This window comes from Myiozetetes cayanensis, unplaced genomic scaffold (assembly GCF_022539395.1).
Source record: "Myiozetetes cayanensis isolate MyiCay16 unplaced genomic scaffold, myiCay2020 scf2-11, whole genome shotgun sequence".
Taxonomy (NCBI): Eukaryota; Metazoa; Chordata; class Aves; order Passeriformes; family Tyrannidae; genus Myiozetetes; species Myiozetetes cayanensis.
In genome coordinates, this window is record NW_026087411.1 from 46972357 (window position 1) to 47116535 (window position 144179).

The 144179-nt window shown below is 41.1% G+C and overlaps 4 protein-coding genes across 18 annotated transcripts in view; 2 read left to right on the forward strand and 2 right to left on the reverse strand.

Annotated features, from left to right (window-relative positions):
- Positions 1 to 20626: 20626 nt before the first annotated feature.
- PLG (plasminogen) lies at positions 20627 to 77849 on the forward strand. 4 transcript variants are annotated; one of them, XM_050316879.1, is made up of 19 exons: positions 20638 to 20761; positions 55596 to 55731; positions 57847 to 57953; positions 62222 to 62336; positions 63160 to 63299; positions 63895 to 64015; positions 64139 to 64257; positions 65175 to 65337; positions 65895 to 66025; positions 66721 to 66886; positions 67621 to 67787; positions 68691 to 68839; positions 70270 to 70363; positions 71880 to 72000; positions 72704 to 72778; positions 73684 to 73824; positions 74943 to 75049; positions 75900 to 76045; positions 77028 to 77849. In XM_050316879.1, exons 1-19 carry the CDS (start codon positions 20713 to 20715, stop codon positions 77187 to 77189), a joined length of 2409 nt encoding a protein of 802 aa, XP_050172836.1. In that variant the 5' UTR covers positions 20638 to 20712; the 3' UTR covers positions 77190 to 77849. The 4 variants fall into 4 exon arrangements, with proteins under 4 accessions (XP_050172838.1, XP_050172836.1, XP_050172835.1 ...); XM_050316878.1 differs by lacking the exon at positions 20638 to 20761 and adding an exon at positions 52220 to 52343; XM_050316880.1 differs by lacking the exon at positions 20638 to 20761 and adding an exon at positions 52220 to 52343 and having other exon boundaries at positions 63898 to 64015.
- Positions 77850 to 81480: 3631 nt separating this feature from the next.
- SLC22A3 (solute carrier family 22 member 3) lies at positions 81481 to 105993 on the reverse strand. The gene is made up of 11 exons (XM_050316882.1): positions 105367 to 105993; positions 96610 to 96713; positions 94437 to 94591; positions 91978 to 92143; positions 90856 to 90973; positions 86054 to 86151; positions 85702 to 85916; positions 83687 to 83795; positions 83332 to 83444; positions 82341 to 82440; positions 81481 to 81724 (listed from the first exon to the last, which is right to left on the reverse strand). The coding sequence occupies exons 1-11, from the start codon at positions 105778 to 105780 to the stop codon at positions 81667 to 81669; spliced, it is 1650 nt and encodes a 549-aa protein (XP_050172839.1). The 5' UTR covers positions 105781 to 105993; the 3' UTR covers positions 81481 to 81666.
- A 20728-nt stretch (positions 105994 to 126721) lies between these two features.
- Positions 126722 to 144179, forward strand: part of LOC126639477 (solute carrier family 22 member 2-like) — a 22499-nt gene continuing 5041 nt past the window's right edge. For 3 of the 12 annotated variants that reach the window (XR_007628807.1, XR_007628808.1, XM_050314279.1), the window contains exons 1-11: positions 126722 to 127168; positions 128661 to 128764; positions 129805 to 129959; positions 130733 to 130901; positions 131744 to 131858; positions 132377 to 132483; positions 132656 to 132870; positions 133265 to 133373; positions 133655 to 133767; positions 134764 to 134863; positions 139925 to 140085. Coding sequence is in view for 8 of the 12 variants with exons in the window: in XM_050314279.1 (XP_050170236.1) it covers positions 126758 to 127168; positions 128661 to 128764; positions 129805 to 129959; positions 130733 to 130901; positions 131744 to 131858; positions 132377 to 132483; positions 132656 to 132870; positions 133265 to 133373; positions 133655 to 133767; positions 134764 to 134863; positions 139925 to 140085 (1759 nt within the window). In the remaining 4 variants the exon portion in view is untranslated. Of the gene's footprint in view, positions 127169 to 128660; positions 128765 to 129804; positions 129960 to 130732; positions 130902 to 131743; positions 131859 to 132376; positions 132484 to 132655; positions 132871 to 133264; positions 133374 to 133654; positions 133768 to 134763; positions 134864 to 135816; positions 136610 to 139924; positions 140086 to 140162; positions 141311 to 143618; positions 143768 to 144179 lie in introns of those variants that run through there. The other 9 variants (XR_007628809.1, XM_050314278.1, XM_050314281.1 and 6 more) reach the window with 9 other exon arrangements.
- LOC126639478 (solute carrier family 22 member 2-like) overlaps positions 139481 to 144179 on the reverse strand; it is a 10255-nt gene continuing 5556 nt past the window's right edge. Inside the window, exons 4-11 of the mRNA XM_050314287.1 lie at positions 143731 to 143899; positions 142624 to 142738; positions 142420 to 142526; positions 142089 to 142303; positions 141735 to 141843; positions 141290 to 141402; positions 140111 to 140210; positions 139481 to 139621 (exon numbers count right to left, since the gene is read on the reverse strand). Of these exons, the coding sequence (XP_050170244.1) occupies positions 139561 to 139621; positions 140111 to 140210; positions 141290 to 141402; positions 141735 to 141843; positions 142089 to 142303; positions 142420 to 142526; positions 142624 to 142738; positions 143731 to 143899 (989 nt within the window). The 3' untranslated portion in view covers positions 139481 to 139560. The remainder of the gene's footprint in view (positions 139622 to 140110; positions 140211 to 141289; positions 141403 to 141734; positions 141844 to 142088; positions 142304 to 142419; positions 142527 to 142623; positions 142739 to 143730; positions 143900 to 144179) is intronic.

Sequence of the window (144179 nt, forward strand, 5' to 3'; positions counted from 1 at the left end):
TGATTAAAAACTTTTAAAATTATTTATATTGGGTTTTAGTTTATCTGTAAATGTTTTGGGCATTTGGGGTAAATATTTCTGTGTACATACTACACAGTCAGCTTTTTAACATCTAAATGTTAGTATGTTTTCATTTAGACATTAAAAAGCCTGGTTTTTAAGGTACATTTTTAAGGTAGCTGCATTTTTAAGGTACAGCAACAAGCATATCAATAAATTTTGTACAATTATGTAATAATTCAGAAATACCATATGACAAATATATAGAAAAATGATAAAATATAGCAGGGATGTGCTCTGTGGGTTATTAAGAAAGTTATTCTGTCTGATCATCCTTATTACTTCCAGTTATTGCAGTATTGTACCACTTAAATATTTTTGATTAATCTATTTTCCTTTCTAAGAGAAATGTCTGCAAAGCAAATAGATCAATTTATTTTTATTGTTGTCCTAATCAATTTTTCTGTGTTATTCCTGTGCTTATATTGAATATTGTTTATGGGTTGAAATCAGTTTTTACGTTTTTATTTTGATGTCCTTGTCAGATGGTTTAAGCCACATTTTCCTTTTCTTGCTGCTGCTTAGAGATTCAGTTAATTCTCACTTCCTCTTGAGTACGCATCCCACCCAAATTCTCTTCTGTTCATCTTGAACCAGCTGGATTGCACATTTCTTTATGAAAAAAATAAATGAGTATTTGAACTGGAACTATTTGGAAGCACAAAAGGAATTTGAGATTAGAGATGCAGAGAGTCACAGATGGCTTACATACTCATTCTTTATAATCCTGTGAGAGGGTGTTAGAGAAGTGTTCTGCCTCACTGTCCATGTATTACCAATGTCTTCCATGCTATCACATTTGATTAATGCATAACTTTGCATATATTTATCTTCATGACTCCTCTGTGAACAAGGCATTTACAAAACAAGAAGCTAACATGCAAGTTAGATATAACATTAAGTGAGATCTAAAATGGAATAGTGCAAAGTCTTAAGGCATTGATTGGGAAGAACACTGCTGTGCCCTAAGCTAATATTCATCTTGAGAAGCAATACTCTAGAGGCTCTGTCTTTTCCCTCCTTTCTCTGTGTTTCTCACCCCCTATTTCAACAATACTACCCTGTACCACTCCCAGGGCAATGAACTTTATTCAGTTTGTCACCATTAATGAAAATGAAATAAATAATATTTTAATGCAAATGCTACACAGGAAGCTGGAGATACAGTCACATGCTGTCAGAAAGTGTGGTGGGAGGACAGCTTGAGCAAAACAGCCTATTGCTCTTCATTTGTCCCCTCTTGGTTTCAACAGGGCCTTCTTCTTGAAAATAGGACAACTTTAATGAGTTTCCCTGTATAAGTACTCTATTATTTTATTTTACTCTATAATTTTATTTTATCGATGGTGGTAGAATAACATGCATACTTGTGTAGGACCAAGGTTTGAAATTTCCTAAATATAACAAGCGCAGAATGTCAGTTAGGTAAGACATATGTAAAGTTATATTGATTCATCAGCAGTGTATTTTGTTTCAGGTTAACTTCTAGAGTGAAAAAAAAAAAAAAAAAAGAAAGGAAGGGGGAGGATATTAGAGAGGAATAAAAGACAAAACTCTGAAGGAGGTGCTATGCCTGAACTGGGTGGGTAGCACACTTCACACATCAAAGTTTGTTCTTCTCATATTTGTCTAAATATTATGAATTATCCTTTTTGAAATACCCATTAATAGTGTGCTTTAAGCAATCCTATACCATAGATTATCAAAGACAGTTACTTATTTCTGAGGTTAATTTATAATGAATAATTTCGTCCACATATCTCTCACTCTTTTAGCACACAAATAAGCAAGACAGATATGTTTTTAAGACACTGTGTAATTAGTCCCATTTTAATTAAAATGGTATTATATGCTTCCAGTTTTGCGATTCTGTTCAAGCAAAACACTCACTTGGAAAAAATAACAATCACTCTTCCTTAAATGGGGACAGGATTTTGTTAGTTAGGTAAGACATAGTGCATGAAAAATGAAATTGCAATAGTATCATTACACTGGTGAGCTTTTTTATGCTAGTGTATTAATGTTACTATCATTCAAGAAAGTCTATTTGCTCTTCAGGTAGATTCACAGAGGTATGACGCTTGTGTTACTGGAAACCCTCTGTTGTTTAGTCAGAGTCTTCTCTTTATATCTTTCAAAAAAACATCAACAGTTTTTTATGCAAACCTCTTTTAAACCTTGTATGTTAGAAACAATAGGTATGACAATAAAAATCAAATAGATCAACTTCATGAAAATATAGAGGAATACTGTTGCCCTTTGAGACCATTGAATTCCACGTAAAATGTGGATAATGCATCTGGTGCATTTTAGGGGCACTCTTGTGGCAATAGAGAGACTTTTCATGACAGCTTATCTTTTGGAAAAGTATTCAGGCAGGCACATCAGATCTACAAGGGGATTTTCTTTGCTTTCAGGTTGCATGAACTAAACAACAAACATTTGGCGTAAAAAAACCAAACAAAAACAAAACCAGAAAACTTTACTTCATTCCTTAATGGTATTTTTCTGTTAGAGCTTTAGAGATGAAATTTTTGCTCATGAGTAGTTTGAAGAAAACTACTGCAACTACTGCAAGAAAGCTGATGGGAATGAAAATAGACCATGGTGTTTCACAGTTGATCTTAATACTCCATTGAATTACTGTGGCATCCCAGAATATAAAGGCTAGAGATGTATGTTTCTTCCATTCTCCCCAGTATGTTTTCTACTACAATTTTTATTATCTTTTGTAAGTGTACCGGTTTTGACTCCAGTGATTTCAATGGCATGAGTTTTGATGGCCAAAAACTCCATACAACACACCATATTTCCTCTCCTGAGTGAGCACCATAACAGATGGAATCCAAAGTCATGGACAAAATTAACTCAGTGGACATTTTGTGGAGATTTGTGGACATTTTATGTACATTTTATGGACATTATACAGGTGATCCATGGAGTAAGTGAATAGTATTTTTTCATTATATCAAAGCATGGGAAGGGGGTGGTGGTTAATGAAATTGTATCGGATAGTGTAGTAACTGAGCATGTACAAATGGTACAGAATAAGGGTGGAGAATGTGCTGGTTTGGGCTGGGGGTAGAGTTAACTTTCTTCAAAGAAGCTGGTAAGGGGCTCTGTTTTGGATTTATGCTGGAAACAGTGTTGATAACACAGAGTTGTTTTTGTTATTGCTGAATGGGGCTTCAATCGAGTCAAGGACTTTTCTGCTTCTTGCCCCACCAGTGAGTGGGCTGGGGGTGCACAAGGAGTTGGGAGGGGACACAGCCAAGATCAGCTGACCCCAACTGAACAAAGGGATATCCCAAACCACAAGGCATCAGGCTCAGCATATCGAGCTGGGGGAAGAAAGAGGAAGGCGGGGAAGTTTATAGTGATGGTGTTTGTCTTTATAACTGATTGTTAGGTATGATGGAGCCCTGGTCTCTTGGAGATGGCTGCCCATGGGTGAATGAATTCCTTATTTTCCTTTGCTTCCACGTGTGGCTTTTCCTTAGTTTGTTAAACTGTCTTTATCTCAGCCCATGAGTTTTCTCACTTCTACTTTTCCAATTCTTTCCAGCATCCCTCTGAGGGCAGAGGCTCTGGCCAAGTGGCTGTGGGATGCTTAGTTGCTGTCCAGGATTAAACCATGACAGTAAGATATATTTAGGTATGAGACAATATTCAGATCCTTCTGTGTTTGTTTTATTATTAATCAGGGATTTGCTTTATGTATGAATTTAGAGCATTTTTATTGATAAGACTGAATTTATTCATATGAATCACTGGAATGTTGTAGTTTTATAAAGGCTAGTTATTGTGCATAGAAGAAAGGACTTTGGGTTGGCTTCTCCTAAGGGTAGGGTTTTTCTTCTTCTCTGTACCTGCAGTGCTTCTCCTCATACCGTATTATCTCTTATTCTCACTTTTTCCCACTCTCTCTGACACTGTTTTTCCGGCTGACTTTTCAAATTTTATTTTCCAGTTTCTCCTTCAACCTACCAATATTACATTCTTGAGTGTGATGGAGTGGGATCATGTAAAAGTTTCTACTACAACTCTGTTAAGCACCATCAATTGTTTATTGGTCTTATGTGCAGGCTGCAAAGCTTTCTCAGCCAGGGGTAGAAAGATGAAAGACTTTTGATCAGAAGAGATCTGACACTGAAGGTTTTATGACTGCTGATTGACAAATGAGAGAGTATTACTTTTCCTTTTATCTGTAGGTAAATATAAAAATATACCAAAAAGGAAAACAATTAAAGGTATATGGTAAAATCAAACTACTGGCTCTACATCTCTTATTTCATGTGGGTAGGGGAAAGTGAAAATGAGGAGGAAAAAAAATAAAAGGATAACAATATTTTTCCCCTAAATCCTGAACTATCATCTCCTAAATCTTGCTTATGAAAATCATATTTGAAGAAATTTTAGAGCTGTATGTTAAGGTTTTGTTACTCTAATACAAACAAACGCTGTGTGCCAAAATGAAATTGAAATGCAAGTGCTCCTACCAAGTACCATCTGTTGTATGAAGTCGTTCCAGACACCCCTAAAAATGCCTTCTGGTCTTTAGTCTCAGGCATTCCTGCAACTGCTTACTACTCTGTCTGATTTTTCTAACTGAATTTTACCTATTTCCTGAATGGTGAGGGGAAGGGGAGTTATTTTTTAAATTTAAACACCTAAAAGAAATTAAGAAACTCACTTCTTCTGTTGATTATAGATGTGATATGTCAATGCAGAAACTTGGATTACGATGGATCACTTTCTTTCACAGAAAAAAAAAAAAGCCAGCCCTGGAGCTTGATGATACCACATTGTCACAACAGAACAGTAAGTAGTTTCCCAAATGTGTATTTGTTTTTTGTGTTTTGTTAGCTAAATGCTTTCCACACGACTACCTTACAGCACTTAAAAGTAAAAGAGAGCTTCATAAAAAAAAAAAAAAAAACCAAACCACACACACACACAAAAAACCCATATGTGTCCAGACATTAAAAATGACCATTCAGTCATTTTTTCACAAAACTTGAATTGTGGAGTAAATGTAAATGAAGAGGATCCCTTTAAATTGCACTTGAAATTCTAAGAGTTGTCATTACTCTTCAAGAACATATTGAAGAACATCAATTCAGACATATGGCAAAATAGCTGTCTGCTTTCCAAAACCATATCTTTGTAAATATTTACAAGAGGTTCAATAGCCTTTAAAGTGCTTTAGAGAGCAATAGATGGAAGAATTGAACAGCTTGTCATTTATCAGTGGCCTGGACTGTGTTTTATATGGTAAAGTAATCATAATGGCTAGCAAGCCTACCATTAGCTGTAAACTGTAATGGAAATGATAAGACAAATATAGTTAATTTAACTGACTTCTTTTCAGCTTTCTCATCTGTCATTTTCCCAAAATCCTTCCAGTGTATCGTTACTTCTTCCCACGTAAATCTCTGTTCAAACCTGCCAACAGCTCATCTCTTATTTTATGTTCCATCCTAAATTACACTTTTTAAACAACAATTTTTTTTTGTGTGTGAAATGTTTCTGTTTATGAAACTGTTGGAGATTTTGTCACTGTTCTGATTCAAGATGGAGAAATTAATTGAGCTCTTCTAAATTCTTGGGGACAGGAAGACCATTCCCCTGACTATCCCATCTGGTCATCACTGTCCCACCCAGCCGTCATGGTGCAAGCACTTATGTGGGGAAATGCTCACTGAATTCACTGCTAGATAGGAGTCCCTACTCAAATTCACATGTATATGTGTTCATGGATCCTTGGATCTAAAAATTATACAGGATTTATCTGTTCTTCTCTCAATTTCTGATACAGAGAACCTTTTTACTTTTAGTGGTAAACCCCTACTTATGAGAGATATGGTTCAGTTTAAATGGGAATTAAAAAAGAAAAAAAAAAAGAGTATATTTTCTGCAGTTGCATATATGTTCTTATGAATGTCAATAGACAGGAATGCTAGGTCACTGGGCATTGCTTAGCCAGTTGGAACATTTGTGCAGCCCGCAGTTAAGACTCTACATACATGGCTAGGTTTTATCAAGAATGAAATGGACAGTTACACTGCTTACTGAAGAAGTCCCTAGGCTCTGTTGGCCCAAAACTATGTCTTGGCACTATATGAGACCATGCTAGCCAGCGTGGGCCAGAGCTATGTCAGGGAATGTCCTAATGTTTGAACAGCTTGCACCATCACGAGATAGTGTGTAAGTCCAGGCTCTGCCCACATTTAGTTTACTAGTATAGACGTAGTCTTTGTCCCCTCTTCAACAGACAAAGGACATCCCGATACTGAAATCATTACCAGTGAGGCTGGAAGGACTAGGAACACTGCAAGGACATTCCAGCATGGGAATGAGTGAGGTACAAGGAAAAGACTATATATTTACATAGGGAGTTTGGAGTGCATCCAGCTCTGGGCATGGACACAGATCACTCTCTGAGATGGGTTGTAGATGTAGTTGCTGAGGAGAAGACAGTGTTTTGTGCAATTTTCTGAATCAGCAAGGGAAAGTATGATCCTCATACTGTGGCAGGTCTTATTAAAGGTCTGGCAAGAATGGTGGATGATTTAGGATTGGGGAGTGTGCTAGGGCAAAGGAGATGTCACAAGGTACAACCACAGATTAATGAAAGCAAATTCAGAGACAAAGAGAAATTTTAGCTTTTCCTCAAGTTCACAGGATAAAAGCTCTCAGTGAAGGGGAAGAGGAAGCTAAAATTACCTGGAAAAGGACAATGCAGCAAACAAAACATTCCCTCTGAGTACTGCAATAGAAAAGAGTTCTCAAACTTAGTCTTTTTATGCACTGTTATTTATGTGCATACTTATTTATGACTACCCACCTAGACAATACATTGCACTGCTGAAAAGTAGGAGGGAACACAACTTTACCGTAGTAATTGTTACCCTTTGAAGGGTACATCCTTCTGCCTGTCAAATGCACTTACCTTCAGCACTTGTCTCAGACTCTGAAGGAACTTGTAGAAACTGGATTTGACTGTAATGTGGGTAGATGGTGAGATAGCAAATGCACTAAAAATAATTTAAAATATATCTAGATCCAATTTCCAGCTAATACAGTGAACTGAGTTTAAACTCAAAGTGTCATGTATATTCCTAACCTAATACTACTTCCTAATAAAAACAGCCAGTACGCTTCCCTTATGACAAACTCTGTCCTTCAATTCTGTAGCATGAAGTTTCTCATCCTAACCCACTGAGTATGCTTATCTTTTTCTATCCTTACTGCAAGCCTGTAGAAAGTACATTGCTCTTAAAGTTTATTTTTCAAGTTATTTGGTCCTGTCAATATATCCACTAATTTACTATGCTATTGTTTATGATTGTATTTCAAGTTTCTGTTTGATTCTCTAAGGAAATCAAAATACTCTGTTGGTCTTTGTAGTTCAGTTCTTAGATTACTGTTCAGGTGATATATGCTCTAGCCTCCAATTAAAATCTAAGAGCTGAATGTCTTGACCTTCCTTTTAAAGCACTGAAACTACATAATTGTGCACTCCCTTTTGCCATTCCTTTTTCTGTTAACTAATCAGGAAGACAGGCTGGAGAAAATGACCATCCTATTACAGCCCTTGACTCCTAAATGATGTAAAAGATCTGTCCAAAAACTAATTAGCAATTGCTAATCAAGAATAACTCCAGAGACATGAAGAGGAGTCAGAAGCCAGCATCCCTTATGCCCCACCAGTGATCCTGGGCAGACCACTTGGATGCAGAGAGGTTCAGTATCAAGAGTTGCTTTGAGTGCCTCTGGGTGTAGGAGTACGAGCGAATGAAGTTCACGAGAGAATGCATTTGAATGGGTAAAATCACCTCCTTTGATGTTTTGTGAAAGGAATCACTTTCTCCTTCCTTGAGCTGTTGTTACATTAATCTCCTGCAGTGCAGATTACAGTGCAATACAACAAGAGCACTCACTAACTCCTGTTGGGCACCTCGGTAGTGCTACTGCGCCACCTCAGAAGTCACTATCTTCTGTGGATTTCAGTAACCATGAAATATAGTACATGAACATACCATCTCAGACAAGCTCAGGAGTGTCTGTTCCAGCCACTGCTAAGGCTAATTACTTTAGCTGCTGTATCTTGTTGATGTGGCTGTCCTGCTTTTTTACTCCAGAGCAGAGTTCAAAGCTCTCTTCGGTGAATCACATACCTGGCAGAGACAGGTAGAAGGAGGATAAGCGTGACTGTAAGTGAAGAAATGCAGTCTGACTCATTACATTGTGTTTGCAGAAATAACTCCTCACACTGTCCTATAAAAATATGAAAAGTAATTAAACTATTCAATGAATGAAATTACATGAAATAGAAGTCCAGTCTTAGCTCCTGTGTGCCTCTAGAGCTTTTATGGAGTCATAGAATATACTGAGTTGGAAGGGACACATCAGGATCAAAAAGTCCAACTCCTGGCCCTGTGCAGGACTCCCCGTGTGACTGGGAGTGTTGTCCAAATGCGTCTTGAACTCACACAGGCTTGGTGCTGTGAGCACTTCCCTGAGGAGCCTATTCCAGTGCTCAACCACCTTCTAGGTGAAAATTTTTTTCCTGGTATCTAATCTAAACCTCTCCTGACTTAGCTTCATGCCATTCCCTCAAGTCCCGTCACTAGTTATGAGAGTCAAGAGGTTGGTACTTGCACCTCCACTTCCTCTCGTGAGGATGTTGAAGACCACAATGAGGTGACCCCTCAGTCTCCTCATCTCCAGGATGAACAGACAAAGTGACCTTAGTCGCTCCTCGTAAAGTTTCCCCTTCAGACCCTTCATCATCCTTTTGTCTCTCCTTTGGATGCTCTCTAATAGCTTCATGTCTGCTTTATATTGTGTTGTCAGAAAAAAACTGCACACAATGTTCAAGGTGAGGTTGCCCCAGTGCAGAGCAGCATGGGACAATCCCCTCCCTCAACCGGCCGGTGATGCTGTGCCTGATTCCCCTCACGACACGGTTGGCCCTCCTGGCTGCCAGGGCACTGCTGACTCATATTCAATTTGCCATCAATCAGGAACCAGGACCCTCAGGTCCCTTTCCACTGGACTGCTTTTCAGCCTCTTGTTCCCTCATCCATACACACAACCAGGTTTGCCCCATCCCATGTGCAGAATCCAGCCCTCAGCCTTGTTAAACTTAAAATAATTGTGCTCTTCATTTGCCCTTGTACAACTGTGGTGATATATTCATTCCGCTTCTGTGCCTCCTTTTTGCACATTACTGGTTACTGATGTACTATCACTAGCATATTTGCATTCCTTCTTCCTCAGGAAGACAGTGGAGAACCTTTATTTTTTCTTGTCCAAGACAGCTTTGTATAGTATGGACTCACCTCTTGGGGTCTTGTTTGTGCCCTCCCAAAGAAACTTTCTGTCTTTGTCAGAGTTTGTAGTTATATTTCTCAGAGTAAGAATGTGGTGGGTGCCAACTGATCCTAGGAATGGACTGCCCTCTCCTGGAAAGCAGCATGCATATTCAAATCATGAGATTTCAGGTGCATCACAAATAGCATTGCTATTATTCTGAGAATATAATAAAGTGTCATCTCTGAAAAGAAGACTGACAAACTGTTTCAAAATGTCAATACACACACTAGAAATGTCAATACACGTGAAAAATCATCTGCATTCGTGGCTTTGGGAATAATTTTCACCATATGTTTATGTAACTAGTACTCTGGGCTAGATTCAAATATCTATTGCACAAGACTTTCATCATCCTGTCTTCTCCTCGCAGAGTACAGAATAGTTAGTTAGAAATAATTTTTTAACACTTCAAACTGTCTGTGGCTTGGTCACGTTAATTTCCTTTTTTAAAAAATGTTCGTTTCCCTACAGAGTCAGCAGATACCAAAAGCCAGCCTGACTCTTTTTTTTTTTCTCTTCAGCATCTGTTTTCTGAATTCCAGTGGCCAAATTTTTATTGTTTATAATGACATCAATGGCAGGAAACGCAGTTTCACCCCAGTCCTAAAGCCAGATTGCCTGTATAATACTATCAGTTAAAATGGTGCTGCCTTTTATCCCATGTCCTTGCTTGCTACTTCGACTGGTTCAGTAGAGCTGAGAAAGCTTTTGAGCAACTACCCCAGTAATTTCCCCCATTGAATATTCTGTACAGAAGAAAAAGAGCAGTTGAATAGCTATTCCATAAAAATATGTGTAGAGGTTATTAGTTTTATTATAATAACTGTACAATGTACAGCAGAAGGAGAATAGTGGCATAAGACAGGTATTAGTATAAAGTAAGTTTTCTAAGAAAATAAAACCCTAACAGATGTTACCATCATGACAAAAGCTAAGCAGATTATGTATATCAGAGAGAACATTAGTGCAACAGTTCACTTTCTAACTGAAAACCAAACTTGCAGTTTTTATCATTGAAGTATCCACTTTATACATATAATTTTATGTAATGTGCATTAGAAGATATAGCCAAGAGACTCTCATTATCTTATTTGATTGGATAATAGTGTGTTTTCAGCGCTCCTATTATTAGAAGAGTAACAGTGGTTCAACATGAATTTTCCAAGTGTTTTGACTTCATTATCTCATAAAGATGCAAGGTAAAACTTCTCTATTACCTGACTTACGAAGCTTTCAAAGTCAAAGCATTAAAGCATTACAAAATTAAATGTCTATATCACTCCCCTAAAAATATCACCACCCTTTCATCTTAATTACCATGCACTTAGTGTCTATGGTTTCACTCATGCTATGCTTAATAATCTTACATGCATTTAATAACAACTGATGAAACTTTTAACTTGGTCCTTCAAAAACTTGCCTTTTTTCTATGCTGATTTTCTCCACTATTTTTACTAAAAACTATAACAAAGACCATCAGCACATAGATATTCCTTTTAACTTCTCATATGAAAATCCTATAAAATGGAGGGGTAGAGAGAGAAAGGGAAAAAACCCAAAGAACTCATATAAACAAAATGTTTTTTGAAAACCAGAAGAATTTGACAAAGGATAATTTACTCACTCAGGTGGTTTATACCATCAGTAATCACAATTTGGTAGAGAACTAGATTAGTTTAAGATTACTAATCTGATTTGCTTTCCTGTAAATTTTTTCATTCCATTTTGTCTTTATGTTATGATAGCCTACATATTTCTCTGTTATATACTGGTTTGGAAGGCATAGGCTGCATAACTTTTTAGTTTTTCATCTACAGGCAGAAATACTTGACATGTCAGGTATTATTTTATACCTTCCTCATAAAACGTCTCTGCATGGTAGGGATATTACCATCAGTAATTAGTTTTACTAAGTGTTACCCTGAGCTGTTGCAATGTCAAACTCACCTTTGCCTTTAAATTAAGCTTTCTGGTTTATCATGGTTTTGAACGTGAAACATGCAAATATTTTTAGCAATTATTTTTAAAAGTTGCTAGTTGCTTTTAATATAATTAAAGTTTAAAAAAAACCCCAAATCAAATTCTTTATATCGGCTAATGTACAAAAGTCACAAAATTGTTCAAAATGCTCTTATGCTCTTAAATAGAAATTTTCTAGGATTAGCTTATTTCAACCAGATATTCTTGCTTAGAAAAGTTTATATTAAATCCTATCAGGAGTTTGGTGTTCTATGTGTGAGATCAATTCCATTAGGAGAAAATCAGAATCTGTTACGAGTCCCACTTTTCTTGGAAAATTAATGAAAAAAAATTAAAACAATATTGAAATAATTCTAGATGATGTATAATTCCAGGATCACATTGAAAGTGTTGATTTCTGAATACTTATTATAAATGGAATTGGTTAGCAAGATCAGATTTTAGTACTCTGAATAAGCCTATATAAAAAGATTTTCTTCAAAGTAAATAATGTGCTCTTACAGTGTGTCTGAACCAACCTGCTCTGTCTCACCCCTTGTAGATCTCTTGATTCTTCTGCTACCACCTTTATTGTCCTAACCTATTTTTATAGCTGCCATGGCTGTAAAAATTATATGAGCTTGAAGGCACAAGAAGCACTTAGGAGCACAAAACGTCTTAATTTTTTCAACTATAATAGTTGATCTAATAGAAAAATATTAACCGCATCTATAAATCTTGTCTTGCCCATGTTCTTAGATCATCACCGCAGCATGAACAAGCAAATAAAAAACCTTTTTCACCTTTATTTGCATGCAGTGGAACTCAGAGAATAAGCTGCACTTCTATGGTCACTTTTTACTCCTATAACCCTGTCTTTGTCAATGTGTTTACTGATGTGGTTTGGTTAGCTAAGCTTTCTAAAGAGATCTAGCCATAGCCTACCTATGACTTTTTCCTTAAGATGTACATAGACAAATCACTACTCTAACCGCTAAAAGTGTGTACCCTGAAAGTGGATGAAAGTTTTTGCTCAGTGTGAGGAACAATTTGTTCAACAAGCCACACAACTGAGCTGTTGAATTTTAAATAGTTTTATGATCCAGCTGCACGCTCTATTTGCCAAGCATATTATCATAGCAATACCAAATATCCTTAATTCTGAATAAAAGCCTAGATGCTGCTTTAATAGTAACCCTCTTTCCTCCCTTCTTTTAGCAAGTAGGTAAGGTTGTTGAAAGAAAAGACATTTTTCAAACATAAGTAATAGTTTATCTCCCTGTGTAAAGGGTGATTAAAGCTAGAATGCTTTCTGGAAGGATTCTCAAGATGGACAGCTAAATCCATTTCTAATTCACTAGATCTAGTGGGCTTGGTTTGCATTGTTAATGTGAAGCCCGGGTGCAGAATAGAAATCACATTTGAACAATGTCTCTGAACATCAAGGCCTCTTTCACAGGGTACATAAGTACGCATTGAATTTGCAAATGTAGGACTAAACTTTAGTTTGCGTTTGCAAACCCCCAATTCCTCAAGTATTGCAGATGATTGAGGAGCCACACTGTTTTCTTTATCGATTTCTGAGTGCTCTGTCCCTGGATGTGTTTTCGCACATGGAGCTTTGATTGCAGGGAAAGAGGAAAGGGACACTTTCTGTAACTGTCCTACCTATAGGTAGACAGTTCTCTCCTCCTTTCACAAAAGGCAACCAATTTAGATCCTTTTTTACACAAATACCTTCCCCTAGCATCTCTAGGTGAGAAACAACAGAGCTAAAGATTATATTATTTCAGATTTCTCCAGGAAAAAAGCATAATACTTCAATAAATAAATTTGCATAACCTGACAGTCTGAAACCCCAGAAGTAGAGGAAAGGTCAGAGGAGAACCTGGGCAACAGCTACACAGAGATCAGAGGATTGTGGTGCTCAGAAGCTGTTTGCTAACTCATCAGGGAAGAACGTGGCATAACCTTACGTCAGAAAAGGGAGGAGAATAAAAATAGTTCATTACAGCATGGCTTGGCCAGCATGTCCTAATATAAAGGGCAGTAGCTTCTGCTGTAGGAATTTAATGTCAAATAAAGTTCTTTCCAAGGAAAATAAGACTGCTACTAAAAGAGACATATTCAGTAATATGTATTCTAAAGTGGTTTCAGGGGTGAAACAGTTTCAGATCTTGTGATTTCCTGAAAACACACGCTTTACAGGAACAAGAGTACTGTATATTTTTTTTTTTTTTTAGAAAGTTGCCAACAGCATGAGCTAAGTTTCATGTTTGCTGAAGAGTAGGAGCTAGGGGTGCCTGAGATCATTTCAAGTTGTGTTACAACTGGACAAATGATACATTGTCATCATTTTGCCAGACAATGTTAGCTCCTACCTTTGTTCTGAGCTGACTACTGACAGTTCGTTTAAATTAAATGTATGTTTTCATCATATTCGTATGGTATATATTTATGCTAGTGAATTTCAGTCAATGACAAGGGACCTGTGACAGCATATGCAGCTGATCACTGCCACATCTGTCAGGAAGAAAGGAGAGGTTTGGGTGGGACCAATCCTTAGATGAGGAGGAACAAGTTTTCCCTCAAAGGAAAGCTTAGTTTAGGACAGAAAAATAAATTGCAACACAGTATCTGAGAAATATGGAAGAAACAAGGTAAATGTAGGGCTATGTAGTCTGTACATTTTACATGTGAGATATTGTCCAGCATTGTAGCTTGTTTGTTCTTATGTACAGTTTTGACATTTACTTTAAACCAAATAAAACATGTACTAATAGATGTCACAGCAGATTTTTATCTCTTTGCTCAGTGAAATGTCTCTACAAAATGAATAAGTTTTTCCCAAGGGCTCTAACGGGAGATTACGCCAGTTCTCCCTGTGCCAGTCCAGCTCCCAACCTGGCACCATGCAGGGAAAGTCACATTAGACGTAAGCATAGGAAAAAAATCAGGAAAAAGGTCCTTGTTGGTGATGCACTTGTGCATGTGTGGGAGTAAAGATAAGAGGCAGTCAGGTGTCCTGAACTTTCAGTCTCTTCACTGAATGAAACTGCATTTGCAGATTTCTCTCTACAGGAATGTTTCTGACCTTGGACTTTCCAGCAGAGTTGGATGACAGGTTAGTCTGGGGAGGCATCAAGAGATGCAGAGGAGAGGGATGACTGAGTCATGGCATGGGTGCAAGGTAGAGATAAATAAGCTCCTGTTTCCTCAGTTGCCTGTCCTGTAGCTGTCAGGCATCACCAGCCCTGGCTGTCCCCACCCAGCCACACAGGGCTGCCCCATGGCCCAGGACACCATGTCAGCCCCTGGGGCCATCAGTCCCTGCTCCACGGATGCCACAGCAGGGCTGGTCTGCATCTCTTCACAGCCCTGACCAGCCATGGGCCCCACAAGCCCAGGCCCACCTGTATGGCCTCAGCCCATCCCCATCCCCAAGGATGTGCTGAATGCCCAGGGCTGGGGCTGCCAGGTGACCCCCAGCTGCTCAGTCCTTGCTGGAGCGGGGTGGGCCCTGGCTGCCAGGCCCAGCCCTGACAGACCCAGGGGGAGTTCCTTAGGGAGCAAAATGGTTTTCTCCATGGTTCTTGCCATCAGGAAAGGGTTTGCACCTTCCTATTTGTTCCCCTGCTCCCACCTTGGTTGTCTTCAGGTAGTGATCCCCTCACTGGGGAGGGTGCTGCAGGCACTGCACTGGAAATGCCTGTCTCATTCAGGCGGGTCCCACAGGGGCACCACTTGTGTCCCCAGCACAGCCTTCTCCTGGCTGAGCAGAGACCATCACATTCTGCAGGAGCTGCCACACTCTACATTCAACCCCGTAGTACTTACTCTGTCTCCAGCCCTGTCTGAGCATGTTTCACAGCAGGAGTAAGAGACCCACTCATGTGAAGTAATCCTGGAACAGTTTTTTTTATGAACTAAATTTGTGGAAGTGAGCCCTTCACCCATTGTTTACTGTCTGCCAGAAGGATATATATCACCATGTCAGAGAACCAGCAGGTCTCTGGCTTTGTCTGCAGATACAATGAAGGTGCTCAAGGACCACTTGTGGGAGAAGGATAAACAAGAATAACACTGTAAACAGCAGAGTTGTAGGCCTTCTTACATTGCTTGTGTGAACGCTTAGGTGGGATAAGGAGCAGCCTGGCTGGTACAGCTGGAGCACAACTGAAGGAGTCGAGATTCGGGCCACATGCCACAGGAGAGGTCATAAGACTGTAGCTCAGTAGAGGGCTATAAGACACAACAGTCATCTCAATAATGTCAGCTTAGATATTAGTTCTCAAACACCTTTTTGAGGAACTATGGTCATGTATCTACTTGCTTTATCAATGCTGACTTTTATATTAATATGTAATGCATATGTATCGTTTGTATGAATATTAATTAATGTGTATTATTTATAAGTGTTTTACTTGAGAAGTTCTGGATATAGTTCCTTATAGTTCTGGATTTAGCAAACTTAGCATTGCATGCAGTTGTCTGAGTGCATTTAAGAAAAGCCTGACACTATATTTGCTATATTATGTAAACATAACCCATCCATGCAGAGGAACTAGTAGGAAATATTAGACTTATTTTTCTGGCTTATTTTTTCAACTCTGCTATTCTATTTGATGCCCTGCTAATTTCCCACATACTGTAAGATATCTTAGGAAAGAACTGTACTAAGGCAAAAACCTTTAGGTTAAACATAGAAAAACCTTAACAGTAAAGATGATTTTTAGCTGCTTTCCTGGGAAGGATGTCCTGGGAGGTTTTTACCCTGTGGTTGGTTGTTCAAGCAGCAGTCAGGAAGGATGTGGTAGAGTTGATTCTGTTTGAAGGAAGGGAGACTGATTAGGTGTCTTCTGAGGATCCATTTTTAGCCCCTCAACTGGTATAGTTAAGGGCACAAATTCACACTTTTTGTGTATGCAGTAAATTTTGAATTAAAGATTTATTTGTTTGTATCCACATACTGTGGAAGAAAATATGGGAATAAACACTTGCAGGAGGAAGTGAGCTCTAGGCCTGTGCCTCAAACCTTCCCCAAAGCTAGCAAACTATAGAGTTCTTCAGTTTTAGAAGGATTTAGGCCTGGACAATCAGCTATTTATGACTATGGACAAGAGCATGGTTCCTCTGAGTATACTCCATTACAATACTCCATCCTTTGGGTGGGTCTCATTCATATAGCAATATGTGAGGGTCATATAGACTAAAATGAATATCAGTCTCTTATTTATCAAAGTCATATAAGTCAAGATGTTTTTCTGGATAATTTTATTATCTGATAATCCAGTTAATGGGCTATTCCAAGTAAAGAGTTTTCAGCAGTGCTGAGAGAATATTGGTAATGCCTGTGGTGCTGGTGCTGCAAAGCTGGGTGCATGAGAGGGTGAGGCAGGAGAGCAGCTGCTGGGTGGGAACCAGAGCCCAGTTTGCTGGATGCCAGCAGGACACAAACCCTCAGCTGCAGAACTGGCAGAGGCCAAGGATCAGGCCTAAACAAGTCTGACTTGCATTTCTCATCATAGCTGGGGGCCACTCCAGCTGAAAACAAATGAACTGTCAGGTGAGGCAACTCCAGAAGTTGCAATTATGTTGTGAAAAGCAGGGGCAAACCAACTGTGCTCAGTGTGCCCCTGGGGGCAGGGGAAGCTGTCACTTGCATGAGATGATGTTGCTTCTGGGCTCCTACTGGAGACATTTTCAGAAAGGAGATTTCTGTATGTTCCCAGAGTGATTTGGAAGAGAATTTTCTTCTTTCTTTGAAGAGAGTTATTCTGATTGGTCTTCCTGGGGCAAGGATTCAGTGTGCTGTATTCTTCCCAAAGGAAACCAAAGTGCTCTAGAAGATGACCCTCAGCACTGAACTGCAGGTGGGTAATGGGCACAGCGCTGTCAGAACTTGAGTATTTCAAGAACGACAGAATCACAAAATATTCCGAGCTGGAAGGGACACACAAGGATCATTGAATCCAACTCTGAAATGAATAGTCTGGAGTCCTGGAAATGCAAGGTTTCCTCTTTTCATGTCTACAAACTGTGAGAATGTATCAGTGGAGAAGGAAGGCAGAAGATGCAAAAGCCATCCTACAGAGAAAGGAAGATTATTCCCACTGTTGTAAAGAGTTGCACTATATCTGATTTGAGGAATTGTTTAGGTGTCACAAATCTAATTCACGGAATTAGAAGAAAAAGACAACAAAAACGATTATCTAGTTCAACCATCACGGCATAAGAACATGTACAGATCCAAAATGTCTTTCAGATATTTATCAAACCTGTTCCTGAAACTTCTAGTAGTGAAGATCCCACAACCTCCCCAGGCAAAATTTCAGGTCTTCCCTAAGCCCCCCTTTCTCCAGGCAAAGCAACCCCAGCTCCCTCAGCTGCTCTTCATAAGACCTGTGCTCTGGACCCTTCACCAGCTCTATTGCCCTTCTCTGGACACACTCCAGCACCTCCATGTCTTCCCCATAGTGCAGGCCCCAGAACTGAACACAGTATTCGAGCTGTGACCTCATCAGTGCCAAGTACAGGGCAATTAAAAATTTTTCAAGGCCTGTCTAAAGGCCCTCTGAAGTCAGCAGAAATATTTATTAATGCTGGGGCCTGAAGAACAGATCCTGAGCCAAAGTTGACTTACAGATCAATCTTTCAATCTAATATTATATTTAGCCTAGTATTGTATTTAGCCATATATCTGCTTATTAACCAAGATACTGTATTAGCCTTACTAATGCTTTAAGAGTACACATTTATGCTTGTTAGCACAGCACATTATTAATAATTAGTAAAGGTTCTATATGTTATAAATATGACTTTCTTTTCAGCCAAGGCCACGAGAGCAGTAGACCTCACATGGCCACAGCTAGTTCACCTTTGAGATATAAATGGATCCATAGTTCTGTATTTAGAGACTAGTCAAAGCCATGAGGGCATTTGACAGTAGTTTATCCAAATTGACTCCTGATTTTCCCCTGGGCCCTGGCCAGGCTTCAGGGGAAAACCAAGGAGAGAAGAAGTCAAATTGTTTTTCCACACCAATGGAGTGGTGTAAGCTGGCTTGTTTAACACTATATAAGCTGTACCTTCTCACAGCAAAGATGGAGGCTTCACCCTATGAGTTGATGTCTATGTGTCTTCAATCCATCGTCATTCCCAGGGCAAAACAGACTGGCAAAACAACGTTCCACTGAGAGAATTTACTGAATCAGTGGCTGGAAGCACCTCTGTGAATAACTGACAAGTCTTCTGTTCAACACTTTAAGGAAATACACACTCCAAGCCAGTGCAGCAGAGCTGTGTGATGTTCCCTAGCAAAAGTGTAGAATGAGCAAGCTTGTACAAATCTCTCTTTTTCCAAGCTGAAAACCTAATAAAATTATTTTCCTAATCTGATTTTTCTAATTTTGATGAAAGCTGTGCTGATTTTTCACAAAATCTGTAGAGTGTTTTGCTCCAAAGAGGTGCCTCTATTTTTGTTTATGTTTCCCAGTATCTTACAGTGATAATACTACATTTGGCTTTTTCCCCCTCACTCTTTCTCATTCCATTTTTGCTCTGTATTTCACACTTGCATGCAGTCTTTTCTACACAGAGTATTGCTTTGGGAAAATAAAACTTTCAAACCTATTAACATTACATGAGTTCAAGTCAGTAAACTTTAAAACTGTTGTATTGAGGTAGGAAGGAAAAGGGGAAACAGAAAGAAAATAAAAGCATATTTGAATAAAAGAAATTTCCTTGTAAGCTAGTACTGTGATATAAGCAAGCTTGTGGACAAACATCGCCTGACAATGTATCGTGAGCATGTACTGACACCTTTGCTTGTGGTGGTGTCACCCACTTTTTAAAAAAACTATCATCTGCTGCACCCTTCTGGACATTACCAGGACAGCACATTCTCACATCAGGAAGGCATAGTTTTCATGAGTAAAGTTGTGATTTCATTTATTGCTGACAGAAAATTGGCATATAATATCTCTGATTTTGATTGTTCTAAGATTTAAATTAAATCCAAAAGAAAATACTTTCCATGCTATTTACTGTCAGATCTAGAGTAGTTTCAGACTTCTGCATCTGTAGTCAATGGTGTTTGCTACCTGAGGACAGAGTAAGTAATGCTCTTGGTGACAGAAACAGAAAGACTTGGCTCAGTGCAGCTCATCATGTCCTCCTTACATCTCTTGGTGACCTCACATCTCTCCTATATTAAGTTGGGAAATCATCAGGTCCTGCATGCCCTGCTCACTCCCAAATGGTCCTCTAGTCCTTCTTCTTCTCATTCACATCCCCTTAGTACCTCTGTGAGGTACTCCTGCTTTCCATTAGCAGAGCCTGTCTCTTCCATAGCCAGGTGTACAACGTGGATGTTTCCAGGATTCACCCATGCATATTCTGACACGCTGGTTTCAGGGTACACACCTGCTGACTGGCCAAGCAGAAATGAGTGATGTTTGCTCCCACCATTAAGTGTTCTTATGGAAAGCAAATTTTGGGTTCTTTTCTCTGTCCAAGCACTGATTTTCTGAAACCTGAAGGCACTATGGCTGGGAATGCAAGGGTTGCCTTAGCTGAGCCCCCTGGGGCCAGCAGAGGTGGTGCTGCTGAAATGCATGGGGCATCTTCCATATACCCTGAGGTCTGGGCAGACTCAAGATATCAGTGGCTTTGCCTGGAAAGCAAAAGCACATCATAAACTGAAAAAAGTCAATGCTGCCTCCTAAGTCATGAACAACAAAAACTAAACCAGAAATGGGAAGAGGCTGAGGGAAGTAATCTTTCATCCAGAAAGGCCTTGGAAGTTGTTAAAAACAATTCTGATACAGAGTTAGCATTATCAGGGTCATTTTTTTTGGGGGGAATGGCTTACACAAAAGCATAAATCAGATGCAGTTCCAACCTAAGCAGTGCAGGTCTGTGACTGAAAATACTATTGGGACCTAATGCTGAATATCCAGGACTATGTAGAATTAGACTGTGGCTGAGTCCCATACTTTCCACCACCATGATCTCCATGTTTACCTTAGCAAAGTGAGGCCAAGCAATTTGAGAACAAAACCATGTCCCACAAAACAGGAAAGTGCCTTCACATTTCCCAGCACCCAGTAGAAATGACTGAATCTGATTTGGTAATCCATCCAATTCAAGGTTGTTTGAATGGCCACACCACAGCAAGGGGGGAACAACATGGGAGAATGATTAACTTAATCCTCCTGCCTTGTTTGTTTGATGCTGCCTCACTCCAGTGCAAGTCAATAAAACTTTGTGCACTGACACACACAACTTCCAGCACCCGCCAGCGGGGCCAAAATGGGAATTAGCAAAGCTGCCTTTCTCTTTCTGTTCTTGCTCAGCTCAGGTAAGAGTCCTTCGCCTTCTCCTTGCTTAGGTGAGACTGGGACCTAAGCGCTTGTGAGTTCCATGTGGGGAAGGTAGGTCCCCAAATCCCTGTGTCACAACTTCCCTGGACGATGAGAGACTCAGGGTTTGCCGGCCAGCAAAAGCTGCTGCTCAATAAAATGAGAGCTGTGGTTGTTCCAGGGTTGTATTTGTTAGAGACAGCAGGAGAGCAGCAGCCTTGGTGTCTCCATTGGGAACTAGTGGCTCCTTGCAAAACTGCCCCATGGCCAGAGATGGGGGCACCTTGGGAAGCAGCCTGCCAAAGGCTTCTACACAACACATAGCAGTCACTGAGAAGGTTATCCCTAATTTCAGCAGGCTTTAGATCAAATGCTAAAGCACAGTGATTGTGGTTTTCACCCTTTATGAGAGGTGTTCTAAAGCTTTGAAATGAAATATTTAAAAAAAAAAAAAAAAAAAAAAAAAAAAAAAAAAATTACCAAGTTCCTTTATATTCCAGAAACTTCAAATTTTTCAAACACTTTTAATAAAATGTTCTCCCTTGTTTTGCTGAAGGCAGTAGTTAGGAACTTACTCTTTAGTAACCTAGGTCACCTTTTCTAAAAATATGTCTAGAATTCTTTTTTACAACTCCAAGAGAAGATATGTGTCCCACTAATGGTAATATATGAATTTCAAGCTTATCTACAAATGTTGTAAATTATTATTTCACATGCACTTTACATTTTAATCAGATTTTAATCAGATAACATGCTCTAGTACTTTAAAATTGCATATAATGGTATAGCATTTAAATGATTTTCAGAAAGTACTGTAAAGTACATGTCAGTATAGTTTGTGTGAGTTTCTAATAGCTCAGACATTTAAGGTCAGAATAACAGGAATGTATCATTGTGTGATTGTGCTAGCTTGTAAAAGACAACTGATTAAGTAGGTTTTTTATTTATCAGCTTTAGCTGACTTGCTCCAAAGTGATAGTACATGACTGCCTTAAAACTAATTTTTATGTCTTCTGGATCAGTACTGCTCAGGTCTGGAAAGATACACAGATAAAAGAAGAAATAGGTTTGTTCACATGTATTTGAATATTCTGTTCAATTATCATGTGGCATGTCTGGGTTTATAAAGGTTTGGACTTTAGCAGATTAATACATTCCCTGATGCATTTTTAAGTCTACTGTATTCTTTTCTTAATTTTTCATTTTGCATTGTTTTTCAGGTAACTAGCATTACCTTTTCACCTTTTCTTTTCTGTTATCTAAACTTCTGCCAATCTGAATTGCCTTTTAGGTTATGCATCTCATCCAAAACCTTATGTGTTCATTCTTAAACCAGTTGTAATAATTTTTTTTTTAGTCACTGAAAAGGAATAATATTCAAAGTAGAGCTCTTTGGACAAATGGAGTTTTAAGATTAATTAAGTTTGGAAAGCAGTATTTTCCTATTCTAGTCCCCTGCAATTCTGGAGCACTGGCCTTAGTCAAGGAGAAAAATTCAGGAGAGAAGCACTTGTTTACTAAACCCATCAAGAGAAATTAGTAGGCTAGACTATTGGTGCTCCACATAGTCCAACTGTAACAGTAGGATTAGATCTGGGAGGCCTCAGTGTGAGGGATTTCTTAAGACACGTGGTTTTTATAGCATTGAGCCAACTCTGCAAACAGGAACAGATGATACCCTCAGGCAATAATCATCTTACTTTCATTAGTGGCCCAAATACCTTTTATCTCATATGAATATGTGTCTTATGGAGGTAGGTGATGGATGACCTCTATGCTGTGGGAATTAATTACACTGGAGTGATGCTGCAGTGAACTGAGCCTAATATGAGTGCAAAAATGAAAGATTCACAACTTTACCTGTGAGAATACTGTACAAAATTATGAACTTCTTGTATCTGTCAATAATAATCTAGCTTGAAAAAAACGAAATAATTGAATCATATCACTTACGTAACCTTGTAACCTGATACTGGAAATGCAAATAAACCCTGATAGAAATTAGGAACAGAACATAAAATATTTATAGACATAGAAGGGAAAAATCCGTTAGATGGCAAAATCCATTGTGAGCAACAGTGTTATAGAGTTGTGTTAAATGTATTAGCAGATACCTCATATACATCTTATGCACATGTAGCTTTCAGGTATAATAATACTAATCATTTACTAATTTAAAATCTTGGGTTAATTTGTTGCAACAGAGATGCAGCCTGACAATTTCATTAGTAAGTCTGCTCAAACCATTAAAATAAAATAATGGTGGCCATTGTAAAATGCTATTTAGTAATTTTATGACTGTGGTTTCTTGCTCTAGGGTAAAACATCTTGGGACAAACAACTAGTCAGTGACCAATAAAACTGCAGTGATTGCACAATTCACATGACATGTCATAATCTCACATCCATCTAATTCATACTTTTTCAAAACTTTGATATTGGTATCCCTTCCTCTTTCTCTGAGTGGTGTGGACCACTTAGTCTCTCTGTCTCTGTTCCCCCTCAATCTTACTTCACATTTCTCGTTCTTAGCTTCAAACTCGTGCATAACTCAGTTTAGAACTGCTTCTCTACATGTTTTTTCTGTTGTTTTTTTTTCCTATGGCATGTTACAGTCATACAGCTGTGATTGTGTCGGGAGACAGAAATTACACCAGAGTTTTAATCTTCTACCTAGAATTACACAGCATAGTGTTTTCACCTGTCCAAGCTACATGGAAAATGGGATTCAAATTCACAGATCTTCTTAACTGCAGAATTTTCATTTTTAATGTCTGAATCCTTTCCTTCCCTTGTAGTGAAAGGAGATATACTGGATGACTATCTAAGAACAGATGGTGTTTGGATACTAACTCGAAATAAACAGTCTTACAAGACAAATAGCGAAAAAGAATGTGCAGAGAAATGTGAAGCAGAAAGAAGTTTTAATTGCAGGTAATTCCTGTTGAATCTTAAAACTGTGTTATTGTGAATGTCTGCATATCAATGGTATTTTCCTACAGTTGCCTAGAACCAACATTCCCATTCTGCTACAGCTCTGCCTACAACACTGTCTCCCATGCCTGTACCTTTATGTTTTGACTTATCTCCACCCATAAATTACCATAAGATCAAGAGAGGATTTACAACATATTTCTCATTCTATAGTAAATGTTCAAATTCTCACTCTTCTCCGTTACGTGGAGACCTACTTGTGCCTCTTTTGCTGGATGCTGGCTTGTTTCACAAAAGAAGAATGAAATGTTTCTAATCCATTGTAGGGAGAGATACTAACCTGAGCAGCTAGGATGCAGTTGATAACGTTTGGCCAGTGCAGTAACTAGCTTCCCACACAATAACTTATTCACATATAGTCTTATGTCCTGCATAGATGAGCCACTTCAGAACAATAGAACACATCAGACTCTTACTCAGTGTCTCAAATATTGAGTGCAGTATCTGAAAGATATAAATGGATACAGGACAGTGCTATTAAATTAAAAATTTATGGAACAGTAATTATTAATTGGATAATTTGTATTGAATTTAAAATATTGCTTCCTATGTCAATATTGCTTCCTTCTCAATTTCAACAGGGCTTTCCTATTCACCAGGAAAAAGCTGCAGTGTTTAACACTGGCTGAAAATGCTAAAATGTCAGTGATGTTCGCCAGCATGGATGCAGTTCTTTATGAAAAGAGAAGTATGTATACAGTAAGATGCTACTCCTTAAGCCTATTTTAACTTCATCCTTGTGCTCTCTACTGCAGTGATGGAGCAAACTGCTGCAGGTGGTGACAGTTTCAGTGAGGTGGGTCATGTGAATTTTCATCTCCTCCAAAGCTATCCCATGGAAGACAGACCTGGTGTCTCCAGCCTCAGCGTTCATCCCAGTGACCTTCTTCAACACATGTAATCTAGAAATTTAGCCAGAACCTTCAGCTTTGCTGCTCATAGCCCCATTAGAGCCACCTCTTCCTACAGAAAAAAAACTTCTAGCTTGGCACTCACTCATGCGTCAGGAAGGATTTGTCTTGTTTACTTTTTAGCCTTAGCTGAAACTGTAGGGTGAGGTACAGGTCTGTCCCCCACTCTCTCAGTCCTCTCAGAAGTAGAGCTTTTCCTTTCTGGGCATATCCAGGACTAAAATAAGTGTCACCATATGAGTCCACTGCAGGAGAAGACACTGTATCTTGTTCCTCACACCAAAAGACCAGCTCATCAGCCTGTTGGTGCCTGTTATGGCAGGGGTACAAAAGTGTACAGTCATCTTCCTTCTCTTTTTTGCTATCAGGAATACAAAACTATGTCATTCCTTCTGAAACTCACAGGTACCGCTGCCAGCATCGTTGTGAGGTCTCTGGATAATCCAAATGGCAGCATTTTGTATCTGTAATGGCCACAATCCACCTCAAACCTTCTCAGAAGGTTGTTAGAAGTGATACTCACCTTCCTAGAAACAACCAACCACAGCGTCACCCAACCTGAACTTGAATTTGTAAATAAAGAGATTTAGTTTCCTTGAACATCAGAAAAGTTTTCTGTCCCCACCACGACTCCTCAGCACCAGGAAACAGCTACTGTAAAACTCCTCACTCTCTCAGATATGATGGAATTTTGTCTGCTGGGAAAAAGCAATCTCCAGGACAAATCTGTGGCTCTGCCACTCCCTTAGGTTCATGATGACTGTATAATCTCACCTATACCTTACTCAGAACTTGGAATTCATAACAGCTGCTTTGGCATCAATCTTTGTTAGAATTTAGTTTCCTTGTAATTGATTTAATACTTGTGCAAAACATCTACTTTAAAACAAAAAGTTTCATCCATTTGTGAGTGTAATAGTTTGTCTTTTTGTACTAGGCCACCCAAGGTTAGACACTTCCATTTTACCCCACCAAAAACCTTTGGGATCTGTATGCAGACCACAGTCTGGATTGTTCATAGTTGCAAAGGCAACTCCATGAATATATTCTGGCAGTTAGAGTTTGACTTTCCATATGTTAATGGCAAAACCTCCTTGCTAATAACTGGAATAATTCATAAGGTAGACTCATTCATTACATTATGTTGAGTCAGATTTCTCACTCCCACCTTCAAAAGTGCATTTTCCTTTGGTTCCAGTTGGTCTCTGAGAGTTGAAGAACCCCAGCATTTTTACTAGTTGAGTGGTCATCTAGGATGCTTAACCTCCTTACAGGGGTAATAATCAAAGCTTTGGCACTTAGTCACTGAAACATTTCTGAAGAACTCAGAGACATCTCCTTCTTTGTAGAGTATTTTCCCCAATCAAGCCTTAATTTTGTCTTGAGATATAGTTTGGCTTTTGATCCCATCCATCTTTAGAGGAACACAATCAGGAGTTATAGGCGAGCAATGCAAACTCCTGTACAGGACAGAAAACTAATAGAGAATTTGGAGGCCAAACAGAAAGAAGCCATGTTACTAAAAATGCTGTTAAAGATGGATCAAATACTGAGGCCTAAATCCATGGTGGTCTCAATGTGCCATTTGAACTGGAAAGCTACTTGGTTGTCTTCCTTCTTTCTGATTCTTTATTATTTAGACAAGCAAAATAATCTAGGAGGAATCTGGCAACATCAGAAAGTCCATGGGCAAGGCTATTGACCAGAGATGGACATGCTGGGACTTGGGTATCAGTGTTGAAGTAGCAATGACTAGACTTTTGGTCCCTTCAGTAGTACCCTGAGAAACCAGGCAGAAACTCCCTTTTGGCAAGACACACAGCACAGACTGCGAGGTGTTCAAACAAGGCTCCGTTTTTCCTCTCAGATTGGTACCTTATTCTTGCTCTAACATTGCCATTTTATATTTTGGGGTTTAGGAGAATTCTTCTTGTGCAAGCAAATTGCTGAAAGGGGAAAGCAAGATCACTGCCCTTAATAACTTGAGATTTTGCAAGTGTCTGTTGCCGTTAAAGCATCATGAACATGATTCGCATTGTCTCTGTCTTGGAATCCCACTAGAAAGGACCTGGGAGTCTGAGGCTAAGAGGAGTCAAAGGTTTGGGGTCATTTATGTGACAAGTGTATTTTGATAACTAAATACTTTCTGTCTTGAAGGGATAGTTGCATGATAGCTGCATGAAGAGATAGTTGCACACTGCAAATGTGCTTGTGAACAATACCTTTCAAAGAATCTCTAACTGGTGAAAGTAATTCCTATTTATCCCAGTATTATGATAGTAAAACCATGCATTTTTTCATGTCAAAAACAACTGTAATTTGATACAGATATTTTCTTGGCTAGATTTTATTAGCTTTGTAAAAATGCTTCAGAAATTTTTCTCTTTAGTTTGTAACTAATTTGTTTTAAATTACATTTTAGAGTCACATATGTTCGCATGTACAAGAGGTTCAAAACATCTGTAAAGCATGGCTCATCATGAACTGATGAACTTCAGTTATATCTGCAGACTTCCAATTTCAAGACCTGCAATGTTGTAACACCATTCAATTAACAAAACCAATTTTATTTCAGTTTATCTTCTAGAATGTAAAAGAGGGATTGGGAAGGACTACAGAGGAACAGAAGCCAAGACTTGGAGGGGTATTCCATGCCAGAAGTGGGCAGAAAAAATACCCCACAAACCAAAGTATGAACTTATTTATATTTTTCTTTATGTTGTTCTCACCCTCTTCCAAGTTTCCCCAACTTCATGTGTATAGACAGCCTTATAGTACAAGTTATCAAAGCCAGTTATCAGGTGACTTTTCAAGACAGCGTTATATTCCTCTTCATCTGTCTTGCTGCTTTTGACTCTACTGGCAGAGAACTGCAATGATCTGGATAAGGATAGGATACATTGTCAGCTACAGAAATTGTGTCTAAATGTGAGATATCTTAACAGATTAAATGCTCCTATCATCCATGAAGAAAATTTTGCTATTGGTGACAGTGGGATCATAATTACACTGTTCTATATGAAGTGCAGGGAAAAAAAGCACTGATACCTGTCCAGCTTTATGATCCCCTGCCTTCCCTACAGACAGTCAAGAAAAAACATTAAGAAAAGTATCCAAGGGCCAAATGTGCCTGGCCAGATAGAGTTTTCTCAGGGTTGGCTACCACTGGATTCACTGAAGCAAGAACGGAAGCAGTGGTCTCGTTTCCTCTCATCTATGTTGGAGTTTTATTTTAAAATTATTTTTTGTTGTTATCCTAATGAAACTTGGTTACACTCGTTCAGATTGTTTAAAAGCCATTTAGTCTTCTGTGGGAAGGTTACTGTAGGAAGAAGCCTAGTGTCACCTGCTTCAGATCTCTTCATTATCTAGTGCTTGGTGAATAGTCTCTAAAAATACACAACTTCTGAAGTAGCTCCATTAAGACAAATGTGTGACAGAGCCACAGGTCATAGTGAGCAGATTAGATCAGGTGGATGTAAGTATAAAAGGCAACAATTGTCCTTTGAGACTGTTATAGTCCTTGCAGGCTGTAAGATCACTCCTTATTGGCAATTGGGACTTAGTGAGAAAGCTAATAATAATGATAGTTATGGAATGTTTTTTCAGTATTCATTTATGACTTACAGTGGGGAACATGTTTTGCTCTTTTTTTACTGTGAATGAATAAAGCTCACAGCTACCTCAGCAAATCGGACATTTCCCTTCTGCTCCCCTAAATTACTGGTTTTAAAATAGGGTTTTAATACTATTACAGCTATACACCTCAAAAACACCCTAATGCGGGGCTGGAGGAAAACTATTGCAGAAATCCTGATGGGGACGAAAATGGACCCTGGTGTTACACAACAGATCCTGCTACCAGATATGATTACTGTAACATCCCAGACTGTGAGGACCAGATCACACACACTGGAGAAGGTATATTTACTTTTCAGAGAACGAATTTAAGTGCTTAGTTTCAGTAGGTAATATTATTCCTGCTACTTGTTTGCACCTAATTATTGCAGATTGTTTTCAAATGAGAACTGAAATCAAACTGAACTTAAGAATTTCTCAACACAGATGTTTTTCCTAATTATCTTGAGTTGTCAACATAATTTCATAAATATGGAAGAACTGAAATTTTTTAATCATTTGCTGATATTGTCCTGCTCCCAGAAATTTATTTTATTTTAAAGAGAGCAAAGATTGATCCGAGTGTTATGTTATATACTGAACTCCTATTGCTATCAGTACACACAGATATGTGACAAATTTCTCCCTCCAAATGACACATATTCCTAAAGCATTATGAATTTGGCTAGGCTTCTGAATTCTTTTCATCACTAGCTTGAGCAAACCACTCTTTTCCTTTCAGCATATTCTTCCAGGAATAGATCAGGATCTGAATTCATGGGCTGGTACATTCCTTGCTTTTTTTTCATTCTACCTAGGAACTACAGTGGAATGCATGCAGTGTAATGGTGAGGACTACCATGGAGAAGTGTCAAGAACAGAGTCTGGGCTTCAGTGCCAACACTGGGATGCCCAAGAGCCTCATATGCATGGATTTACCCTGAAACAGTGAGTCATACTCAGCACTGAATTCATTCTTACAGAGTCTGGGAGACAGAACCTAGTTGCTTCAGCTGGCCATAGCTGATTCACAAGCTTCTCTTTCATTTTCAATGTGCAGCTACCCAGAAAAGGATCTGAAGATGAATTATTGCCGTAATCCTGATGGTGAACTTCGGCCCTGGTGTTTCACTACTAGCCCGACTAAACGCTGGGAATATTGCAAAATTCCTCATTGCAGTGAGTCTGATTTCCTGAGACCACTCCAGAGGGTAGCTGTTCTCATTAAAATTATGCAGGGAGGGGAAAGACAAGAAATCTCAGTTCTAAGTAACCTGAGGATACCTTTGTGAAGGAAGAAAAGTGCACAGTAATACACAGAATCGCTCACTAAATTTCAGTTATGTAAAATTATGTATGGTCAGTGAGGACGTAGGTGTCATGAAGTGCAATAGTGCCAAAGAAGTTTTGGGAAAACAGAATTTGCCTTTAACCACTTTACTTTTCAACTTACTTGAGAATTTAAATTTACCTTAGAGACTGGGCATTCAGGTTTAATCAGGTGATAGTTTTCTGCTGATCAGTTAACTAATGAAAAACATCTAAATCACCATGTGGCCGTACTGTGATATTTTAGCTGAGTCTTTCCAGCACAGATAGCACTGCTTTTTCCTTAACAAGGGGTGAATCCTGAGAAACAAGTTCAGGCCTCAAGGAGAAACCTATCAGTGAGTGCACGTAATCCATTGAGCTGAGCACACTACATCTGGATATTTCCAAAGCACTGAATAAGGAGAGTAGCATTGCTATTTGTAGAACTGGATGGCACTTTTAGGAAAAAAAAAAAAAAAAAGAAAAAGAAAAAAGAAGCGTGTTTTTATCTCTAGAGCTTGCTTTCTTATGCATCTGTACTTGCTAGTGCTCTAAGCAGTGGCACATGTTTGCTGGATGTAGTTCTCTTCAGCATGGTCTGTTACAGATGGCAGAATAACTATTTCTAGACATCTCTATGATAAATTGTGAAAGTTACCATAGCATTTACATTCTGTGCCTAAAATTTGAAGTTTAAGGAACATGCCAACCTTTTAGTCATACTCATCTCCTCGGGAAGTTCTGTATACAAAGTATATGTAATAGATATGTCCTGTAAATTCATTTTCTGTTTGCCCTCTGCAGGTTCTATGCCTCTGATCATCACTCTTCCTTTCTTTGCTGTTCCCCACATGCCAGATCACCTCATTTTCTTTCACTTTTCCTTCTACCACACTTTCACAAGTCACTGACTGCAGAGGCTCAGCTCTGAAGGCTGCTTTGCTTTCTCTCAAAATTTCTTCTTGGCCCTTTCTGCCCTTCCACCCTACCTGTGTATATTATATTCATTTCACTTGGTTTTACAAGACTGTACAGGACTACTTACTGCCTTTCCTGTTCTGCTCTCAGGGGACTGCAGGCACAAAGTCTGTATGACCCAACAAAGTTATTTATTGACTGCTGTAAAAGGGCAAACACGGGACATCTGTCTGGCTGTCCAACTGCTCGTAAAAATGTACTCTTTGGTTTTGACATGACTTTTAACCAAGATCACCTCTACTGAAAGAAAAAAAATTGCATATTTGACATTACAGAAAACAAAGGGGTTTTATATATTTTTTAAAGACTATTTACCAGCTTTTCATTTTATTTCCCTTGCCTTGCCTTGCCTTCCCTTCATTTGTGTTTTCTTTTTCTGTTACAGCTACACGCCCACCAGTCTCTGACCCAGGCTCCCAGTGTCTTTCAGGGAAAGGAGAAGACTATCGAGGGAGGATAGCTGTCACTGAATCAGGAAATACTTGTCAACACTGGAACACACAGTTTCCTCACAAACATGGGTGGATTCCTGACAGATATCCCTGCAAGTATGCTGAACCTCATCATTGTAACAAATACCAAAGAACATAGTTATTCCTTATTGACTCAGATGCAGAGGCAAGAGGAGCCCAGCTGTTCCTCATTTATGCTGATAAGCTATTTTCTTGCTGTTTGTCAGTGCACATTACTTCTGTTCAGGTCTTGCTCTTCATTTTTTTCTGCATCCTTCTTTATTCTCATACATTTATCTCACATTTTTTATCAACATCCCACTGCAAAGTTAGAAGTAGTTACTACTGAAAATCCCTTGGCTGTGTTTTGGCACATTTTCAAGGCATTACTCTTCTGAAGAGTGATGCTCCAAGGTCAACATACTCCAATACATCCTTGTGCTCCAAGGTCAGAGGAGCTGGATTTTCAGAGAATTATCAATGTGCAAGGGTAGCTGGGACTGACCTGGATGCTTACTCTGTATTTTGATCCTACAAGTTTTCTTGGACATATGAAACCCTGTCCACTATCACAGGACAGAGAGCAGCATGCATTGGTGATCCTACACATTTCCAGGATCAGTCTGTCACATCCAGCCTTGCCTGATTCTTACTGCAACATCAGGTACACCAATGGCTTGTGTTTTGAAGTCAGCTTTTACTGCTATATCTTGGCCTCAACAACAAGAGTAGAATGTGAAAGCATTGAAAAAGTTTTTCATATACCATCAGCATTTAGACTGTGAATTCAAAGACCATTGATTAGTCCCAAAACAGTGATGTGTGAGGTAATTAATCTCCAAAAAGAATAAATAACCTCTGAGTTGACTTCTGCATGCAGTGGTTGTTAATAGTCAGGCACAAAACTCTTCTGGATTTCTATGAGTAGTTTAAACCAGTGTTTTTGTTTCAGGGGCTTAGAGGAAAACTACTGTAGAAACCCTGATGGAGAGAAGAGGCCTTGGTGCTACACCATCAACCGCAGCGTTAGATGGGAATATTGCACAATTCCTCCCTGTGATGGGAGAGAACAAGAGATTGCTGGTATGAATAGTGGAGTGTACTTGAAATAAGGACTTTAAAACAGTGAGAGGTTTATTGTTTCTTACTGTAAATGTATTAAATATTTTTTCAGTCCCTTTGTCGCTGTTGTTAATGCTTGTCTGCCTGTCATATTGCAAAACCTGACAAATATTGAATTTTCAGTGGTTAAGAAAATACAATGAAGGATGTAGAGAACCAGCTGACCCAACAGAAGAATTACTGGATAAAAGAGGTTTATTTTTTTGTATTCTTTTTCTCCCCAAAGGTAGGGCAGTTATAGCAAGTTCACTGAAAAATTAAAATCAGGTTCAAAGACATGAAAAACTGCTAAGTAAAAGGAACTCCCATTTTTGAAAAGTAACCACAAAAGAGAGGACAGGAGCTTCCAAAGTCTTATTTCCAAGTAAAAATCACATTGAAACATTTATTCATTTAAGGACTAAAAATAACAAGAAAGTCTTAGCACAATCAAAAGGATAATAGATTGAAATTTAATATAATGTCTGTTTGAGAAATTTATCATGCTCGCAATCACCAGCATCTCTTCTTTGAGGATTTTTTATGTGAACTTTCTTATCTTTAATTCTAACATGTTCACATATAGCAAAATGAAACCAGACGGTGAAGCCTTCACTGAACGACATCTAACATACGGTGTTAAACTGTTAAAGTTTTCTAAACATCTTTGGAAATGCCCTTCTGCTGCTGGCTGTGACGATCTCACTGGATGCTGTGTTTGTAAATGGGTCATTCCTTTTTGTCATCCTTTGATGCTTTCTTGTGCTTACTCGGTAAGAACATAAAACTATGTTGCAAAAGACCAGTTTCTGTTGTTTGCTGCAGATGTGCCCATACAGGTTCCCCTGACAGAGGAGTGCTACCGAGGCAAAGGCCAGAGTTATCGTGGCACAACTTCTATCACTGCATCAGGAAAAAAATGCCAGGCCTGGAACTCCATGTTCCCACACTGGCATGAAAAAACCCCGGACAAATTCCCAGATGCGTATGTTTATCTCACCTTTTCTCTCTTTCTCTGACAATGACTACTGCTTGGTTTGCATTATCTTTGCACAACTATGCTCTAAAGCATTGCTAGGGAATTTTTCTGTAAAAGAGATTTTTTTCTAAGACAGAAACATTTTCTGTTAGTCTCATTTTAAAAAAACCTGTTTTTTCTAGTTATGTAAATTCTGAGCAAAATATAGCTGTGTCCCTTTATTCTTAAATCTTAGCTTCTGTAACCAACAGCATGAGACATGTATCCAGAGTCTGGGCATCTGCTGAAATATGTGTTTTGCTTATGAATTTGAGACTTTTGTGGTGGCCTTTCTAAGTATTTATTCTTGGTAGAACACAGCATTTATGATGCAGAACACACTGTCAGATGTATTATGCTTTGAAATACCATCAAAGTGTTCCTTGTAGTTGAATTGTGCACCCAGAATTGCAAACTGAATTTTCCCCCTTAATTTGTCCTCTTCAGGCTGACAAAACTGGACTATCAGTGACTGGATCAATGATTAGCTAACTACGATCACTAATGTGCCAGCTTTTAGTAAGGGTAGGAAAGAAGTAAGATTTCAATTGCGAGAAAATCCATCCATTTTTATACCTTTTTTATGCTATCTCGCAAAATAATTTTAATTTTTCAGTTATATTTAGGCATTAAAATACTGATGTATCAAAACTGGAACATCCTCAAAGGAGATGCTGTCTTTCAAAAAAATTTTAAAAAATTAAAATCAAACTGTGAAAATGTGAAATTCATGTGTTTTGTCATATTTGGAAAAAAACCGTTTAAGTTCTTTTTTATTCTGTAACTGTGTTGTGACTCAGGATGGGGAAATACTGAAGCTCTGCAAATTATTGAAGAGAGAAATGCTACTTCTCCCTGCCCTACAAAGCACAGACTTGTGTGTGCTTATACATATATATTTAGAAATTAAATTATTGGCATATTGTGCATTTATTTAGGTACTCAACACATTGAAATGGTACATCCAGAATATCAGCCAGTAGTTGAATTATGTTTCCTTACACATAAATGTATTCATGACTCTGATGTACATGTGAAATGTAACACTTCACCAGCACCGTAGCCATAAATGTGTTTGCTATTAATAAGATATCTGCAATAAGTGAAAATAATAATAAATGTATTTATCCTGGTAATACAGATACACAACTTTTTGTCAAGATGTTCCTATGCTTAATTCCAGTCTTATGCAGCATGACTACTGATTTTATTTTTGCAGGGATTTGAGAGACAACTATTGTAGAAATCCAGATGGTGACAACAGCCCATGGTGTTTCACCACTGACCCCAACACTTTATGGGAGTACTGCAATCTCAAGAGGTGTGATGATCATACACAGGAGCAGATACCAAATGATTCCCCCGCAGTGATGGCACAAGATATTAGCCTGACGACACCCACCACATTTGGTAACAGCTGGCTATAAGTGTCACCTCCTGTAGAGTCTGTGGGTAAAAGAAGTAATAATCTATCAAAATAATTCTTCAGTGTTGTGGTTTAACCACAGCTAGAAACTGAGTACCATGCAGCTGCTCACTCGTTCCCCTATCCCTTCCTTGGTGGGGAGGAAAATAAAAAAAAGGAAAACTCAAGGGTTGAGATAAGAACAGTTTAATAATGCAAACAAAATAACAATAGAAATAACAATAAATATTGGAGAGGAATAAACCCCAAGAAACCCAAGCGATGCACCATACAGTTGCTGACCAATGCCCATCCTATCCCTGAGCAGCAATTAGTGGCTCCCACTAGTTTTTGTACTAAACATGTTGTTCTATGGTATGGAAGATCCTGCGGCCAGTTTGGGTCAGCTGTCCTGTCCATGCTCCCTCCTAGCTTCTTGTACAGCTTCTCACGGGCAGAAAATGGGAAACTGAAAAGTCTTTGACTTTGGGTAAGCACTACTTAGCAACAACCAAAAGTGTGTTATCAACATTATTTTCATACTAAATCTAAAACACAGCACTGTACCAGCTACTAAGAAGAAAATTAACTCTACTCAAGCTGAAACCAGGACATTGACTGGGGCTGCAATGTAATAGTTACATCCCTCCTGCAGCTTTCAGATCTGTACTACTGCATTTTGCAGCAAGTGCTCTTTAGTCAGTTCATGTCCTGTAGCCTATATCATTTTAGTGCATTCTGAAGGACATCTTTTTCATCCAGGGGAATAAGAGGAAAATAGACAACACTCTAGTATTTCTGTAGGTCTGTGCTACTGAAATATGGTCACAGTGAAAGTTGTTACTATAGGAATTCTGCTTGTCCTGTGCTTTGTTTTCCAGAGGGTGATCTTAGCTGCTTGCATTGCTCACAAGCAGTCATTTTTTGCAAAATGCATGCACTGAGAAAAATGACTTTTTGCTCTGTCCTGCTTTGTTCCATCTCAGATTAGCAGGCCATATTGGTCACAGTGGTATGGCATTTCTGGAAGTATAGTAGAGCTTTTCACCAATTATTTATTTTGCAAGGGAAGATGGCAGTGTTGCATAAAGGTACATTTGTAAATGGAGCTGTGTCTCTCTTACATGCAGAAGGAAGTACCTGAAGCAATGTCCTTGGAAGCAAAAGTTGCTCTTTCAGTCTAGTGGGCTGCTGAAATATGCTTCTTTCATGGAAGTACCTTGAGGTCCTTGATTTTTTTTCTAATTCAGTTACTCTGTATGTCCAGGAAGACATCCATCTTGACAAAACAAGAGATCACATCACAGGGTACATTTTTATCTTACTTTCTGCTGTAGACACTAGACAGCGTGCAAGTCCTAAAGGTACTTAATCTGATTGGCTTATACTAACCACCAATACATAGACATTCAGCACCTAACAATAATTTCCTTTTCCTCTTTTTTTCACAGACTGCATTAATGGTAATGGTAAAGATTATTGTGGCACAGTAGCAAAAATTGGAAGGGGCAGGACTCCTATCAACCAATATGCAGAGTCAGAGCCAAGGGAAGGTTAAAAAAAAAGTCTTATACCTTTCGTTTTTCATGAGATTACATCGCAGAACTGCTTTAAAATTCTCCATTGTAGCCTTTTTTATTCTGTAGCTTTTTCTGAATATGACTGTGGAAAAGTCCCAATGAGGAATGAGCGAGCCTGTGAGAAATACAGCATGTGCAATGCATCTCCAGGGTCTTGGCCCTGGCACATCAGCCTCAGGACAAGGTACGTGTATTCCAGACTGTATCACCGTTCATGAACACCAGGGTTTCACAGGAAACAGATATTAGAAAGAGACTGACAGTAAACAATAATTTTTTTCCCCTTTTTAATCACAATGTCCACTTATTGGCTCATTAATCCCAAACTCCCCACTTTCTCCTTCCTGAATCTCTAGAGGGCAAACTTGAACTGCAGAGATAAAGTACACCTTTATTTACTGAAATGAGGAAGGAAAAATTCCCACTGAGGATTGTGACAGTTAATGGCAATCTGCAGTGGGGATTTAAGCCCAGAACAGCCTGCAACATGCATGAATGGATTTTGATCAATCCTTTTCACCCAGCATCCAAACTGGTTCAAATGTAAATAGATGCTGTGACCACTCTAGTGGTGTTAGAAGGTATAGGAAGATGATATATAAAAATACAATTATGCACAGCATTTCCACACAATAAGAGATGCTGAATAGGAGATGAAGAAGGGTTTACAGAAAAACTAATGAAAATTTCTATGGAATTGTTGATAGTGACAAGAAAAAATATTATCCCAAGAGGAGTTAAAACTCCATAGTAGGGGTTTTTTTTAAAGAACTACTCCAAAGCAACTCCACAAATCAGAAGGATATATCTTTTTATTAATTGCTCCCCAGGACAAACCTATTATATAACACATGAAATTGTTAGGAAATGTAATTATTTTTATTAAATTCCTGAAAGCAAGAGTACCCTGTTGCAAAAATTTCACTTGGGTATCAAATTTCTTCTCATGTCTCATGTTCTGGAGCAAAGGAAGCTTGTCCTTTGAAAATCTTCAGTCCCTTGAAAATTTCTTTTGCCATTCACAAAAGGCAAACTATGACTGGTAAAAGGTTTGAATAAGGGGTATATTGCTATTTTGTTAATATTTCCCATTGTGCACAGCATAGATGAGATTGAGAACTGACTATGCAGTCTTAAACAAATACTATTTTCTTCTCTATTCTAGTACCAACATGCACCATTGTGCTGGCACTCTAATACATCCACAGTGGGTCCTTACTGCAGCTCAGTGCTTGCAAGGGTGAGTATCCACTAGAATGAGTGACAGGTATTTCCTAAATCTGTGTGAGAAAATCAACAGAAGAGCAAGATGTACTCAATAAGGCACTTTCTTTACTCCTGATTTCCTGTCTTTCTTGTCATCAAGCTCATTTTTATCTTCTGCTTCTGTCTTAGGCAGTCAGCATCAGAGTACATCAGAGGTAACTTCTGCCCTCTGCCCTCTCCTCCACCCAAAAACATGGCAAAAAGGGTGCTAATGATGTGCTGTTGCTAATTGCACTTGGAAAAACTGTGGCTAGCAGCTCACCTTTAGGACTGTAGCAGTTGTGGACACTGCAAGAAGGTGTCACACTATTTACAGCCCATGGGATGTTTCACCATCATAAAATTCAAACTGTTAAAAAAGCTACATTTTCCTTTTCCTGAAGAATAAATGAGGGCATCTATGCTCAGAAGCAGCATCCTGATTGTCTTGTTAATTGCAGTTTTCTAGGGAAATCACTGAATTTTGTAAGAGTGGCATTCCTGATAATGTGTGTGGATGTATAACCTTGCCTTTGTCATTTCTTCCAGGTCAACACACCCTTCTGCCTATAGGGTGTTTCTTGGAACACAGAATCTCAATGCAACAGAGCCATCTCTGCAAATCCAGATTGTTCAGAAAGTATTAAAGGAACCAACTGGAGCAGACATTGCTTTGCTGAAGTTGAACAGGTACCATTTCAGTCCAAGTTTTTCACCTCTAACACCTTTATTTTGAAGTCACAGGTTAGCTTATCCTGGAGTTAGGTCTTGGGGTGGTTGTGGATGCTATAAGAGAGTGTGAGTGTCCCTTATGATGTTAGCATATGTATCTGTTCAAGGGTGAACTCTGAGCATCTTTCCTGCTGAATGACCCCACTGGCAGAACCCACGTGTGCCTCTTGCACAGTTTAGGGAAGGCAAGGACCAATCAGGGCGGAAGGGACTGTCATGGGGCACTCTCACTCACTACTTTCAACAAAAATCAACTTTATTGAGCAGCAACTGAACTAGTTTTGGAAGCTGCAGAACTGATTTCCAGTCATGGAAGCATGGGAGAGTTGAGTTTTGATGTCACCATCTTGGACTTTAGAGGGCTGGAGGATAGAGTTCAGAATGATGATGATTATGGCATTAGCACAACTGTAGCTTCAGCACTGGTTAGCATCTCCTACCCTCCTGGATTGTTGTGTTCATGTTTCATTCATATATTTCTGTTGGAGAGATCTTTCTTTCAAGATGTGTCATCGCTCAGTTCCCTTTGGTCTCTCATTGCCTTGAATTTCGTTAGGGCTCAGGGCCCATGAATGGCCTGATTAGGAACAGGGGGATTTGTTCCCTTTCATGTGACACTGAAGATCCCAATACCTGTCAAATAACATCATATCACATCTTATACTTTCAAATAATTCTGGGCCTGAAAAGAGATTATAAATGTTCATTTTACCCTGATCAAGCATCTGAAGTTCTTCAGGTCCTTTTACTCTCTTTCACAATCAGAACTGACTTTCAAAGGGTAGGTTCCTTACAGTGGTATATGTCATTTAACAGCTTGTTCAGACATACCTTCACTGTACCAAAACTGCTTGCACTTGTTTGACTCCCAAGGTGTTACACCTTCCAGAAGTCATCTCATCTTTTCACACCTACATGTGGCAGTTAGTAAGAGATTAGACAGCCCAAAGAAAAACTTCTCTATGCACCATTTTAATCTCCTGCAGAACTGCAGCTTCCACAGGCCGTACCTGCTCTATATGGAGCTTTATTCCAGTGCTGAAGACTCTGGGCCTAATGTTGTAATGAGGAAGCGGGGGGGGTTGTATGTACTTTATTGAGATACTAGACTTTGTAACGTATGGGATACTGTGTGATGTCACCCATAGTTATATCTCCCATATAATCAGAGGAGAAAGGATTTTTCTGTGATTTGAGCTGTGTTTGCTCATCACCTGCTGACCAATGCCCATCCTGTCTCTAAGTAGCAATTAGCGACCCTCTCTAGTTTATGTACTAAGCATGTCATTCTACGCTATGAAATATCCCTGGGGCTAGCTCAGGTCAGCTCCTCCTGTGAATTCCCAGTGTTCATGACCTCTGAGTCAGGCACGATCTGAGAAAAGTTAGGATCTGAGCATCTGCAAGGGTAGCTGGGGCTGGACTTGGGCTTGTGCATGATGCTGTACACACCGAGGGGCAGCCAGAGATGCACACTCTAGCCCTGTTCTGCAAACACACTTACACTGTGACACTATGCCCAGGAACATATTCCAGAAATTTTGGGTTGCTCTAAGGAACCTCTTTTTCCACTACATGATTAGCCACCATCTTACAGCCACCTGTACAGTTTCAAGGCATCACCAGCTTCTCCACACAGTTCCCATGCAGAGCCTTCTGACTATGAAGATAGAACAAGCTGTTGGTAATTTTTCTAAGGATCTTTTAATTATTTTTTATTTGTTTTGCAGTCCTGTAACGATTACTGACCGTGTAAAACCAGTTTGTTTGCCTGCAACCAGCCTGATGGTAGAAAGAAATGCTGTATGTTTTCTAACTGCCTGGGGAAAAAAAAGAGGTAAAACTTATTTGGAGCAATTGGAAACTTGGGAAATTTTTCAAATACTATTTCAAAATATGTGCAATCATAGTAACTGAAAAACACATTTTAGTTAAGATTTAATTAAATCAGAAGTTACCAGGCAACATTATTATTTTTATTTCTTTCTCTCAGAGCTTGCCTTTCTTCCCTCTCATTGCTTATGTAAACTAAATTCACTAAACGAGAGAAAAAAAAGAATAATTAGACTTAAAACTTTGCCACCTTTTATCTCTGTCTGTTTTAGTCTTTCATCTACTTCCATACACACTGTATTTGCACAAATAAGGACTATACTCAAATAATGCCCTTGCCTTTAATTTTGATCTTCAGATAAACATTTTTTTAAACATCTGAATTAAGCTTGCACTTGTCTTCATATAGTCTAAACATTACTGCCTGCATAGACTTCTACAGGTAGCTGCATTCACTCCAGACTGATAGGATTTTACTGGTGGACTTGGAAGTGCTGGGTTAAAAGTCAGACTCAATGATCTAAGAAGTCTTTTCCAACATAAACTATTCTAAGATTCTGTGATACATGGGCAAGTCTGAAGACTAAGCCCACGTCCAAGCACTAGCCTTAAGACTTTGTATCATAGACAAGATGGCATCCCAGGAACTGTGAAACCTTTAAGTCAGAGCTTGCTCAGATCCAGCCATCTTTGGGGAACAGGCAAAATCAGTTCAAGCTAAAGGTTTTCAATGTCAGTAAAACCCTTACCTAAATTTTGTTCATAGCCTAGCGTTAAAAATCAACCGTGTGGTCTCCTGGTGCCCAGCTCTCACTCCACCTATGCTGACGGCTGAGTATACCCAGCTCTCTTTGACCTGCTTTTACTGCAGTAGGAGGCAGTTCCTCACCCCTGCAGCTTCCAGCAGTGTTCCCATTCAGTCCCAGCTCCCACAGACAAACTTTTGGCCTTGCTGAGCTATATGCAAGGAGTGCCCTTCCCACCCCATTTGCCAGACAACACTTTTTTTATAATCCACCTGTAAACCAAAGTCAATGAATTCTTCTTCGTGTGTGCATCCATAAAATTTAAAAAAATAAAAGGAATGAAACATGACCCTGTCTCTGACTTTCACCATGAAAAGTTTCAACATAGATTGTAGAGCTTTTTTCCCTTTCCTCTGTTATTTAGCTATGGAAATAATGCTTAAGAATAATCACTGTAATACTACTGTAAGTCATCTAATTCATCAGAATTATTAAGAAACATTTTTCGGTAGTATAGACAGTAATTACTGGCTTTCCTCTCACCTTTTTCCCCTTTCTTACCTTGCAATTTTTTCTTTTTTCATTCAGCTTGCCACACGGTGGCAGCTGCTTCATATCTTTCAGTGATCACAGTCACAGAAAAATGCTACAAGCCAGATTTCTTTTGGAAGTGCATTAGGATGGAAAAATCAACTGACCATTGTTGCATTTAAGCAGTGGGAAAGGGGATCCTGCCATGTCTTTCATCTTGGTCACCAAATCAGCAGGGCAGGGAGAGCAGTCAGAATCCCACATCTAAACATTTGGGAAAATTCAGCCTTGGCTTCAGGAAAATTCTTCTTGCCTGAAAAACACTTTATGCTTGAAAGAGTTTGAATTATTGTAAAGTAATTACAGGCTAACACTGAAATAAGCAATTGGTACTGCACCACGATAAAAGACCAGAAAGCAATGCAATGGCTCAGATTATGTAGCATGTGTTTTTATTTATTTAGTAACACTTTGCAAAGGAAAATAACCTCTGCTTGTTGATGCTAAGTATGAACCAAGCACAAAAAAAGTTGGAAGATTTAATAAGATCCTTCAAGGATCTCAGAGACTACAGTAGAGCTGGGGACGGATCCCAGTTCTTTCATTACTGAGGCTTCACAGCTTCACTGGATCACAACACTCAGGTTGCAATTTATAATTCTCATATTTTCTTGCTTGTTCATAAAGGTACAAATGCAGACAACAGATTAAAAGATGTTGAATTCCCTGTGCTTGAAAATGAAATATGTAATCGGCCCGAATTTATGAATGGAAGTGTCAAAAATAATGAATTTTGTGGTGGATTTACTTTTGGAGGCATAGATAACTGTGAGGTAAGAATAATCTAGCTTTGAGTATAATCAGATCAATGCATATAATTTTCAAGACTTTTAAAATGTGGTTTTCTTGATGGAGGCTATCATATTGTGAGCTTTTCAATAAAAAGGTGGTAACTAGTGACAGAGTCAGCAAGCAAACACAGGTCTGTCTGAGCAGGTGTTCCAGACTGCCAGTGTAAATTATACCTTTGAGAGTGTGGGCAGTGTGTTCATTGATAGGGCCAAAAATCATTGGATGTAGGTACTCATACCCTGCCATGTCTGGATTTTAAGGAATAGCATTAAAAAAAATGAAGCTAAGTTTGTCCAGTAGAGCAGAGGATGTGGAAAATTAGGAAACTTCCCTTTTTGTGTGTTTGTAATGGGTCTCACAGTAATCTGGGGATTTACCCACATCCATGACTAGTAGATCTTCACACCAGGAAAATGGCCTGGCTACTTGGAAATAACTTATAACTTTCCATCCCCTCCTCCTCCCCTCGCCAGTTCTTTTACTCCAGCAAGTCTAATAAAACACTCTCCCTCTCTCTAGAGCCCTTGGGTTAGTTATATTTTGAGGCCTTCAGAGTTACAGTATTATTCCTACCAGTATTTTCCTGTTTGCATGCCTAGTGTCTCCATCACTAGAGTAGTCACTTTATACTCTCTTTTCCTCCCTAGGCTGAAGTTGGAGGACCTCTGGTCTGCCAAGACAAGGACAGATTTGTCCAATATGGAGTCACCTCTTGGGGACTGGACTGTACCCAGTCATCAAAGCCTGTTTTTGTCCAAATTCCTAGTTTTGTTTCTTGGATTAAGAATGCAATGGCTTCCCACTGAATCTGCATACTGGGTAACTTTTCCGACACAATCCCTGTGTCAGAAATAACATTCCAAGTATGGTTTTAAAACTTGTTTTAAAAATCATGTAATAATTCATAAGAATCTTAAATAAACACATTATTGGCTAAGCATAAGTAGGTATTGCGAAGCAATAGGCAATTTGACCAATTGCTATTGTCTGTCTGAGTATTTGTGTTGTACTTGTGTAAGTCAAACATGTTGCATGTGGTAGCAGCTTGAAGGTTCCTACTTCACCCCTCTCTTTTGAGGTGTGCTCCAACTCATGAAAGTTTCTCCTCTGTGTTCAAATGCCTCCTGCAATCAGCTGGCCCGTCTCTGTGTACAAGGTCTTTCCAGTGCAAGAAAATTTATTCCAAATCAGGCCTGACCCTGTACCCATCACTAGGATCTGCTCCCCTTTCTGTAGCAGCTCCAATCCAGCTGCTACCTTGGGTAAGAAAAGGGAAAGCTGGACTGTGCCTGTGCTGTCAGGAACTGGATGAAAGTATGGCAGATCTGCTTCTTCTTGTAATTAATTCCACCTACTCTCACCACCCTAGCAACACTTTGTGCTGCGCTGTGCAATCAGCTAACCTTCCTGGGTTAGGTGCTTGCATGGAAAAAACAACTACCCAGTCCAGCGGGTGAAGGGGTGAGTTAAATGGCATTTGATATGGTTAACATGTTTCAGAGGCACTTGCACAGAAATCCAGCTCTCAATTGTGACACCAGCAGTTCAGCCCTGACGAGTTCAGGAATTAGGAAACGTCTCAGAGGGCAAGGATGTCTCAGAGGGATGGACAAGAGAAGCCAGGGTGCCACCGTGTGCCTTATCAACCTTGGCAGCTCATGTTCCTGCGCACCCTGCAGCAGGGAGATGGAGAAAGAAAGGGTACCCACAGGTTAGTCAAGCCTCTCAGAACCTGAAACCTGATCGGGGTGCCACCCAGAACAATGGAAAAGGACTGCCACTGAAAACATCAGGAAAGACTGGGTTTGTATTTCAAGCGTTACTGCAGTGACCAAAGGAAATTGCTGAGTGCGGCATGTTCCAGCAGCATCAAAAATCAGCAGAAACACACCTATCCCAATAACTCCAAGGTAGTTTCAGAATTTTTAGCTGTTGTTCCAATTTTCTGTGTATCATTTAAAAACATTCCACTTCCAAACAGAAAATGTATTGACCTAATAGCAGAAGAAATGTTCACTTCCTATGGACCTGTAATCTAAACAAGGATTTCTGTATTTTTTAATCTTCCAGCTGAATACCTGATTTAAAGTATATTATAAATCTATATCTGGTATTTGGGTACTTTATTATTATTTTTATGAGGAACTCTGAAGAGGTCAGGTTGTGTAAATTCATCTTGTAATTTTTTTTAAAAAGCTACAGTTTAAAAAAACCTCCTTGATATTCTCTATGAATTATTTATGGCTTCCATTACAACCCATTCATCAATTTCTTTTGCTCATCACGATGCTGTTTGAATAGCTGTTCTTTAACATAGTCTTTCTTGACAGCATCTTTTTCTTTGATTCCTTCCAGGCCCTGAATATTGTTCCACTCTCCAAGCTCCCACTTTCCCTCCATCCAGTCTGCCCTTAGTTCTGTACCCCCACCACAGCCATAAGACCAGGCTACCTTTTTATAACATGTGGCCCATAGTGTGGAGTTTCTTTCACTATTCTAGACCTCTGTGCTCTGACCCAGGGGAGCTGGAGAGGGTGGTTGCTCTCTTACACTTTTTTCTATGTGATCAACTGAACAGGTTGTTACAGGGGATCATGCTTCAGCCTACAGCCACTTTGGCAGCCTGTTGTTACCACTTACCTCACTAATCAACTTGTGAGACAGGGTTGGAGAAAAACCTGAGGTGTGAACTCAGGAACAGCTCCCCTTGCTGTGTAACCAACATAATACACACTCTAGTTGCACCAGTTTTCTGCTCAAGTATAGTACTTAATGCATCTATCCCTAGTTCTACTGTTATGGGGCTATATAGCCCCAAAGGCTTTTCTTGAACGGTATGCTCAGGAAATTTGGATGCTTTCAGAACCCGTTGAGCACAACATTTCCCAGAGCATGTGAAAGCCTTGCTGCCATCTGGCACTTGCTTTCTATCCCCCATGTACAATGTTGGCTTTGCAAGTTCTGCCAGTAGTGCGGTTCTTTAAAAAAACATTGGCACCGGTTCTCTGCAATAACTGGCTGGACCCAAAAATTGCCCTTGTTTCTTTTGGTTCCTGTAAGACATTCTTCAGGTCCTATGGGCACTGTCTAATGGAAATTTCTGGTATTTAATACTGACTTTTGCTGGTAGATACTGAACTGTGCCTGCTGGGTGTCTGCCCCCCTGGGTGATGCTGTTGCCTGCAGAGGTTTTGCACAGTCTGCCTGTAAGGCACAGATCGCAGTAGCACAGATGTGCAGCTTACTGCCCATGGAACCCAACAGCCCCATGCATTTGTCCCTGAAATACTGCTGCTGTTTCTTGTAAACCAAAGGCTATTGTTCTTTAAATGTGAAAGTATAATTTTTAAAATACTTTTGAAGTATAAAAAAAGGCCATTCTCCCCACTAACTTTTGTTAGTGTACCTCTCAATACTATTTGGTTAGATGTAGGTTGACTGTTAGTGTAACAATTTTCATGTCGTTATATATCACATTTAGAATTTTTTTTTCCCCATGAATCCATGTGACTCATTAGGAGTCCATCCTCTTGCTGCATGATGGTCTCAAGGGCTGAAGACTGTCCAGTCTTCACTTTACCATATTCTCCAAGTCTTCTTTAACTTGATTCCACAGTTGTTTAAGTCTTGTGACTTCGGGTATGATTTTAGCATTTGTGAGAATGCAGTCTGGAAATCTTACATTATTTTCTCCAGCTGAGTTTTTAGCTGTTGTCTTACAGCGTGGAGGTTTTTGGTTTATTATCAGTCATCTGTCCTGGTTTAGGCATATAGCGATACTTGTATCAAGGTTTCTTGCATTTTCCAGTCTTTTGATGTTCCTAAATAATAAATCTATTTTTGTATTTACAGTTGTTTACTAGGACATTATCACTAGGACTATGTCAATACTTTGTCATAGAATGTAGGAGCTTGGACCCTGATTCTGCTAATAACAGAATTATTGTCATCAATTGGAACTCTGCATCCTTGGAACCCAAATACCGTCCTCTTCATTTCATCAATGCTTCTTGGGTCTGCTTCAGTGCACTGCATGTTCTTACTCTGTCACACTTGCAAATGTAGCATTGGATTTTTTTGTTTTGTTTTATTTTCCTGTATTTTAAGCCTGTAGATAACTGAAACGCTCCAGACATTGCTGAGGGTTAGAAATGCATTCTTTCCAAGAAGGTATCTTACACAGGGTGTTACAAGACTAATGTGTAGTTTGCTGCTAGGAAAGGTGTTGCAGAGTTTGAAAAACAAGTTTGGAAAAAGTTATGAAGATAAATCTAGCTTATAGGATCATTTCTTCAGGTTTTTACCCCACTTTCATCCACCCTCCATCCCACTGTCTGTGATGAACCTTATTTTTCTCACTTCCCATGGCAGAAATAGAACATGATATGCTACAGTCTTTGGGACATGTGGTACGTGTAAATAGTATATCTTTCAGAAATTTGCTTTGTGTTAAAATATAATAGGAACAAATGACAAAGCTGATCAGCAGATTTCCCATGATTTCTAATGCAAAATTTCCTGATCTTAACTATGGAGTTTGAATGCGAGTCAGGGAAAAAAGACTTAAGCAGCTTTTCTAGTGTTGTCTTTAGCAAATGCAAGTTGTGGAATCTAATGGCAAGGCCTTTTTGCATAGGGACATAAAAATGATTAAAGGATAAAGGTGTTTTATACAGCATCCATTAAACTGAAACTGTCATAAACACTTCTATAAACAGCTTGTAAACAAAGGTGTTACAGTAGGTTACACTCACGTACAGGAACTCACATACTCAAACACACATACATACACATAATACACATGCAATTTGCCAAAGTAATAAACTAAATCTGAAGGTAATATTCTCACCTTGCTGAAATATTGTTGAAAATCTCACTGACTCAAATGGCTTGAAATGATCAGTTGGACAGCCTTAAATGGAGTATTAACAATAACATTTGCTGCTTTACCCTTTTAGCATTTCATTTCCTTCCTTTATGCAAGTTAATGTGCCAAGAACAAGTATGGAAATAAACGGACATGTAAGTGACAAGCAGAAACTGCACTTGGAAATTTTAATATACATTCTGTGTGGAAAATGGAGGTCCCTTGTTCCTCTTTTCTGAAACTGTCAGAGAAGTAAGTAGCCATAAACATTCATCTTAGTGACATTTCTAGAGAGCTGATCTCATCACTAGGTGGAACCATCAGTAAACACACCACTGCTGCACAGGTCTTCGTATATAACGGTCTAAGTGTGTAGAAAAAGACCAAACCAGCACCTTAGAAATACCACACATTTGCTGGGGTCTTTGGAGGCACTTGGATGACTACTGAGTAAAATGCAAAATCTCTCCACACATTGTCTCCTCTGCTTTTCTAACCAGAAGTGGAGTAGTAGTTATGCTTCTTTTCTTCATTTTCTCTCCCACATTCTGCTGCCAAATATCTGCCTAATCCAAGGACTCCCCAGTAACTCCAAACGTTTTAAACAGAGAGGTCAAAGAGTTAAATTGTACCACTAGGAGTGAGAGAAAGGACTGATAAGAGTTCAACGTCCCTCTCTCTGCATGAACAGCAGTCACAGCTGAGTCCTGTGATTTGGAACAGCAGAGACAGGAACTGCTTGCCTGCTAAACACAAGAAGTGTAGCGATGACCTGCTGCGCACCAGTCTTTGAGGAGCCTGAGTGCAAACTTTGTTATAGTCTGTTCCAAGAAGAAAACAGAACTAAAAAGAGAAGCGGACATACAGGTGACATTTCAGGCCCTGTGATGTGCTGCTTCTCTGTGTCGTGTAGCCCCACATGTAGGCTGTGGCTAGCACTCACAGGTAGGGTGGTGAAGGCAGTACAAGAGGAGAATAATGAAATCAAGAAAGAACAAGTTTTCCTACAGGGCATATGCTCCCACTGACAGAAAAGTGGAGTAAGCTACAGCAGATCACTGCAGTAGTTTTGCAGAGCTATTTCCCAAAGCAGTGCTAGTACTGAGCGTTACATGCTGGGGCACTCAAGCAGGACTCAAAGCTGCCCACCCCGTAGATCCCAGCCCCAACAGATCCCAGCTACAGAGATGCAAGCCCCAGTACGTCCCACAGAATCACTCTGCTGTCTGCCATCCTTAAGCTCAGCTGTGGTTTCTCCAAAGCTCTCTATCTAGGAAATGAAGAATGATTTTACTGTCTTGCCTATAGCAATGGCATGATGAAGTTACCCCTCATGTACAAAGAGGTGTAGCACACTATGTGCTAGGTGCTGGTTGCTGAACTGGGCACTACTTGTAAGTGGTTACATCTGAATTCACTCTTCAGCTGCATGCATTTGAGGTGGGGAATGAACTGCGTTTTCTCATAATCACCTCCAGTAAAGGCTGCTGTCAGATTATCTATGACATTAATGATCTTCACACCTATGTTAAAGGCAATTACACAGTCCCCATATTTCCAGATATTTTTTCAGTAATGCAAAAGCCCAAGTAGCTAATTCTTTAGATTTTTCTACAGCTTTCTAGTCCTCACTTCCTAACTTCTCTGCTTCTTACATGTGTATCTGCTTCTTACATATGTATTTATTTTGCTGTTTTCTTATATTTAACAGCAGTCAGAACAAACGAGCATTTCAAAGACTAAAGCTTTCACTGCTGGAAAAATATTGCCTCTGTATCTTCTTACTGTCACTATCACTGTCACTTTCCTTTCCTTGGATACCTTAACATCTATGGCCAGAAATTGCAGAGATGAGCTTATCTATGAGGTCTTCTGCCCACTGTGTTCTTTCACGTGCAAAGCAAGGACAAGACGTATTTTTAACTTGGCTACCTTTTCCCTTTCTGAACTCCTTCCTACCTTACCTTCAGCAACTCCTGGTGGTAGAACCCATCCACATTATCTCTCCAGGGTTACTACCCAAAGTTCCCTCTGGCTCTGTGTACCAGGGCTATGTAAGTCTCACTTTTGTTACTTGTTCTGGTTGTGTTTGAAAATAAAGTAAAAATACATTCCTTATTTCCCAGCTGCCCATGAATCTATGCCAAGGCATTACTCTTTGGAGCAATTGCACAGGCCAATTTAGTTCATGTTCACCCCAGTCTTGCATATGTGCCCTTCCGTAGAGCTACCTTTTGAGATTTTCCCTTCCTTTGAAGATTTTTCAAAGGCAACAGAATCTTGCCTTTGGTCCTCTCCTCTTAGAAAGTGATATCCAAGTGACTGTTTTCTGACATTTTCTGATTCTGAAATTTAGACTAATTCTGTTTATGTGAATTTATTCAAAGAGGTGTGCCTTATACTGACGTTGTTTGCAATTTCTTTCAGGGAGGATTTTTCTGAGCTTACAGTAAATCCAATTTCAAGGGTCAACTTCTATTTAAAAAACCTCCTACTCTGTTTATATTTTAACCACTATGCTAACTAATGTACCCTGACTCTGAAATAAGATCTGATAAACTTCCACCTCCGGGTGGGATCAATAAATAAATGAGTGATCAAATAAATGAGAACACCACAAGACCAGAACTGGGGAAAGATTTAGACACCGTGTGGATCTGTGAGGGAAAAGAAGAAAAAAGGAAAGACACAAAATGAGCCAGATAAATCAACAATTTACAAGAGATCCTTTCAAACATGATACCTTGAGAGGATACCTTGAGAGGTCACATCCTTGTCACAAGAAACAGTGAGAGCTGCCAGTCTGTCAGATGAAAGACACTTCTCCTGTTTTGACCTTTTCTTACGGAAAACTTACAGAATAATTTTTTTTTTTTATCAGGAACAATCGCTGACAATATTCTGAAGTCCAATTTTCCAGGATCAGATCCATTAAGACAGAGATTAATAATATTTCTCCAAATCTGCATTGTCATGTTTGAAAGAAATGGCAATACAAGTTTTCTTTCCTTTCTTCAGAGATAAATCGGGAGCACTCATACCAATGTAGGTGCATTTTAATCAGATTTGAGGAAATGAGGTTGAGAGAAGTACCAGAACCAAGCCTAAAAGTGGCAACTGCTGTAGACCATAAGGAAGGAGTATAGGCTCTGAAGGAGTACATGTAGCCCTTTAACATGAGGAAAGCTTGCAAAAGAGTTTGCTCATGTAATGTGTGCAGATTTTCCCAAACTGTCCTAGATGTCTGTTAACAAACCTTCAGCTACCACAGTTAGCTTCTTAGGTTTTGAAAACCAGTAAAAAAAGATTAATCTGATTAAAATCTCTAATTCATAGTATTTGTCAATGAGTTTTACAAACTTAGTTAAGACTCAAAGCTTTTCAAACCTCTCCCATGTAGGAGAAACAGCTGCACTCACCTACTTATGCAGCTTTTCTCTTAGACTTTAGCCACCACATGTGCACTATAACACAGTAACCCAACAAATACCTCAGTGGAAATTGAGGTTACAGAAGCATGGGGAAGATGCCAGAGATGCTGAGGAGGGCAGGGTTGAGCAGAAAATAAATTTTGCATTGGAATAAGGGGAAAATCACTATCTGATAATATGTTGATGAGAAGGAGGCAAAGGGATTGGAGAGCAGATGCTGTCTGTGGCTGTAGAGATGACAGTGGCAAAGGTACAGAGCAGGAGAAAGGGAAACGAGTACCTGGAGCAAGAATTGAATCCAGTGTTAAGATTGTTAAAAACATGTGGGGCTAAAACAGGCTTGAATAGCTCTCAAAAGCCCGCTTACTACTGAAGCCTATTTTGTATTCTGCTTCTTCATTTTATCCTTTCCCTATGAGTAATTGTTCCTAAAACCTGATAAACCTAATCCCACATATAATTGCGCTATATCCGACCCATTCTCTCTGTCACACTTCTCCTATTTCCCTGAGCTGAGTCCAGCTCCCATCAGCTCCTCTCTTGGGCCCATCTGCTTTGTTTCCCTGGAGCTAACATAAGTGGTATCCCAAGCCTCTACAGATATACCATGTTTTGCCATTGTTTACAAGTTGCATTGATACAGATTCAAGCACAGAAGACAACCAAATAACATGGTATTAGAGTACCCTACAGGAGAAAAATAGCACAGAACCACAAGCAGGATGAGCTCTAGATTTTTCACATAATTTGTAAAATAAAAGCTAATCTCATTCTCATACTAGAATTCCTCTCTCACATATTTACTTCTGCACTCATAATTTTATCCCAAGCCATCAATACAATGTAATTTCTACTTAAAGCAAGCAGGATGACAAGGAAGTGGATAGGCTCATCAGTTTTTAGAAGGAACTCATGATTCTGTGAACTTTTGGCCTTCAGTTGCAGAAGACTGAATTGCATGAGCCAGCAGTGCCCATTCAAGTCTGCTTTCCTTGCTCAAATATTCATCCTGCTCCTGCCCCTGGTGAGTCATTAGCACATTAGATTCAACAAGTTGTTTTGAAGCAACATCTGTGAGCTAACCTACAAGAGAAGCCAAGAAAGGGTGCTTCAGTGCAACTCTTCCAAGGTAAAGGCCACTTAGGAAACACAGAGCGAACTGATGTTGAAATCAGGATAACACACAGATGAGCAAAGTCTGACACCCTCACTGGATGAATTTGTGCCTGCAGTGTGAGGTTAACTGCCTGGTAAGAAAGGACACTAAAATGCTATCCATGGCTCTTAAGGCTAAAGTTTAAGATTTAGAGTCAACTAAAAGATCTAGAACCAACCTAAAGATTAACTAAAATGAAAATGAAGTTCTACTCCAAACAGAAATAAAAAAGTCTAGGTCAGGAAGACATATTAGGGAAGGAATTATTTAATAAACAAGTAGAATTAAATTATTTTACAGAGTTAATATTATCTAGATCTTTTAATCATGCTTACCCTGAGATTAAATAGAAGTTTCTCCTTATAAATCAATACAGGTATGCATGGCTGAACTTACTATTGGGACTCTAATGTCAAGAGAAATTCAAATTTTCCCTGGACACATGATTTCCCATGCTTTCCATCAACATTATTTCTGTCTTTTCTCTAACAGAGAAAGACCTAACCATTTGAGAACAAAAAATATCCTGCAAAACAAGAAAGTGCCTTTGCATTTGATAGCATCCAGTAGAAATGATTGAATCTGATTTGGTAATCCATCCAATTCAAGGTTGTTTGAATGGCCACACCATGGCAAGGGGGGAACAGCATGGGAGAATGATTAACTTAATCCTCCTGCCTTGTTTGTTTGATGCTGCCTCACTCCAGTGCAAGTCAATAAAACTTTGTGCACTGACACACACAACTTCCAGCACCCGCCAGCGGGGCCAAAATGGGAATTAGCAAAGCTGCCTTTCTCTTTCTGTTCTTGCTCAGCTCAGGTAAGAGTCCTTCGCCTTCTCCTTGCTTAGGTGAGACTGGGACCTAAGCGCTTGTGAGTTCCATGTGGGGAAGGTAGGTCCCCAAATCCCTGTGTCACAGCTTCTCTGGACGATGAGAGATTCAGGGCTTGCTGGCCAGCAAAAGCTGCTGCTCAATAAAATGAGAGTTGTGGTTGTTCTAGGGTTGTATCTGTTAGAGACAGCAGGAGAGCAGCAGCCTTGGTGTCTCCATTGGGAACTAGTGGCTCCTTGCAAAACTACCCTGTGGCCAGAGATGGGGGCACCCTTGGGAAGCAGCCTGTCAAAGGGTTGTACGAAAACATAGCTGTAACTGGTTTCATCATCCTTTTATCTTAGGTTTGGGTTTTTTTTCTTTTATTGCTAGGTACTGTGATCCTTGTTTTGATTGTTTTAAAATTTGCTGATGCTTGTGCAAAACAGAATCCCAAAGAAAAGGAAAAATTCCTCTACACACTGCAGTTTCAGTCTTTTTGATAGTCAGAATCTTAAGAGGAAATTTTTCATTTCATGTGATAGGGAGACCAAAATCTGGTCAGCATTAGTTTTTGAAGTATTTTTGGTGTGAAAAGGTATTTTGTTGAAGATAGTAGAAAAAAATTTAGAACACACAAGAACTGAATAGGACTCTGTGTGTGTGTGTATATATATATATATATAAATATTTGGGTTTCATAGATTGCAACTCTTGCAGAAATTTCAAATATAAATATTCTCTGTCCTGAAAACCTTAAACTCCAAAGAACTATAAGACTCAAAACAGACATCTTATTTCAGATGTCCATATATCCACACTGTTGTGATTGCAATTAAAAAAATATAGTTATGAGTGTGCCAACGCATATAAAAAGACCCAATAAAATAAACAAGCATTTTACATATGTAGTTATAAAATGGTTAAAAAAGGTAACAGTTGGGAAAAGGTTTGGGTAGATTTTATCTAAAAATATTAGGGGCATACCCCAAAATAAAAACCTCTGGCTGTTATTTAATTTTAGGAATTATGATCTTCATTTAAATTTGAATTTCTAAGCATTGTTTTTGCAGCAAAAGAGCCTCAGTCAAATCAAGTACCCTTCTCAAATAAACAAAAATTTTATTTTGGTGTGGAATATAGACTTTAGGCTTTTATGTGTAATACTATGTTTTTGATAAAGGATTTGCAAATATTTTATCAAGTGGCAGTAAATATTTACATTTCTGAATAAGATAATAATACATCTTTTGGAGACTGTAAAATTCCATAGGCATAGGAAAAATAATAGCAAGAAAATTTATTGCATTTTTATACAGATTGCATATTTTCCGTTTTTTTTTCCCCTTAAAATACTATGCCCTGCCACATAAATATAGCAGAAAAGAGGGAAAATATTTTATTAGTCAATTCAATTATGGCCCTGTCAATATTTCTAAAATCAAATACTGTAATAATAATGGAAATATTATTGCAAAATGTAAAACCAGAACATAATTAAGGTTGCATGGAAGCTGTACCATAATAGTAATTCTTTATTTGTTTTTTTCTTCCTTGTGGAGAGCATTGCAGCATCCCTATGATATTGTTTTAACCTAGTTTAATGTTTTCTCTCAAAACTCATTTGTTCCTAATGTTTTTGTTTTGAAATAACTAGTGGAATCAATGATTCCTTTGCCTGTCACATGAAATTTCAGTGTACCCTTTTTCCTTATTCTTTTGTTTTTCAGCAGCTATCCTTTTCTTCCATCCATAGTGTTAGACTAACTGTCAAAAAAAAAAAAAACCTCAGTAAGTTCTCTGGTTTTGCAGTGGTATGAGAGGAAGCATAATTTGGCTTGTATCCCTATTTTATCAGCTCTGGCTTGTAGGTGCAAAACGATCTTTAAGAAAATACTCAGTTGAGGGCTGAGATATCTCTCAGGTGAAGGAATTTGATCAGGAGGCTCATGAGCCTGCTTCACCCTACAAGAATTTTATTCAGAAAAAGGAGGAGATGTTGCCTTCCCCAGCTGGAAAGACATTTCACTGAACAACCCAATGGAGACCCTGGTCACAGGCCATGGGTATGAATGGGACAAGGAGGCCTTTTGTCCCTCCTGCTGGTGTTGGGCTATGGCTGAGACAGACTGGGGGGGGAAAATACAGAAGAAGAAAGAAGTTCCCCTCTGCAGCATGGCTGTTATGCATGAGAGGGCAGTCGTGGTCTGGTTCATCCCCTGTATGCCTTTTATTCAGCAATTGTGTAAAGCCAGGCACAAAAACACAGCTCCGGACTGAGATGTGCTGCAAAGACCAAGGGCCAGCTGTCTGTTTGGGGTTGAAACCATGCAGAACGGGTAACTCCCAGAGCCAAACATTTGTCAGAAAAGTCATTTGTTCGTCTGATGAACAAACTGTGAAAATCACAGGACTCATGCAACTCCGTGAGCCTGCAGCTGGAAATCATGAAAGTCATAGTGCTGTGAACTTAGCTAAGTGTTCAGAGATCACATGGTTGTAACAGGGAAAGAAAATACTAAATGGAGAAATCCTTTATAAGAGGGACTGTACCTGAACATTTTCTGAGTTTAGCATTAAACATAGCTGTACTTTTTAGTATCCTATGTATTTCACACACAGCTGTAGCTCAGAGACTGTTAGATGAATTTATTTACCAGTTTAATGTCTTGTGTTAATTCACTGCAATGGAGGACAACAGCTGCTACCTTGACTATTAAGTAAATTCAATACAGGGTTATTACAAAAATGATAAACTGAACATCTGATAACTCCAGTGACCGAGGAGTAAGAGCCTTGCAAGAATAAGAGTCTTTGAAAAGAAATGACTGATATAACTGAAGTCATTCAGTGTAGGTAGATACCAGCAATGGACACACATTGTTTCACATCTTCCTTAAGTCCCATTTCTCCACTTCCTCCAAAGTATGTGTGGTCAATATTTTCTTTTTGCCACACCTCACTTTTTTTTTGCTCCTTGAGTCACCTTCTGTGTTCCCATCACTTTATACCATAGGTTTGGAGTACTTGCTATGACTTTCAGAATGATAAAAAGCACTGTTCAAGCCACTTTTCTATCCTCCTTACATTGGCCTTTACCATACCAGGAAGGCAAGATTTATCTATATTTTTTCACCATTAACCCAATTATTCCAGCAATTAAATGACAATGTTACACAACTAGGTGACAAAGAATTTAACATGAGAGTTTGAAATAAATCATGTCAACATTCACATTTTCTTGCTCTTTTTCCTTTTAGGGCAAGGAAGCATCCTAGACCACTATGTAAGAACTGAGGGAGCTTGGCTGCTCAACTCAATGAAGCAAATTTATAAGGCAAATAGCGAGGAAGAATGTGCAGAGCAATGTGAAAATGAAAATAAGTTTGCTTGCAGGTAATTTCCATTGGTTCCCATATATATCTTTCATTGCAGATGATGAAGCAATCTGCCCTATTTACCATCAGTCTGAATTTTGAAGGGATTTCTTAGGAGTGCAGGTGTTTGAGGTTTGCTAGAAAAACAAAGGATGTATACAAATAGAATGTTTGGGACATATGGATGAAGACTGCAGAAACAGAGATATTAATAAAATTATGTTGAATTTTTATTGAAAAACTTTATGAGTCTTGGTATACAGCTTGGCACACTGAAAACCAAGTTAACATGGTTTTATCAAGTTTCTTGCACTCCTTGTGCAATGAAGAGTCATAATTATTATCCTAAATTCTTGGGCATTTAGGACAGAAATAATAGCACTGCTTTTGTTCATTGCATTACCTGTCTTGCAGATACATCCATTAGTCTGAATTTTACTGGAGACTGGAGCAGTGAGGAGAGATACTCATTAATGCAGTGGGAGGCAGTCCTCAGATAAGGGGCAGGGGGCTTTTCTCTTCCAATCTTCATGAGTTCTTGATTTACTGCTTCTGCAACACACCTTTTGAACTTAGCAGACTGACCGTCTGCAGGGCTGTTTTGAGCCCTTGGTTCTTCTTAGGGCTTTTATTCAAGGCAGGTATACCTGCTGATCTTTTAAATGTGCTTTGTAAGTTTGTGTTTTAGATCAAAAGGGAAAATGAGACTTAAAGACGTGTAACACTGAAGGATGAGGGGTTTGCTGGTTGTGTGAAGTACCACCCATTCCCTTTGATTCAGTTTACCTCTCTGAAAACCACAAAGAGAGGGCAAAGCTTCAGTAGCACATGGCTCAGGAGGGTAAGGAGGAAGGCAGATAGGGCAAGCCTGTATATTTACATTATATGTTTAGAGTTTTCAGGGGATTATTTTTCCCTTTTGAAGCATGTTCAGACACAGTATCATTCCTTACCTCCTGCCTTGGGTCTGAGCCTACCGTCACCTGACACTGTAGTAACATCATGTTATTGCCTCCCTAGTAATTAATTATGTGAGATGTATTACAACCAAGAAAGTACATGCGCTATTTGGTGGAAAAGAATATGGGGTAATAAAGGTAAATGTTAGGCAGAGTGTTCAGATGAGACCAGCACTGCAGTATTCTCACAACAGTGCTTCAGGCCAATCAATTACGATCAATACTTCAGACTTGTTATCCCACCCTAGTAGTGGATTGGGCTGTGCTCATTGACTACATCCCTACTTACAGATTTAACATTACTGATAGCTGGGTTATATTGGGGGTAACAGCCCCTGGTGTAGTTTTGATGCAGGACAACCAGCCCTCCCCTGACAACTCATGAACATGGTTTTCATCAATGTGATCCCTCTCCTGTGGCAAGAGGCTGTGTGAATTTACAAGTACAGGCACACAGGGGCCATGCCAGCTGCTTGCGGGGCTACAGAATGTGCTTTGTCAGTATTTGCCTTCCTGGTATTGATCAACCCACTGAATGCCCTGCTGCTATTGCACGTTTTTGGGTTCAGAAAAGCCAGCTATAGGAATTACTTAGCTTGTCAGGAGGTTTCCTTAGATGATACTGTAAAGGTTACACCATCTGCTCCAGTTTTGTAGACTCAGAGCCAAGGCACTTGCTGAAAAAACAAATGGCTGCATCTCACATAGTGTTTCCATTGCTTCATGTACAGTGATTCAGAACAGTTATCACAAGATAATTTAAGGTCCCGGATTGTTGTGTTTTACCTGCTCCTTGGTAACTCCTGCATACTGTAGAATGTCTCACTCCTTGAATGACCACTAATTTTTTTTAAATAAGGTCAATGTGCCTTACGCATATATTCCCTTCAACCTGTTCTCTGGAACCTCTAGTACATTATAAACTCTCTTTATTCCTTGTTATAATTTGTCCTAGTAGTTCTCTTTCAACCTAAGTTTGGTATGAACACTTAGGAATCAAAATCACCACTGAAAATGTGACCTGCGCGATTTGAAAACCGCACTCAATCTCAAATATCACTGAACTGTAGTGCTTGCTAAAATGATAACTGAATACTCAAAAAAGTGTTTGGTAAAAAATAAGCATATGTTCAGCTACTGTTTCTTATATTGCTCTCTCCTCTTGATTTCAACAGGGCCTTCTTATTTACCAGTAAAGACCAGCAGTGTTTAACATTGTCTGAGAACACCAAAACAGCAATGCTATTCAGAAGAACCAATGCAGTTCTTTACGAAAAAAGAAGTATGTCTATGCATTTTTATACTATTTCCCTAATATATGCTTTCATGGGGACTCACGTAACACCTCTGTAAATGGGGGTTAAGCCTTCACTGGGTCATAAGAAGTGCGTAGGTCAGCCCGTACCTCAGACCTGGGATTTGTCTCATTGCTGCTGTAACAGTGACACAGGTTTTTTTGTTTCCCCTGATTAGTGCTCCACCATCTTCCCCACTCCCTAAGTCCTAGGGTTCACAAGCAGAAAAGAGCACTATTGCTTGGGGAATGCAGAAGGTGCTGGGAGTAATGGAGGTGCTTGGGAGTACCTTCTCTCCCCTTCTTTTGAACCAGCCAATAACCCATGTCTGCATCTTCCATATCTCTGATGAGGGTACTAGGAGAACCTATTTGTGTTAGCAATAGTTTCTGAGATAGACTTTTGCCCACAGAAAAACTGATGGAAGCTATCAAATAATTTGTCTTGTATCACTACAGAAAATTCACTGTTTATTTGGGTGGGACTCAAATCAACTTTGTTTTCATTGCCCACATTTTCAGAAGTACTAGAATGTTAACTGTGCTTCAGATAAAATTGATCTATTTTTATAATATTTGCATATTGTTATATGTTGTTTGTACTCTTCAGTTAATGAATTTGGTGGCATTTTTATTCTAATCTTATCTTTATGGCATAATTAAATGACAAGGTGAATTTTTGTATTCCACTTTTAGACATATTTTATTGCTGATCATCTTTGTCATAGACGAGGATTATTTGACAGAAATGTATTTGGTCTCTAATTCTTTCTGAAAATAGGAAGTCTGTCTCTAAGAAATGGCAGCTATCCAATTTTTTCTCCCCTCTTTTAAAAAAATCTATCACCTTACACCAGATGCAGAAAAAACATGGGGGTTTAAGACTACTTTTAATTACATGATCAAACATGGAACTTTTGCTACATACAGGGAATAAGGAATGTGATTTATTTTTAATGTGACAGAAGTTCCATTGTGTTGTTCTTTGACATTAGTAATACACAGGGGAGAAAATACCTCCTTAGTGATCATTCAGATGTAAGATAATGTGGTGAAGTTTGAAAAGAATCACTGTTGTTCTATGTTAGATGATTCTATGAACATTGTCTTTGATCATTTGCTGATTCATAATTTAAAAAAAATATTAATGCATTTGAGAATATTCAGAAATTGGAAACAATATTATCTATCAAATATTGTACTTTAACAAAGAAAGGTGCACGAAAAGCTAAAACAAACCAGGTTTTCAGCTGCTGCAAATTATGCAGTTGTTTTGATAGACCAATTTCTAACCAAAAGTCAAGAATCACAATAACTAGAAGGTAAACTGCATCTTTACTTCTCTGCTGACCTGCAAAGACTTGTATGATAAGATAATGTTATGTGTATAGCACATGAAAGAAGTTTTCAGATAGTAGTTCAATAGCTTTAACTGGATTGCAGCTTAACATACAAATGAGATCTTGTTCAGACATTGAGGATATAAGAGAAATAATTTTTCACAGAAAGGGAGGGTAAGCACTGGACCACATTGTTCAGAGAGGCTGTGGAGCCTTCAGCCTTTCAAATATTTACTGGACAAAGCTCTGAGCAATCTCATCCAGCTCAGAAGCTGGTCATGCTTTTTATGGGGGTTTGGACCAAAGATGACTCAGAGTCTTTTTCAACCTGATATTTTCTGAAGCCTACAGCCAGCTGCATCTTTTTCTTTTTTTATATGTGTAATTGAATAGGTAATTTAATGATTAGAACATAAGATTTTTTATTATATCCAGAAGCAGATGGGAATTTCAGTAAATCAAGTAATGCTAAGAAATCTTCTGCAATTCCTGTTGCAGAGGGAAAATGGAACAGATCAATTGTCAAGTAACAAAGTTAAAGGCTGAATATGTAACTTAAATAATCATATTGGTTTTGCTTACTGTGAGGATCTAGACTGTGATTTTGGTTTATTTTTGAAACATCCCTTGCATTTACTGAAGTTAGAACTGGTCCTACAATATTCAGGGAGGTTTTGTTACTACATTTTTTCACATACACCTCGAAAAACAGAACCTCACCAGTGAAAGTGTGAAAAACTGTTGTTTGATGTGACCAAAATGCCCAAAAATTGCACCTCTACCTACAGAAACCAAAATACAGACCTTGGTATCATGAACATCAACGACACAGCCTATTGTGTACGTGTCAGATGGTTTCTCTGTTGCTCGTTCTTTTATTTGCGGAGAGTCTCAAATAATGCTGTGTCCATTCTAATGATAACATCCATTTAATCTGTTGTTACAGCATGGAATGGAAAATGTAGCTTTTACCTAGGCAGAGCACACCACTGTCTGCTGAGACTGCTGCTGTCCTGATACTACAAGGAAATTCCTTTCATATACCCAGATGCTTTTGTGATATTATTGCTGAAATCAAGAGTATTTTTTTCAGTTGAAACAGTTCCTGAAGGAGACCTAGTTCCTATTTATCCTGTGTTCAAAGAAAAGGATGACAATAAGTATAAAACTGACAGTTTTAAAAGTTATTTTTTTCTATGGCATCTTCTATAAAAGAGAAAGTTAACTTATCTGACTTATAGAAAAGCTAATAAGAATAAAAGATGCATTTGGGAATTGTTATCTACATATCTGTTTGTAAATAGTTAACCCAAGGGACATAGGTTGAGCTTGGGGATCAAAGTTAGTCGTTTGTCATCAGGCAGAAAAAGCCCTAAAGGTTATATAAATGGTCAAAAGTTTACACAAACAGAAAGAGTCAGCACTTGACCAATTCAATGTTCAGTAATTGAGGGGTTTAATGTTATTTTATTGCAAAATTGTTTGAGGGATCCAAAAGACTTCCAGCTAAAGTTTCAAGAGTAAACTCCTGTGTATACACTGAAACAAAAGCATGACCAAAGGTACATCTCTAAATCCAAATATAAACTACTTACTGACCCTTGGAAAAGCTGGACCTCATTTCGGATTCAAATATTCATTCTTTTCACTTTTGGCTTGTATGTCAGCTTTGCTACGACTTTGATGCTGAGAAAATTGTTGCAAAACTGGGTCTCCAGAAGAATTTTTTTTGGACACTGTCTAAAGACTTTGAGACAAACCAGATTGCAACCTAAAAGACAGATTGCTTCATTAGGGAAATGTTAAATGACTTTCCTGCTTAGTGCTCCAACCCAGAGGACATGTTGCCTGACAGTGACTGACCCTGACCTGCAGATACAGAAGCTCTGAGGGAATATGCCAAGATCTGAATTCCTTCCTGAGTGAAAGACATGTACTTTTCAACTGTTTCTCCCCTTGCACTCACCAGCTCTGTGCTGGACAGGTGATTGTTCAGTCCTCCCAGGAAAATCTTAGAGGCTGCAACGGGGTTATGGTTGCTCCCAGCTCCTGGGGAAAAAAATTACAGTGTTAGGCTCTTGTTTCTCATTTAATTTAATGATCATTGATTTAAAACCATTTAATTTTTTAAGGCTACTAACACAAACTCCAGACTTACTCAGCACTAAAATTCCCCTTGTCTTATACAGACAGGATTTCATTGCTAATTCTTTCAGTCCTTTTTTTTCTTTTTTTTTTCATGAAGGCACTATTAAGTTCCAAAATATAAGCCTGAAAAAGTATATATAATATGCACTTTCAACCAACTATCCATTTTATACTGTCCAGGAGAGAGTCATTTTTTCAGAATCAATTAAATCTCTTTCATCACATGGCGATGAACTTTAACGAAAAAATGTCACCTGAATTTATATGAACTTTTAAAAAAATTGCTTATTTGAACTGGTGAAGTAGTATGTGTGAATCTGTGAATCTGTTTTGTTGTCTTCAGCTGAATTCAGGTGACTCTGGTTAAAGGTTTGACTTTAATTACTGTGCATAACCATAACAACATAATAGGAGGTAAGAAAAAGAGAATGTTTCTATTTTGTTATAGTGCCTATTTAAATGTTAAAAGCATGTTTTATTATTTAAATCTACTCTAGCATGTTCCCAAAATAACCAGGTTGTGTTACTTCTCTGGAATTTTGGCATGGAAGTTTTTTGCTTTCACAGAAGTTTTTCAGTCCCAATTAGTACAATTCAGGCATCAGAAAACTAGTAGGTTTTTATAATGTGAACTATTTTTGACAACATAAGAAAGTCAAAGCATGACTAAATGTATTTAAATATATTAAGATGAAAATTGATTTTTTTATATGCTAGAATCCAATGAACATGTCATGATACTGATTAAATAAGTGTATATCATTTCAGTTTATCTTCTAGAATGTAAGGAGGGAAAAGGAGTGGATTACAGAGGAACAGAAGCCAAAACTCAGAAAGGTGTGCGATGCCAGAAGTGGGCTGATAATTCTCCACATAAACCAAAGTAAGGCCTTTTCATATCTGTTTATATATTTTTCTGAAATGCTGTTAAGCCATGCATATGTGCTAATTAGTCTTGTAAGCAATTTGTTTGGTGTTAGAAATCTTACAAAATATTTTTGTACCTATCTAGAATAAGCTATTTCTCTAATCTGAGTTGTAACTCAGAGACCTCCAAGTGGTGCTACATGATCAGTAGAGGCATTGTCAGCCTTGGCAGTTGCATTTAAATTTTGTAGTCCTTACATGAGCAAAATACCAGACAGGTAAGCGTGTGGTTCTGCTGAAACAAGAATTTTCCATTAATCTCACCAGGACTTATCTCTTGGCCATAGGTATAACATGTGGCAGATGGGATAGAAGTACATCATTTTATCAGTCAGTCCACAATTAACAGGGCAGTATTTCTTGTATTTAATGAAAAACACCTAACCGGGTTTATTTAGTAACCTTCTATTCAGAAGCTATAGCGTTCAGATTACAGGGTACTCTCACTTTCAGCAAATATCTTCTCCTTGCATCTCCCAGGGAATATGTCCCAGAGGAAACTATTCACTATCTTGACTGAACAGTAATTGCTGGAAAACAAATAGTTAAAGTAAATGCAAATGTTAAAGAAATGACTGGCCTTAGAGCCACTGTATTTCCTGATGTCTATTACTATGACCCTTCTAACTCTTCAGCAATGGCACACAGTAACAGTTAGGAAGCTTCTAAGCACCAACATCCACAAAATGGTCCTCAGATAAAGATTTCATTTTTAGGGTTCTCAGCTGAAGAATTGGGACACCTGCCTTGTTGTGTAATCCTATTTAATTCTGTTCCAGTTATACACCTGAAAAATATCCGAATGCAGGACTGGATGAAAACTACTGCAGAAACCCTGATAACGATGAAAAGGGACCCTGGTGTTACACAACAGACCCTAATACCAGATTCGATTACTGTAACATCCCTGAATGTGAAGGTCAGAATATATGTACTAACTTCTTTCCACTTTTTCAAGATGTGTTCAAGAATGTGAAGTTATTCAGACACTTTTAGTTTTAATTGAATATTTGTTCCAAACTTGAGTTTAGTTCAACCTGAAACTTTCCAAAGACATTTTCAACACCAACAAGGAAGATATCAAAAGACCCTCAAAACAGCTATTTGAAATCTTTTTTTTGCCTAGATGAAAAACAGTATATGAGTGTATTCACATATCATAGCCTTAGAATTCAATCAAATGACACTTGCTAGTGCAAAACTCAACAAAACATGACAGTAGCAAGGCATAGATTTTAAAATACGGCTTAGTAGTTTAAATTTAGCTCTTTAAAAAACTATAGTCTGTTATGTTGGAGTTTTTTTAATGAAGAACTATAAATGTAATCAACTAGCTGAAGGCATTTTACCAAGGAAAATGAGCTTTTTATTTTCAAAAAAAAAAAAAGACTGTCTTTTGGCTTTGTGTTCTGCTCAGGCTCTTGAGCTTCATGTGAGATGAGTATGACTCTTTATGGACCAATTCCTCCAGGGCTTTCTGTCTCTCTTGTTCTCATTCTGCTTTGTTCTTACAGTAGAGTGCATGCACTGCAGTGGAGAAAACTATCATGGAGTAGTTTCAACGACAGTGTCTGGGCTTGAGTGCCAGCGCTGGGACTCCCAGAAACCTCACTCTCATGGATACCTCCCGGAAAAGTGAGTCAGATTCTGTGATAGTCTATTTATTGTCTATGTATAGTCTGAAGACCACCCTGTCCCAGACAGGATAATTGTTATAGCCATTAGTGACATATCTTGAAACTTATTTTTCCTGTTCAGTTTTCCAGAGAAGGATCTGAAGATGAATTATTGCCGTAATCCTGATGGTGAACCTCGGCCCTGGTGTTTCACTACCAGTCCAACTAAACGCTGGGAATTTTGTGACATTCCTCGTTGCAGTGAGTCTGACTTCTAGACTTCTAGACACAATGACATCTAGATACAAAGACATCTAGACAGCTTCAAATCAGGGTGGTGCAAGGACCTAGAACAAATAGAAGAGGTCCAAAGAAAAAGGAAAGAATAAGACTCCTGAACTTTTTATCATAGAAAAGAATTAATCACCTTGAAATGAACCTCTGATAGCTCTTTTGAGGCTAGGCACTTCTGTCATAGGCATTTCTAATGGTTTTGCCTGGTCACATCTCCCTTCCTTGATGTGGTTTTTCCATGACCAGGCAGTTCAGCAGTTCTGGTATTTCTTCTTATGTTCCTCTTTTGACATCAAACAGCCTCACTCTTCCTGAAAATCCTTTGGCTTCTGTTTTACTCTTCCAAATCAATTCTCCACTTTTTAGTTCTCTTTTTCCCTAAAGGTCTGTGCTTACCATTATACTTTTCCTTGGGTCTTCTCATCAGACCTCATCCTTTCTGTCCCTCACCGCTTAGCAGTACTTCTCTTTTACATCTATACTTATACCTATCATTGGTGGTCCTGCCACTTTCACCCCAGTTTTCTTCACAGTATTACCATCTGCTCACTTTCCAACTGTGTTCTGATGGGGCTGCTGGCACTTTCAAACCCTGGCTTTTGTATCCTATAATGTATCTGGCTGCTGTAAAGGGGTAGATGCAAATGCCCTTCCGGTCACTGGACTGCTTGTGGAGAAGTTAAATGGGATAATGCAAAGTTGAGAAATATATCTTCAGATCTTTTCTCTGACTTTTGGGCTTTTCAAATATATTGATATTTAAACCTGCAAAGAAAGCTAAATCCCAATGTAATTATGAAGTTCAAAGTTTTTGTTTCGTTGCTTTGAGGGTTTTGCTATGTTTAGAAGGCACTGATTAATTTTAGCTCATTTTTCTGTAACAGCAACACCCCCACCAGTTCTTCCACCAGGACGTCAGTGTCTATCAGGAAGAGGAGAAGACTATCGAGGCACAATAGCTGTTACTGAATCTGGAAATACCTGTCAGCGGTGGAGTTCTCAGTCTCCCCACAAACATGCTCGCACTCCAGAAAACTACCCCTGCAAGTAAGTGAAATCTCTACATTATTCACTGTCGGTGAGAAATACCAAGGCACAGAATTACTTCAGTTTTCTTCACCTATATTGCAAAGCTCTTCAGTTACACCAGCATTCATCACCGTCTGGATTTCATATTTTCTAAATTTTTACATATTTCTTTTTATTCACTTTTTTGTTCTTGGATACTAGTGTCTCCTCTTTTGGCTTACAAACTGCTTGATTGACTTTTTTCTCTGCTCAGGTAAAGCAATGTGGAGTAAGACAGTTACAACTCTGATATTTGCTTGAGGCTAGATTCTTTCAGACTATGTTTCTGCTGTGCTGCTCTTGGCCTCAAAGTACTACAATATCTTAATTCATCAATCAACCTAGCAGGTGTCTGGTTTAACACACCCAAAATATTAGTAATTATTGATATAGTAGATGACATCAGTGAATGACAGCAGCAATTACCCACCAGTAAATACAACAGTAAACTGGAATGCAAGGAGCACTGTCCTTTTGTTCATAACCTTTGATAGATCTCCATGAGAGACCACTGTTAGCCAGGTTTCCTGTTTCAGGGGTCTAGAGGAAAACTACTGCAGAAATCCCGATGGTGAGAAGATGCCATGGTGTTACACCACCAACAGAACTGCCCGGTGGGAATATTGCAACATCCCCTCCTGTGATGGGACAGAGCCAGAGACCCCTGGTAAGAACAGGAAACAATCAGAAGTGAAGGGTCATCGTGGTTTGTTTTGAAAAATCTCAGGGGAATCTGCTCAGTTGTGTTATTGCTGTCACTGCAGCATTGCCATGTATCAGCTGAACACCTGGGTCTGATGAGGAGCCCAGGCCGGTGTGCTCAGTCTAGTGGTTAAGTGCAGAAGGTTTTGAGTCACCTACTGACACAGATCAGGAAAAATTACAGTAACAGAGGTCTTTGCAAAATTCTCCATGGAAAAGTTAATCAGTTTACATGCCAGTTCCTGAAAAACTAAATCTAGAGCAAAACCTAAGATAATTTAAGAGCATTGAACCAAGACTCCATAGTAAGCAATCAGAAGACAACTCTCCTTACACAAGGCAGACATGTCTTTACCACAGGCTCATATGGAAGTTTTGATCCTTATGTTAAGTACTTGGCTTGTTAGCAGAAATAAATCCCCATGTGTGACAATAAAATTGATGTACAAGTGCTCTTAATCTGGCGTATCATGAAATTTTTGCAAACATTTTTTGAAATCTTCCTTTTGATCTACAGTCTGAAAAGTATTCTGCCACAGAGAGCATGCTGTGGTGGTCAGTGAAACACTCTGTCTTGTTGTGTTCTGTTGGCTTTCTGTGCTCACGTATAAACGACGAAGTATTAAGATGCAAGAGATTGGTTTCTGTTGTTCACTGCAGCTGTTGATGTGCCTGAGCAGGCTCAAGTTACTGAGGAGTGCTATCAGGGCAATGGTGTGACTTACCGTGGTACAGCTTCTTTCACTCTCACGGGAAAGAAATGTCAAGCCTGGAGCTCAATGTCACCTCACCGACACAATAAAACGGCAGACAACTTCCCAAATGCGTATGTGTATTTCCCATTTCCAGGTTTCATTGGGCAGTGATCACTCATGAACTTGTTTTGATTTGCATCATCATTACACAACAATGATTTTAAAACTGGGAAGAGAGTGTACTTGATAAAAATAATTCCTTTCCTTTTCTTCTTTTTTTAATGTGGATACATTTTCTGTTGACCTTATCTTGAAAGGAACCACAGTTGTCACTATTATGATCCGGACTAATTAACTGTGTGTTTCTACATTGCTTCTAAAGCAATTAATAGTTATCATAAATTTTCCTTATACTGAGCTTATTCATGAGTTTAAGTCTCTGTCTCCTTGTCCACAGGTCGTTAGAGCTTTGAGGAAGGGTTAAGTTGTTTTCTTATTCCTAGTATTTGCCATTTATATATTCCAAATGCAAAAAAATTTATTTCTTTTTAAAAGCTTTTACTGTATTTGAAAAATTTAAAATAATGATATCTTTGCTATACCTGTATGCATTTACTTATCTGGATTTTTAAGTGGTGTTTTACTATAAGAATTAATCAATGAATAAGTACTCAGCATATTTAAATATTCTGTATATGTATCTTGATTTCTTTATGCTGGAAAAAAGATTTCAACTAACAGTGACAGAATGCACATGATAAATGATATATGCTAACTTTGTAATACGCCTGATTTCTAAAATGTTCTTTTGAGTTCTCCACAGAGCAGTGGCATGGATAGGAATATAATATCTTTCCATTTGTAGGGATCTGAGACAAAACTACTGCAGAAACCCAGATGCTGATAGCCGTCCATGGTGCTACACCACCGACCCTCGTGTGAGATGGGAGTATTGCAACTTGAAGAAGTGTGACGATCATGGAGTACAGACTTTACCAAAACCACCTCAGACAGTACTGGAAACAAATTCTGGTAAGAATAATTCCTGCTTCCCCAAGAGATGCTCATAAACAGCAAGCTGGTTTTTATGGAAGCATCTTCACGAATTTAATGAGAATGAAATATAGGAAACTCTAAATAAATACAGAATCCACTCTCTTAATTTTCCGAGCATTCTTCTACAATTTTATAGCAAGGTTTCTGTATTTGATTTGGAACTAATATCACCTCTTTTACCTACTACATCTGGCAATACTGGAAACAGATGGCTACTAGTGTCCACACTACTGTGGGAGAGCAACTAGCAAGGACAGAAAATGCAGCAGTGATGGCATTTTGCTGGCAACTGTTCCAAAAAATCTTTTCCTGTGCCATGCATTCACATTTCCAGGGTTCCATTCCACATTAGAGGACAGCTGGCTTTTTTAAATTCAGTTCAAATGCAACTTTCTTATGTAGTACATGGTTAGAGTACTGCAGCTTTCAGCTTTCTTTTTTTTTTTTTTTTTTTGCGATGACACATTTTTCTGTTTAGAAGGCTAATAATTTTGGTTGAACATGTATTACTGCTTTTTGCCTACTGTCAAATTTGTCACTGGACAGATATCAGTGTCCACAAGTAAAACACTTCATGTACGCATGGTCTTTTGTAGTCCTGACTTCTGGAGTCATGAGGAGTCAACTCAATCTAAGCTTCTTTGATTTATGACTTTTGTGATAATGGGAAAAAAACTTTTAAAATGCGAAGAAATTAAAATACCATTGTTAGGCACCATTGACACTCTGTTGCCCTTCTTTTCTCGTCTACATATTATGTAACATGTATAAGTCTTAGTAGTATTTCCTCAAATTTATTTCTGCTTCACCACCTTCAATTATGGATGTGGCCAAACAGCCCACAGCTAACAATCATTTCCTTTTCTTCTTTCTTTGCAGACTGCATTAATGGGAATGGCAAAGATTATCGTGGCACAGTAGCAAAAACTGCAAGGGGCCGAACTTGTCAAGAGTGGAGTTCTCAGAGCCCTCATAGCCATGACTATTTCACTCCCACAACTCATCCAAGAGCAGGCCTGGAGAAAAATGTAAACAACTGTTCATTTAATATTTCTTGTCATTGAGTTTTACCTGTCTTCTTCAGGGTTCCTCAGCAAACATTTTGTGGTCTTTGTTAATTAGTTCATCCAAGAACCTGATTGTGATAATTCTTGCTGACATGAGCGATCCGTACTTCAGTGGGACACAGAGATGACCAGAAGCTCTATTGAATGCTTCTGCAGCACAACCAAGGGTCTTCAGATGGGCACTTGCTTCTTCTCACTACTGAGCACTATCCAGACCACTGTCTGGGGGCAGCACCCCTGTCTCCTCTGACAGAAAGAGCTCCTGGTCATAGATTTCAGTAGTAACAGCGATGGGTGAGATGGTGATGAATCTAGTGTTCAGTGCAGGTTCCTTGAGATATATAACTAATGGATTGTAGCCTCCCATCCACCTCCAGCCCTCCAGCTTCTGCCACAACCCATCATACAAGGTTATACATGTACCTGACCCATCCTGTAAAGCAATCTCAATTTCTAACCTTCATGTCCCAAGTCTTAACACATGTACTCACCACTAGTTCTCTAGATTTGCCTAATTTGTGACAAACTCTGTATGTGATATAAAGAGCTTTTGTGTGATACAAAGAGTTTGTTTGATGTTGCCAGATTGAACTATTTTTTCACCAGGTACATGACTTTAGAGCTTGCTTTAGTCAATTATGTGATGGCATCATATACCCTGCAATGAATTCCAGCTCCGATTGGAGAAACTCCCTCTGAAAAACTGCCAGCTTAACTTCTTGGTTCTTTCATTTATCAGAGACTCTTGGTAGCAAATATTTTCTCCTTTTTCCTAAGACATAGGATATATTTCAGGGTAGGGAAGGGAACTAGAAAAAATATGCGGTAGCATGCAGTTGTGTGAAGTATCTGTGCTGAGCAGAGATCAGTCAGTATGCCCAGTAAAAACCTAGAGAGTGATTGAGCTAACCAGGCACTCCACATCTGGGTGAACATTGGACCCCTGCATCACCACAGACATCATCAGGTTGTGCTAGAGCAGCTTACACAATACTCACCTACCCCAGAGTTATGCAGCCAGACTGGATGTAAGAAGACCTCAGGACTGACCCCTACTACTTCTACTAACTTCAGTGAAAGTAGGAGTAATTTAGTGCTTTAGAAAACCACGTCTGAGGTCAAGATCTCCTACTTTTTGAGAGCTCAGAGGTCCAGGGTTGCACTATATGAAGTTTACTGTCTGAAGAGAGTTGAAGAAGTTTCATTTTTATGACCTTTTTCTAAACTCACAGAGCAAATAGAAAGATGAAAAATAATTTGACAAAAGCAATTGGAAGTCACTTATAAGAAAGGAAGTAAGAAAAAAAATAATTTTATTTTATTTTGAAACTTTAATTGATAGGCTTTTTTATTGCATGGTTAATAACTGATGTCTTTGTTCTCTGTTACAGTACTGCAGGAATCCTGATGGAGACGTGAATGGACCTTGGTGCTACACAACAGACCCAAGAAAAGCCTGGGAGTACTGTGACATTCCCAAGTGCCGTAATTATTCCTTTAAAGACTAGTGTATCCTTTTCCTATAACCTTTTATGACAACTGGAGGACATTCAGTGATTAGTCTGAAAGACTGGTCTAAGTGCAATAGCAATTGCTTTAGATTGGAAATTAAGGCTTTTGGGAAGTGATGTTCAAAGTCTGTGCCTGAAATTTGAAGAATGGTGCTTCTTCTCTGAAAGCCCAAAATGCAGCACAAGATTAACCTGGGGTCCACTGAATTTCATGGGGTTTTGCCATGTGTTTCAAAATAGAGTTATTCAACAGGAATTTTCCCTGCTCCTACCTAGTTACGTGGCATAACTCTGTGTGTGGCCAGGCTGAACAAGGCATGGTCTTATCCCAGCAAAATTTTTGCACTCCATACTCATGTGGCTCTGGTTCTATTCTGGATGAAAACTGCATCGACCCTCCTCTGATATTGTACCATATCTGATGTCTGGAAAGTGCATCCGGCCCTAAATATTTAACCAGATGCCCTTGTCTTTGTTAGTAGTCATTAAGCCATTTAGTAATCTGAAGGAGATGGTACAACAAAGTGTAAAATTATAAAGTTTTACAACATTTTGGTTTCTAGTCCTTACACGTCTATCAGCAACAAAAGCTATCCTAGGAAGAGAGACAGTCTCCACTCAAAAGAAGGGTGATTTTCTTGCTGCTTTATGCTCTCAGCTGGGAGCAGAAGAAAACGTGCTCTATCAAAACCCCAAAATGGAACAAATTAAAAGATAGAAAGATTTTCTGTATCATACACGCAGAGTAGCTGTAAAAATAGTACTGCATTGAAAGTGTTGGGCAGGGACTCTCAGGGGGAAAAATGATTGTATTCCATTTGCTGATCCACTTCTTTTTTAAATTCAGACTTTTTTCTTTTTCAGATGTTCCCCTAAAGAACTGAAAAAACATGCTGTTAATTTCATTCATTAGTTCCTTTTGTTGGCAACAAATTCTAAGTGCTGTGTTGATGAGTCAGTTTTCCATAGCCAAAGTTCTTTTTGAGAACTCAGAGACATCTAAAGTACCAAATGATCCTGAGATAACAGTGGACAAAATTTTGTTCCAAAGAGACACAGTTGAATTTCACATGCTCTACCACCAAGATTAGCTTAAAACATCTGCCAGTGCAACTTCTACACTGCTGGAATCTGAAAGAGTACATTTAAAGATGTCGGGAGAATTTATTTTTTTCTTTCTCTCTGTTTCCTTCTCCTTTCCCTTCTGTTTTTTGGGGCTTTTTTTTCTATCTGATTGTAGAACTATTTGTGTGTAATTTGCTGACCACTGGAACTGTATGTGAAAAAACGTTACCAGGCATTTTTAAGTGTTCCAGATGAAGTTATTCTAACAAAATATAGGTGGTACATGGTACAGAATTGCCTGAAGAGAATCAAAAAGCTGAAGTGACAACTGTAGCTTGTTCACCTTCTAGTTTTCTGAGTTCGTAGTGAATACATAGCATATACATTAAACTTCCTTATAAAGACTTTTTTATCTTATTCTGTAGCTCCTGCTCAGTATGAATGTGGAAAATCCAAGTTCAGACAGAAGTTGTGTGCTCAAAGGATTGTTGCTGGTTGTATTTCCCATCCACACTCCTGGCCCTGGCAGATCAGTCTACGTACCAGGTATGGCCATTCCCCATTACATTAGACTTCACATGCAAAGAATCATTGCCTCTCATAGGATATTATAGTATGTGGTTGCAACACTATAAAGTTGATTTTAATTTAAAAATAGCTCAAGGCTAAAAATTATGTGTGATAATCTTAGAGGTCGTTTAGACAACCAAGAATGCTCTATTTTGTGACAAATACCCATCAGATCAATAAAACAACTAATTTCAAAAACATTCTTACTAGAAGGCAGAATGACTTTAAAACTGCCACTATATTCTACAATAGAATCAGTATCCTGTGAGTAGAAGCAACAGTTTGAAGTATGGCTAGTACAGATCTTTGATCTGTCCTTCCATGTCAGTATTTGATCCTACTGGCAAATCTATTAACAAAACTGGGAATCAAGGCTAGTTGCAGAGCATTCTGATTGTGATTAGAGCTAGCAAAAGCCAGAATCTCTTAAACGGTGAACCTCACTGCACACAAGGTTTTCCAGTAATAGAAATACTGGTTAAGGGTAATGATCTAGGTGTTTTTGTACAAGGTTTTATGAAAATGTCCACAGAAGACTACCATCATTATAAGAAACGTTGTCCAAGGAAAGCAAAATGTTTTGTAGTTTGTAAAGGCACATGTTAGAAAGATTACATTATTAACTGCAGGTACAATTAACTTTCCCATCTTAAACCAATGACTTTTTGCTCTATTACAGTTATGGCTTGCATTTCTGTGGGGGAACTCTAATAGATCCTCAGTGGGTTCTTACTGCTGCTCACTGCTTAGAAAAGTAAGTATCTGTTGTGGCTCACACCAACATCTTCTTATCCTAGATAAAAAATCATAGGAGAAACAAAAGAGACCAAATACCTGACCTGAGCAGGTTGCAAACAGCTTGCAAACAGCTAAGAATTCAGTACTGCAAACAGTTGAGAATTGAGAACTGTGTGCAGTTTTTGTTTAGCACCACAACATAAAAAAACCCCTTAAACTATTAGAGAGAATCCAGAGTAGGGCCATAAGGATGGTGAAGGTTCTGGAGGGAAAGCCTTATGAGGAATGGCTGAGGTCACTTGGTCTGTGCAGCTTGGAGAAGAGGAGACTGAGGGGAGACCTCATTGCAGTCTACAACTTCCTTGTAAGGGGAAGTGGAGGGGCAAGTACTGACCTCTTCATTTTTGTTATCAGTAACAGGACTCGAAAAAACAGCATGAAGCTGAGTCAGAGATGGTTTAGGTTAGATATCAGGAAAAGGTTTTTCACCCAGATAGTGACTGGGCAGTGGAACAGGCTCCCCAGGGAAGTGCTCACAACACCAAGCCTGTGTGAGTTCAAGAAGCATTTGGACAATGCTCTCAGGCACATGATGTGACTCTTGGGGTGTCTTGTGTAGGACAAGGGGTTGGACTCGATAATCTTGGTGGGTTCCTTCCAACTCAGCAGTTTCTATGATTCTATAGTTCTATAATTCTAATCAAGTCAAGTCCATTTGTCATTCATTAAAGCTGAGTTTTGACTGAAAAATAGAGTCACAGTGATAGCTTTTGCCAACTTGATTTCATGTGCTATAATAAGGGATTAAGTTTACACCAAAGCTGGCTATCTGGTTTTGATAGAACAAGGTGCCAAATAACATCCTAAGTGGTCTGTGTTCTGGGTGTGTATTCATCAGCTTACCATGTGCATTTCCAATAGGTCCTCACGACCATCTTCATATAAAGTATACCTTGGATTACACAGAGAAGCAGCATCAGAGCCATCAGTACAAAAACTTGATGTGGAGAAATTGTTCAAGGAGCCACACAGGGCAGACATTGCTCTGCTAAAACTCAGCAGGTACCCTTTCACCTTAAGCGTTCCTTTGTTCTGATGGGACAAGTTGACTAAAAAGTAGTTTCTGCTGACTTTGCAGTTATGTGTGTTTCTGCACACTCTGTGTTCAGTTAGTGATTTAAGATCCTCTCTTTCTTCCCTTTCTGCAGAAGCTCCAGGGCTTCAGAAAGCAAGAGGGCTGCCTTGGGAGGGGAGGAGGGCTTAGGGGCACTGATCCAAGCTGGCAATGTGCTGGGTGCCAGCTGCTGGGAGGGAGGAAGTGGCAGCAGAATAGGAGGAGGTAATGCCTAGAGGAGGTTTCAGTCTGTGCTTCTACATACTTCTTGATAAGGTAATGAGGATTGAAACATGCAATATTAGCACAATGGCAATGCATGCTGCTTCCATGCTGTGGTGGGGAGATTTCCTCTTCCACCAGATCCAGACAGTGTGCAGGCAAAGAGTGTGTAGGTTTGATGCAATACCCAGTATGGCCCTTCTTGCATCTGTTTTCATTCATCTGAAATGCCTTCTGTGGAACTGTGCAATCAAAAGGAGCATGTCCATAGAGCTGCAAGCAAATGTGAACATACGGTGGTTGGGCTTTGATTTGTGTGGCTGCAATGCAGGTCCAAAACAGATGAGGGTTCAGCATAATAATGTGATTTTGTAAATGGACCTTTAGCTACACCCACCCAAAAGTCAGACAACCTTAGGTTCTGCTGTGTGCTGAATGCCCCTGTTGGAAAGTGAATTATAGTCAGACTGGATGTAGGCAGAGCAAACTAACACATTTAGCATGTGTTAAATGCCACTAATTCACACCCTTTCTAATAGCTTTGCAATTAAGTTTTGTTGGCTGTGCATTAGCCTAAGTCAAAGCATTCTCCTGGATTTATGTAGTTACTTTTTAGTATCAAAATACTCCAACTGTTCTCAGTTTAAGACCTTTTCCTTTTGTGTATTGCTTTCTGAGGGATTTGAGCCTAAAACAAAAACAGTTTTGCACACCAGAGAAAACCCTTCCTTACCTGAAGCAAAGAATGTCAAAGATAGGTGGCTGAATGCATATAAAGTCATTTTAGAAACCTGAAGGTGGTATCAAGCATAACTGTGCTAACGATTGTTCCTGTTTCTTACAGCCCAGCAATCATTAATGATCATGTAATCCCAGTTTGTTTACCAAAAGAAAATTCTGTGTTAGGAGGAAGAGAGGAGTGCTATGTGACGGGCTGGGGGGATACAAGAGGTGAGACAGCCTTAACACATCTAAAAGCTCAGTGTTTGGAGACTAGTATACACTTGTATCCAAAGAGTATTCTCTTTGGGCCCCACACAAGCTATTGATGAAAAACTTTTTCATCAAAATTCATGAGATACTGCCATTCTTTCCACTCTCTCCTGCTGATAGGGATTCTCCTAAATCACTCAGTGCCATGTAAATCGAAACTCTCTAAACCAACACTGAAAGAGGAGTATCAGACCTAATTAATCACTAACTCTTCTCTCTCAGTCCGCTATGGTTTTCCCCAAAGTGGGCATTTACCCTATCAAGGATAGTTTTTCTAGATTTAGGTTATTTCTTGATCACATAAATGTGAGTTTGCTCATTCCCTTGAATGATTCTTCCTCCCAGCCATCCAGGTTCACATCTCATACAAATATAACCCTCATTTTCAAAATCTCCCACTGTGTCTTGGTTGAGAAGTGCATCAGTACCTTCTCTGCCTCCTTGCCCATCATGCCATTTTCAACTGTTTACTTCCTACTTCATCTCTTCCACAGAAAATTTAAATATAGAGAAATAAAATGGCTTGGGAATGACTACCACAAATTTCAGTGGGTACTGGATCCACGTGGAGGCAGGAAGGTCAATCAGTGCAGTGTAGATGTTGATGGGTGGTAGAGAGTGATAAGTACCACAATACCGATAATGCTTACTGATTTTGGTATATCCTCATATTATGCATGGGAAGTACTATGCACAGTGCATAAACACTATGATATTTTACTGCTTATCCATATCCAGATGTTGTTTTGTGAATATGATAATCGCCTTTGTCATTCATTCTTTTTTGGTTTTGTTTTCATTTGCAAAGGAACTCCTGGTGCTGGTTACTTAAAGGAAACTGGATTTCCTGTAATTGAGAATAAAATATGCAACCGCCCTGAATTTTTGAATGGTAGAGTCAAAAAGAACGAACTCTGTGCTGGGAATATTCATGGTGGCACAGATACCTGCCAGGTAAGAAAGTATGAAAGCATCAGAGACGCTGAGTTTAGCTCAGTTGGTTGGAGCATGGTGCTCAAAGTGCTGAGATTGTTGGGTTTGATCCCTGTATGGGCTGTTCACTTAAGAGCTGGACTCAATGATCCTTGTGAGTCCCTTCTGGCTCAGAACATTCTGTGGTTTGGTTGTAAGCACATTCAATGCAAATAGTGCTTTGCTTTCTGGGCTGTAGAGGCCAGGCCCAGAATTATCCTTGGGATGTTACCACGCTACATGGCATCTAAGCTGAAAAAAGCACATGGATTCTGCTCTTTCCTTACTCCCTTTTTGGCTGCTAGGAAGCAGGGCAGGCAATTTTCAAACAAACCTGAACTACAGAGCACATGGTAATATATGGCTGCACAAGCCAGGTGTACAAAAGCCAATTTAGACTGACAAATGGTCTGATTTTTTTCCCAGATCACTTTGCTTGCCTCAGCTAGACTGCCTCCAATGTCCAAGCTAGCTCAGTTAACAACCTGAGATATTTCAGTTAGCAGTAAAGGAGCAATGCAGTGGAGCCTACCATGCTGGCCAAACACAGGCCAAAGGAGCTAATAATTTCCAAGTGGCAGTGCCACTGGATCATTTGGTAACAGCAGGAAGCCCTGAAGATCTCAGGAAAAACAAAAACAACAACAACAAACCAAAACCAAAACAAAAAAAAAAACGAGAGAGGAAGCACAGTTTAGGTGAATAAGGGCAATCAGATGCCTTCTCAACAAATTCCCTTACTCCAAAAATAAATATAATGCCTGAGTGATGTGACTTTACAAAAGTGTTCAACAACCTGCATAGAGAACTTGTTTCTGGCTAGAACTCCAGTGTTTCCTTATAACTCATGTTATAAGGACCCTCACATGTAAGAGGTACTTCTGTTTCTGTGCCTCCTGTGAGAAGACCACCCTTGCACATAGGTCTGTCACTGAAGGAATTATCCTATTCTTTCTCTGTTTAGGGGGACAGTGGAGGACCTCTAGTCTGTCTGGACCAAGATAAATTTGTTCAACATGGAGTCACCTCTTGGGGCCTTGGCTGTGCCCAACCCATGAAACCTGGTGTTTATGTTCGAGTCTCCAATTATATTCCTTGGATTGAAAGTGTAATGGAAAGCAACTGATCCTGGGTGTGGACTGCCCTCTCCTGGAAAGCAGTATGCATGTCAGAAATACAAGATTCCAAGTGCAATATTAAAGCTACAATCATTCATATGAAAGTAAAATAAATATGATCATTCATTTTAAATTGCCATAAATTAATAATTATTGCCAAGAAATCCAACTGACAGCGCATTACCCTCTTTCTATATGTTCTATGGTCTGCTATGTTTGACAATAGACTTACCCATCTCTGGATTACATGTCAAAAATCTCGGCCTTAACTGTTACTGGACACCTACATTTTGATTTTATATTAGTTTCTACAATGACTTTTTCTTCTAAGGTTGTCATTTCCCAAGATGTTGTGCTTCCACCAAATGAAGAAAGGAGGAGAATTTTTGTTTTACATGGTCTGAGCCTCTTACTGATTTGATGCTACAACCCAAAGAAGAATCTCACAATACATGTCTTATATGCATGTGAAGTTTTATTTGATATATCTTATAGCATCAGATATATGGGATGGAAAAAAAAAGAAAAGAAGCAGACACATTTGGTTTGTATTTTCGTATTTTTTATTGACATGGAAATCCATGTGTCAGCAAAAATACAAAGGTTGCATCAAAGACATAAAGCAGTGAATAAAAAATAGCCTCACCCTAAAGTTAGTGCAAAGTAAAGTCAGAGAAATAGTTGTCAATCATTGCTGAAAGTAATGACAATTAATTTAACGTTCTATAAAATTGTGTTTCCATAGTACCCATTATTTAATTGTATAACTTTATCTGACTATGTAACTGTTAGATGTACATTTTTCTTCTCTAAAACAAAATCGTGTGCACATGTCTGTGGCTATAAGAAATGAAAGCTTAAACCTTTAGAAATGCTTTCCAGGGAAAGCTTGACTCATACTTGCCAAAGTTAAACACTTGCTAGCTATGAACCCCTGCTCTCATCCTGCACCCCTTGCATATCAGCTAGGGAGCACTCCACAGGCATCTGGGGACTCCTGGGTCTGCATGGAGTCCTTCCTGCATCCCTAGGCTGTGCTGAGTGTACTCCAAGTAACACAGCTACTTCCTGGCATGGGATTTGTCTTGCCCTTTTTCTGCAGCACAGAGGTCCGCTCCCAGGCATGCCAAGCTACGTGTCATTTTTAGGTTGTCTTAGTAGTAAGGTGGCAGGGTGATTTTTGAAGCTTTTGCATCTGGAGTCTGCTCTACATCTGGAGTCTGACTGTGGGAGATGCAGTCTTCTCAGGGCATTACCTTCCTGAGGGGGAACAGCACTCTGCACCCACCTATCTGGTCAGCAGGGTTCACTGAGCACAAATACCCTCCTGTATATTTTCCATATATATTCACTTTGACCATTAAGCTAGTCAAGAAATCTGTACAGTACTTCCCTGATAACAGAAATTCTGCGTTGCAGCTTGGTCTTCCATTCGTTAAGCTCTCAGATGTAAATTCTTGAAGGCATGGTTAATACCTTGTTAATTCTCTGGCTTGTAGACAGAGAAACCAGTAGCCTTGCTGTCCTTGCCAATCTGGCTGGAAATGCCTGGACATGCCTGAGTAGCTACAGAAGTCCCATTTCACAGCCTTTCCTTCTGCAAGAGTGCCAGTGGCAATAAAAATTGCCACTTATCAGTAACCATTTGCACAGACTAGATGAAGTAACCCAGCACATTTGAGCCAAATAGCACATTCATCTTTTTGCTGGTCCAAGGAACCTCTTTGGTGGTGGTAAGAACACAGTTCTTGGGTTTCTGTGGTCACGTTGGTCATGTGCCTTTGGTGATGGCAAGGTGGTCCTTTGTCTGCTGTGTACCTCACATCTCTCACTGAGCCTCTAATGCAAGATAACTGTAGCTGACAGTGTTTGGTCCCTACTTGAAGAGGTGCTTCTCACTGAGTGCGTGGGGTCAAAACAGCCATTTTAGTGTCAACCCGTGCATCTTAGGAGAACACTGATGTGCCTCCTGAGAAGTCTGTAGGACTTTTCCATACGTATAAAGTGGTTTGAGGCACGTACAAATTTAGAATAACTTTTTTTTAAAACCAACCTCCTGTACAGTGGTCTGCATAACCACGTGCATGCACCTCTGTGCAGCTAGCTGATTTCCCCTGGGGTTCCTCCATGCGGAAGCTCTCTCTCTGCTTCTGCTACCTCATCTGTCCTCTCTCACCCACAACAGCTTAATCCCAGCACAAAGGCTCATAGAGATGGGAGGATTTTTTGACTTACAAAATCCCTCTGCTAGGGATTAAGAGTTAGCACAGGAGCAATTACCAAATACAAACCTCACCTGAAGTCACCAACTACTATCATTTTAGCAGTCAAAACACATACAGAGGCTTTTTTTCTGCTGTCCTTTACAAAATGAATTTTTAGCAAATAAATGCATCGCTTCTGATTGCTTCCCCCTGACTGTCTGAGGGTCATGCTTGCAGTGTGGGCTGGCTGGGTGCAGGGAAGGCAAGGCTGAGTTCTATATCCAAGTGCCTGCACCCTCCATTCTGCACTGAGACACAGCACCTGGCCAGGGCACGCACACAGCTTCCAATTCAGGGCTGGTCTCTGCCAGCCAGCCTTGGGACAGCTACCTTGTCTTCAGCTATCTACAGAAGACTGTTGGTGTAGTAGAAGTTTTATCCCTGTAGCGATAGCTCCAGTTTTGGTTTGTCTTCTAGATTAGCCATATATATTGTGAGATTCTTGTTTAGTTTCATATCTTTCAGCCTTTACTGACTTTTGCTAAGCACCCGATTGACCTTTACTGTGCCTCAGAGGAAGTTAAGAAAACAGCCTTGAAAGACAGGCCTTTATCACTAACTGCCTAAAGTATGCAAACATTAGCCTGAGATTAGTATTAAAGGTCCTATTTTCCTCCAGCAAAGCTGATGATAAGGGCAATTACTGGGAAAAGGCAGGGAGAGTTTGGAATTGCTGAAACTGAGTATATTCCTCCCCACAGGAAATCCTCCTGTGCAGGCACCTGCCTATATATGTTCTTAGGATGGTGAGACTGGAACAGTAATCTTTCAGTTTCACCGACGGTAATGTAGCACTACTATTTTGTGGTATAAACATTCAAAACTCAGTCCTATATTTGCTTATGCCAAATATGTTATTTTCTGAGCTTACAAGGCCCTTTACAAGACCTCACTGACTTCCTTTTGTTTATTTATTTCTCTGTTGGTAAAAGGATACCTTTTGAACAACACATCTTTTCAAGTCCTTCCCTGTAAGGAGCATATTGTTTACCAGTCAGTGGCCAGGACCTAATGCTTGATGAAGGTCATAGAGAAGAAAGGGAAGGCAGTCAGTCCCTGGTATGTGCTTGCAGAGACAGAGAGTCAAGCTATTCTGTGTGTCAACTTCAAACAGCTGGGACCAGCTAACACTTCCTTCTATAATCAAAGCTCCTGTCTCATCCCTGCCCATGTTCCCAAGACAGCTTAACAAACAGCCTTGTCAACAACCCAAATAATTTATCTTCAAGACAGAAAGATGACAAATAATAATAACCAACAGAATACAGAAATTGCAGGTCACCTTGACAGTGATGAGGGTGAAGGAATTTGGTTTGTAGGGATGGGCAGAGAGTATGATTTGTAAAGGATAAAATGGGCATGCTCTTGAAAGAGGAGTTTGGAAAAGCATCCAACAGAGGAGAGCAGGCAGAAGCCCTTCCCTCAGACTTGTGGGGGTCACTGGCCAGGTGGCAGGATAATGGGGTGTCACGGGAATGCCAGCTAGGTCTGGGGGAAGGCACTAATGAGCAGCAGGACAATCTGACCTGTAGAGCTAGTGCCCTGTGCAGGGCATGACCCCTACATAAAGCCATAGAAAGGTGAGGAAGAGGACTGCTGCCACATTTCAGAAAGCCCTTGAACAGGGAGAGAGAAATGGCTTTTGGATCAAAGTGTCTCTGTGGATGACTGTCAGACCTGAGAGAGGGTCTCTTGATGCACAGTGCTGATTCCCATTCCTCCCAACCAGAGAAAGAGCCACCCTGATCACTACCCTCCTTCCTGAGCCATCATATTTGTCCAGATTCTTTGGGGGCAACAGAGAAAAAGTTGAAATACTCATCCTCTCCTCCTCAAAGTCATCTAAATCTTAAACAAGCAGTATCATTTCAAACCCTCTCCATCCAAATGTGGATCCTAATAAAAAAAATAAATAAATGGCTCCATTACATAAAGAAATATATACAAGCTCACTGAGCTGGATAGTGCATCGTTTTACAGCTGTCCTGTTCTCCCTCAAGGACCACAGAGTGGTCCCTTCTTGAAAACAGTGTACTCAGAAAAAAAAGTATTTATTCCGTATTCATAGAAAAATACACTACTTGTTTTAAATGTCCTTATGCTTAGAAGAATAATATGAAGTTTAATCCATATTCTGCAGCAGATTTTGAAGTGGTAGCAGGTGGAGAAAAAATTCCAGGTATGAGAACATAGTTCTTTGCTCAGTGCTGTCCTTTAAAGGTCAAAGATAAGAGCTGGTGTCCCGGTGCTTCTTTTTCTTTCCACATTTTCCAAAATGACTGAAGAAACAGAAGGGGAGAAGGGTATAAATGTGAAAGAAAAAGGAAAATATATAGTTTAAATTGTAGTCCAAGCTGCAGTACTGAAGCATTTACTTTTTACACAGAACATTTCCTCTTTCTTTAGTTTGCACCTTGAATCAGGCAAATATTGTTTATGTAATATCCAAAACTTCTGCTTGAAAAATTAATGTATAGCACTACATCCTCAAAATATTTAGCCAAGGTGTAAATGTTCCCTGCATGTCTTCTTTATAGGATGTTTTGATTGAGGTAATGGCTGGTTTTCTTGAGCAGAAAGCTGCAAGCTATGCTTTGCAACATCTCTCTTGCACACTATTACTTTCTGCTTCCAGAGATGCATAGGACAATTCTATGTCTCTATGAGAAAAAGAAATATTTTATCCCCATGAATTTATTTTACAGCCTTCCTAAATGGTACTGAAAAGTTCAGGTTTCTATTGAGGAAAATACCACTCGCTCATAACATCAACCTAACTAGGGAATTTACTCTGATGGGTGGAAAACATCAATAATTTATGACAGTTGGTGAAGCTGGAGGAGAACACCCTCAGGAAACCTCACCCAAGTAAAAGTAAGAAAATACATCTCATACCTTGAAAGCTGCTCCACGTCCTCCACTGTCTCTGGTAATGAGATTCCCTTTGTCTCTGGTAAAAGCAATACTAGGAGACCACAGACAACTGCGAGAATACCTACAATGGGCATTGAAGAAATACAAAAGCAATAAGAAAATTGTTACTTGTTTATTTTCAGGGTTTACCTACTGAGAAAAGTTTATTCAGGTTAAGTTTGAAGTAAAATCTTTCAACTGAATCCATTTCTGATTAACCTATTCTAATCAAACACCTTTATGCAGCATTAATTTAACCTACTGCAAAATCACTTGAGGGCTAGGAGTTCATTTGCAGACTGATCTCCACTAAAGGGAGATCATAGACATCAAAACCCTGTCTTTCCAATTTTTTTTTCAGCTAAAGTTTTCATTAGCACTAATTTCCCTTCTTAGTCTGTTCTACTGATTTTGATTTTTCCCCATCACATCTGTCTGCTAGAAGAGTGGTTTGGCCATAGACTACCATGTCCTCACTGAAAATATTTTTTTTTTTTTCATACAATTACTCCTCAGGGCTTTTTTTTTTTTTTTTTTCCAAAATGCAACTGAGGGAAAGAATTTTACAAGAATAAAAAGTTATGGATAATACAACATCCATAATCATAACTGTACTTACCAAAAAAACTCAAACCAAGTCTTTTTTAAAGGTCATCAACCTCTACTCTTGGCAGACTAAGCTTTCTTCTCTGCAATTACAGAACCTAGCTTTTCTCAGTCTTAAAGCACCTCACATAGTTTCTTTTCTGCTCCTTCAGCAAAGTTATCCAAGCAGACCTGAGCTCTTCCAGACTGTTTAGAGAAATCACACACATTTCACCCATTTGCCACTCAGACTCTTGCTTTAGGCATGAAGGTCGAGAGGGACTGGTCTGAGGGGGAGATGAGGCCACACACTACTTTTACCCCAAAAGAAAAGCTCTGTTAGGAGGAAGATATTTAAATCAAAAGTACATTTTAAATCAGATCTTACTGAAAATAATTAGAGGTAGCTCCAACCAAATGGCTGCTAATCGGAAAAGCAGGAATGGGGCTATGATCCCCCCTAGGTCACACAGACTTGAGCACAGGGAAACACCAAAGTTTCTGCAAAAGACAAAAAGTACCAGATATTAGAGAGGTGCTAACAGACAGATTAACCAGCAGTTTAAAGAATAGAATGCAGACTTAGCTCCAGAATTATCTCATCATCATATGCCATCCACTTTGAGCAGTGGCTATTCAGCTCAGAAACTGGAGGAAATGAAGTTTAACTGACCAGCAGTGAAACAGGAAATGTAGAAAAGCAGAGGGAAAAGTTGAAAGATTCCTGGGAGCTTTTGTCATACCTCAGTGTTGTAGGGTACAATTCACTGTTCACTAGATAGACGACTTCAAAAGCTATTGTGATGCTCAGTCTTCCCAGCATGGCAACTGTCATTTTGAGCCATGGGATATCTGTTCATTCAAAAAGAAACACTGATGAAGTGCGCTTTGCCAAACCAGCAGAGCATTTCTGAGAGCCCCAGGCCCTGTTAGCAGAAGTTATACCACAGGAACACTGGATCAGTGCAAATCAGAATGAAAGGCCACTGCTGTAGATATCAATCTATACTGGTGTTTATTGCTTTTGAATGTTATGTGAGGCTGCTTTGAAGAATTTTAATTCACTTGAGTTGATTGATTCAAGATGCTAGGGGCATAACAGCATGGGTGGGAAAATGAACATTATAGCTTCCATCATCATGTCCAAATTGTGGTCTAGAAAGGAGCATTTATTTGTAGAGGAGAGTTATGCTGTAAGAAACACTGCTGAGTCACCTCCAAAAGCCTTCTGACCACAAGAAAGCTACCTCTAAAACTGCATAGAATCATAGAATCATTTAGGTTGGAAAAGACCTCCAAGATCATTTAGTCCAACCACTAACCAAGCACTGCCAACTCCACCGCTAAACCATGTCCCTAAGTGCCACATCTACACATCTTCTAAAAACCTCCAGAGATGCTGCAGTAAAATAATTCTCCCTGGAGCAGACCACCTACTCTTTGTAATTCGTCTATAGCCACTGCACATTAGACACACTCCTAATAATGCTACTCCAGGCCATCCTCCCTATCCTTTCCCTGGTGCTTGACTTTGTACCTGACATGACTGGCACAGGGACCTGACGCTGCCCCATTGTCTCTGCCCATCTCTCCGGGCTCTGCTCAAGCTCTGGTGGGTATGGTCTAGCCACAGCTAGGCAGACAGGGAGGCAAGTGAAAACAACAAGCCTGAACCAACACGAAGGGGAGCTTTGCCACTAGAGAGAGTTGGCAATGAATGTGTTTTCTCAAAACTTCACTAGGAAGAACAAGAAAACATTTCAGTTTGCTCTAAAACAAAATTGAGACACTTGGGTTTATTTCCCTTCCAAAACAACCAAACAAACCCCCATCAAATTTCATCCCGTGTTGCGAGACACTGCCTTTGCCCTGAAAAGTTTTGTTTTCAAAACGTGTAAGAAAAGCAAAGGCTGGAAAGAACAAAATAAATCCACATTGTCTCCCTGGTACCCCCTCAGTCCATCAGACCCCCTTGGTGAAGGTGATGTCCATGTGGCTCCTCCCTCTGCCAGGGGACTGGAACTGTAGGAGCATCCTGGTGTGATGGGGCTCTCACAAGCTGCTGCTGCAGCTTTTTCCATCTGTATAAACAAACTCCTCTTGAAGGTAGGACTTGGACCTCAGATGTCCCATCTGCAAGTATTTTAATCCCCAGGCTGTCCTCTCCTCACCTTGGCAGGGTCCCCTCAGCACTTCAGTACTGAGAGAAGGCTGGTGGCAGCATGCTGCTGGCCCCAGGCCACCACTTTCTACCCCCAGCTCAGGCCATATCACCCCCACACGATGCTCCTGGTCTAACCCCAGACCCGATGCTCCGTGCTCAGCATAGGGTATGGCCCAAAATACACAAAGGTGCTGGAGGAAGATGTCCTGCTAGAGTAATTCCCTAGTAGTGTTCTTTGTTTCCTCCTCTTGCCATAGCCCTAGCTCCAGCAGATCACATAGTCCCCAGTCCCTGTTGTACCAGCAAGACCTTTGTACATTTCTAACAGACAGAAAATGATGCTGGCAGAGCCAGCAGGCAACGTGGTGACCACACCCTCTGTGCCTGAATTGCCATGACCTATGTTGGGTGAGCTCTCACAGGAGGAGAGTGGGGCAGCAATGCTGGCATCCACTCAGCATGTGGCAGCTCTTCTGGGACACACAGAGGTGGGGACCACAGGGAAACATGCAGTTTTGTTTGGCTTGCTGTCTTTACTTAGGTGTCAGAGAGAAGTCATTGGCCTAAAGAGCCTGACACTGGGAAGGGAATTACCTTCTGGCAAGAAAGCAGTAATGAGACACGCAATGCCTGCCACGATGTTGCTTATTGCAAAGGGCAGGCGCCGGCCAATGCGATCAATTGTCACTATAATTAGGAAAGCAGCAGGCAGCTCCACAGCTCCTGAGATGAAGAAGTCTAGGTAGAGGTTTCCACCGACAATTCCTAGGCGCATAACAAGCCCTTGGTAGATCAGGGCACTTGTGAACCTAAACAGCAAAGGGAAAAAAGTGTTGAGAGGCAAACAAATGATTGCAAGCAGCTGGAGAGGCCCTAAAAGTCACAAGGGAATTTTTCTTCAAAACCCACCACCCTGGTAACAAATTGGACTGATGTGGGTACTGACCAGGCATACATCAGGATGAGCGTGCACCTCCTCATCTGGGGAGTCCTCACCAGGTCGAGAAAGGAAGGGTTGCTGACCTCCTCGTTGCTAATAGTGATCTGAGGAGACAAGTGAGCAAGAGTCAGCTGTCAGGGGTCAGGCAGGCAGTGGAGCAGAGTTCCTGTGTAAACACAGTGACCACCAAAATTCCAGTCCAGCGAGTAAAGGTGTTGATGAGCCCGTGCTTATAGCACTCCAGAGCAGATATGGGAACAGCTGATGGGCTTTCCTTAGTGATGATCATGAAAAAATCAATTCAAAAATCCCCAATCTTAACTTGAGAATGGAAAAATAATTTCCTTGTTGTAAACTGAGACAGGTTGACCTGGATTTTATTGGAAGGCAATAAGCAGTCATTGTCACATCAGGGCCACTGGGAGCAGACCTGCCCTCTGCCAAAGGTGGGAGAGAGGAGGAGACTGTGGCAGGAACAGCAAAGTGATGGGCTGAGGGAAGCAGTGAGAGAGGGAGTGACCAGCAAGCAATGGGCTTGGGAACATCGCTCATGGTACAGCTGGGCAGCAGGAAGAAGAGAGGAGTGAGAGAAACTGCAGATCTGTGACAATGCTTGGATGCTTCAAAATATTCAGTTAGTGAAATTTAGAGTGTCTTAAAACATCCAAGCACTGTGCTAAACATGGCTTTTACCCTGAAAGAAACAAACCTACTAAGTATGAATTAATGGTCCTCATACTGCCTACAAAGTATAATAAGTCTGTCCTCGGCTTCCTCCAGTACAGTCACAACGAGACACTCCATGAAATCATTAGTTAGAAGGTTTAACACTAACAGAAAAGAGCAGAATTTCACACAGTTTGTGTTTGCCTGCTTGAGTTCATTGCTGTAGATATGGTGGAGCCAAAATATTAGCAGGGTCAAAACCAGATTAAGCACATTGATGGAGGCTGTTTTTACCTCTGGCCAGCAGTTTTTAACTGTGATGTCCAAACCAGGTGAGAACTCTTTTTTCATACGGTCATTTGGCAGGTGGGGAAGATCCAAGGACGATAAAGCAGAGATGGTTTTAGGCAGGGACAAACCAGTGATACTGCCCAGGAACTGGCAGACACAGCTGAGATTGCCATCAGCTCTCAAAGTAGCTGTGGGAAATACAGGTTTAAACCTTCTGCATCCTTTTTAGGAGGATTTCAGGCAGCCTGGCTGCTTTGACTCTCGATTATTGTCCCCTCCTGACAGGAAGCCTAAGAGAGCAATGAGAGGAGCAAACCCCTCTTTATTACCACAGCATCTCCTGCCCATGCAGGTGCAGCAACCCAGGCAAATGATCCCAGCTGGTGGGGAGACATGGGTGAGAGGATGCAGAAGCACAAGGGAACATGTGGATCCATGATGAGAACACGGGTAAAGCCAAAAGCATGGCCTGGGGGTCTCATTGGCTCAGCCAAGGCTATGCCCAAAGCTTTCACCTTTATTTGTTTTTTATATCATAAGGTGACACAGGTCTTCTTCAGTGAGATTTGGCTGGATGTTTTTACACATGACTTTTTCATAACTGAAAACATTTAAAGTAAGACAGAGAAGCCCTACATTTGTTTGAACTTCCTTTCTACTCCCCTTTGTTTTTCTACGGCAACTAGAGCCAGAAGATTTCTTCAAATCACTGCCACTTCTGCTGCATGCCAGAGTCCTTTGTGAGGCAGAGTGAGGTTGCTGGGTTTCTGCACTGCCTTTGGACTCTCTTGTAGCAGGGTTATAATGCCCTGTCTGTTGTTTATAAGAACAGGCTGCAAGCCATCAGTTGTGACTTTGTGCAAATATGGTTTTAGTTTCCCAAAGGACTAAAGATAAATTCAGCACAACTGCTACTTATATTTCTATGTCTTAATAAAGTCATAACAACTCCAAGCATGACTGAGCACTTTTTTATGGATGAAGAAAATATCACTATGGAGAGTCAACTCTTCCTAGGGGAAAAAAATCCTCTTTTTGTTCTTTGAAGTCAAGGAGAGCTTTGCTATTCACATCAGTGCAATTAGGAATTCAGGGACAGGGCCCATGTTCCCAGAGATAGACCATCGGAAAACCACAGATGAAGTTTTGTAACCAACTGCCCTCATATTTTCATGTTTCAGCAAAATTACATATTAGATTTTCCACAATAGTTTTAAAAGATACATAGTTCTACACATGCTTAATTCTGTACGAGACAGTACGTACATGCCTGTTTATAATACTTACATATGTATGTTAATGTATAAAAAAAATGTCTAGATCATAGAATCATAGAATTAACTGGGTTGGAAGAGACCTGCAAAATCATCACGTCCAATCCTTGATACGTCTATATAGTTGGAAAAAAAATGTATCTGTATATAAAGGGATGGGTTTTGATCCACAACTCTCTTGAGAAGCAGCTCCTACTCAGCTAGTTGCAGTTCATTCTGGTTTTGGACAGAGACCAAGAATTAGAAAATTATTTTGAAAAAAATCCCCATGTTAGGATAAATATGAGCAACTGGAAAAAAGGAGTTTATAATTTATGCTTAATGAATTCTGTTTGGAGTTGAACTGTACTAGAGTCGTAACTCACAGAGCAAAAGAAGCAAACATTTTTTTCCTACAAAGGTCATCTGTGGTTTCTGCGTGCCAACAAAAACTGAAAGCTGCTACATCCAGAGCCACGTCAGGCACTTGGCCAATGAAATTGATACAGATGTATTAGAAAGTTTGAGCCAAAGTGCACTGATGGATAATGCCTACCACTTCTCCCTTCTCCCTATCCCTCCACATGTGCAGCACTTACCCTCCAGAAATTCTGGAGTTGCTTCATGAAAGAGAAGACTGGTGGGAGTTAATGTGAGAAATACACTTGATCCATTACTAATGTGCTTCCTGGAGATACTTTCTTTCCTCTGGGCACAGCACAAAGGATGACAGGCATTCTGTATTAAAAAGGCCCCAGGAACAGGTCCAGCACAAATCTGTATGTGTGGAGGTTAATCTGCTGCAGCTGTAAGTGGTTTAGGGTCATGAGCACGGATACTTTCAAAAAAAAATTAAATATAACTTAAAACAAAAAGCAGGGAAAGACACACATCTTCTTTATGACATGATGCTTTGAAAATGCCAGTATTTATTGAGAGGAAGTAGGTGAAGCAATGCAGGGCTCAATGTGGAGGGGAAGCTGCAGCAGCACAAGCTTCCTGCCACACGTCTTGGGCCACACTCAGCACTGGTTAATGCTGACTAAGATGGGAGAATCTCACCAGTGTACATGCCCCAGCCAAAGACAATAATTCATAGAATCATAGGTTGGTTTGGGTCAGAAGAGGCATTAAAGATCATCTAGTTCCAGCTCCCTTGCCGTGGGCATGGACACCTTCTACTAGACCAGGTTGTTCAAAGCCTTATCCAGCCTGGCCTTGAACTCTTTCAGAGATGGGGCATCCACAGGTCTTCTGGGAAACCTGTTCCAGTGCCTCACCACCCTCACAGTGAAGAATTTATTTCTAGTATCTAATCTAAAAATGCCCTCTGTCAGTTTGAAACCATTCCCCCTTGTTCTGTCACTTCATGTCCTTGACAAAAGTCCCTCTCCAGCTCTCTTGTAGGATCCTTTTAGGTAGTGGAAGGTGCTCTAAGGTCTCCCTAGAGACTTCACTTCCCTGGGTTCAACAGCATGAGCTCTCTCAGCCTTTTCTCATAGGACAGATGCTCCAGCCCTCTGATCATCTTCATGACCCTTCTCTGGACTTCTTCCAACAGGTTTATGTCCTTTTGTAATCTCTTGAGCCTAAACAAGGCCAACTGCAAGGTGATGTCCTGGGTTGAAGCAACCCCCAATATCAACACAGCAGTGGAATGAACAGATCAAGAGCAGCTCTGCTGAGAAGGACTTGGGGGTGCTGGTAGATGAGAGGCTGGACATGACCCAGCAATGCACACTTTCAGCCCAGACAGAAAATTGTAACCTGGGCTGCATCGAAAGCAGCGTGGCCTGCAGGCCAAGGGAGATCATTCTGCCCCTCTGCTCCGCTCAGGTGGGACACCACCTGGAACACTGCATCCAGCTCTGGGGCATCCAGCACAGGAATCATAGAATCATATAACGGCTTGGATTGGAAGGGATCTTAATGATCATTCTGGTTGTCCACATCTGTTGTCACTGAACCATAAGGCCAATGCCACAGCAGTCATGGTCTGAGAGCCAAACATTGCTACTCAGCACAGAAAAAGCCAAATGCTGCAATAACACAACTGTATTATTTGAAATGCATCAGTCCTTTCTGTCAAGACCACTTGCCAAAGGACTATAATTCTAACATATATTGCCCTATGTTGTAAAAAAGCAATCTCAGAAAGATCTTTCTCAATTGTGAATTTTGTGACGTATTTTGCCCCTATTGGGATGGAAGCAAATTTACACTTAAATTATAATTTCATCTTCTCTTTGAGTCGTAAAAGGAAGTTCTAGAAAAGGAAAGTGGATCCTTCTATCTCCACTCTCTGTCAGCACTCACAGCATCTGCTGTGAAATACCATTGCCCCTCAGGCTAGTTTCTGATATTTCCCACAAGTTTTTAAAGTAGGATGTGTTGCAAATTAAAGACCTGATTCATTGTTTTATAAATTTCTTTTTTTTCAGCCCATATAATTCAGCCAGTTCACTTTTACCATCTTGTAATTAATAAAGTAGGTGTGGGACTGACAATCTTGTCCTGGTGTGACACATCACAGAGTGTTGTCCATCACTTAAAAAAATGCAACATAGAAAAACCCCTAGCTCAAACAGATGACAGTACCTCTGAGTAATGTGGTGAGAGAAATTTTCCATTGTGTTTTGCAATGTTGTGCATGATTTTTAATGCCTTCTCTCCCTTTTTGCGTGTCAGGAGCCACCGTGGAGATTCAGGAACCACCCTGTAAGAACACAGAAGTCATAAATAGGGCTTTTACCCTGTAACATCATGAGTAAATCAAAGTCTTTTGTCTTTTACCCTGTGCTAACACAAAATACATAATTTTTCAGTCTTTGTGATATAGAAACTCTTTTGAGGACTGCTTTTCCAGTCAGTCCCCTGTAAAATATTTGATTCTTGTGGACAAGAAAGAAGAATATAGACTATATCAACACTTGGTAAAGCTGAAAAATAAGAAATCTAACTATTGTATTTGCACAATGGCTGTCAAAAGTATGATACCCAACAAGCAAAGAAGGTACCTGCAGAACAGCAGTGAACAATGAAAGTCAATACTAAGCACATGTAGTAACAGGTATAGGCAGATCAGGAAACTTCTATCTTTGTAGACACACACTCAAATGTATACATATTTTATAAACTGAACACAAAGCAATACTACCAATGGGTGTTTCAGTTTCTGCTAGCCTAGGGTTGAGATGATTCAGAGTTTTAAAGTTTACAGCAGGCAACATTTGAGGAAACAATGTGTAGGAAGAGAATATGTGGGTTAGTTCTGGGGGATCCAGCCCAAATGACAACCACACTGAGGGAGGTGTTTACCATGGCATAGCACTCTGCTTTCTCATTAGCTGTACTGCCCAGCTCACGGGACCTGTAGGGCAAGTTCAGACTTGAACTGAATAGATAATGAGAGGCACAAGTGGGATCTCACAGCTGATGGGAAAAGCAGACTTTGGTCAAGTTAACCTTGTAAATGGAGCAGGGTTCTGTGAAGGGCCTGCTGTAGCTGATCAGAGAGGCAAAATCTGGGCAGAAAAACAAAAGTAATGTATGTCTGCAATTCACTAATAAAGAATTACAAATGACAAAATAAACACAATGCAAATATCTTCTTCCTAACCTACGACATCTTCCACTCTGAAGGCTTGGGACCATAACAGGAGTCTATAGGTGCTTGAATAGCAATAGCAATAGTGACAAGATCGATGACTGCAACCTTACCAATAGTAGAGCAGGAAGAGGAAGTTGGGCAGTGAAATGGCCAGCTCAATTCCCTGCCAGGTGGGAATCAAGTATGCAATTCCAGGGAGAATCATAATCCCCAGGGTAAAGAACATCTGAATCACAATTCCAACAATCCGCTGATCGGAACCAACGATCTCCGTCACTGAGCACAGAGAAAGCCAAAATAAACAACATAGAAACAAACTTAATTCTAAAGAAAAATATTAGAGGTGAAACATAAGAAACGATAGTATCCTATCAGGTCACAGGTCTCTCTAGCCCAGCATCTTGTTTTCAGCAGTGTGAGCATGTCACCGAGGCTGTTCAGGGCCAACACGATGACACCTCCTCATCAATTCACCCACCATTCTTCAGTTAGAGGGTTTTCTGACTGCATGTTTACTACTGAATTGCATGGGCCCAGAAGAGGGGTTTGAGACTGCATCATTATCATGCGTAGTGGGAAATTGCTAGCAGTCTCCCTAGTACATTTTAGCACATGCTCCAGACAAGAGGATCTTTCAGGCAGGGACTCCATCCAGCAGGTAATACGGACAAGGGGGAAGAGAGTTTAACCACACCTAACAGCTGGTTGCTCTAAGGGCTAAAGTGTGATCCAGTTTGGTTTATTTCCTAGAATGATTATAATTTTCCTTTTCTTTAATTTTTTTAAAAACTTTTGACAGATTTTTTATTTTGTGGATGTGTCTGATCACTCTGAAACCTATGCAAACCCATGGCCATGACATCTGCAGCTGGGATGAGCAAAGCATGAAGAAGTGTCTCTTGCTTGTTCCAAAACTATCACCTCCATCTAGGTTTCAGAATAAAAGCAGAGGTTTTACGTTGGTTTACAATACAAAGAAAACACTTTTTTTATTTATTTTACTAAAGAAAAAACAATTTTACAGGTAACAATGGTTTGTTTCAGCTGGCAATGCAGAGAAATATGACACCATGACTATTTTCATTAACTATTCATCATGTCTGCGTAGCTCATGGGGAACTTTATAGCCTAAAGGTAGCTGCATACACTGCCCCAGGAAGAGCTGGGTTGTATATAAAAGCAAAGGGAGGTTCTTGGGGCAGCCTGAAGCACAGATCAGTAGCTTTGGGGATGAATTAATGGCAACTATCCTCCTGGTGCAACCAAACCTATAATCTGTATATGCCTCAAGGAATTTAGAGGGAATCGCTCTCTCTCAGAGTTGTGCACCTTGCTTAGGGCTGCAGTAATACACTGTGCCTCAGGATGTCATATCTCAGAACCTCTCTCTAAAGTCAGGCAGTCTGATCTGAGCATTGAAAAACATTCCTTACTGTTAAAGATCAAACACTTTAAGGATGCCATAAGTCTATCAGAAAACATTTTGCTGGTTAGAGCACTTGCCAAAGTTTCAGGATAAGATCTCTGTTTAAAATCAAGCAACTTCTGGTCCTTTCATTGGATCTTGGACTTCAGCTGCTCAGCAGTGTAATTTTGTCCAAAAAAACAAGGTGCTTTGGGGCATTAAATGCTAAGAGGACTAGACAGGTATGTTTGCACATACATCCCCTGAGTGGTCACAGGTTTCACTGTATCTATCTGGTTGCAATTCTGCTCTCATTCATCTAAATTACACTAGGAATTTTTTAAAAACTTGTCACAGGCAAAACAGGCAACAGCAATGAGACAAGTTTTTGCACTCTATAATGATGTTTTCATTGTGTTTTGTATTATCACAGTAGATTTTTTAATAACTGATTTTCTTTTTAAGTAAATCTGACATCCCATCTCTAGTAGGATGCCTTCCTCAATGTCTTGCTCTTTCATGCCCCATGACTGCCTTTCTGAACCTGACAGTCATTCAAGATGCCAAAACAATACCCTTTACTATGTGAGGACCTTCATAGCTGTAGACAGTACACTGATAGACTATAATCCATCAAAGACTCTGTATCCCTGCTGTTTTGATGCTATTTATAAATATGCTTCCTTCTTTTTCCTTTTCAGGAAATAAAAATCTTAATATGGACTGTGGTGTCCAGTCTGACACTAATCAAAGTCTCCCAGCTAAAGAATGAAAGCAGCAATCCAAGCATCTGTCCTCCCGGTGAGGAAAAGCAGTTAATTCCTCTGAGCACCTGTGGAAGATGTTCAGACTGCCAAAATTAACTGTGTCCCTGTTTGTGAATACGTTGGGGGGGGGGGGCTTGCTCTGTAGATTTTTATCATCTTGATGATCTTCTATGTAATAAGAAAGCCTTTATATATGCATAATCCATCACCTCTCAATTGTTGGAATACGAATGCATTAACTACTATGGACTTGGGTTACTCATTGTCTGCTAACTCCAGGGTCAGTGCTTTGTTACCAAGAAAAAATACTATCAAGAACAGATATAGCCAGACTGTTTGTACTCCAAAAATTCCTCACTATTCCTAACCATGAAAGAAACAAGATTACAGCTCTCACCAATCACATAGCATGTCATCCAGGTTCCCTTGCCAAACATGCCTTGGAGAAAACGGAAGATCAAAAATACAGTAAAATTTGATGCAAATGCCACTATGATACCACATATCCCAACCCCAAGACAGGACAGCAGGTAGATGAGGATTCTGCCATATCTGTTGAAAAAGGAAAAGAAAGTGAAGATCATGAAAAGACAAAGTTTTTTCTTTTTTTTAATCCCTGACATTTAATTTTAATGCTAGATCTGAAAGTGCCTTTTCGACACCAGCCTTTTCCAAAGGGTAGCTCTTTGAAACTTTGTTGGGTTGGCCCTTGGAATATGCAGCTCTTTTCCTGATGCTAGCTGTCACTATCTTTATGTCACTAATTTTAAAACTGGTGATGTCCTCACCAGTACCCCTTTTGTTTTAGAAAACTGATTGTCTTTTTGTACTTAAACTATGACCCATACATTACAGTTCAGGTTTTTGATCAAGTTTGATCTGATCAGTTTTTGGATAAGGGCAACTTTTGTTGGGAATTTCTGTTTTTGAAAACTAGTCTCCTATTAGTAATTGCAGCCAGCTGTACGAAAGTCAATCATTTCTTCTTTAACTGCTCCATGTGATTTTCTAGGTTTTGTTTAGGTTTAGACTGTTTCTTTTCAAAGTCTGCCTGATGCATTCATGAGTCTCATTTTCCAGTAAAAACCATAATTATATGCCCAAGGTAAGCCATAATTTTAAAAAAAATCTCACTGTAGTTTCATGGTAACTGTGTCCTGTAACACAACTAGATCTTTTCTCCACTGTGTTTTTAAGAAGAAGAAACTGTGAAAACTGATGTAGCTGTTTATATCAGCATAAAGTATTTGTGACAGTATTTGTTTGTTCATTTTTTTCAAAAGGTTTCATGAGAAGAATTAATACAGGACAAAACCCAGGCTATTTTCAACCACGTCCATTCTTTTGAGTGCTGTCAAGGACACAAGGGTCTAATGGCCTGGCTACAGTGCTGTCAGTGTACAACATTCGTAGTTCTACAGTACTTACATTATAGTCAATAAACAAGTACTCCTAGAAATACTATTTAATTTTAATAATTAGGTATAATATAGAACCACAGAATTCTCTCCTCTTTCACACTCTTCAGGTGCTAGTATCAAACTGCCCAGCCAGACACTGAACAGAGATATTTTAAGTTAGTCAGTGCCATGGCCTCCTTTCTGCCTTATTTTTTCCTTTTTATTATATCACTTAGAAAGCTGAGGTTTTCCTTAAAACCACTTTTGTTTACTAGTTCAAAATTTGTCATCTGAGATGACATTATGGAGAAGTCTTTAAGTATTCCTACCCACAAAGAAATGGTTCTTTATATTGGTACTAATAATTTATTATTATAACTGTAGATTCGAAAGAAAAATAGAACAGGCAGAAAGAAAGTCTTTTCCGAGCTGAAGAAAAATGCTCTGCCATTGAAATAATCAGTGGTGCTCTCAGCCATTGCATAGGTTCACTACTGTTAAATAACAGTAAAAAGCACAAACTAGGCTCCCTTCTTCACTTTCAAAGCAAAATAGAGTTTATGGGAGCTTCCCACTCTGGAGCAGGTTAGTTACTCAAGCCTGAATATCACTCATGTCTTTTCAAAGAATCACAGAATTGGTAAGGTTAAGAGAAACTTTTCCCTGGTTTCATCCAGCTCTCACAGAGTTTAGGACCAATTGGCAGGAGCTATGACCTCAGGCATAAGCATATGAGTCCAGCCTGTGAATGGAGAGAGTTACCACATTTAGCCCCTTCCTTTTTTCCTCAAGTAGCTGCTTGCTTCATCAATGGTGCCTATTAAACATCCTTCAGTAAACATCAGTCTAAACATCTGAATGCTTCCTTTCTGTTTCTCTGTCCTTCTACCCTTCCTGAGTCCAGATGTGCACAGGAAACATTAGAAACCACAAGAGAAGCTAATTTCATGACATTTTAAGGTCCAAACAGGATCAGCAAGTAAGACTGCATAAAGTTTCCATCCCAAATAGAAGCAAAGATTATATTGTCTGGGCTTTTTTAACACAGGTTGGGGATATTTATCCAAAATGAATGAAACCTCCAAAATGTTCACACATACCTACTGCATGTGATGCTGCAAGTGATTTCACCTCCCAGCAAACCAAAGGATAGCAGAGTTTATACTGTACCTGTCCGCAGCATAGCCCAGGGCGAACGCACCAGTCAGAAACCCCAGATTGAGGATGGCCTGTGAGAGATCCAGCATCCAGGCATTGCCACACACAAGGTTATACTGTGGGAACAAGGGAGAGGCATAAAACAACCAGGTGGGTCACTTGTCATCCTCAGGGCTAAACATTATAGAAACTGCATAGGTCCACACGGGAAGGGGAAAGGGAAGGGAAAGTGGAAAAGGGAATGGGAAGGGTAAGTTCAAATATGCTTGCTCAACAGCAAGCACCGGTGGGCCGGGGAAGCGCAGCCATAGCAAGTCTCTTCAAGCGGTTGTGAAGACAGAGAGAAAGCTCCTCCTTGCCAACAGGATGCTGTGTTTCACACATCAGTTGTTCAGACGTGGAAAGCAAATTCTCTTCTGTGACCAGTGCTGTTAAATATGTTGCCAAGGCAAAGTCATAACTTTAGTGAAGAATAATGGTCCACAGTTATTGCCAATTAAAACATCAGCTTACAGAGATAGTTTAATTCTTTTTCTTAGTGCCTTCTAGATAAAAGCAAAAACATTTGGTCTCTGAGGAAACTGAAAACAGACCTCAGGTCAATTTCAGACACATTGGATATGTATTTTCTTTGTGTGGCTTTCACAGACTTTTCTATTCCTTATATTGCAGCATCCATTTCTCCCTAACACAATAATAGGGATGGGGATGGGGATGTGTGGGGGCAAAGGGAAGCGGTAAGTCATTATGGGGAAAGAAGCAAAAAACCAAAACCAAAACCAAAGTAGTTCTATGGATAGCATGGCATTGGGAATTACTTTAGAAGTTCTCAGAGAATAAAGAAATACTAACCACTGCAGACCATATGAAAGTTAAGAGGTTTCAATCCATACTTTGGGTAATCTTTGGAACAATGAGGTCTCGGGACCAAGGCAAGCCACAGACAACAGCAACTGCCACTATTTCCACTAGAAAAGCCCTTTTGCTTTCAGGCATGAGCTGTAAGGAATCTTTCCATTGCTAACAAGGGGCTGGTCACTGTAGTACATGCAGTGTACCACTATTTGTGCTCACCAGCACATATACAGCATCAGTGCTCAAGCACTAGGCTTGAATGGAGTGGCCACAGGGTGATCTGGAATGATTAACAGACTCTTCTGCCATTCACAGTTCTCCAGACTCTAAAATTTAGTGTCATGCCCCTAAGCTCTATCTCAGCCTATTTGCATGCTGTAATGTCCAGTGAGTATTACCTGGGCCTGAGATTTCAGAGGTGCCTACACAGAACCTTCAAAGGGCACCTCATGGGTCTCCAACCTGATAGACATCCCATCTCTGCTGACATTATTTAAAGTCTTGGTTCTGATGTCAACATCGTTACTCCAGGGAGTTTGACTGACCACCTTTCATCCAAGTCAAGCTATCAGCACCTGGCTTCCATTTCTGTAAATCCTGAGCAAGAGTTGCAGAAACTTCTGAGAGGAATAAATGCTACTCTCAGCTGTCATACTCTAGAGCTATTGCAATGCTTTCCTAAAATAGCCTGAACATGGAGGAGCAATTTCAAATACTGCTTAACCTCTTGCTTTTTGAAACTATGACAACGTTAGCAAATAGTGTCAAAAGGTGCAGCTTTAGAAAACAGTGGATTTTTTATGAGAAGGACCATTAAAAAAAGATTTTTAGAACATAACACAATTGCCTGTGCTGATGGCAGAGGTTGGGACTCTCTTTGATCCTTTTTCAAAGAATATATTTATTTTTAAAATAATTTGATCTCTCTTTACTGCAAACAGGTAATGAATAAACTGACATGAAAGAAGGCAGGAGAATGAACAGAGGAAAGTGTCTTTAACAGAGAGGACTATTTCATCTGTACAGCTATTTCCTATGATTTATGTGACTGCTGAAACTAGCTCTTTGCTAACAATATAGTCAAATATTGTATTATGCTACTAAACAGGAACATACAGAAAACTTCTCAGGAGCTATGGGTTCTTTCTATAGATTAGTGACAATACACTAACTATATTCTCCTACGTTAGTCCTGCACTTTGTTATTTTCTAAGTATTTGAATAACTTCTGGTACAGATAAGCATTTCTGGCTGTTTGACGTAGCACCCAACATTTAAGTCATCACCCTGCTAGTGTCTTGTTTTTCATTTGCAAACATAACCTTTAGAGGGGAATGTGACCTTTAAAAGAGAATTGCACACCCTGCAGAGATCTTTTCTTTACCCAAGCCACTTCTCAGACCCACTTCACCGCTTGAGCTGTGACCTGGTTTGGCTGTGCCTGAAAGTTGTCCCTATATGTATCTCTTGGAGGAAAAGCATCAACATCACGTTACCCAGAGTCTCAGACTGCTTCCAGTCAGTCAGTAGTTATCCTATCCATGTCCCTTGCTAGCAGCCTCCACAAAAGGTAGCGGCATGGTGCCTCCTCTCTGTTTCTGAACCTTCATATGCCCATCCACACACGGGCTGATGTTTACACTTTTAAAAAATGCTAAAACATTTATTGCAGTGGTAGGAAAAAGGATACGGAAAAGTAAAGGAAAGCCTTAGGTTTTCTTCCCCTGATCTTAAGCCTATTTGTTGATCTGTGTAGTGCTGGTTACACCTAGACCCTGTTAAAATCCAGCTGGCTCCTCATTGTGATCATCAAAGGTGATCTAGCTCAGATGACCAACTCTGACTAAGGACACATCCTCTTCCTCAGCATTCCTGTGCTCCTGGCTGAACTCCTCACTGCACAAGTCCAGGCCCCCAGAACAGCCCTGCAACCCATCTCTGCATTCAGCCCTGCACCTGCCAGCATGATTTCTATCCACTGTAGACACTGTGTGCCTGAGCACAGCCCCTTTCCATTTAGGGAGCTGAGTAAAAAACGTTGCACTGCCCAATGGATAAACCATCCCCTTCTTCACTGCTTTCATCTTGGCCTTGGTAGTGGGCTGCCATTTGTAAGCAGAAATGAGCTGCTGCCAAGAGACAGCTCCTTCAGGACATCACTCTCTAGCATCCTTAACAGACCTGGGAAAAACATTTTCTTCCACCCTGCCAGCCTTGCAGTACAGGTTGCAATACATCCCTGCTTGGAAATACATCCCTCTGGTGAACATTTGCATACCTGCTAGAGGCTTGAACATCAATGAGATGTTCAGATTTACAGTGGCATTGGTGTGACTGGAAGGAACAGTGCTGTTGTGCTTTGCTAATCTTTACAGCAGCGGAAAGCCACCTGAGCGAGATCTCTCTGGGAGAAGGAAGAGATTTTGCATTGGTTCCCTGTAGCTCATTAGTGGTGTAATCTCTGTAGGAAGGAGTGGCAACTGGCTGAGATGGGAAAAGAAGAAATGCTTGTACATGACTAATGACTTCTTATTTCTTCATAACTATGGCAGAAGGTAAACATTTTACACTTTAGTTTGACATACAAACTAACCACAAACTTGTAATTCCTGATACTCTAGAGACCTTTATTCACCAAGCAAGTCCCAAAACACTTTGGCACACCTATCCCTGGAGAAATATATTGCCTTAAATGACAACATGCCATTAAAGGCTCCTCAAAATGCAGCAACTTTGAGGAGTAGCTTTGAAGCACTTTACTGCCTGTTACAAATAAATTTCAAAATAATGGATTAAAGTCTTTGATCTATAAAGAGCTCTACAAGTGATTCCCCAGCCCAATTGCAGCAGCATATTGAGAGCCCAGATACACATTTTAAATGGCTTTCGTACAAGTGGCCACACTGAAAATGGCTTTTTCTTTGACTCCCAGTGACAAATGGTTTAGGGCAATACTCACCATTTAAGGAAACCTGGGAAGATGCAGGCTGTTCTTGCATGTTCCTTATCTGTTGCTGGGCAGCTCTTCTCCACCTCTCTTGTCCTCTGGCCTTTCAAACTGCTATCTTTCCCACATCCTTACTGCAACAAACCCCCCTGCAAGTGCATGCAGTGGAAAGGGAGAAATTACCTTCTTTTTCTCTTTCTGTTAAAGCTTCTGTCAGAGTGCTAAGGAACAAAGCAACAACACTGTCCTTCTTCATGTCTTGTCTCAAGTTGAGCACTTAACAGGTCAAATGGAGTCGGTCTGTACCCTTCGTCCAGGGTAACCTTAGTTAGAGCTTCACGTGTAATTCAGCAATTGCTGCTCCCTCTGCTCCTCTGTCTGCCCTTTTCCTCTTTCCCTCCACTAATCACTATTAATCCCACCATGACAGTGGAAATAAGACAGGGTATGGCCATGCCAGTAACAACAGTCACACTAGATAAACAATTTGAGGGTGAATTGCATTGCTTATTGCCTTGGGGGAGGATATCAGAAGGACCAGCTGTGCTTTCTCCACTATAAAACCTATGAGACAAACATTATTGCTTTCCTTATGGGTTTCTCTGCAAATGCTGACTGTTGATTTCTGAGACGGCTGGCAAGCAGAGGATTAAGAAGATTGATTCCCAGCAGGTGCATAGACTATGTTCAGATGATCCCTTATACACGTCAGACCTCACACTTTGGCAACAAATTATTGCCAGGTCTGAAAATTACGTCATCTACAGCGTGAGACTTGCTGCAGACAGAGTATGTTGGAATCTGTCCCTTCTGCTGAACTTCTGCCAACAAAGGCTCTAATAAATGCTGCCTAAAATATGCCAGCTGTGCTGTAGTTGCTGGTGACCACATAGACTTCCCTTTTCATTATCCACCACCACAGGCCATTCCACCTGCAGACACAAATTCATGCCCATGCCTCTAGGAGTCATCAACACAAAAAATGTCTGAACAAAATCCCTTTGCACGTTATTTCCAGCTGTCCTATCACAGAGTGATAAATTTATCTCCACCGGGATAAAATAACATAGTGGCAAAGCCCATCAGTATTAAAGATCAGCGACTGTGTCTTCAGCACAGTTTCCTCAAAAAGTTAGGTTTATTAACTTCTGTATGCCCTGGACATATGTGTCCTCCAAAAGGCTCACCCAGGAGGAGATGGCAGGCCACACACTTCCTGTTTCAAGTGTTATGGAGCTCAGGGAATGAACTGAACTCTTCTCCAGACCCCATGAAGCTGTGGCCCTCCTGGTCTGCTACAGCCCCTCAGCACCTCTTCTCTTCCTCCTTCTCCATCTGCTGCTCATAAACACAGCCCTTTCCTGCTCTCCTCCTGCTGTAAGAGCTGCTGCTGTCACCAGCCTTCCCTCCCAAGCAGCACCAGCCACCTGCTTTGACCAGCATCGTTTCAGGTGGCACCAGATGGCACGAGCCAGGAATGGATTCAGCTTGATAATTACCTCCTCAGTCTTCCTCTCCAAGCAAAATCTGAGAAGCTGCTGCATTCCTGTCCTGCAGCTGATGCATGCAGCCCTGTCTTCCATTTTCACAAGATGTGCAAGACCCACTCAATTAAACTGGAGCAGATTGCGTTTGGCCAAAGTCGTCTGCATAGATCCACAGCAGCAACATTGCTGTGTCTTGAAATGATAGCTCAAAACCTTTTTATCAACACAGGTCTGGTGTGCTCAGCTTTAATTTGGGCACCACAGTAATGAGCTGTGTGTGCAGCACCAGTCGACAACTACTCTTCTGACCTGGATTGCCCTCACAGAAAAACCTGACCTAAAACAATGGGGCACAGAGGCCTTCAGGCACGCCACTAAAGAAGTAGGGACCTACTCTCAGAGTCAGTTAGACATCAGAAGATTTTGAGAGGGAATCTTTAGCAATGTTCTGTTTTGTTCTAGATCAAACTAGCAGTCTTTGCCATGTGATCCTGTGATGATTTCTTAATACAATTTGCTCTTCTCCTCAAATGCTGAAGGAGAAAAGCCCTGGTATGTTGTCCCAGCATCCTGCTGTACCCCAGCACTGAGACACAGGAGTCTCACAGCAGCAGGTGATGCAGCAGGCACCCCAGGTGCTGCTTACAAAGCAGTGTGTGATTTTTATCAGTCCATATTCCCCTTTTTCCTTTGCTTCCTTCTGCTGATGCTGCTGTGAAAGCCTTTGCAGTAGACAGCTATGAGAATGGCAAGTGAGCAACATGAGCAATGAAGTCAGGTGCTGCAATACCATTCATTTCACAACTCCTCATAAATCAGTCCATTCAGCCACACGATTAACTTTGGAAGGGTGTTCAGAACCTATTGCAATAGCCTGTGGTTTGGCTGCCAGACCTGCTGTGTGATATGACATCTTGTCCCAGAGAAAGCTTTACACACCTGCTTTTGCCCTCTGCCTCCCCTGTCAGAGTGCAAATCCACACTGTGTCTGTGCTTGCCATAGGCCTGGAAGAGCTCCTTCAGTACACTGACTTTTTTTTCTCTCTCCGCTCTCTTTCTCCCTGAACATATGCCTGTGAGATTGTCATGTAACCCATCCTTTTAACTTTGTTTCTTTGGTCGCTTCCACTGTTGATTCAGTCAGACATGAAGTGCCAAAAATAATTAGTTGAAAGAAACAAAAATATTTCTGCACAATGGGACAGAATGAAGCATTTACAAGCAGAGGAATGAGAAAAGAAATCTTCGGTGAGCTGACTAAACAGGGCAAAAATGTGCCTACATTGAGTCATGTTTTGTTAGAGAAAACTCAGATGAGAAAAAGGAGACTAAATTAAATCTGGGATTTAAATTGCCTTTGCTGGATGTACAACTCATTAACAAGATATCAAGCTCCTTTTAGTAGCTGATCTCAAAGCAACTGAACCAGGACCTGCATGCCACAAGCTTCCTTTTTAAATGAAGAAATCAAGCATTGTGGGATGTGATTTATCCAGAAAATGTTGCAAAACTGGAAAGAGGTTGCAAATTCCACAAGTCACAGCTCAGCACCCTCCCTCTGAGGTGCACCCAGCCAGCAAGACTCTAGGAGTCACAGTGACACCAATGGTGGAACCTGCTGCCCCAGCACAGGGGGCAGACAGCCCCAGCCTGTCTCTCCTTTCAGGCTGTTACTCCATGGTTTTCCCAATATGCACCTTTGGGGGCATAGGTGAGGAGTGCTTCCCCAGCATCCCTTCACCGCTTCTCCCTGCCCTGGCCCTGGAGGGTCTCCCCAGCAGAGGACAGGAAGAAAGTGCAGATGGGCGAGGCATTTGCCTGAGAACGTTGAACCTTTCACTTCCATTTATTGCTGCAACACAAACACTGGTTTCCTTGTCCCTTAGCTGTACCCAGCAGCTCATTGGAAAATCACAATGATTTTGTTAGATACACAAATTGCTGTCATAAATGGACTCTGAGCACAATCTTATAGACACAACCTACATGCTTCCACCTACAGCAAGGCTGAAGGGGGGGAAAAAAAGGATCAACAAAAGAGGAATCTCTATACTTTTAAGGTCTAGCCAGTCTGCAGCTCCCAGGCAGCATTTGTCCTCCTGCCCACCCAGTCCCATCTACCACTGACAGCATGAGCAGAAATATGTCATTACTAGGGACCAAAGTTTGACACCAGCTCCTTGTATGTCATTTGCGGCCCTCTGAGCAGTCTTGATTTCAGCGATCACACACAAAAGCCAGTTCTGAACCTTTGCTCGAGGGCCAGGGCCAGTCAGGTGCTCTGATTTCTCTTCTCTTGAACACAGACCCTGGCTAAAGCTGCTCAGGCTGCATGTGGTGCTGAAAGAATGAAGCTGCTGCTCTGCAGAGCCTTAAGACTACAAATGGATAAAGCTGTCCCAGTTGGATGAGAGAAAGATGGTGAATTGAAAAGTCAGGATAGGCATCTCTTTTCAATTCAGTGTTTGCTCAGGGGGTTGCCTACTGTGCCCTGCTGTACCCTGCTGTGTGTTTTGGAGGATACAGCTCTAGTGGAAGTACCCCGTTAAAAACCACAGTGGGAGGCTCATGAGACAGAGAAGAACCAGAACCCTCAGCTGTAGACTCATTTTGCAGTGCACCTTGATGATTTCAGAGCCAACCCTTCTAAGTACATTCTGGTTTTTCATCACTGCATGAGTGACAATTACTGTGTAGGATGACCTTAAAATACACACTCCTAGTGTGTAGACTGTATTTTGGAGCCAGACCACAGCCCATCCACATAATTGCAAATTACACAGAGGATCTCCTGGGAAAGTATCTTCAATTGTCTTTGCAGCCTCACTAAAAACCCACTACATTTACCAGTGCTTACCACTAGTGGTAGTAGCCTGCGGTTCTCTGACACCAACATTCAGGAAAAGCTGAATGATAGCTTTGGGCAGTAATGTGTGTTTGGTTGTGTTTTTTTTCTTTAGTAAGCACAATCATTTTTGCTGACTGCTTCCAGATCTCAGAAGGGCAGTCTGCCACCAATTGTTTTTTGTTACCTGCCGACTTAAACATTCAGTACCGGAAATACAAAGAACAGATAATGTACAGTGATCCAGGTCAGCAAGTACATTTGGAGTTTACACCACCGAAGTTTCTGCCCAAAACTGAGCATCAGAATCCTCAGCTGCAAGGCAAGACTTGAGTCTCTATTTTAATCTGACATTCCTCTAGAGACAGAGCAATATCTGTGCAGGGTATTTGGCTTTGCATGGGGCGCTTGGCTTTGGGCAGCCACCTTTCAGATCAGCTCGCCTTTCCCTATGAGCTTGATGCCGGCACTTGATCATACTCATCGTCCTGATTTGCTTATGACTCAAAATGAAACAAATCCAGAAGGGAAAACCAGCCACCAAAGCAATGACCCTCACAGTGGCAATCCATTTTACTGCTGCAATCCCATACCAGGATGGATGCTGCTAATTAGAGGATGGGGATTTTCCTTACCTCGCTGATGAGGGATGAGTGGGGTTGTTCATGTACCCAGTTATCATGGCAAGTGGTGAGTGGCAGGTGGCCCGCACTGTAATTGCCATAGTGGGCGAGTGGGCTGGCGCAGCTGACGGAGTCATCCCATGCGATATCCAGCCTCTCACACTCCCCGCTGGAGGACTTGTTCCCCAGGTGCAGGGGCAGTACTGTGAAGTTTCGTTCCTCTTCCAGTGTCCAGCCACATCGTTTACTTAATTCAGCTGCCCCAGGGATCCTGCACCAGAAGTTGTCTGATGCCCTCCCAAGGAAAACCACGCTTGCAAACAGGGAAGAAAAAGTAATGCCTGTCTGGCTAAGGAGGAAAAAGACCCTCTTTTGAAATCTTCCAAACTCCCCAGCTTCCTTCAAAACCTCATCAAAAGATGGCATTATGTGAGGTGGTCTGTCCACACAGAGGCACAGAGGGACAGAGAGACAGAGGCAGAGGCAGACACACGGGTGTGCAGCGCTGCCGGTAGCATGAGCGAAGCCGGAGCGGGACGCAGCGGCGGGCAGGCATGCAAAGGAGCCCTGGCACACACGGGGAGACTCAGGGCATGTCAAGTGGCACAAGGCTTACACACCGCCGGGGAAAAGTGAGAGCTAAAGAGCGCAAACATGTTGTAGGAGAGGAGGGGCGTGCATTTCCTATTCATCCCGAATGTTAAACAGATTATGTAATAAATCCAGTTAACTCCTTCGGGGCCAGCGAGGAGCAAATGCCAGCCAGCTCCCACTGTGGCTGAGATAAATTAATAGGTGCAAGGATAAAGCAGAGAGTTAAATGGGAAAGAGCACAGAAGCTGTTGCAAAAAGCAGCAGTGAGTAATGCAGGCTCTGTGGGATGGCAGGGGCAGGAAGAAAGTTGTTCCAAAGAAACGTATGATGTTTCCTTCAGCAAATAGAAAGGAATACTGTGGTGAAGTTTAATTACTTCTCCTAAGCACTACTTCAGTATCTGTACAGATTTAATTTGCAAGAGCCTTTCCCTTCTGCAGCATAAAGTGATAGTCACAAAACTGCAACAGTTTAAAATCCAGGATTTTTCTTTTAAAATTTTATCTACTGTTCCAGAAGGCTTGCTAATTTTCATTTCACAACATCTTCCAAATATTTAAGAGAGAAATTATAGTGTTTCTTACTCATAAATTAATGGAAAACAAGTTATTTCAGTTTTTTACTCAGTCATTTGTTTGAGGCTGGGGCAAAGGGTGCATTTTGTGTGCATGGGAGCACATCTTGGTCAGAAGCCCCTAAATCAAATCAGATATGCAACAGTGGGGGTTTTTGGACTTTGTTCAGGATCATGAGATCTATGGGCACTCTATTTTGTTGTGAGAAGGAGCAAAGGGACATCACCTCTCAAAGATATTTCCTGCAATACCTTGTCTCTGGTTACCTAACTCTTTGACCATGTGTTTCTATAGTTTTGAAGCAAAGTACAATTTCTAAAACAGTCAGATCCAGATTGAGGAAGGCTTTGATTACAATACAGGCTGTCTGACATGAGCTTTTTAACAGACATGAAGACTGATGGTGTGGCATGAGCTCAGTAAAAATGCAGATTGCTAGATGGGTGCACTACTGTGCTTGCATCAGAACATGATTTTAAGGGAATTTTGTTTGATGCCTGGTTATGCTGTTCTGTAGTAATCAAGCTTAGACGCCATGAGTGCATCACCTTTGGGTCCAGATCTGTGCCTGAGAATATGGGGAACTCTGAATTCAAACAAGAGAAGCTCTTTTATCCCAACAGGGCTAGTTAATTAGAAAGCCAATCATGGTGAGATGTCAAAGGTAACATGTTTTTTTCTGACATCTTCCAGTGTTTGGGGAGAAGTCTCTGTAGGGATCACTACAAAGATACGATATGGGGACAGAACCTGATAATCAGCCTGTGCACTACTCTCACAGCTCTGCTCCAGGGTTTCTCAAACAACCACTGCTCTTCAAGCCTTACCCCAATAAAAAAATGTTGCTTGTACCTCAGTTGAATATTACCATAGAATCATACAATGGTTTGGTTTGGAAGAGACCTCGGACACCATCTAGCTCCAACTCCCTGCCACAGGCAGGGACACCTTCCACTGTTACACTAAAGAATACCAGCTCAGCTCTGAATCATAAGGGTTATTCCCCTGCACGCCCATGTATGACTGTAGCTGTGTTTCACATTTTACCTGTTTCAGAAACCCATTGGCCACCTCTCATCAGTGGAGTTAGACCAGATTCATTTAAGGGAAAATTCAGTCCACTTTTGCAGCATTGCTTCTGGAACTACTTTCTTTCCCAAAAGAAAGCATGGTCTGGTAGCTGGTTGTCAACATTTCACGCATCTCATCCGTTATGCTCTTGTCATGCATAGCACATGCACTGCAGTCTATCAGACCAGAAGCCAGAAAGCCTAAGCAGCTGAGAGAGATCAGCACTAAGGTCATGGCAGCAAACATCTGGGAGTCTCCCTGACATTCCCCACAGCTACACTGCTGGTCATACAGGGAAAGATTCATTCAGCAAAATCATTTCAACTGTTTGGCAAACGTGATGTCAAAGTGACCTTGGTTCCTCAATGTTAACCTGTGTTTTCAGTTCTCTGTCCAAAAAAGTGCTTATCAATATTTGCCACCATATCAGTGTGCTGCAAGACTCCAGTTTGTCAAAGAAATCTAAAATATCCCAGTGAAAGATGCATGAGAGTGTGCATTTGTGAATTTATTCTATAGAAAGCAATTCCCAGCTTCCACATGGTTTTCCTGGAACTTCAGTTTTGCGTGCTGTAAGAGCTGAACACATCTGAAGACAGGAAGATGATGGGTTTGTATACAAAGCATGTAACCTCATGAAAGAGTGCCTTAAAATCTTTAAAGACAGATCTCAGGGTCAAACTATCATTTTAAACATTTTATTCTATGCATCCAGTAAAAAATTATGCTTTTTAATACTGGGAAAGAAGCAAGGGAAGAAAGAGCCAAGGAAGATGACTGATGAAAAAGTCAGAAGCAGTAAAAATAGATGTGCAGAACATAAAGAGGGAGGGGGAAGAGCGGAAAGGCAGCAAGCCAGGGAAAGAGCAGTTGCAGAAGTGGTGATGAAAGGGCAGCAGAGGAGAAAGAGATATAGAAGTAGAACTAAATTACAATCATGCACATCTTCACTTGAAGCTCTGTTTAGAAGCCCAAATGTCACAGCTATTTCAGGCACAGAATGAAAACTATGTAGTGTAGAGAGGAAGGCACATATACTCCCTGTACACATGTGGCACTAGACTGCCATTTAGATATGCCTAGATGACAGCATGAGGTATTTAGATCAATACCTACTCTGACTGAATCCTGGAAAGTTAAAACTTTACCTCAACACCCTGGATAACCTTTGCTGGTGCGTCAGATAATCACTTAAAAATCTCAAAGTCCTCTTTGGGACACTGTAGGCAATGGGGCAGTGACATCAGCCACTTTGCAGGCACCTGAGGACACCATCCTATGTAACAGCACTGATAAAGTTATGTGGTTCCATGGTAAAGTTACACAGAGAGCCATGATCTAGGTTTGTGATCCCCTACAAATACATGCCTCTTGCTAAACAAAAGAGGGCCTGTGAACGAGCTTGGGCAGTAATCATGCACCCTGCCTGTTATCTCGCTGCTTGATAAAGCTTCATATTGCACCAAATATTTGTCCCCCAGACAAAACTACTAAAGACGAGATAGCCCTAAGCAGCAGTGTTGCAAACCAGTCAGCTTCATGCCTAGGGCCAGGAGACTGCCTACACCAGCCTTTTCTTCCACTCTCCATGCCAGGAGAAGGGGTGGGGGTCTCCACAGACCTGCATTTGGGGACTATCCGTGCCTACCCTAACTGGTGACCCCACAGAAGAGACTGCAGCAAGGAGCCAGGCAGCAGCAGCTCAAAGTACGTTGCACAGGTGTTAATGGCAAAACTTAGTTCACAGCAGAAGATGGTAGGAATAGAAAAGATATGGGAGCACAGTGTTGGGCATTAAATAAATAGTGGATTTTTTCACATCAGAGTGAGCCTCTTCATGGGGCAATTAGAGATGTTTACACTTCCCTCTCTCACACATGGCACAATTACATTCCAGGTCAGGACACTAAATTATATGCAGCTTTTTCTCTGAGAATTCCTATATTTTGGCTTTTGTTGCTGGTTTTTTCCCCTTCACTTTATTTATCTTTCTTCTTCCTCCCACACCCACTTTCATCTTTTTCTTTTATCTCCCCCTTTCTCTTCTTCCAGATTTCCTCTTCTTCCTTCAAAAAGGTGGCAATTTTACTCAATGCAACATGTCCTTTCCCAGGCCTCCAGCTCAACTTAGTGAGTAGGTTGACTTTGAGACATGGGAAAAGTCAATTTCACTCAACAGGGTTTCCACCTTCTGGCAATCCATGAAAGCAATGCACAATGCATTATACTCCCCTCCCTCACTATTTCCATGGACTTTAGGCTATTTTTACCATCTTGGTTCCAAGAACAAATATAAATAAATTTAGTTCTAGGAACTGTAGCGTACAACAAACAACAATCAGCGGGATCTGTACTCATTGTTAAGACAGCAGCTGAAACAGCAGAGGAAAATGGGGACATGGGAAGAGAAGGGAAAATCCAAACAAGGGGGAAAAAATGTAGAGAGTGAAAGGAAAAGCAAAACAGGAACAAAGAGGTTCCTCTTTCTCTCCTCACAAGAGAGGAAAAACCAGACCAGTAGTGGCCACACTGAAAACAAACCTTATCTGTCGTTTTGAGCACATGTAGGTAAAAATCTTAGAGCAGGAGAGGAAGCTGTTCTAAATCTGTAGCCTGTGTTCATTCTCATAGCCTCTGCTTTTCCTCCTGCTGCCACAGTGCAGAGGATGGGAGGCACATGGGGTTTAGGTGCCCACAGCCCCTCAGGCTCCCCCAAGCTCATTCCCAACAGCAAGGTCTCCCTCCCTGCCACACCACGCCTCTCCTTGCGCAGGCTCTTTCTTGGGGTAAAGCATTCCGTGTTGCAAGGCAAGTAGGATTTTGGTGGGTCTGTGCTTTATTACCCAGAACCCAGCTCTGTTGCACCACCACAGTCCTTGCATAAGCGTTCCTCTTTGCCTGTTGGAGAAGATAAGCTACCACACATTTGGGTGCTTTCAGATAGCCTTCCTCACTGACTTTACTAAACTAGGAAAAACAGCAGAAATATGTGGCACTCCATGCACACCTGGGAACACCTGCTTGTCAGGATTTCAGCTCAGGATCTGAGACAGGCTGAGGAACTGAAAGGGTTCATCCGATTCTTCAAGGTCAGATTAAGGAACAGAAGACAGAGGAAAAGTGGTTCCCGTACATACATTTTCACAGTCTATATATGGCTTCCCTCATCCTTTTCCTCTCCTCTGGAGGCCAATGGAGAGGTTACACGAGGTTCTACCTTCCTGTTCAGATAAATATATCCTAATCCCACAGCATGTTTATCAGGATCCTTGCTAATGACTCAGAATAAACAAGTGTTTCGGCCATAAGACAAGACAAGTTGAGTTTATCCGAGGCTATTTCACACAATGGAACAAGCAAGGTATATTCCAGAGAAATGTGTAAAGGCTTAATAAAATAAAATTAAAACATCCCCCCTCATGTTTTTAGACAACTGTAAATCACAAAAAAACCACATGAAAACCCTTGCATAGGCAGAGTTTCTAGTGTTAGGGTTTTTTATCTCTCTTCAAACAATTTCCCAGTTTGCTGTTACATTGAATATTCCCAACAAGCCTTTTTGTGGCCTTTCTAATGCATTTTTATTGCTGAGAACTCTCGGGACTGTAAAAGACCACTAAGCTGGTCAGTGTAACAAAAATGCTAACATTCATACGTATGAAAAGGTAATAGAGCAATTCTCCTAGACCACCACCATCCATCTTATGGGCAACTTTGGGTAGAAGCAGTATGATCTGATACAGAAGATAATTCAGGTTCAAAATACTGCATGAGCCTTCATATCTAGCTGATCAAACTCCAAGTGGGAGAATTAATATACATTTTATATTTATGTGAAAAATTATTTAATCTCAGAAAATTCCAATTTCTGTCTTTCCAAGACAGTAACAAATTACTTTTGATGCCACTGAAAAAGAACTGAGAAACTGCTCGGAAGATACTTTAAAAAACCTGCAGGAGCAAAGTAAATTCAGAGCAGCAACAGAGACCCTGCACACTCCAAAAGCATCAGCAAAAGTTTGAGTCATCCTAAAAGTATGGATGGGAACTAGTAATTCCTCAGTGCTTTTCTCTAATCTTCCTGTAGCTGTTTTTGGAAATCATTATTGGTAACAATCTATTTATAGCTCACTCTGTTTTTGTAGTTTATCTCTGCTATAACGTTGTGTCCTTTGTCCTAGCTGCACAATAACAACTCAAAGGAATTCTTTACAGCTAAGTTCTCACCTCCTGCTTGATTAGCATGCTTTAATAGGAAGAAGGACTGGACCACTTTCATCAGGCTGTTTAGCTGGACACACATGCTCTCTGTTCAAGATCCAGCACTTAGCATACTACTTTAAATGGGCATTTTGGGATAAGTGGCCCTACCACAGAGTACTTCAGTTGCTCAGTACTTTCAGATGTTTAAACGTTTATTTGATTTTTAAATGTCAGTTTATATTTATTACACAGGATTTATTATATTTTCTCTTCCATAGTAACTGTTCTTGAGTGTATTTAAGAAAACATATAAATATGTAAATATCTGATGCGGAGATGCAAGGCAAGAATGATTCAACAAACATTCAGAAATCAAGGATTTGTTTTTATTTGTCTGAGTTCCCAAAATCCTGAGCAACTAGATGAACTGAAACGAAGGCCAGTTAAAACTGAGTGTATCTGAAAAGGGTGCAGCAGTTGTATCCACTTTCCCATGAAAAATTTCTGAAGTGAGTGGATGGAAAGTGTAACACCTGCATCTTGGGTTGCTGAACCAACTAAAATAATGCAGGTGGCAGAGGAAGTCCTGGAGAAGGTTTCTGTATTTCTAGGCTGAGCTTTCAGTCATCAGGGTCTACAGACCAAACCCAGACCTTAACAGAGGACCTGCATAAGCAGAGCACAGAGATCAGGAAATTTAGAGAGGTGGTCCCTGGCAGCATCCCCATGACACAGCAGGTGGAAAGCCCTGGGCACTGGGAACTGGAAGGCAATGTCTGCTAAAGACTGTTCTTCCTACTGTCAAGGTTTCTCCCATTGGCAGCTGGTCTCAGCAGAAGTGGTGCAACCCTTGATTCAGCCCTTGCAACCATGCAGTGGCCAAGAGCTGGGACTACTGGATGACAAAGGGACTTTATCAACCACAAACAAGGAATGGGACTACTGCTGATCCCAGCTCCATGCAGGCCAGCATTCCTAGTGGAAGGTGGAATTGGGGAGGTCTTGGAAAATCTGGGACAGCGGCATTCACTAGCCATGATGGGTAACTCTCTGAGGTGGTTGGCCTACCATCCATCCTTCAGGACAGCTAGTATTTCCAGTCCCACATATCTGCTCCTCTGCACCGAGATGAGGAGTTGGGGAACAGACTGATTTCGGTAAACAAGAAGTTCCCAGACTAACTGCCTGCTCCTTGGAACTTAGATTTAGGAGACTAATCCAGATATGAAGTTTATGAAAAGATTATTTAGAGAATTAGTTCATACAGTATTTTTAGCAAAATGATAGCTGAAGAAAAGCAAAAGGGATTTACTTTGGGTTTGTTTAATAAATGGAAACAATAACATTACCATACAATTTCCACATATGCATCCTGACCCCGCAAAGTACTATACCCCTCAAGTGCTGTGTACAACAGCAAACGGATTCTGAGCCGCTGGAGCCAAGATGTTTATGTTCCTGCATAGCAAGTAGGCACAAGCATGGACCTCATCCTCTCCTCAGCTGCAGTAGAACTGTGGACCTCACCACCTTCCCATGGGGTGGGGAGGAGCAGAGCCCCTCCCAGTCCCCCTACCCAGCTAACACAAGCATGGCAGAGCAGGGGTGCAAGGTGGTGCATATGTCAGAGCAGTTGTGCATCCAAGGAAGGCTGTCTGTCACATACTTCATGCTTTACAGGTCCTGGTTGTCATTTTCCCAGTCCTCATCCCAGTTTTGTGGAGATTTAAAGGCAAGTTCATAGACCTCCTTCCACCTCACAGTCATTTCCCTTTCGTCCTTCCTTTCAGCAGCATGATTAAAACGACAATTTATACTAAAGTACCAGGAATGCCTCATTTTTCCTGGTAACAGCTTGGAAGCCCCTTGTTTATCTTCTGGAAGTCTAAGGTCTTGACAGATGATCTTTCACTGATTTTTCTATATTCAGGGAAGTTTCTCTCTTGGTTTTCCCATCATATAATGCTTTGTTCTTATTTTATTCTTCTCCACTTCAATTTTCCCTCCTCTGAGAATGCACCTTTCAAGCAAGTCCAGTTTTCTCCCAGACAAAACAATAAACTTGAAAACCTCTGTGTTCAGTATGAGAAATCCATTATCCTGTTGCTCTCCTGTTCCAGAAAGTCAAGAATCCAGGGGGAAACACTAGTTTTGTGCCCAACATAAGGAGGTCTCGGGCCTTGCAACCACAGTTCCAGCTGTGATCCCTCTTAGTTCATACTGTGCCAAGATTTTTTAGAGATTCATTGACTCGGGCCGTGTCCAGACTTCTGTGTACAGAGACTGCAGAATTTTTTGCCAGGAGGGGATTAGAGCACATTCTTAAGCATCTTTTAAGGGACAACGGGTACAAGCTGAACCACAAGATGTTGCGCTTGAACAGCAGGAAATACTGTTCGACTGTGAGGGTAACTGAGCTCTGGAACAGCTGTCCCAAAAAAGCTGTGTAGTCTCCACCCTTGGAGATACTCAAAAGCCATCTGGGAATGATCCCAGGCAACCTGTTCTGGGTAGCCCTGCTTGAGCAAGATGATCTTCAGAGGTGCCTTCCAACTTCAACCAGTCTGTTTCTTTTTCCCTGCAAAGCTCCAAGCAACAGCAGTCTGCATTACCTGTGATAAGCCATTCTCCTGAAAAGGAAAGCTGTATTTGTCTAACTTCACCTCTGCTTTCTTATGCTGTTGTCAGAAAATGCTCTTTGTGTGCAAAAAAAGTGCAGTAGTGCCAAATAGCAAAATTATTATTCCTGTTGACTGCATGTTGTGGTGATGCCACACCAGTTTTTTTCACCAGACGTTGAGTCTAACCCCCACAATGCCTATAGAGTTGGTCAGAAAGTAGGGAGGCTACACTCTATGCTGTCATACAGCAGATACCAGATACTGTAAAACCAGCAAAACTGGGGGCAGGAGGTTAAGAGCAAACAGAACAGTCTGTTTTGCCAGGGATGAAGATGGTTAAGTAAAAAGACATGGGAGGAGACAGTGTTGCGTGCTGCTGGTTTGCTTTTCTTTGGGGTGGCTGGCTGGCTCTGCTCACCCTCACCAGGTCTCCTTGGTTTCTTCTTGTCCCAGGCTGATATTTGCTGCTGCCACAGCCTCTCTCCCTGCCTGCAGGTGGGTTTGGCCTTACTGAGAGCAAAGAGCAGCTTGTAGAGCAAAGACTTGCCTAAAACACTGTTAACCCATGTGAGCTGGGCTAAGGGAATGATGTGCAAAGCAGGCAACAGGCACAGAGGGAAGAGGGAATAGGCCAGCTGGCACAATGACAGTACAGGGCCAGGTCCCCATGGGGGAGCTGCTGAACTCCTCTGGTGGCCCCACAGCTCTGCAGATCCTGAGGAGACATGGAAGAGCTGAGATCAGTCAGAGGGCAGGGGAGACAGTGATGGCCACTGTGGATTGTTGGTCGTGTCCAGCTCTGCATTAATTGCTTCTACCTCCTGCAGAGGGCAGAGGCACCACTGTGCTACCTTTCCCAGAATCATGGCAGCCACACGTGGTTCCATCCTCAACAACACAGCTCACATGGGCATCTGGGCATCCTTTTTCCTGCTGCTGCAGCCTTCAGCTCCTCCCATGCTTTGCAGCCATAGAGAAAATATAGAGAAGAAGAGTGAGGTTTGGAGCCGCTTCTAAAGGCTCTTAGCAGGAGGAGAGCCTAGATTAGACCTCACCAAAGGACTGGAGAGGAGAAGGGTTTTCTGGTGAGTTAAGGAGGAAGGAGATGTCCTTGTCCTTTGGTCCTCCCTGTGAACAGCTCAGCAGGCAGTTCTGACTCTCAGCGTTGTGATGCCAAGCCATGACCTCGGGGTAGAAAAAGCCTGCCTTCACTAAAACCATGAGTATCCATGAGTCTCTCCAGCATTGTCCCTGCAGGCAGGATTTCAGAAGCTTGTCTCCTGTGCAAGGAAAAATGCCATCTGGGACATGACAGGGAAGCTGCTATCCCAGCATCCTACTTACACCACATCCACTGCTGCGGTGTCCGTGTCACTGTGGCTGCGATCAGGGATGATGGAGCTGATGTTCTCCTGGTAGCAATGGGTTTCCCTTTTTTTTGTCAGAGAAAAAAAGAAACACTCTGTATGCACAGATACAGCTGTGTGTGTGTGTGTGCATGTCTGTATGTGCACATGCATGTACACACGTGTGTGTATGTGTGTGTGTGTGCGTGCTTTTGGCTGAGGCTCACGGTTCAGTGGTGCCACACCGTTGTCTGGTGGTGGCAGCAGGCAGTGGCAAGGTGGCACAGTCTGCTCTCAAGGAGCAGCCAAGGTGACGGTTTGTGTGTTGAGACCTGATGCAAGACAGGACCTGAGGCAAAGGCCCCTGGCTAGAAAAACTGAATCATGAGGAGTGTTTGCAGAAGAAGCAGGAATGCAATGAGCTTGAATGGGGACACAACATGTGGGCAGTGTGACCCTAGGATCAAGGAGCAAAATGAGGACATTCAGGGATGGACAGAAAACCCTGTGAGAGTTCATGTGCACACAGACGTCAGCCCAGCTCGCATGGAGTCACATCTTTCTAACAGCAAAATCTTCACCACATCACACTGAACTCACAAGGAGCTGTGAGGGTGAGAGCGGGGGTTTACATCACCATGGTGTGGTGGGTACCACCTGAGCACAGGTTCCTGGTCAGTTGCCATGCCACGGCAGTAGGGAGGTCTTGTCCCCAGGAGGGGACCAAAACTGGTCACAGAAATGAGGGGAAACACAACTGCTCATCCAGGAGTTGTCACTTTCAGGTACAGATAAATAATGCTGAAAACCAATATCACTGACTATTGATGCAGAACTAATACTGCCACCACCTTCATATGGCATCCATGAGGATGTAGTGTTCCTGCACATTCTCATTTATCCTATGTCACCAATCACGCCTGGTGCCTGCCTAGAAAATCTTGCCTCATTTCATTGCAGTTTTTGAAACTTTTCAGACGTGTCAGCTTCTCACTTGCTATGCCATCATTTCATTTAGCAGACCTAGGGGCTATTTTTTAAGATTAAGTTTGTTTTTTCTTAGAGCTCACTGTTCCTGGAAACTACGAGAAAACTGCAGTGCAGACAGAAGTTTAAACAATGTTCTTTCATGAAATCATATGACTTATTTAAAAGCTTTCCTCTTAACAGTGGCCACCTGTAATTATCTCAGAGCACACACCAGTGTTACAGGATGTTCTTGATAAGATGAGAGTTTGAGAGTTTGCAGTGTTATTTTTCCATCTTTGCTAGCTGTCAGATTTCTTTTGCACTGGACATGGCTTTGCTGTCTGTTGGTAGCATGGATCAGCTCAGAAGAGTGAACCACCATAACATACATCTGCCCTGGGAAAAGAGTCACTGCTGCAGTCTACATTCCCAGCCAGGCCTATCCTGCCCAAACTCATTGAAACTCCTGGGTATTGTCCTTGATAGCTGTATTTCCCTCTGCTATTCCCTTTGTGCCTGTGGCATTCAAAAAAACAAGAAATAAAGCCACACATATCCCAGACCCCAGACATTCCTGATGTATGGGAGTGTCCACTACCAGATGGACGTCCACTATGAGAGAGGCTCTGGTCAGTGTGGCTGTAAGGCTCCTAGTGCTGTGTAAAAATTATGCCTAAATATGCTCAACTGTTTATGATTTATCCAGGCAGTACTGAAGAGACTTAAAAGCATTCTGTGCTTGCCTCCCTGTCTGCTGGCTTGGGTATGACCTGTCATTCAAGGGCTGGCCTTGAAACTGATGTGAAAGCAGAGTTGGCATAGACCCTGTGTCACGTGCACTAGTTCCACAGAAATGTGTGTTTGCCTCCAGGTGATTCAGACCAGCTTTGGATGCTGTCTGACCTGGGAACTAGCACCAGTGTTATTGGTGTGGGACAGTTCTGCTGCAGGTTGCAGAGCAAACATACCCTGAAATCAGGAGGAAAAGCTGAGATTACAGTATCTGGTGCCTTCTGCTCTAAATGAGGGGTAGATGCCATTAAGTATTAATGTTGCTGTGATATATGTAGCTATTGCTTGGCCCTACATTATATATGTATTAGCACATATTTTGTTGCATGTATGACTAAGAATAGCCACTCACCTGGGAGGTCCCCATAGGTGTGGCTAACCACCCTGACCACCCACTTCCAGTCTTACAGACTCAGGGAGATAATTTAATGACAATATAGCCTCACAATTTCCTGATACACTCATAGTCCACTTACCCTTGTATTTATGGGAGCAGCCCAATAATTCAGAAATTACTGGTAATCTCTACTGAATGGGCACCTTGCTCCATAAGGCAGTCAGGACATATATCTTGCAAGGTCACTCAGTCCAAAATACCTCGGTGGAGAACAGCCTGTACATTGTAAAACTGCCTGTGCTGTTGGCTCTGTCGTCTCAGTTTTGGGAAACCAGAGTGGGACCAGTTCTGTTTGCATGGTTGGCCTTGCAGGTCACAGGGAGCCTGACCATAACCTGCTGAGTAATGCAAGACCCTCCCTGCACACTCGCTTCCCCCATGTACACACACACAGGCACATGCTTATGTTCCAGTATCTGAATTTGTGGCTCTTTCTGTGAATCCTTCCTGTACTTTGTCCTTGTTTTTAACTTTATTTGACCTACAGGTTGAGCTTCTGCGGTCACTTAATTAACATGCTTGACTTCATGCCTTAGTTTCAGTCCACTGAGAATGTCTCTTCCGCAGGGACCTCCCGTGTCTTCATTTAACCAATTCCTCCCAAATCAAGAGCGGAGCTGTTCCGGCTCAACAGTTTCCCCACACTGGATTTATGGTTCATCCTTACAAAGTGCCAAGTTCAGTGATTTTGTTCCACCCACTCCCTTATCTGTAAAGTGGCTAACCTTTCCCATGGATATTTTACTTCAAACGATGCCTGTTGAAGAGTCGACCAACCCTATAGATGCTCGAAGGTCACATCATGATCTCACTGAAGCATGTGGGCAGCTTCTTCTCACCTACCACTGCTCCAAACAGGATATCTAATTGTGACTATCACTGTCTTGTTGCTTCTTCCACCACCAATATCCACCCACTGCCTCATTTCTTACACTGAAGGCAGTTATGAAGGCACTTACAGCGGGGAGGGAGGGGAGCACCAAACCTCGCTGGGCAGCACAGCAGGACAATTACCGCAGTGTGGAAAGACTCGACCAGAAAACATTACTCTCTATTTCCTATTATACATGGTAAGCATTTGGCTTCAACCTTGCCTGCTACTTATTTTCCTTGTTCTTGAATCTGACTCCCCCTGCTTCTCTGACCAACTTCTTTTAGTCTACTTTTAGTTAGTCCCACTGAAATTTCAATGCTCCTGGGGATAAAGTGAAGCAGGGCTGTCTGCATTCATGATGAGTTGGTAGAGTTCAGTCCCAGTTCTCTACCAAAGACCAACTGCTTGTCTGTGAATGTTGGATCTGAGGCCTTCTTACCATTGCTCCTTGGTAACATTCTTTATCCTTGCTGGCGCTGAGAAATTGTGTTTATTATGTTTGTATTATTACCTCATTCCTAGCTGCAACCGGAATTGCCATCAGTGAACTTCATAAGCATAGACAGATGCACAAATGTTCATAAAACCAAATTACAAGATATCAAACTCCAAACATTTACAGCACAAGATAAGAAACAGAAATAAAACATAAGAGCAGGAACTCTTAACTTCTCTAGAAGGGCAGACTTAGAGCACCTATTGTGACAAGTAGTATTGAATACCTCCTCCTTTACTGTGGCTGCAACTCACTTGCACCTCTATGATGTCAGAAGCAGCAGACCAGAACATAAAATCTCACAGACCAGTATACTGTTTCTCAGCTACAATAGGGCTGTTTTTTAAAGCAATTTGAACAGAAGCAATAGCTTCATCCCTACTGAGCAGAAAGCCCTTTTAGAAACATAAGTGTCCGGACTATTAACGACTGTGTAAACAAACATAGACAATCTGCATCACAGCTGTGTGTTTATGACCCTTAACTCCCCAAAGATTCAAACTTGCGAAATGTAGTTGAACTTCTTTTGCATCCGGAAAAAATGTTCAAACTCAGAGGCAAGAAGTGTTATATTAAATCTGTCAGTATTAGCTGCCTTACTGCTCTTTTCAATATGTGTTGTGTGTTTGATTCCAGGCCTTCTGTCATGTAAAAAGCAATTTATAATCATACCAGGAGAGATGGGTGTGTTTACTCATCTCACAGAAGTGTTAAAATGATGCTTTAGCTGAGGACCATACGGAAAATCCAAGAATGACACTGAAGCTGAAGTCTTCTGAAATGGTGTAGGGGGGGAATTCTGCAACTGTTTGTCTCTCATTAGACCACATTCACACCAGTGATCCTAACAGCTACAAGGTGATAGGCAAAGAGCAGAGCTGTCAGAAAAATCAGTTCCCATAATGTTAAACCATCTTTTATTCTATTAGGGCTGGTTTTCGACAACCCAGCACACTGGGAATAGTATTTTGCTGCCTCAAGGACCAAATGGGATTTCAGCAGGGGTCAAGCCAAAAGCAGGGGCTGCAAGAGGAGTCAGGGGGCCTGTCACAGATTGAGGCAGGGCAGAGAGGGGAGTTAGGGGACTTTAAAGGTGACCAATTAGTCTTGAAAGATAGGAGCAGCCTCTTGTCCATGCCCTCCTGTTCTTTTCTATCTTTCCATGGTCAGGACACTTTGCCCCAGCGCAGTCTTGTCTGATGAGACAGAGGGTCACCATCTTCTTCACGCAGCCACCCACTCATCAGAGAAGCACCCCTTCCTCCCAATGGGAACCCTCTGGATAGGTTCTGTCCCCAGTGTTTAGAGGTGGAGAAAGGCATAGGCCAGGGTAGAGCTCCAAACAGCAGGGATCTGGGGCCCCTTGATGCTGGAAATAGTGAGGAATGTGCTGTTCTCTTGCCACCTTCACTCTCCTCCCAGGCTGCTCAGAGCAGGAGTGCTGAGGCAGGAAGAGGACACCCCTGCTTTGATCCCTGCAGGAAGGACAGCCTCAATCCCTGACACCACTTTTGCTCCTGCCCTGAGCCAGGGTGAGGTGCCAGGGGTGGCTCCATGCCTCATATCAAGCTGTGCAGCTGTGATACCCTATCTGAGCAGAGCAGTAATAACGTATTTAATATGTGTAATCTAGGAATTTATTAGGCAATCACACTCCCAAGACCTTACTGCAAAATTTAATGTTGGCAATTAACTACATATTAGTCTTCATGAACACGACCAGTTCTTGGCCTTTGTAGAAACACCAGTGTCCTTTGGTTGTCCTAGCAGCAAACCTACTTGCTGCTTGACAGTTTGCTTTCTTCTGTGTTTTCTTTTTTCTTTCTTCCCTTTTGAATTCACAAGTTTTCTTTGAGCTGTGCTTCACATGAAATCTACTTAACTCACCTCTTCTTTCTGATCCAAAGCATGAACTACTGCAGGGCTGCTGGTCCAAGAGAAGATTGTATGTGGAACAGGAGTTAACGTGTTTAAACCACTGCAGGAGTGACCATGCCCAGGCTGAGAACAGTGAAATAAATACCATGTCAACTCTTCACAAGTAACTTTGTGTGCAGTTCCCCAGTGTGTTGTGACAGCAAAACCTGCCTTTGCCACCAGCAGAAATGTATGTTATGAAGCAGCCTTAGTCCCCAGGCTCACTTCATCCTCATTTGTTAATCAAGTCCCCTAAGTGGGATCTAGCCTTGCAGTACCAATACTGTTTGCACTGCTTGTCTCATGTCGGTCCTGCTACCGTTAAAGCAGGTATCAACAGTTCAACTATGCAAAAGAAATAACAAACCTAAGACTTAAAATGCAAGCCCTTTGGGAACGGGGCTTGTTCTTTGCAGTCGAAGAACAGCTGCTCAGCAGGAAGCTGAAGCTCTGGGAGCACAGACTTTGCAGTCCAGGTGGCTGTGGCTGCAGGGTGGGTTGAAATACAAGGGTAACTGTGGATGGCTTGTGCTGTACTGGTACTGTACCATCCCAGAGCTGGGCAGGCTGGTCTGGCCAGGTCCATCCTTGACTCTGTTGATGGATGTGAAGTGAATGGGTGAGTGGGCTCAGAAAAATTCTCTGATTAACATTTAAAAAAACCTGTATGTCTTTCCTGAAGTGCTTAGCACACCCTCTGGGCTCTCTGTCAGTAGCTATAGGGCTGCCAGGACTCCTTTGCTCCCTTTGGTAACCTGTTATCACTGCACCCTTTGATAAGAGTGGCTGTACAAACCCCAAGCACTCTGTGCGGTGACCTTGCCATCTCCTTGGGAAGTCAGAGCAAAGCAACAGGACCCTGGAAACCATGATACAGGTTCACAACAAGCCAATCTGCCCCAGGGATGATTCTCTTCCCCTAGGCAGCATAAGCATCCCAAACAGCTCGTCACACAGTGCTTCGGCAGCTCGTGGAGCCAAAAGCCAGTAGTACAGGAGCTCAGCAGTGCTCCTGCTCTTGGCAAAAGCCATGCCACCTCACGGCTGCAGGAATAGTTTTGTTCAGAGAACAAACTCCAGAAACACATCATGCTCTATGCCACGGTAAAAGCCAAGGAGTGAGGACTGTGTGCCGAGTTGTCTTTGTCACCAAGGGACATATTCCTAGGTTACACAATACTAAGTGGTAATTAATGTTCAAGGAAGAAATGAGCTCAAGCTGTGACTTTTGGAACTAGACGCAAATAACCTTAAACTAGAGGGTTTTGCCAAATATAGTGTGATTCTCATCTAAGAAAAATGCGTTAGTAGCGTATGAGCCAACCATAAAGTACACTTTGTTTCTCTCAGTTGCAAAATAAGTTCTCACAGTGCAAATAAATATCAAGTGCAAACACGAGCTTTTTGAAATAATTTGAGCAGCCAAAAAACAAGGTGCATAGGCTCCCTCTACAGTCAGGTCTTAGACATCTAGCCCTCAGTGATGACCTGAATTGCTGAGATCCCATGACGCAAAGCACTGGTGTATCACAGATTCTTTGGCAGTCCAAATTTGCTTAAACATTTTTTGACAGGCAGGATTCGCACAAGATTGGGTGTTGTCTGGCCACCTGCTGTCAGCCCCACCATGAGCTCAGCACTTTGTGCCCCAGTTAATTTGTCAGAAATGTCCCCATGTGTATACACCTTGTCTAAATCAGCTGTGTCCTGAGGGATGTTCCATGCCATTAACATCTCTGGGTGCACAAATCTACTACTAAGCACCACTGTAGCCTCCTGCTCTTTATGTGAATATATATCTGGAGGTATCTAGGTGCTAGATATTCAGGTTTTACATGATTGACACTAGCCCCGGTGAAACCCTACAAAAACCTGCAAGACAGTTGGTCTCTCCTTCACCACAAGGAGGACACCCTGCTTCTTCCCTCTCCTTTCCAGTTCCCTCTCCCAGCAACTCGAGCCAGGTGGTCCTGTGCCTTCCCTTGTGCTGAGTTTTTTTCTTCTTCATCCCTTTACTGAGCCCCTACAGTCAACTACTGCAGATATTTGCTAGGATCAGCTTCTGCCTACTTAGTGAGTTGACTGAACTCACAGAGTATAGGACCAACAAGTTCCATAACAGGCTGTAGGAAAGGGGATGGGACCTTTACACCAGGAAATCAGACTGACTTAGCCTAGTGGATGCACCTGTACCCCAAGGCACAGGCTATGCACATGGTGGGTGCATGACTTGCTGTTTGTTTGGATGTTTCCAGTGATTCTCCATCACATTCCTCTGAACCTAGTATGTCCTGCTCAGGTACATGGTAGCATGTGATTATGGCAAACAGCATCATGCTCAGAGCTCTCTATTAAACACCTATGCTCTTGATATATTCACAGGAGCTGTGATAAGGTCCAAATACAGAGGCAAGCACTGAACCAAAATCGCTACTAAATGGCAAGGATGAAAGAATGGTTCACTAGAATGAAATCAATGAAGAAATGCTTACTTGTGCAAGAATAACATGTCAGAAGGAATCAGGATGGAAAACTGTCATAGCTTAAATTCTCAAAGATCTGAAAGCCAGTATCTCTGAAAAGTTGGCCTACTAGATCTCTCTGCCTCAGTTTCTCAGCCTTCAGGAGTGATTCAGTGAGAAGATTCTTTCAGATCTTTGAATTGGGGCTATTGTTTGGCAACCAACAGTTATATATACTATCATAATCAATATGCTTTTAATCTGTTTTGGGTTTTGGTTTTGGGGTTTTTTTACAGCTGTATTGTAGGCTTTGCTTTGTTCAAATTTCACCCAACCCTTTGAGCCTACATCTAAAGCTCAGGAGGGTCAGAGTACAGGAATGTTTACCCCAGCTTTTGAAGGTTGACGTGTTTTAAAGCAGGCATGGTAATGCTTCACTACTGCAAACTGAAGGGATTACTTATTATAGCCAGTAAATCTGTCACACCTGACACTGTTTCATGAACCTGCCACTGCAGAGCAATGTGGGTCTTCTGTCGGAGGCATCTGCTGGAAGATGTCCTCTGCCAGCAGAGCTGCTCTGGCTTGTCACGGCTTACATCCATATACGCCATTCCAAGTCACAGAATCATAAAATCCAGTGGGTTGGAAAAGACCTCCAAGATCATCAAGTCCAGCCCTTGATTCAACACCGCTGTGGTTACTAGACCATGGCAGTACGTGCCACATCCAAGTCAGGGTGATCTTTTCCCTCGTACCTACCAGAAGCAGTTTGCCTGGCATCACTTCCCTGAACCTGCCTGGACGTTGTGAAGTGCTAGCAAGAATCAAGCAAAACAGTACTAGGGAGGGTGGCAAAGATTAAGAAGTGTGGATATGGGACAATGCTTGATCCCATATATAATCCAGTTTAGTTTTTCAGCACGGATGTCATCCTGGCAAGCTCTCATGCTGCCTCCATTCACATGCACTCAGATACACCAGCAGAACTGCATGCATGCTTACTACCTGCTTTATCCGCAGCAAAGTGGAAAAAACCACACTTAAAGACATCGTACAGATGCACTCATGCAGGTGACAAGAGTCATACGCCCTTGTGTGGGCTGTGGGATGGACCACTCAATTTACCTAAGACTGGTGACACCGTACACAGGAGGCAGTCTTGCCAGGATATTTAAGGCCAGCCTGGGTGACAGTAACAAAAAAACTTTTGATATCATCTTTAGTATGTGAAGATACTCGTGGTCACTTCCACAGCAAGATGATACCTTGCTTCCTGGAGATTAAAGAGAATGCTCAAGTGACAGTGGAGGTTTTCCAAAAGAAATAACATTAATTTGCTGCAAAATCAGGCATACAACCTTCTGCCAGCATAACTGGCGTGTGAACACCATACTTGCAGAAGTTTCTCTTCTTACTTTCCCCAGCATGAAACTTCAGTAGGCAAAATAGGGAAAGGGAGTAAAGAAGATTTTCAGATTTTGTGCACTTCTTCTTGCATTTAGTTCAGTTTTGGCTAACACAGGCTTTAGCTGATGACCACTGCATCAAATACGTTCACTGCTGAGTAGTCTGTGTGCAGGTGGATGCAAGGTTTAAAAGCTGCTACTGCAATGAGCTCCTTAACAGGAGAAATAGTCTGTTCTCTGCTCCTGATGTAAACCAGACCTGAACAGAGATAGGTAAACTGTTCAGTTATACACAGTCAAAGGTCTGGTCTTTTCTTAGCTTTTCTTAGCTTTTCTTAGCGAAAGATATTTATTGCAAAGTAGCAGTCTTGTTTGTGATTCATGGCATTTCCTAGGTGTGCTGGTCAACAGCACTTGTTATTAATAGCCCTTTAAAATATCACATTACTTATCACTTCTGTTTTCCTCATCGTTTAGTTTTGTGCTTCATAAAACTCAGAAAGGTCAGAAAGTGTTCCTCAGGGAAAAATTAACCCAGGAACAGCAGCCTTCTCAGAAGTTCCCTTCAGAAGCACTAACCAAGATACGGAGCTGTTAGTCTGGCTTAGAAAGATTTGCACATGGCAGAAAGGTGGTGAAAAATTTGCAGGCAGAATTCTTTGCCCATAGATGTGTTTTGTGTAAATCCACACTTTCGTTGTTCAGCTGCACTACCTCTTGTAGTCCTCTATCATTGCAGGGAATGGGGAACAACATGAAGGGACATTATGCAACCACAGCTACAGGAACACATCATAAATTGTACCCCTCAGTAAAGGATGCTGAAGATGTCTCCACTGCTTAATGGCACATTTACGTATTAGCATTGTCTAATAAATTCACATTACACAGCTGTAAAATGTTCGTGAGACGGGGCTGTAGTTTGCAGTTGCCTCAGCCCGCTGTCCCCCAGGGTGCAGGGCAGGAGGCAGAGTGCAGGATGGGCATACAAAGGCTGGTGACAGGTCTCAGGGCCACTCTAGGCTACCTGAGTGTGGGACAGCTGCATGTGAACCCCTGTAGGTTTAGTTTGGTCACTTCTGACTTAGAAGTCTCAGCTCGTACTGCAGTGACTGGTCTGCTTCCTATCTGAGACACAACACTGTTCTTTAGCCATTAAGTGCCTAAAAGAAATCTGCCCTGTTATGTTTTCTCTGTGTTGTCTTCTTCTATGTCCACAAAGCAGCATGCAAGCAGTGATTCATGTCCACCTCAATTTTGAGGATAAGGTTTTTCAGTTGTATATATATATATATGAGGAAGAGAACTATATTTGTTTTTATAATATTTATGCCCTGTGAAAGTACTGGACAGGTGGAATTACCACCTACCCTTACTGTGCACTGATGGTTGCTCAGTGACAGACTGAAATGGCCATAATCTAAGACATCAGATCTTTTATTTCAAGTATGTTAAACAAATTACCAACAGAGGCAAAAGAAAAGAGCCAAAATGTGTTTGGAGAGGGCATCTGAGAAACAAAGGTTGCAATGCATGGCTTGACAATTGACAAAGTTAATTATTAATTTGTTTGTGAGTTTTGGGCAAACACTTCATCTGTTACTTAAGCATGAAGTGAGAGCCAAAGCCCTGGAAAGCAACAGAGGTAGATATTTTAATGAGTTGTGACATACGAAGATGCCAACCCTGGATGACTTTTTAGAGCAGGTAGGAGAATTTGATTTCTTCCAGAAAAAAGTCCTCTTTTTTTTATGCCTACTTTCTGCTACTTTTGTTCCCATTTACGTGGGGATTTTTTTCCTGGGTTTCATCCCTGAGCACCATTGCCATAGCCCCAGGGTGGCTGAGCTGAGCCAGCGGTGTGGCTGGAGTCTGGAGGAGCAGCTGAATCACACAGTTCCTGAGTGGGATGGCCATGGATTCAGTTACAACAGCCGCTGCAGGAGGTACGAGTTGGACTGGAATGCAACAGGCATCAGCTGCACTGAACCCCTCAGAAGCCTCGTGGGCAATGGGAGTACTGTTCCACTCGGTCCCTGCTGGGATGGATGGGTCTATGACTCCTCAGGGAGCTCCCTTGTGACAGAGGTAAGACATAGCTTGTCCAGAAAATTCACTCTTGTCTGCACAGCTTAAAGCTAGAAGATGCTGGATTAGTAAAGTTTGCTTTTGGTGTACAGTCTGAGTCTGACTAGCTAATAAGTAGTGAATATCAGAACCTGGTAGGCACTTGTGGCAAAGATTTATATACAAAAAGAATGGGAAATTATTGATTTTCCTGGGAGCATAGGACTGCCATCTTCTCATCAATTAAGCCTGTCATCAGTGGCTATTCTCATTTCCATCAGCAAACTGAGGGTAGTACCCCATAGCCCAAACTGAGGAACTGCACATTTGTGTGATAATCCAAACAGATACCCACTTACAATTAATAAGAAACAGAGGATGGGGCTACATTTCTCAGATAATGTTTTAGCAACAGCAGCGTTCTTTTCTCTCAACTTGTAGAACCTAAATCAGATAACCTAAAATATGAAAAACCATGCAAACCAATACCAACAGTTTAAAAGCCATGTAGAGACCTGAAGCATAGGAAGGACCTCAAGACAGATCTCTCCTACTTCTCTACCAGTCTCAAATCTGTATTAGCTATACCTAAACCATGCCTAACAGATGTTTCTGTAACTTGTTCTTAAGAAAGTGCAGTGTTGAATACTTCACAGCTTCTTTGGGCATGGTGTTCATATTTCCTTGCTTCACTGTCATCACTGTTACATAGCAAGTCCATCTCATTTTCCCTTGGGACAGATGGGCTGGGGCAGAGAAGAGCGCTCCAGCTGTTGTCCACAACAGGAAAACAGAGCTGAGCTGTTTGGTATGGCCCCTGCAAACTTGTCCGTGTTAGAAAAAGACATTCATGCTACTTTCTGGGCTGAAGTCTAACCACACTTGGGTGAATATTTTACCCGTGTGTCCTTCTCTCTTCTCCCGGTGCATAGTGGTAACCTGTTAATTGTAAATCAAAAGCAGGTTCCCAAGTATTCATTCACTGCAGAGAAAAGTGAGCCAAAATCCACTTTCGACAGTGCTGAGGGGGTGTGAGACAGGCATCTCTTGGCTCCACCCCAGCAGGTCTCGGCACCACCTCCATTTTTCACACCCAACAAGCACTGCTTTCATGCAGCAAGGCAGTACATGGTTTGAGACAGGTCTTGGCATCTGGGAAGGAAACGATGCTCCAAGTGTCCTCCAAATTTCAAGCAGATGGGTGGGGATGAGGAGGAGAGATTTTTCTGAACTTATTTATCTGTTCACTGGGAGTTTCTCTCCCTTTCTCGCTCTCCTTATGTGTCATTACGCAATCATTTTTCAGGGTGTAACTTTTTTCACATGATTTTAGAAAATATGGACAAGATGTATTGCAGATGTCAGTTTAAGAGGTCAGAGGGTTTCTTTTCTGGTGTCTGTTTTCTCATTGGTGTCACTGGTTTCCTTCCTCATCAAACAGTCATGTGGGGGGGGACTGTCAAACAGTTTGTGGGGAATGTTCCTGTGCTTCTAACTGTGGTTGCCCTTGCAGTTTAATCTGGTGTGTGAGGACTCCTGGAAGCTGGACCTCTTCCAGTCATGTGTGAATGCTGGGTTTTTTATTGGCTCCATGAGTATTGGTTACATAGCAGACAGGTAGGTAGTATGTAGACAGGTATGAGATTAACTGTTTCCTCTGCTTATCTGCTTTCTGAATGTTGTTGAAAAAGATTCATGATTTGAAGAGGAAATTAATGCAGTCAAAAGTTGATTCAAAAGGTCTATGTGTCACTTACAAAGGGGTGGATGGTAGTTTCTAAGGCCCTGCTTTTAAAACTGTGACTCACGAATCCATGGAAATGCTGTGGTGCTGCTCCGCTTTAGGGCCCTGAGGAATCTGCACATTCACAAGTGAAGTGGTTTTATTTTCTCTCACAGGTACAAACTCCAGTGCAAGCTCAGAGTCCAAGATGAAATTTTAACTCATGCACTAAAACTGTTTGCTCATCTTTTCAATAAATTTGTTTCACATTAATTTTAACTGTATCCAGATGGTCATAAATCAGTTGATATTACTGTGGAGAACAAAATATATTTATTTTGGCTGGCATTTATTATCATGCTATTTTTATTAGTGGATATTGAATAATTTAATGGTTTTCATAATTCATACTTTTAACTGAATATATATCTCTGTCAGCTAGAAAAGAAATGCCTTTCCAGTGTTCCAGTAAGCTTGTTTGTTTTGGAAACTGCCTATTTCTGACTATCAGTGAGTCACAGTGATACAGAGAATGACAAATAACCAGGATGTACAAACTCTATTCAAGAAGAGCTCAATACTCAGCCAAGGCTGATAAAATATGCAAAGATCACAGTTAGCAAACAAGATCCTCATAAAAAGCTATTGCAGCTTTGAAAGACGGGCTGAGGAGCCATATCAGAGTGTTCTTGAACTCATTAGCTAAATCATTAACCAGAAATGAGTAATGACTCGAAAAGACAAGACAAATGAGTCCCCTGAGCTTCTACTGAGATGGAAAATGTCACAAAAAGGAAGAGTAGATATAGACTCCAACTCAAAATGAACAGAGTAGAGGGGGACAGGGACCCTCTCCAGCCTCTTCAAACCATTTGGTTTGCTACCCTGCCCTACCAGGGGCTGAGCCTTGTTCTTCTCTTCTTTCCCTCTGCAGGTTTGGCCGCAAACTCTGCCTTCTGGTCACAGTCCTCATCAATGCAGTTTCGGGCGTTCTGATGGCCTTTGCACCGAGCTACACCTGGACAGTGATCTTCCGCCTGATACAGGGACTGGTCAGCAAGGGGAGCTGGCTGACAGGCTACGTGCTCAGTTAAGGCAGTTTGCAGTTACACCTTCTGGGCAGGAGCCCCCTCTCTTTAGCAGCAGGGCTGACCCCCACTGGTGCCATCTGATTTTCAAAGCACTGTGTATAACAAGAGCAGACAGTGACACTGTGCTATTTACTGCCAAACTGCACCTCTCTGCTTAAATACAGGTGCTTATGACCCAAGCTTGCACCAGCTCATAGACATAAATTGAATAATTAGGAGGCATTCCTAATCCCCTACAAACTAGGGAATGTTCATAGCTGGAGAGCACGTGCCAAAATGAAGGGCAACATCTAGAGACAAGAACAACTTGAAAATACTGTGAAGATGTATGGCACCTTCCTGTGAAAGATAACATTTGTGTTTTACAGCCTTGGTGTCAAAAGGATTTTTTCTGTGCTGCATCACATGCTTGGCGGGTAGAGAGGCTCTGTTCCCTAGTTGTGTCTTATTTGGCCATTTGGTTCTTAGATTAAAGAAGTGTGTTGAGGAAAGCAACCTTTGCCCTGTGTTGATGGAGTGAGGGCCTGACACCCACAAAGGCAGGGGTGAAGTCCCCAGCTGACTGGTGGAGGAGTAAGAGTCAGGACTTGCCCTGTGATTTACACCAGGGAACAAGACCAGTTCTGCTCTCCCACCCTAACCCACGCCAGTGTGCCACAACACAAGGGCACAGCTGAGCATGGGGGCTACGTGTGGTCTCAGCTGGCAAGAGTTGTGTTCCCCTGGATCTCCAAACCCATCTATTTTTGCTCATATGACTTGTCTTTGCAGTTGCAGAATTTGTTGGCTCAGACTACCGGAGGTCAGTGGGTATCACTTACCAGCTTGCCTTCACCCTAGGACTCCTCATCTTCACCGCCCTGGCTTATGCACTTCCACACTGGAGGTGGCTCCAGCTCGCGGTCACACTGCCCAATTTCTTTTTCCTTCTCTACTATTGGTAAGTGCCTGCTCTTGCAGCTGCCAGTAATGCCACACCACACCAATTAAACCAGGGGACTGTAGCTGAGAGCTGAAGTTTCTCTGTAGGCATCAGCAATAGAGTTACATGAAGGATTTCCAAGATTATATTGGATGACATCTGGGTTTTTTTCTATTTCCTCTGCCCAAAGGTTTACTCTGAATTACCTGAGAGCAAGGGACTACCTTCAACATGTTGTAACGTTTCTGTGTTTGGGGTCCTTGCTATACATCAAAAAATAATAAGTAATGATTTCTGGAACAGTACTTGAGCTACCGTGAGAAGGGAGTTTCTTATTCATTGATTATAATTATTTTTCAATGCAAGCAACACACTTTTTTTTCTTTTTTTTTTTCCTCTTTTTTTATAAATTTGAATAAAAATGCTCCTTAGAAAACTCCATAACTCGATCAGGGAACAGAACTGGGAGGGTTTTTTTGTTTGGTCTTTTTTTTAAAGGTTATTTTTAACATGGAAGAAATTAAGAATCTGGCTTACAGCTGTTCTTTTTTATATCAACAGGCTATTAGCTATTTCTAAAATACATCAAGAGGATTTATCTCAGACTAATGTTTCAAAACTAGAACAAACTGGGTTTAGATTTAAAAAAAAAAAAATTAAATTCAGGCTACCTTGTCGGTCAGGTGAAGCACAAATCAGAGTGCAATCACTGGCAGGCATAGCTATCACAGAGTTCAACACCACCTATGGATCCCCAATAAACCTTGGAATTCTAGCCTGAGCAACTCAGCTCCAGTTTCATTTTCTGTGTACCAGTGCATTTTCCTTCCCTGTAGCTGTCATGCTTACATGTGTTGCAGGTGTCTGCCTGAGTCTCCCAGGTGGCTAATAGCTCAAAAGCAAAATGATAAAGCTATGGAAGTTATTAAGCGCATTGCCAAGGGAAATAAGAAGAAGCTACCTCTTGCTTTCCAGGTGACTGCACTGCATTTGCTGCACACATGCCAGCCTCTAGCAAAATAATGTTATGAGTTTAGAGTGTGCTGGGTTTAGAGTAGGGAGCAGTTTGGTAGTCAAAATCACTGGAGTTTCCTAAAGCAAAGGCAAGTGAATTTTCTTTACTTTGCCTAGGACCCTCGCAGAGCATATTTGGGAAAAAGAGGCTTGCAAAAATAGCCAGCAGATAACACAAATTCTTCTTTTAAGTAGCATCAATCAAGAGGAAACTTGACAAACCTCATTACTTAAAACTTCAGAACAGCCTTATTTATTATTTTTTTAAATGCTGCTTCATGCCATACACATGACTACAGAGATATGAAGAGTACCTGTATAAATCTTCATATTTCCTTTCCCCACAACACTCTGGAGAAGTTATTTTGCCCTCAGGTACTTTACTGCTTCATCCTCCCATCGGTCTAGAGGAAAATACTCATTATAATGCTCACCACCCTCTCCACTGTAATCTCTTGTCCTGTCATTTACGCTCCCAGAATCTCAGTTCTGAAGATGAAGATGGAGAAAAGTTGAAACCTTCATTTGTAGACCTGGTCAGGACACCTCAGATCAGAAAATACACATTCATTTTGATGTACAGTTGGTAAGGATCAGGAAAGCTTTTGCAGGCCAAATGGAAGTGTGTGATCTGGTGCCCTTAAATCGTCATTGTTGATTTAAGCCTGTTTTGCTCCTGACCAGCTGCAAATCTCAATTCTTTGCATAAACTCTCTCCCAGGGAGGTTGGCTTCATTTGCACCCTCTTCTCTGCCCAGGTTCACAAGCTCTGTCCTCTACCAGGGGCTCATCATGCACATGGGAATAGCCGCTGGGAACATGTATCTGGATTTCTTCTATTCGGCTCTTGTGGAGTTCCCAGCCGCCTTCATCCTCATGTTAACACTGGATCGCATTGGCCGTCGCTACACCTGGGCTGCAGCTAACATGATGACCGGGGCTGCTTGCCTGGTTACGGCATTCGTCCCAGACTGTGAGTTGTGCAAACCTCCTCTGCCAGTGAATTCTCTCCCTGTCTCTTGGTTGTTGTTCTGGAAAATAGAAAACACTCTTTGCTAACCTGGCCCATGTCAGTATTGTGATCCAATGAAGGTAAATACTAGAAAAGCTAATTTATGTCCCACCATTACCTACATTTATACCTACTAACAAAAGGCTTGAGAAATGGGCTCAATTAAATTTCCAAAATAGCATCAAATCAGATTGTAAGTGTGCAGATACCAGGTCAAAGAGCATGTCATGTTAAGTCCAAGTTTGGATTTGAACGTACAGAGACTGAAATTAAATATTTAAAGCTGGTTTATGTCAATAGCAGACGAAAACTATAGTTTTGTATACCAACCTTAATGTGCACAATGTCTTTCCAGCTCTTTATTGGCTTAAAATGACTGCAGCTTGCTTGGGCAGGATGGGAATTACCATGTGCTATGAAATTATATGCATGGTAAATCCTGAGCTGTATCCAACATTTCTCAGGTAAGTGCACCACCTTCTGTCAGCAGGTAAAAGCACTGGCTGTTTCTCTGTGACAGACCAAGAGACTGGCTCACAGTTGAGGATGCACTGCAGTGGAAGAGGAGTTTGTTTGTACAAAACACACTTTGAGAAGGTGGAGGAGAGATGCTGGGTGGTGCAGCAGGGGTTTTAACCCTTGTGGGTCCAGTGAGGGCACTGGGGTGCAGAGCTGGACAAGACACCCCTGGCAGAGCTGGTGACATCTGTACTCATGTGTGTGTGTACTTGCATGTGCATTGCAGGAATCTGGGAGTCCTAGTCTGCTCCTCCCTGTGTGACCTTGGTGGGATCATAACACCCTTCCTTGTGTACAGACTGGCGGAGCTCTGGCACGAACTGCCCCTCGTCATCTTTGGTAAGAGAGCTGCGAGGTGGGTTGGTTGGCCAAAGACGAGATTAATTAGTTTAGCAATCTATTTCCCATCTTTAAAAAAAAAAAAAAAAATTAAAAAAGTAAAAAAATTTAAAAAAATAAAAAAATAAAAAATAAAAAAATAGGGAGAACCATACAAACACATATGTACACATGTAAGATACAGCTTGGTAAGTCTGTTCCATCTGGGTGTTTGGAAGTGGCAGCAAAGTCACCCCTTAGCCCATTCTGTGGTGAACAGCACCCCATGCTTTTGGGACAGTCCTTTCAAGCTTTGACTTCTGCCTGCTGAGTCCCTTCAAAGGGAGAAACATCTCTGGATGTGTGGTTACCTGACCTGAGCTCCAAGCAGGTTGACCTCTTGTCTCCCTGCATGAATGTCACATGCCACTTCACAGTGTCCAGTTTGACAAGGATCCCATAGCAATTTAGGATGGCAGAGGAGCAGGTCAGCCCTAATGTTGCTATCCTGAAAAAAGGGCTGCCTTGAACACCTACTATTGCACAGGTTCAAACCAGTGTGCCTGCATGCACCACCTGCCCTCAGTGTGGTCATAGAAGGGTCTAAAACCAATCAGAAGATGAAACTAGCCAGGTGGACGGGTAGTAACCTTTTATGCATGTTCTAATCTACTGAAGAGAGGAAAGTACAGCTAGCCAGTGTCACCTTAATCCCACGTCAGCTGGACAACCAGAGACAAAACATGTTTCCTTGGCATTGTCTGACCAAAGCAAGATCCTCTCTGGGTCTGGGCCCCAAGATGGCTTTCCAGGACTCAGATGTACCTCAGAAATACCAGCAATTACTCTGAAAAATAAGAATCACAAAGATGAAAAGCCAAGTGTTATTACCCCTTTGAGGAGTCCTTATTCTATCATTAGGGTAGAGATGTCTTAATGAGAATTAATTAGTAACTTGGACTTAAACATGGGCATGACCATTGCATTGCCTTTGTGATCCTTGTTCTGTGATTGCAGCTGTGATTGTTCTAATAGACAGTGGCTTAGTTTTGCTCCTACCTGAAATGAAGGGAAAGGCTCTGCCTGAAACCATTGAAGATGCTGAAAATCTGCACAGGTATGGCATTAAGCAACTTCAGGGCAGAGTGACTCTCCTTTACATCTGCAAAATCTGCTAAAAAGCCCATTTATTATACATCTCTGGGGATCTAAGGGGTTTTGTTGCACACAGGGGATGGTTGGTGTGTGACCCATCCCTGATAGTAATATCAGGCTCTGGGCTCTCTTGTATGATCTGGCCACAATCCACAAACACCTTACACATGAGCCAGACATTAAGAGAAGGAGCAGAGGGTGGTTTCATGGGCCATCTGAAAAGCACTGATTAGTGAGGGGACTGCTGATGGCCTCAAAGATGCTCCCAGTTGACAGAGACAAAGCTGGCTGAGATGTGGTTTTAAATTTGTGGAGCAACGCAGTGAATGTCCTGTGATTTCAGTGCTTTTGACTTCTGGCACAACTCGCACCTCCTAGAGTACCTTCCAGGGTGAGGGTAGAGCTCCACAGATACTGAACTAGTCACTTGGATTTACTGAAGCTCATGGGAAGCCAAAAGATACTTGTCCTGGTAAAAAATTGGATGTGGGAAGAAAAGGACCTAGCCTGGCCAGAAAGAGATGGCAACATAGCACAGGGTAGAGCAGTGAGAGTTTGCCTCTAGGAAACATTAGGAAAATCATACATGCAACCACACACACAGATGTGACTTTAGAAACCACCTACAATAGGAGATTTTACAGTAGGAAATGCCAGAATCAAAGTTACTAAAGGTACCATTGTCGTATGATTTCTAGACAGCAGCACAGCTGCAACAAGGTCACAGAAAGTCTCCAATTTACTCCTTATTCTGCTGCTCTTCAAAATAATCTAACCTCAGTTGAACAATTGCCAGTGATAAGACATCAATCTGTTAAACCTAGTTTTCAATGAATGTAAGCATATGGATTACTTGGTGGATCATGCTGTTAGGCACCAGGTGCATTACCTGCCTTTTCCCCTTTCATTCCACAGGCAAGAGAGAAGTAAAGAAAAAGTGATCTATCTCCACATTCTGACTTCTGAAGCTGCCCCCAAGTAATGGCCCATTTTACCCTGGTTCTGCCTTTGTTGGGGCAGGGAGGCAGAAGGGGGCCAGGAGAGCAGCCTCAACAAGCCCAGCCCTCAGCCCCACATGCAGGGGATGAGCTGCCCCACTCTGGTGATCTTTTCACTGTTGGACTCCCCCAGCTGCCGACACTCTGAGGCTTGAGGACTTCCCAAGCCAGAGGTTGTCTGCCCACATTCCTGCTTCACTCCCTCATGGACTGTCTTGCAAGTTTTTCTATTTGCCTTCCAAACACATTAATGCTTCTTGCGTCCCAGGGCATCCGGTAGCAGCAACTCATATGTCATGAGTGGGAAATTCATGAGGGAACACTTTCTTCTACTTCTTATAAAACCAAAAATCTCTTTGGGCTGCTCACTCATAGCTCATTTCTATAGTGAGCAGGAATGAAGTCATGAGCCCAAAGCACCTGTTCCAAGGTCCACCTGACTCTGCATGAAAATAAGCACATAGGCAGTAGCTGATTTACTGTCATCATTTCCTCTACATTCCTAAAAATCCTGGTGCAGTCGGTTTGTCTATGATCCTGATGCCCAGCAGGTCAGCTTTGTGAGAGAGCTCCTCCTACCCAGCAGTGAGCACTGCCCATTTCAGGAGCCCAGGCCATACAGAAGCTCCTTCTCCCTCCTAGGTTACTCCTCTTTTTCCAGAGAAATAAGTACAAAAATAAAGCCTTTCTAAGCCCAGGCTAGTTTTTAAGATCTGGCATTCTGGAATTTGACTGGATGTTAGGCAAGCTGGAAAATGAAAAGGAAGTCAATGAGGAGTTGGAGGCAGTGAAGCCTCAGGACGTGGGGGGGCTGCATGCAACTACATCATCATTGGGGATCAGTGATGGGGTAGGCAGAGGAAGCCCCATCATGGACACCCCCTGGGAGCAGGATGAACAATAACAGGATGCTGTGCCCTGCATATTAAAGCATATTAATGTTTTCTTAATGCCCTGAGTTTGGTTATTTGCATGGCCAAACTCCCAAACAGCTGTAAGGAATAAGATCTGAAGCAGGGAGGAAAGATGAGCCAAAAAAAAGAACATGGCATTTAAAAGTAGATCTCCCTCAATAACATGCTGGAAAATAAATGCTGTAGTTCTTTTGAAGGTTGAAGGGTCCTCTTCACAGCCCTTAGGAAGCATTTAACATCTGATTCACATCATATTCATCAACTTGTATATATTCTTGGGATTTGAGTTTGTATCCTGATCAGTTCCAGTTGTGAGAAGAGACCCAATTCCTTAGTATTTTAGAACATTAATAGGATGTAGGATGACACAGTGCCATAGAGTAGGGATGGGATTGGAGCACTGAAGTGTCCAAATAACAGCTATGCTTACATGTTGGCATTTGGATTTAGGCGCTGACAGCGAGAGCAAAGGACAAGAACAGTGCTTAGAAAGTGCTGCCCCTGGCCACAAGATCATCTGACCATCAGATGATGCCACGAACTAAACCAGAAACTTTGTAAAAGTGAACAGCAACTCTTTCCAAAACCCAGTTAGTGAGGGCTCCGGAGTACCATGAAACATGGAGATTTTATGTTCTCTTTAGGCACAGCTCTGATAAAGTCCACTTTTTAGTACTTAGGTGAGGGACAGGGTCTTTTCAAAGGGCCAGTCCCACTTTCATTGACCTGGACACTGCCCTGTTTGCATGCTCCCTGGGTTGCCAGGGTCAGGTGGTGGTATACCTGCCCTTCCTGGGGAAGTGCTCCTTCCCCAGCTCCAGAGACAGCCCTGCCAGTGAGTTAGTTATGCTCCAGCAGCCCCAGGAACAGACAAGCTTCAGCTGCTATTAAGAGGATGGGAAGCTGGCAAACTGTTTGAGCTGAGGCAGGATGTGAGCTTGTCTCATGCCCTGGAGAAGATCTACTGCTACCACCCACCCAGGACACAAAGCTGCTCCACATTTTGAGAGCAACCATGGGCAACTGGACCTGATTTTACATATCTCTTAGACTTCCCAAGTCCAGGAAGCAATCCATAAATAGACAGAGGTCACCAGTAAGGAAATGAATGAAGCACATTTGCTCTTTTGCTCATTAAGGTGCCCCCAAGAAGCAAAGGCCAGTATCACTTGTAGGTGACTGCAAAGCAAAGGCACACCACAGCCACACACCTGTAGTCCCTACCCCAGCAGTAGCAGTGCTCATGGAAATAAAAACCAGTGCAATGGGTAAGGGTCTCAAGAGCCAGCTTTGTAGCTACTCATTTATTCATCTCAGTACTTGCTTTGCTTGACATGTTACTGCCTCCTCCATTTTCTTTCTGAGGAGTTTTCAACAGGTTTTGCATCAATGAACTGTAAGTCAGCTGATCCAACAGATTTCTTTCATTGTAGAGCAGAGACATCTATGCAAGCACAGCAGGACACCAACTCTGTAAGACACAGAATTACATCCCCACTGTCCCTCTTGGCCCTCTCAGGACAAGCTTATTCCCCTCTGACCCTGAAGCAAACACTAGTTTTGCAACTGCCTGGGCCAAACTCATGTCATTCCTGATCAGTCCCTATCCTTCTCAGGGCAACCTTGTCATGGCCCTGCCCTCACAGGACAACGTGCTTTCCTGCCTTTGGGGCCCTCACAGCAACACTGAACATTAACTGAGGGTCAGGTCAGTTGAAAGCAAGGGCAAGGTCACCATACTGCCACACTGGGAAGCAATCCTGGGGGAATTTCACCCTGCCTGCTAGAGTCTAGCAATGATTTGCTCAGATGAGAGCTTTGTCCCTGCAGGTGACCATCTAAGGGTAGAAGTATCTTGTTCCTTGCTCACAGTATCCTCACTGAAAACCAGTGTTCCCCAGCAGTGACAGGGCCCAGCAACACAAACAGCAAAGGGGAACCACAGGACCATTGTGCTTATTTTGCTCTGCAACCACAAGTCTGTTAGAGTTGCTCACTGGGATGGACTGGGTAATCTGTGAAAGCTGCTGGGTATCTCCTGGCAGACCCAGTGCTGTCCCTGATGTTCCCAGAGACACAGGATCCCTAGTCCTGCAGGGACCTGCATGTCCCCAAGCCTGAGCCCAGATCACTCCAAAGGAAGGTCCCTGTAGAGCACACTTATAAGGCTATTGCCTTATGAAATATTAGGAGCCTTTCAGCTATGCACCCCTTTTCACACTCTGAAGTTGCCTCCTGCCCATCCTATCCATCCCTGTGACTAGCCAATAAAATAGGAGAAAGTAAAATAACATTTTTTTTTTAAAGTCTGCAAATCTGTTGCAAGTTGTAACATGACTGAATCAGGTTTGTAGTCACCTTGAGTGCCCAACAGAGATAAGCTTCTGTTATATTATGCTACTGCTTTGTAAGAAAAACAAAGGCAGACTTCATGAAGGGATGGATCCCACCATTCCCAAGTTAAGATTTCTCCCTATGTCGAAGTCCACAGAGCTGGTACAAGATTTCCCAGCCATAAAATATATTTATCTTTGTGTACAGAGAAGGAAGCAACTATGTAGCAATAGGGAAAATCCCCTCAGAAAACCCTAAACATTGTAAATAAAAAAATATGCAGAGAAAATAAAATAAATAAATAAATAATTAAAAATGAGGTGGAGGCAAGACTTTTGAAAGAGTATTTATTCCAATTTACCTTTCCATGCTACTGCCCTAAAGCAGACTACCTGGCAAGAATTGCGCCTTCTTCAGTTATGTTCTGGGCTTCTGACATGGAGATAAATTTTTTTGCCCTTTGAAGCACTTTGCCTGCAAGAATAACAAGACATGAACATCAACCAGGAATGAAGGTGTTTGGTGAGCACCTAAATTCAAGTTCTTCACCTGCTCTGCTTCGGCCCCAAGAAAATTATCTATTCTTCCAGGTTTGTTCTGGCTTCTTAGTAGATGCAGGTGCTTCACACAAAGTTGCTGTTGAGACTGTCCTTTTCTTATTCTGCTATTAAGGTTTTTTTAAACACAAATAATGTTTATAATGGTGTTGCACCACATTTGAGAGACTAGTGCAGTTTTATTCACAAGACAGTAAAGGCTTGGGCTACTTTTTTTCAGATGCCTAGGTGAACATGTGGTAAAAGGAGTCCAAAGTCTGTCCAGTGAGAGTCTCAAAATTAACCAGCAACTTCTTGGAAACAAAGAAGGCAGCCAGGTAACCCCTGGGCTTCCCCAAGGGCCTCTGGACAGAGGTTTTGCCCAATTTCAAGGGAAAGCTGGTAAGAGTTCATCTTCATGACTCACCTGTGAAAGTTTTCAACATCCTCCACAGTCTCAGGCAAAACTCTTCCTTTAGTTTCAGGCAAAAGCAACACCAATCCACCCGCAGTCAAACCAAGAATAGCTTCAAATCAAACACAGACACAAAGGGCTTGTGAGCATATACCAACCACAGCCTGATAGAAAGGACGTGTCAACAGCATTTTATTATCTTCTTCATACAAGATGTGCACCTCAAGCCTCTATATGCAAAGCTGCCATGCCTCCTCTGGAGGATGTGGCTACCATAGAGAGACAGCAACAAGACAAGTTCTCTTGTGAGGTATGCACCAAACTAGGACACCTCAGACTGGACAGGCAATCCTTCTGTCTTTAGAGGAAGGTTTTATAGCAGAAGGAACCCTTTCCATTGCAAGAGTATGGCAGAAAACCTATTCTATTTCTATGCTATTCACATAAGATTAGAAAATACATACAGAACGTATTGTCTCCTAAAAAATGTGATTAACTTCTCCACCAATAATTTCTTTTACCCAGCTTGTACATATTTGGCATATATATTTTAAATCTACTAAGCACCTTCTAGATGCCCTGTCTGTTAAAAACTGCATATTTTTATTCAACACATTTTTCTATAAATAATGTGCTGATCTAAAGACTCAGAAAAGTGTTGCAGACCCTGAACTGAGAGTTCAGGTCACTAGTCTGCAAACACTTATCTTGCATATATTTACCAACCTCTTTCCAAATAGCTGAAAAATAGCCAGTTAACAGACTGTAGGAAAAGCTGAAGCATAACAGCTGTATTTGTATTCCCTTGAACAGGCAATTCTGTAGTTATGTGAAATTTGAGGGTTTGGCTCCTGGACTGAGACAATATATCTCACAGAAGAACAGTAATTCATCAGCTTTGAATCCATCAAATATTAATCTCAAATTTTTTCTCAGCTCTTTGCCACCTGTCAAACCTGTATTCACCTCTGACTTCCTTTAAAACGCAAGGAGAAATAATAAGGGCAAAGGAGACATGAAAGCATAAACAAGCTCCAGGTTGCCATAAACTGAAAGCTATGGCTTCATAGACAGCAAGAGGCTTCTGCTGAACTTACAGCAGCTGCCTCGGTGGTTTTTCCCTCCCTTCGAAATTCAGGTCCCACTGGTGCACCCTGGGAGAGGTCAGCAAGGACGTAAGGTGGCACTTACTGAAGACGATCAGTGGCAGATCATGCCAGACTTCCACCAGTCTGTAGACAATGAACGGGACGATGACTCCACCAACATCACACAAGGAGGAGCAAATCATCACCCCGAGATTCCTGGTTCAGTAGCAAAGGGATCATGTTAGTGCCAGAGTACTTCAGTTGGAAGGGGATGGATCACAACTCTGACTCTTGCGCAGGACAAAACCAAGCACTGTGAGGGACTTCAGATCTCTCACCCACCCTGGTTTTCTCCACTTTTCCCTTGATTTCAGTCATGTGTTTTCCCCTTTCTAAAGGTACATTTGTTTTCTTTATTAACCTACCTTTTTAAAGCATTTTAATTGTAGCTCTGACACACTTGAGGATAACTTATCGTAAAACACAACATACACATCAGCCTCAACTGTTTCCAGACCAAATGCCAACTGGGGGGAGGATGCACCTACCTGATGTACGTTGGATACAGTTCAGTGCTTACAAAGCAAACCATTTCAAAAGCCATTGTAATTCCCATTCTCCCGATGCAAGCAGTAATCATTTTTAACCAATGTATATCTGCAGAGGAAATGCATTCAACACATTTGAAAGTATCCCAGTGATTTAGCAGGTGTCAATCAGTATAACAGTGTTATTTTGGGGGACCTCTGATCCCATGTCAGCTGGTGTTTTTAAGGGACCTACATAAGTGAGGGAATGGGAACAGTCAGCACTTCATGAGCACAGGGACCCTCACTAAGCAGCATGGAGGACCTGGATGACAGAGTGGGAAGCTCCCACCGGGTGTCATTCAGGTGACTTACCCTCAGGGATCAGGGCTGTGAGAAGGCAGGCGGCACCAGCCACCAGGTTTGACACAGCCCAGGGGTAGCGCCGCCCAACACGTTCAATAGTGACGATGATGATGAAGGCGGCTGGGAACTCAACAAGTGCAGAATAGAGGAAATCCAGGTACATGTTCCCAGCAGCTACTCCCATGAGCATGATGAGCCCCTGGTAGAGGACAGAACTTGAGAACCTGGGCAGAGAAGAAAACCCTGGGTTTGTTAGTCAGTTAGAGAACAGAGATCGGTGTCCTGCAGGAGTTTTCCAAACCAGAGCTTGAAAAACAGCTCTCCCACATTATATTCTTACCAGTTGTACATCAAAATAAGTGTGTTTTTTCTTATCTGTGGTGTCCTGACAAGGTCAATTAGTGAAGGATTCTGCTTTCCACAATCTTCCTCCTCAAATTTAATATCCTATGGAAGAGCCAGTACATAGGGCATTAGGTTTCTACTGGGAGGAACTGATAGAAGGTGATGCTTATTTACATGCACAAGCAAATGCTGAGCTCACCTCAAAATGGGAAGGCAACTTTTTCTGATTTTTTTTAGCCATATTACGGACAATTTTCATAGCTTTGTCATTTTTTCCTTGAGATATCAGCCACCTGGGAGACTCTGGGAGGCACCTGCAACACAAGTGGATGACATTATATACCAAAACATAAAGCCCACACAGTGCTTCCATGTATGGAGACTTCGGAGAGAGTGCTTTGACTGAATTAAGGCAGATGGCTTTTTTGTTTAGGTGGGTGGGTTTTGTTTGTTACTTCCCACTTCCACAATCAGGAAAAAGTAGTATATCCCACAGCTGAGATTAGAAGAGAAGCAGCTGAGGTAGTGACTTTAATCAAAGAAGAGTTTATTAAGGATAAATCAGGGAAGGGTGGCTGATATCACGACCCTATCATCTTAACCATCCCATTCACCACAAATCACAAATGGCTCTTCTTAGGGAGCCATTTTTCAGTTGTGGCATTACAGGTTAAGTAATAGAAAAGAAGCTAGAACTGGCTTACCAACTCAAAAATATGGAAGAAGGCAACATTTTTTTTCTACTATTCCTAATCCCTTGACACATCCAGAAAATTTATAAAATCCAAAGCATTCAAACAAAAAAAATCAATTAAAAAGAGAAGGGAGAAATAAAAATTAAGGTGAGACCACATGCTTTTTTTTTTTGATTGGACCACAAAACCCCGCATTTTTTTTCCTTAAAATAACATGCTAACAACATGTTACAGTTATGTTAGCATTAGACAATATCTCAACCATATTTTCAGTGTAGAGTCCACTAAGTTATGCCAAGGGACTTATTTTCCTTTATGAAATGCTTAAATAAAATAAATTATATTCATTTTCTTTTCCTCTAGTGTTTTTCAAAGCGATCTGTCTTTTAAATACAGGTCAGGTAAGGTGCACAGGCTAAGATTCAATAAGGTCTCAGTTGCTGAGGGGTCCTATATTTCCCTCTCCTTTTTGCTGTGAACCTCTTCTTTGCACCAAGAGGTGTGCACGACCAAGAAGGAATGCCAAGTCTCCTTCAGTATCAAGCCTCAGATGCAGGAGAAGCTGGTTTGTTTTGGGATTGTGGGCAGAGGTACAACAGAAGCCCATTTACCAGTAGTAGAGAAGGAAGAAGCAGGTCGGCAGAGTGACAGTGAGCTGCAGCCACCGCCAGTGAGGGATGGCATAAGCGATGCCATCGAAGACCAGGAGCCCAACGGAGAAGGCCATCTGGTAGAGGATGCCCACCGTCCTCCGGTACTGTGGACCGACAACTTCTGTCACTGCAAACACGCACAAAGACAGGTGAATGCCACGACCACTCAGCACAGGAGTAACTTGCTATGTGGGGACACTGGAAGACCAGTGCCATATCAACACCTTGAAGAAACCATCTTGGTTGATCATGGGCTTCCCAGCATGTCTAGAGAAAAAAAATCCCCTAATGCTTATAGGGAAAGGTTTGCTTTTCTGTCACCCAAACTTCAGTGGAGAAGAAAACACCAGCTCCTGGTCTTATACTGTCCTAAGACATTGAGTACTGTCCTCTGTCATGGAGACCTT

What these genes read in the sequence shown, in the direction of transcription:
- PLG (XM_050316879.1), top strand. Translation starts at nt 20,713, where the DNA reads ATGGGAATTAGCAAAGCTGCCTTTCTCTTTCTGTTCTTGCTCAGCTCA. An exon ending in TAACATCCCTGAATGTGAAG is followed by an intron (nt 63,300 to 63,894) that starts GTCAGAATATAT and finishes TTGTTCTTACAG; the next exon opens with TAGAGTGCATGCACTGCAGT. An exon ending in GCAGACAACTTCCCAAATGC is followed by an intron (nt 66,887 to 67,620) that starts GTATGTGTATTT and finishes TTCCATTTGTAG; the next exon opens with GGATCTGAGACAAAACTACT.
- SLC22A3 (XM_050316882.1), bottom strand. Translation starts at nt 105,780, where the DNA reads ATGCCATCTTTTGATGAGGTTTTGAAGGAAGCTGGGGAGTTTGGAAGA. An exon ending in ACTCATCCCTCATCAGCGAG is followed by an intron (nt 96,714 to 105,366) that starts GTAAGGAAAATC and finishes TTGTTCCCACAG; the next exon opens with TATAACCTTGTGTGTGGCAA. An exon ending in TACTGCTTTCTTGCCAGAAG is followed by an intron (nt 83,796 to 85,701) that starts GTAATTCCCTTC and finishes TTGAATGAACAG; the next exon opens with ATATCCCATGGCTCAAAATG.